At 43.6% G+C, this 108,021-nt stretch overlaps 13 protein-coding genes, 1 non-coding gene and 1 pseudogene across 23 annotated transcripts; 9 read left to right on the forward strand and 6 right to left on the reverse strand.

Moving 5' to 3' along the window:
* Window positions 1-10,634: 10,634 nt before the first annotated feature.
* Window positions 10,635-11,474, forward strand: LOC4331352 (uncharacterized). Its single transcript, XM_015772627.3, has one exon. It carries the CDS (start codon window positions 10,698-10,700, stop codon window positions 11,214-11,216), a length of 519 nt encoding a protein of 172 aa, XP_015628113.1. The 5' UTR covers window positions 10,635-10,697; the 3' UTR covers window positions 11,217-11,474.
* Window positions 11,475-14,182: 2,708 nt separating this feature from the next.
* Window positions 14,183-21,071, forward strand: LOC4331353 (THO complex subunit 1). The gene is made up of 20 exons (XM_015772350.3): window positions 14,183-14,504; window positions 14,646-14,729; window positions 14,869-14,943; window positions 15,262-15,343; window positions 15,448-15,593; window positions 15,707-15,778; window positions 16,135-16,207; window positions 16,303-16,368; window positions 16,515-16,561; window positions 16,686-16,757; window positions 16,864-16,992; window positions 17,076-17,183; window positions 17,693-17,809; window positions 17,900-17,982; window positions 18,715-18,781; window positions 19,075-19,146; window positions 19,244-19,294; window positions 20,074-20,133; window positions 20,237-20,386; window positions 20,477-21,071. Exons 1-20 carry the CDS (start codon window positions 14,358-14,360, stop codon window positions 20,690-20,692), a joined length of 1,917 nt encoding a protein of 638 aa, XP_015627836.1. The 5' UTR covers window positions 14,183-14,357; the 3' UTR covers window positions 20,693-21,071.
* Window positions 21,072-21,596: 525 nt separating this feature from the next.
* Window positions 21,597-26,172, forward strand: LOC4331354 (kinase-interacting family protein). The gene is made up of 3 exons (XM_015773568.3): window positions 21,597-21,768; window positions 23,291-23,447; window positions 24,891-26,172. The coding sequence occupies exons 2-3, from the start codon at window positions 23,378-23,380 to the stop codon at window positions 25,874-25,876; spliced, it is 1,056 nt and encodes a 351-aa protein (XP_015629054.1). The 5' UTR covers window positions 21,597-21,768; window positions 23,291-23,377; the 3' UTR covers window positions 25,877-26,172.
* Window positions 26,173-32,826: 6,654 nt separating this feature from the next.
* LOC9267060 (uncharacterized) lies at window positions 32,827-35,786 on the forward strand. The gene is made up of 4 exons (XM_015772779.3): window positions 32,827-33,226; window positions 33,330-33,499; window positions 34,609-34,781; window positions 34,868-35,786. Exons 1-4 carry the CDS (start codon window positions 32,996-32,998, stop codon window positions 35,332-35,334), a joined length of 1,041 nt encoding a protein of 346 aa, XP_015628265.1. The 5' UTR covers window positions 32,827-32,995; the 3' UTR covers window positions 35,335-35,786.
* A 573-nt stretch (window positions 35,787-36,359) lies between these two features.
* On the reverse strand, window positions 36,360-36,431 carry TRNAT-UGU (transfer RNA threonine (anticodon UGU)). The gene has a single exon. It is a non-coding gene; the product is annotated as a tRNA-Thr (tRNA).
* Window positions 36,432-44,348: 7,917 nt separating this feature from the next.
* LOC4331357 (DNA (cytosine-5)-methyltransferase DRM2-like) lies at window positions 44,349-48,089 on the forward strand. Its single transcript, NM_001423911.1, has 8 exons — window positions 44,349-44,554; window positions 45,115-45,237; window positions 45,353-45,452; window positions 45,537-45,583; window positions 45,662-45,820; window positions 46,403-46,499; window positions 46,579-46,670; window positions 46,760-48,089. The coding sequence occupies exons 1-8, from the start codon at window positions 44,549-44,551 to the stop codon at window positions 47,927-47,929; spliced, it is 1,794 nt and encodes a 597-aa protein (NP_001410840.1). The 5' UTR covers window positions 44,349-44,548; the 3' UTR covers window positions 47,930-48,089.
* Window positions 48,090-48,439: 350 nt separating this feature from the next.
* LOC9267111 (uncharacterized) lies at window positions 48,440-51,138 on the forward strand. Of its 4 annotated transcripts, none has more exons than NR_187124.1 (9): window positions 48,440-48,672; window positions 48,764-48,892; window positions 49,116-49,243; window positions 49,335-49,488; window positions 49,588-49,640; window positions 49,750-49,888; window positions 49,994-50,056; window positions 50,257-50,300; window positions 50,709-51,138. NR_187124.1 is itself a non-coding variant. In NM_001423914.1 (9 exons), exons 1-9 carry the CDS (start codon window positions 48,573-48,575, stop codon window positions 50,793-50,795), a joined length of 870 nt encoding a protein of 289 aa, NP_001410843.1. In that variant the 5' UTR covers window positions 48,440-48,572; the 3' UTR covers window positions 50,796-51,138. The 4 variants fall into 4 exon arrangements, 2 of the variants coding, with proteins under 2 accessions (NP_001410843.1, XP_015630997.1); NR_187123.1 differs by having other exon boundaries at window positions 48,764-48,863; NM_001423914.1 differs by having other exon boundaries at window positions 48,764-48,863; window positions 49,335-49,474; window positions 49,572-49,640.
* A 1,173-nt stretch (window positions 51,139-52,311) lies between these two features.
* LOC4331360 (folylpolyglutamate synthase) lies at window positions 52,312-57,346 on the reverse strand. Of its 2 annotated transcripts, none has more exons than NM_001423915.1 (16): window positions 57,066-57,346; window positions 56,838-56,965; window positions 56,662-56,727; window positions 56,285-56,394; window positions 55,938-55,998; window positions 55,673-55,756; window positions 55,234-55,290; window positions 54,803-54,863; window positions 54,674-54,720; window positions 54,440-54,517; window positions 54,167-54,331; window positions 53,802-54,053; window positions 53,607-53,685; window positions 53,244-53,399; window positions 53,012-53,121; window positions 52,312-52,709 (listed from the first exon to the last, which is right to left on the reverse strand). In NM_001423915.1, exons 1-16 carry the CDS (start codon window positions 57,214-57,216, stop codon window positions 52,650-52,652), a joined length of 1,665 nt encoding a protein of 554 aa, NP_001410844.1. In that variant the 5' UTR covers window positions 57,217-57,346; the 3' UTR covers window positions 52,312-52,649. The 2 variants fall into 2 exon arrangements, with proteins under 2 accessions (NP_001410844.1, XP_015630996.1); XM_015775510.3 differs by having other exon boundaries at window positions 52,336-52,709; window positions 53,253-53,399; window positions 57,066-57,343.
* Window positions 57,347-58,676: 1,330 nt separating this feature from the next.
* Window positions 58,677-61,068, reverse strand: LOC4331361 (remorin). The gene is made up of 5 exons (XM_015773444.3): window positions 60,816-61,068; window positions 59,866-59,898; window positions 59,673-59,760; window positions 59,289-59,370; window positions 58,677-59,179 (listed from the first exon to the last, which is right to left on the reverse strand). Exons 1-5 carry the CDS (start codon window positions 60,937-60,939, stop codon window positions 58,979-58,981), a joined length of 528 nt encoding a protein of 175 aa, XP_015628930.1. The 5' UTR covers window positions 60,940-61,068; the 3' UTR covers window positions 58,677-58,978.
* Window positions 61,069-63,706: 2,638 nt separating this feature from the next.
* On the reverse strand, window positions 63,707-64,514 carry LOC4331362 (non-specific lipid-transfer protein 2-like). Its single transcript, NM_001417159.1, has one exon. The coding sequence runs from the start codon at window positions 64,465-64,467 to the stop codon at window positions 64,177-64,179; it is 291 nt and encodes a 96-aa protein (NP_001404088.1). The 5' UTR covers window positions 64,468-64,514; the 3' UTR covers window positions 63,707-64,176.
* A 3,623-nt stretch (window positions 64,515-68,137) lies between these two features.
* LOC4331363 (heavy metal-associated isoprenylated plant protein 39) lies at window positions 68,138-69,549 on the reverse strand. 2 transcript variants are annotated; one of them, XM_015775168.3, is made up of 3 exons: window positions 69,451-69,549; window positions 69,223-69,301; window positions 68,138-68,622 (listed from the first exon to the last, which is right to left on the reverse strand). In XM_015775168.3, the coding sequence occupies exons 1-3, from the start codon at window positions 69,457-69,459 to the stop codon at window positions 68,396-68,398; spliced, it is 315 nt and encodes a 104-aa protein (XP_015630654.1). In that variant the 5' UTR covers window positions 69,460-69,549; the 3' UTR covers window positions 68,138-68,395. The 2 variants fall into 2 exon arrangements, with proteins under 2 accessions (XP_015630654.1, XP_015630653.1); XM_015775167.3 differs by having other exon boundaries at window positions 69,223-69,304.
* An 813-nt stretch (window positions 69,550-70,362) lies between these two features.
* LOC4331364 (uncharacterized) lies at window positions 70,363-73,096 on the forward strand. The gene is made up of 4 exons (XM_015775166.3): window positions 70,363-70,594; window positions 71,596-71,761; window positions 71,868-72,084; window positions 72,792-73,096. The coding sequence occupies exons 1-4, from the start codon at window positions 70,380-70,382 to the stop codon at window positions 72,950-72,952; spliced, it is 759 nt and encodes a 252-aa protein (XP_015630652.1). The 5' UTR covers window positions 70,363-70,379; the 3' UTR covers window positions 72,953-73,096.
* A 917-nt stretch (window positions 73,097-74,013) lies between these two features.
* Window positions 74,014-78,468, reverse strand: LOC4331365 (uncharacterized). 2 transcript variants are annotated; one of them, XM_015775165.3, is made up of 4 exons: window positions 77,427-78,468; window positions 76,165-76,322; window positions 75,854-76,070; window positions 74,014-74,516 (listed from the first exon to the last, which is right to left on the reverse strand). In XM_015775165.3, exons 1-4 carry the CDS (start codon window positions 78,430-78,432, stop codon window positions 74,176-74,178), a joined length of 1,722 nt encoding a protein of 573 aa, XP_015630651.1. In that variant the 5' UTR covers window positions 78,433-78,468; the 3' UTR covers window positions 74,014-74,175. The 2 variants fall into 2 exon arrangements, with proteins under 2 accessions (XP_015630651.1, XP_015630650.1); XM_015775164.3 differs by having other exon boundaries at window positions 76,165-76,328.
* Window positions 78,469-78,869: 401 nt separating this feature from the next.
* LOC9271386 (valine--tRNA ligase, mitochondrial 1-like) lies at window positions 78,870-85,774 on the forward strand (annotated as a pseudogene). Its single transcript, XR_003241308.2, has 19 exons — window positions 78,870-79,226; window positions 79,343-79,512; window positions 79,609-79,693; window positions 79,804-79,869; window positions 79,974-80,057; window positions 80,461-80,538; window positions 80,795-80,878; window positions 80,978-81,057; window positions 81,223-81,280; window positions 81,370-81,672; window positions 81,772-81,942; window positions 82,468-82,658; window positions 82,776-83,178; window positions 83,738-83,989; window positions 84,066-84,566; window positions 84,676-84,773; window positions 84,906-85,005; window positions 85,137-85,281; window positions 85,386-85,774. The product of XR_003241308.2 is annotated as a valine--tRNA ligase, mitochondrial 1-like (transcript).
* Window positions 85,775-86,310: 536 nt separating this feature from the next.
* On the forward strand, window positions 86,311-93,327 carry LOC4331367 (uncharacterized). 3 transcript variants are annotated; one of them, XM_015777107.3, is made up of 20 exons: window positions 86,311-86,507; window positions 86,589-86,866; window positions 86,966-87,059; window positions 87,174-87,256; window positions 87,397-87,617; window positions 87,765-87,903; window positions 87,998-88,080; window positions 88,194-88,406; window positions 88,508-88,864; window positions 88,957-89,128; window positions 89,455-89,646; window positions 89,733-89,939; window positions 90,031-90,123; window positions 90,327-90,526; window positions 90,699-91,208; window positions 91,321-91,401; window positions 91,484-91,569; window positions 91,692-92,333; window positions 92,427-92,577; window positions 92,654-93,327. In XM_015777107.3, the coding sequence occupies exons 1-20, from the start codon at window positions 86,411-86,413 to the stop codon at window positions 92,748-92,750; spliced, it is 3,996 nt and encodes a 1,331-aa protein (XP_015632593.1). In that variant the 5' UTR covers window positions 86,311-86,410; the 3' UTR covers window positions 92,751-93,327. The 3 variants fall into 3 exon arrangements, with proteins under 3 accessions (XP_015632593.1, XP_015632595.1, XP_015632594.1); XM_015777109.3 differs by having other exon boundaries at window positions 92,659-93,327; XM_015777108.3 differs by having other exon boundaries at window positions 91,701-92,333.
* Window positions 93,328-108,021: the final 14,694 nt, after the last annotated feature.

Here is a 108,021-nt window from a genome sequence, read left to right on the forward strand (position 1 = left end):
CACCTAACTAAATGGAGAGGTAACCAAACTCAAAATCATACAACTAACCAAACAACATCTCTCTCAAACCGTATCTCTCATGCAAGCAACCAAACACAATCTCATACCAGCCCGGCTAGATCAATACAAACAACCAAACAACTGTATGTGGATCCCCTTAGCCAGGATAAACTCAGCCTGTATGGGAGAGATGAGCCAGGATAGAAGGATACGACCAACCAAACACACCCTATACCGTCTTCAAAACGAGGCTTCGCTATAATACCATCTTACAATTGGGAAAATGCTTGTAATCGGCCGTCCGACCGAGACAAAAAAATCGGACACAACATCGACGTCTCCCACGCTGTCTACATGCTAACTCTAGAAATATTTGAATCCGTCAATTGATACGGCAAGTTTCTCAGGTGCTTCTATCTGCAATCAATTAACTGCTAACTCAATTGTCTTAGCTATTCATTCCAACCATGCATATGTATGTGTCAATCTTCAAAATATTTTTTCTCCTAAACTACTTATTCGATCTAAAATTTGATTACACCATTGTATTTGTTGGAATTAAATCGTTATAACAAGATATCACATGATTATATTCTGATTAAAGAAAAATATAAGTTTCAAACTACTAATACTTCATGTTTCGTACATTATATCGATATGTTTCAGCGTCTGTTTTTACTGTGTTTCATAAAATTCTCGAAAATAATTGCCACTACCCTCCATCAATGCTTGCATGCATGCATTTTAGCAGTCCTAAATGATTTTTCTTCTAAACTACTTATCCAATCTATGATTTGATCACACCGTTGTATTCGTTGTAATTAAATATTTACAACAAGATATCATATGATTATATTTTGATGAAAGAAAAATATATGTTTCAATCTAATAACTCACGTTGTTTCATAAGTGATAAAAACATGTTTCAACGTGTATCTTCACTATGTTTCATAAGATTTTTAAATGTTTCTATTGCTGTTTTTTTTATTTCACCGTATATAAATTAATGTTTCACTTGTTAGTCAGCTGCAACATTTTGACCGTCCAATGTTTTTCGAGATATCAGACATCCGATTGGTAGTATTCTCCCTACAATCAGGATTCGTCCAAATACCACTTTCAACTAGGACCAACCCTCTCAAATACCATCCCAAATCATTTTCATCAAAATTAAAAGATTTTAGTCTTTTTTTTTACATGAGTTCACGGAATTACCCCTGAATCATTTACATAGTAAAAAATCAGCTGGAGATAGGGTTCCTGTTCCCGTTCTCGATCTGGATCGAGCTATCCTCGCCGCGCGCCGATCTGGGCGCCGCCGCCGCTCTCCCCTCGGGCCGCCGTGCCGTCTTGGCTTCCCCTTGCGCCGACACGTCCTGCCCTCCCCTCGCGCCACCGCGCCGTCCGACCCTCTCCTCTCGTCAGCGCGCCGCGATCGCCGCCCAAACAGCAGCGCCGCGGCCCTCCCCTGGCGCCGACGAGGTCCCCCCCTCCTCTCGCGCCGCGGCCGACCCAGCCGCCGCCCTCCCCTCACGCCACCCCGCCTCGGCTTGTAGAGGACGAGGAGATCGGCCGCACTGCCGCCCCTCTCCACGCGCCGGTCCGTCGCCGCCCTGGATCTGTGGGTTCGCCACCGTCAACCACACAATGCTGCAGGAGTGATGCAGCAGAGATGTGAACTCAATTATGGCTGTGTTTGTATTCCCATGTTCCAACACATCTCTCTCGTTTTTCGCGTGCACGTTTTTCAAATTACTAAATGATGTGTTTTTTTAAAAAGTTTCTATACGAAAGTTGCTTTAAAAAATCAAATTAATCCATTTTTGAAAAAAAACTAGCTAATACTAAATTAATCATGTGCTAATAGACCACTCCGTTTTCCGTGCGGGAGGGATTAGTTACCATCACTGGGATCCGAACATAGTCTATGTATGTCTCATGCACCTACATTGTTATGTATGTCAGAATGTTTATGATATATAAACTTAGTTTGAGTGCTTATGCATTTTGTGGTTGGGAGTGGTAACTGATTATGCATTTTGTGGTTGGGAATGATGTTTACAGATAGATCTGTTAATGGAGTGATGCTTAAGTGCTGTTGAAAGTCCTTTCTTTATATGTTCATCACATCTGTTTAAATTGAATCAACCAGGCGTAGTTTAGTCATCAAAGTCGTGAGAAAAAGGGACAAAATGATTTTGATTTACTACAAACAAATAAAATGGCATTTCAGCAAACTACATCCAGTTGAAAGTGGTATTTGGACGAATCACAATTGTAGGATGGCATTATAGCGAAGCCTCGGTTTTGAAGATGGTATAATATCATGCTAGTGGATGTTTTTTTGCGAAAAAGCCCCTCACCTTCCACATATGAAACCCCTATCCGCAATATCTCTACCGCAACCGCAAGTACTGTTTGTGAGGGGCCTATATATCATTAAAAAAAATCTGAGGTTTTTTCGCAAAAATCCAACCCCGCGTACTTTAGCTGCTATAGCGAAATCCGACGTGGACACGCCTAGCGGCCGCCCCTTCCGCCAGCCTTAATATTCTCCGATACCGTCTCATCCTACACAACAAGTCAACAATGATAGGTAATTTTTATGATGTGTTGACTCGTATTCAGCGTCACCACCAAAGTGGAGTATTTTCATACGTGGAACACAATAAATTTTCAGTTGAAACATTTTGCTCTCGAATATGAAACATCGAATTTAAATTGTGATATTTCGTGATATATCAATGGTACAAAAGGTATAATATCTTTTTTTTACATGTACAAAAGGTATAATATCAATTGCGTATAACGAATTTGCATGATTTATTTGTTTTTATTGATGTAAAAAAATTGCTTTGGGCCTGTTTAGATCCCCTGGCAAAATTGTACACTATGTCACATCGAATGTTTGGACATATGCATAGAGTATTAAATATGAACAAAAAAATAATTAATTACACAGATTGCGTGTAAATTGCGAGACGAATCTTTTAAATCTAATTGCGCCATGATTTGACAATGTGGTGCTATAGTAAACATTGCTAATGACGGATTAATTAGGCTTAATAAATTCGTCTCGCGGGTTTACAAGCGAATTCTGTAATTTATTTTGTTATTAGACTATGTTTAATACTTCAAATGTGTGTCCGTATAACTGATGTGACGCGTCAAAACTTTCTACCCTTGGATCTACATAAACACGGGGACATATCCGGTGAAAATGAGCTAAGTGTTGAAAACTCGTGAAAATCATACCTAAAAGTTTCGTAAATTCATGAAAAAAATACTAGAGATAGGTGTAGATATGAAATACATTCTCACCAAATCTCAAGTTCAAACTCAACTTCGTTTAGGAGTAACAAAAAAGACAAATTTCAGGTGAATAGTAACAGGACACTATTCACCTGAAATTTGTCTTTTTTGTTTCTCATAAACGAACTTGAGTTTGGAGTTAAGATTTGGTGAGAATGTATTTTATATCTACACCTATCTCTAGTATTTTTTTCATAAATTTATGAAACTTTTAGGTATGATTTTCACGAGTTTTCAACACTTAGCTCATTTTCACCGGATATGTCCTCCATAAACACAGCCTTTGCCTATTTGAGCCCAAATCATAAGATTGTGTCGCTCAACAGGCCTAGTGGCCCAAAGGCTGCAATTGTTGGAGTTTTTTTTGTTTTTAGATTTTTTTTTTAATATTTACAGAAATATTATAGCGCCGAAAAAATTTGCAAAACTAGACCCTGCCGCCCTTCGCAAGGGCGGCAAGCCGACGTGGCACACGGCGCCGTGTGCGTCTTGACGGCGCGCACGGGCCGCGGGGAGCCGAGGGCTTGCCGCCCTCTGCAAGGGCGGCAGCTTCCTCTCTGCACAACGGCTGGAAAGGACTCCTGTTTTTGGAAAACGTAACAGCGAAGTGTAGGAATGCGAGTCCCGAATATAAACAACAACATATTCAGTTTACAACCATATAGTACAAGAATGTAAAGAAAAATAAAGAGATGTCTGCTCTACTGGCCGTGACTCGCGCCGCGACCCCGCTTGGTCCTCCGGGCCTGTGCTCGCACGTGGTCCTGGGAGTACGTGAAGCGATCCGGTGGGACAGCACGGGTAGCGCGAGGGTCTGGGAGTGGGGTGGAGGGCGACTGCTCCTGCGTGTGCACCGGCGGTGCGCCTCCAAGCTGTGAGGGACCGATAATGTCCGGGAAGTCGAAGTCACTAATGTCGAAGTGCGTGGCGGAAGCCCACCCGTGCTCGGACGAAGTCCCGGTAGGACCCTGCCAAGACGTGCCGGGCGGCTGTGACGAAGTCCCGGCGTCCTGCCAGAACTGCGCAGACAGCGAGGCCGACACACCTGCCTGTGACGATGACCCCGCAGCCTGCCAGGAGTGGGCGCCCGGCGTCGTCCCAGGCTGAGCGAAGCCTACACATCGACGACGCGACACTTGTAAGCTTACACATAAATTGAGTATCAATTGATTGATGATGTACAAATAGACCTTGAATATACGTACCTCCGAAGGGAGGGGGTGTCGGCGTAGGAACGTGCGCAGCTGGACGAGGAGCAGTCGGTCGGGGACGCACCTGTGGTGCTGCGTCTGCCTGAGCAACGTCGGCAGCACGACAGGTCAGCGCACGGAGAACCGAGCGCATCGAGTCCCGTATCCGCGTGTACGTCGACAGGTGCTCGTCTGCCCCCACCTCAATCCCCGCGCCTAACCGTTGGATCGCCGTTGTAGCATCAACGACGACCCTGTTGCACTCAACGGCCTGCACGGTTAATTACAACGTAAATATTCGTAGCCTTTGTCCAACAGAAAGGATGATGAGACGATGGTGCGATGCAAGGTACTCACCGCACGAGCGAAGTCCTGGTCGCGGTGCCTGGCGTAGAGGTCTCTGGCGCTCGCGGCGTGGGCCTGTTGCTCCGTCGGAGCGTAGGTGACTCTAGTACGGGTGCGTGGCTGATACCAACGTAGGTACGCCTCATACCCCTCCTCCGTGTGTGGCTCTCCCGCGTGGTCCACGACCTCCTCGGTAGCAAGCAACCAGTCGTCGAGAAAAGGCCCCAACTTGGCAGGCCAGTGACCAGCTGAGTGCTGACCCTTGCGCGAGTACCTGCAAATTAATGTATTGTATTAGGGCAAACGACAAACAAAGCAAATTATTATGGACAGCCCGATGTTAATGCAACATATTAAATCGTAGTAAAACGGCTTACCGGTGAACGGCAGCCGTGACGCCCGCCGGAAACGGGACTGGAAAGGACTGACGGAAGCCGAACTGCCGCATCACGCGGTAAGGTGCGTGCGGCTCGACACAGATGTCGAACACCATCGGAACCGTAGTCATCCAGTACGCCTGGTCCCTCGTGCAGAGTGTGGACAGGCCTAGCGGCGCCCGACTGTGGGTAAGCAAGGCACTGTAGGGCTCCCACACTACGTCCGTCGGCAGAAGGCGGTCGAACTCCATCACAAACTCCGCGTACGACCGCCTAACCTGCACGTGAGCCCATCGGCGCTGCAATACAATAAGGTCAGTGTGACGTAGGATGAAGTTAACAATAGTAGGACAACATTACCAAATACTAGCGACGTACCTGACGCCGGCACCACAGAGTACCCATCGTTGGGTAGTCGACCGCCGGTCTGTTCTCGTACAGCGACGCGTCGTAAGGGTGGTGCTCCACAAGGGGGCGGCCGATCGCAATCCTCTCAGCCGCCCAAAGAGAAATGAAGAGAGGGCACCCACCGAAGATCGCGCCAGGGTCCGTCCTGGTACAAGCCTCGCAGAGGCCACGGTACTGAGCCGCCAGCAACGCGGAGCCCCAACTCCACTGAGGCACCTCACCGACCGCGGCGTCGGCGATGCTCCTGGCGTAGTGCACGAGACCCCGGTCGACCGAGTGTCCGTGACTACCACAGAACATCACCCACCCAAAAAGCCACAACAAGTACGCCTCCAAACAACGGCTGAAGGAGTACTCGTCGGCCTCCTCCGGTAGCTGGTCAACCTGCAAGCGTTGGATGAAATGTTAGGCACTTTACAAGTTACGTACATAATACACGTCAGTTTAGGTAGAAAGAACTTACAGTGAACTGAAGCAGCCACCTCTTCGTAGGCCCGGTGTTGCGGTGCTGCTGCAACGGCTCGAGCGGTAGACCTGGTAGGCGCTGCACGGGTGCGAAACGTGCCGTCAGCTCGTCCTTCCAGTCGACACCCATGTCAACTGGCCCGACAGCGTCTCCCGCGAGCGGTAGCCCCAACAAGTAAGAGACATCCTGCAGGGTAGGGGCTACCTCACCGCACGGCAGGTGAAAAGTGTGCGTCTCCGGCCTCCACCGGTCGACCAACGCTGCTAGGAGGGACCTGTCCGGGTCCCAACGTCTCGTCACGTCGTCGTCGCCGGTCGCGGCCTCAACTAGCCGAGCCAACGGTAAGAGACCGGCCTCACGCAACCTGCGAAAGCGAAATAATACCAGACGTTAAAATGAACACATTGCTAAGCCCCCTCCACCGTAGTAAGGTAAGCCCGGTGTCGTGAACACAGTACAACCATACCTCTCGACGAAGGAGTCGTGAACCAAAAGTCGCTCACGTGACGACCGTGGACGGAACGTCCCAAGCTGAGCCCCCTCCACCGCAGTAAGGTACGACCGGTGGCGCTGATCTATCGCCGGATCCAACAACTCAGGATGTGCCATCTCTGCAAGTAACGTGTTACATGTTAGGGTAAATAAGAAGGTAATAATATAATTGTAAAAACAAGTTATCTGAAACGGAAGAATACTTATAGAGACATGCAAGAGTGCAGATTATTGAGAACATAACTTTCGTTACACAAAGGCACGTAACGAGAATGAAATAACATAAAACAAAATTACAAGCCGTAAAACATAAAGACATTACATGCGGAAGTCTAACAAGTGGTTCGCAACACAACACAATGCGAACATATCGATAAGTTCGAACGAAATTACAAGCAAAGCCTTTTGCCAACATACAACACACGAACTACACCACGTAACCGGTCGTTCCACGAGAACGTCTAGGACGGGGTCGCCTTGAAGTAGTGCCTTCACCCGTAGGGCGAGCTCCATCTGCTGCTGATCCTGATAGACCTGCCTCCGCCGCACTTGGTTTTTCCTTGTCTTTAGGACAATACTTGTAGGTGTGGCCACGTTCATCGCATTTGCTGCACCGCTTCACCCTGCCTGCCTCCGACTCATCCATATCGTTGCGGATGCGCCGAGTCTTCCTCCGTCCCGCCTTGTCTCGGAGTTTCGTTGGGTCAGGAATATAGATTATCAGATCGTTAATCTTTGTGAACTCCCCAGCTACACCGAAGCCAAAAATCTCGCCACTCCATGTGTGATATATTGCTTGCTTGGAGAAGTATTGTGACACATATACTGCATCTTGGATGCCACACTCAGATGCCGCGGAAATGACATGGGTGCATGGCCTGTGGAGCAGCGTCGGCTTTCTACAGGAGCAGTGACATGTGCCGTCGTCTTTGAGAACGCACTCCTGCTTTACTCTCTTGCGGTAGATACCCCTGCCTGCCTTGTCTTGGCAGAGGACCTCAAACCTGTGTTGTTGGGTACCTTGCACTAGAGCTCGATGTTTCATGGCCTTTGCACGCCACTCCGCTAGTTTTTTCTCCATGAAAGTTCCAAATAAAATGTTGTTGTTCGGCATAGAGGGAAAAACTGCTTGGAACCGCTCCCTGAAATACTTGCATGTCCCATGTAAAATGAACTCCACTATACCAACTAGTGGGAGTCCACGGACACCGCGCATCACCCAGTTGTAAACTTCCGCCAAATTTGTTGTCATTATACCATATCTAGCACCACCTGTGTCATAAGTCTTAGCCCATTTCTCTTTTGGCTCATTCTCAATCCACTGAGAAAATTTTCGAATTTGCTCCCCAGTTCTTCTAACCAATGTTACACTGTCTGTTGGGAGAGCTCCGAGTGCTTGAGGAGGGTCAGGTACAGCGGCCGCTGGTCTTGTTGCACGCTGGTCACTACATTTGCCTGTCAACTCATCTAATCTCTTCCAAAGCTCATTGAATTTTTTCTCCTGGTTCTGATTGCATAGCCTCTTGAACATGTTCATCAACTCCTTGTTCTTAAATTGCTTGAAGAAATTAGCTCCCATATGACGCATGCACCACCTGCTTTGTACATCTTCCCACTGGCCAGGGTATCCTCTTTCCATAGTCCCAAACTTTAACTCTTCTATCGCTCGAAGCATACCGGCGTGCCTGTCATGTATTAGACACACATTGGGCCTCATACCAACAACTTCTGTCTTAACCAGATGGAGGAACCAGTACCAGCTGTCGGTGTTCTCGCTCTCGACAAAAGCAAATGCCAACGGCAATACCTGATTGTTCCCATCTACCCCAATTGCCGTTAGTATCTGGCCCCGATACTTCCCGGTCAAAAATGTGCCATCAATACAAAGAACTGGACGACAGTGCACGAATGCCATCTTGCATGCATGTAGAGCTAAGAACGCTCTTTGCAGCACAGTCTTGCCAGGATGTTCAATTGAGGGGAATGTCTTGAGTGCACAAGAGGTCCCAGGGTTTCTTTGTTGGATAACAGATAGCAGACGTGGCAAATTGTCATATGAGGCTTCATAAGTTCCAAATCTCATCTCTATTATTTTCTGTTTGGCCCTCCACGCCTTGGCATAGCTAATTGTATACTTGAAAGTCTGTTCGATATGTCGGATTATTGACTTCGGTTCATATGCCAGATTGTCCACGACATGCGCATACATCTCAGATGCAACAAATGCACATGTAATGTTCCTGTGGTATTTTTGAACACCAGGTAGATAACAAGTATGTTTCGTAACGACCGACACTGTCCAGTAGTCCTTCCATTTCCCCTTATAGGCGTGCACTCTCCACGGACACCCATCTTTTTCATTAACACACCTAACTTCATATTGTGTCCGGTTAGACTTGGCAACCCAAAACTCCCTATGAAGTGACACTGCATAATGCTTCACCGCCTCCTTCATGTCTTCTCCATTACCATACCTCGCTCCCTCGATAATCTCGTTTTCCTTGTACTCCCATCTCACATTTTCCCCTTCAGAGATGACCAAACCAGAAAAATCATCACTAGCCCATTCAGCTGGATTAATATTGTTCTCGTCATCATCTGACGAATCATCTTCCTCGACACGCTCGTTGTCACTATCCTCTTTTTCCATTTCGTCCACAATGGCACCCACAGTCTCCCCCTCGTCAGCCACTCCACCAGGTTGCATGCCTACTGGAGCTACTACTGGAGCTACTCCATCTTCCTCTGGTGCGTTGACCTGATCCACTTCAATCTCATTCACTTCTGCACTTGGCCCCTCGCCATCATCCATGTTCATCTGTACACTTGGATCCTTCGGATGAACATACGGAACCATAGCTAGAGGCCACCCACGTTGCAATGCATTCTCCACATACCATCTCCACATCCCAGAGTTTTGAACCGGCATTAGTTCCCAATAAAAACCCTCTGTTGCCCGACTTACTACAACATAGATTGTAATGTCACTAGTCTGTGGATCAACTCTCAAGCCCCGCATCAACCATTTTTTTATAGAAGGTACACTCCTCTCGGCTGGCCTATCAATTCCCCTTGCTGTTACAATAAATTCTGACAGATCTACCCCAGTTGGCCCATAACGGACGTTTCCTTGACCATGGTATAGTTGAAATATAAGTTTACTGGACATATCTGCAAAGTTAATTACTAGGCCGTTATTTTACATAATAAACGACTACAGTGTAATATCTTCTTTGCAACGTACCTAAATTTTTATATATTCTATTGCAATGTTACTCAACAACATTTAAAACTACAAACCTAATAACTACAAATACTACAGATCTACTAAGTTACCTACATGGCTACATCTAACAATATATATTTATATAGTACCACAGGTAAAACTCTATTTCATACAATGCATTTATCATATATTTAGTCACGTATATAATCTACGAATATTACCTGAAATCGAAGTTTGAAACTGGCAGGGCTTCGCCTCTTCTTTTCTTCTCCTCCCCTTCTCCTTTTTTTTTTTTTTTTGATGTGGAGAGGTTAGGAGGGAATGGGCTCCTCAAAGGAGCCGGCTGGGCTTTATAGGCGGCCAGGCCTGCCGCCTTCTGTAAGGGCGGCAAGGGGGTCCTGCCGCCCTTTGCCAGGGCGGCAAGAGGGCAGGAGGGGGCAGGAGGACGGCCGTCCCGCGCCGTCCAGCGCGCCGTGTGCCACGTCGGCTTGCCGCCCTTGCGAAGGGCGGCAGGGTCTAGTTTTGCAAATTTTTTCGGCGCTATAATATTTCTGTAAATATTAAAAAAAAAAATCTAAAAATACAAAAAATTCGCAATTGTTGATGCAAAAGCCCATAGTACTACGCACGGCGGACAGGACACGGTCTCATTTCCACTTTACACCCCGAAACAGTTTTGACCAACCGATTTGCTTCCCTGGCGTTGCCGTATTATACACGTTTGCACGAAACGTACAGAGTCCAGGGACCAAACCGTAAAATGACCCCTTCCAAAGACTCCGGCCATAAATAACAAGTCATTTTTTCCCAACCAAGTCAAACCTTCTATTCCTCCTCCTCGCCAAGCCAGCGGAATTTTCCCCCAAATCCACCGCGTCGCCATGGCCGCCGCCGCCGCCCGCCTCCTCCTCCTCGCCGTCGTCGCCGCGGTGTTCCTCCTCTCCCCCGCGGCAGCCGGGCGCCCCTGCGGCCACGCCCAGACGCTCCTCATCTCCTTCTCCTCCGTCTCCAGGCCCAACCCCGACCCCAACAACCCCACTCCCCTCACCACCACCGTCGTCACCGTCCTCCGCGTCCGCCGCCTCGGCCCCCACCACCCCCTCCAGATCCCCCGCCCCGATCCCCTCCCCGCCGCCTCCGACGCCGCCTCGTCCGTCCAGGAGCGCGCCAAGGACATCCTCGTCGTCGTCTCCGGCCTCCTCTTCGGCTTCGGCTGCGGCGCCCTCACCGCCGCGACCATGTACCTCGTCTGGTCCCTCCTCGCCTCCACCTGCGCTCCTTCCTACGACGAGGTCTACGGCGAAGACGACGACGACGAGCTGTCCGACTCCGAGAGCCCCAAGAAGGCCGGATACGTCATCATCCACGACGCCGAACAGTACGTCGGCGGTAAGAACTAGGGGTGGGGAATTGGGCTATCTCGCCGATGGCCAATTTAAGAATTTGTGATAAATGATCGCGTGGATTTGCGGGGTATATATACTACTATTAGCACCTATATATGTGTTGCGTCTGTCTGACTCAGTATGTGTGTGTGATTTCGAAAAGAAACAAATTATGAATACGGTCTTGATGTTTTCTTACATAATTTAAAGTGAAACTGAAGTGTCCTTATTTATTGATCATGAAACATGGAACATATTTGGTTCTTCTGCTCAGCAAAATTGCAATATGTTGTGTACAACTTCTGGTAAATTATGGAGTACTAGCTAGTTTTTCTACTCATGTTTTGTGCAGTTGTGGTCAGTGAATGTGCAGAATTTTCTACCATGAAAGGGCTAATATATTTTGGTAGGCCATCCATTTTGGATGGAGGATCACGATATAGGCCATTCTGGAGCAAACTGATTATTATTTTCCATATATTGTATGGTGACAGCTGATGTTTGTTCCATTTCTTCTTAGAACTTGTTCATCCGGCCATACCCTTGACTGTGACTGTCCAACATATTTTACAATAGACTTGTCTTGATGTCTTTATCTAAAGGATGCTAGGCGCAGTTTCTTTGGGTTCAGAGATTCGATATGGCACTAAATTGAGTTGTTTTCTTCATTCATTTGGTTACCATTTGTGTAGAGTTTAACGTACCAGTAGTATTTTTGGTAGGAAGTTACTGGAATGATGTTTGCTGGCCAGTAGTTTCATGGCTTAAAATAAACCTTATGACAGCATATGCGGCACCTAAATGCTTGTTATCTTAAGATAAATTTGAAGCTAACATGGTGTAGGATACTTCTGAACTATTTATCCTTCAGTGGCCATTCAGATACTAGCATATCATGGCGGATGTATTTTTGGGAATACGCAAGGAGTGCATTTTTGTATTAAGAGAAATAAAGAGTTATTTACAAAACCCAAACGCAGCAGGGGACCGAGACAGGAATCAAAACAACCAAAAAGCTACTTAATCCAGAATGCCATCGGCCTTTTCTCCTATGATGAAGGCTTTAAATCTCTACACTTCTCCATGGCTTTGTACATGTGTAACCAACAGCCAATGTGCCAAACACTAGTTTGGAAACTGACTTCTGTCACTTGTTCTTGGTTTTGTTTTTTCCCCTTACACCTCTACCTATCATGGATGCTTTTGCTCAGAATGTTGGAGATTGTAGTGTGTGTACTCTTGAACTGCTCTAATAATTTTGGTTTACTCCTAATAACTCAATTCCAGTTCATTGGCTTTACTGCATTGCATCAGTATGCCATGTGGTTGATGGTTTGGTTTTCATACTGTCAAACCTCCCTCAGAGATCTAAATTAATTGCATGTCCTGCATTTACCCTACTTTATGTTTGTTCCAATGATTTAGGAGCTTTAGCGCAGTGTACCTTGCATTTTGTAAACACTTTAGGTAAACCTTTTGTGGTTTGGTTGTATAATGATCAGATGGTTTCCCAGTTGTTGTAGTATTTGTTGGCTTATGCTGTTCCCAATTCTCTCTGTCGGCATATGAAGTCGCTGGTTTGAGTATGAACGGAGCATAAGTTTAATCAATCCATGTTATTGATACATGCCCTTTGGTTGTACACTTGTACTATGATGTTTAGCGCACAAACCAGATTGTGCCGCTGTTGCAAAAAATTGTATCTGCAGATTTTGTGACGAAATACGTAGTAGTTTGAAACAATGTTAGTATTGCACATCTTTGGTCTTCTGTGAGACTGACCTGACCATTTTGTCTGCACTGCTAGTTCTTGAATCCATAATCACGACACATGAACTAGCTACTCGAGGCTTCAGACTTGGACATTATTGGATGAGAGTATGAATAATAATGTCATGGCGAAAAAAGAAAATTGTTGATCTCGTCGTCGCTTGCATTAGTATACTGATTGCAAAGAAACTTCCACGGGAGAAGTCCGGTCAAGACGTAGATTTCTCCGCGAATCTCTCCTCCATCATCAAGTTCTTTATCCCCTCTTCTAGAGGAGGAGGATGTGGCCGCGGTGACAGCAAGAACACGCATGGTGTGGATGTGCTGGGCTACATCGTTGACGTCTGATAGAAATAAGTTCATTTAAGGTCCTTAATTTGTCGTCGAGTTTAAGGGCTCGTTCAGATTGATGTCTTTTCAAACTATACTTTTTTTTTTGGTAGAGTTGTTAAATATGTGCATCCATTTAGATTCTTGCCAAACTTTAGTAAATGCATAAGAAATCCTGCCAAAATTTTGACAATATTACCAAATTGCCAAAAATTAGTAAGGTTTATTTCGGCTACAATCTGAATAGCCCCTAAAAGGCTAAAACTCGTCGCTGTCCGGGATGGCCGGGGAGCTTCTTGGGCGGGAGGAGGCGCTCAAGCATTCTGCGAGGACCGGGATGGAGACGAACAAGAGCACCGACAGCACGAGCGGTGCGGCGATGAGGATTGGATCTCGGTACTCCTGGAGAACAGGGAAGAGAGACAAAGAGTTGTCGCTATTGTGTGAGGTCCACGTGAGTCCTACTTCCCACATCAGTTAAAACTTAAAATTAGCCACCATACTATCGTGGGACCAAAGTTGATACGGTATTGTGAGTTGAAGGATGAGCTGTAGCGTTGGTATTTCGGTTCGGGACGAATTCAAGGCATGTTTGGGGAAGTTTATGGCAACTGGAGATTTTTTTAAAAGCTCTCACAAACAGTCTAAATTTTCACTCAGATTTTAAGAAGATATAGTTGTAAAATCTAAAAATGAACTAGAAGATAGAAGAAGCTTATCTAGATTATCACCGGCTAGCTTCTCCAACCCCAACCAAAGTGTTATCCTCGTGGCAAATTACGGGATCTAATGCGAACTTATTCCCGTCTGATATAGATCGGCCCAATAACAACCCAAAATCCCAGTAATTCCTAAACGCGGCCCACAAGACAGCATCCCCTACCCCACCTTCTTCCCCGATCCCCTAGGAGGCTTCAACCCCGCATCCGCCGTCGCCTGCGCGCCGCCGGAGGCCGGAGCCCGCCGCCGTGGGATACTAGTCCAGCTTGGAAGCGGGGAGGGAGAGGCTCCAGCCAGTGTGCCGAAACCTACCCTTCCATTCTGACCCACCACGCCATGGCGGAGCCCACGCCGCCGCTGCCGTCGAACGCCGGGCTCCGCATCCTCCTCAGCAAGGACCGGCCACCGGCCTCCTCTTCCTCCGCGCTCGCCGCCGCCACCTCCGCCGCCGTCTCCAGCCACACCGACCGCGACCGCATCATCGTGAGTTGTCCACTCTCCTATCTAGTATGCCCCCGGGGGTGCCAGTGTGGGAGGATGTCATGAACCGAGGGTTTTCTGTCAATTTGCGCGGAATTATTTCTGTGTTGTGCAGTAGATTTGAGAAATCTCGTTTGTTCACAGGGAGTGTTCCGGGATGCGCTGTCTAGGACTGAATCCCCTGAAGCTTTTGCCCTTCAGGCCGTTCAGGATGCGATTAAACCTCAGGTACACAATGCACCACAGTCAGCCATGCTTGTAGGCTTGTAGCTTTCTCATAGATGATGGATTACTGTACTTGATGTTCCTTGCGTTGTCTTGTGCATACACACGTTTTTAAGTTAGTTGCTCATCTGATTTTTTGCAGAAGCAAACAGTGTTGGTTCTGGAGGAGAACCAATCCTTAGAAAATGCTCTACGCAAATTGCTGCAGGAACTTGCAGTAAGCTTCCTTACCACGCATGTGCCTGCACTAGTCTTTGTTCTCTGTAACAACACTATTACAAAGTAATGTGGTAGTAGATGATTTTTTTTTTGGGGTCACTGTCTCACATTTACAAGTTAGCGTAATGCAACTTCTCCTTTCTCCATACATTTCATTAAGTTTCTATCTTCTGTTTAATAACCGTCTGCAAGTATTTACCATGTACCTGAACGATAGGTAGTTCTATTGTTCAAATTGTGCAATCCTTACTTGCCTGTCATGCAGCCCTATAGATTAATGCTTGTTGCTGATTTCGTTTCATATCTATATTTGTAGTCATCTGCAGTTCAATCTGGTAAAAGAATAATGCAATATGGGGATAATGAAGAAAATAATTGCCCGATAACACGTCTTCTTGGTTAGTTGGAACCTTTTTACTGCTCCTTTCTCACATTGGTTCCTGAGCACTATTTAGAGATTTATCTGTTTTCTCTTGAGAGATCTTCTTTTTTTTCATGTTAGATATCGTGCTTTACCTTTGTGAAAGAGGGCATGTTGAGGGAGGTATGGTATTCCAGCTGTTAGAAGATCTGACAGAAATGTCAACTATCAAAGACTGCAAAGATGTATTTGGATATATTGAGAGCAAACAAGATGTCTTGGGGAAGGTAATTGAGAATTTGTCTTTTGTACTACATTTTGTTAAATTGGTGCTTGTAAGGCACATATGATGTATGCAGTTGCTTTGCTAATGGGGATTACCTCATTGAGTTGTTTGTAGCAAGAGCTTTTCGGGCGTGGCAAGCTTGTTATGCTAAGGACTTGCAACCAACTACTTCGAAGATTATCAAAGGTTAGATTCATCTGTTTTCTTATGCATACTCTGCTATCTACTTTGTCGTAGTCCGAATGTCTGTAGATTGAAATCATTCTGTGCTTTCCTTATTTTCTGTGCTGAGCAGTTTTATCAAGTACTAAGCTGACTGCTGTGCTCACTGTTCAGTAAGATCTTTGGTAATGACAAATTTACTGTAAAAATACCAAGCTATTGGACATATCATAAAAATCGTATTGTACATTGCGATGTTGTGGTCCTTTTGCTTTAGTGAGTATTGAACAAATATATTCTTTACATTTCTCGGAGTTTTGACAGCCTATAAGGTTGTGTTCTGTACTAGCATTGATACCCTTTGTTCTGAAATACCACAGGCAAATGATGTGGTATTCTGCGGACGTATTATCATGTTTCTAGCACATTTCTTCCCATTATCGGAACGTTCAGGTTTGCATATTTTGCATCTCTCTGTCCCCTCCTAGACAGCCCCTTATTGGCAAGGAGTGCATAACTACATTTTCCTTGTTTTTCTATTTTATCAGCTCTCAATATCAAGGGGGTTTTTAACACATCAAATGAAACAAAGTACGAGAAAGACGCTACAGATGGTGAGTATGACTATCCTGATAAAAAAAATATTTATTATTTTTTTGTTGTGTGTTTTTCGTGTGACTTTATTCAATTTTTTATTTCTTCAGTCAACTGTTCTCGTAAAAGGATAGAACTCCCTAATGTAAGCCTTTTTTTTTCTCAGGAATTTCTGTTGATTTCAACTTCTACAATACCCTATGGAGTCTGCAGGTGGCTGCTTTGTACCCTGTCATTCTGTGGGATTCAAAAATCATAATTGATTCCTGACACGCTTCTTAACTTTTAAACATTATATTGTTTCTCATGCTCATTTGTCTTTTTATTTATGTTCCAGGAGCATTTTAGTAACCCTGCTTTAACTGCTGCAAATCTGACAAGATGGCAAAAGTTTGTGTCCAATTTAACGGTACATCCTTTTGCGCATTTTTACAATTACATGAACCTTTTTCTTTCCCAATGCAAAATGTTAATTCTGAACTTCTCGTTGATGTTTACTGTTAATGAAAGTGCAGGTTGTGCTAAGCACATTTGAAGCTCAGCCTCTCAGTGACGATGATGGAAAACTTAACAATCTTGACCAAGAGGAAGATGCTGCTTTCAATATTAAGTACCTGACAAGTAGTAAATTGATGGGTTTGGAGGTAAGAACTTTTTGATCAGCTGATACTAACTTTTTATTATTGTTCACTGTTCATAGACTCATATGGCAATTGCTTCTTTGCAGTTGAAGGACCCAAGTTTTCGACGCCACATCCTTGTCCAGTGCCTCATATTCTTCGACTTTCTCAAGGCACCTGGAAAGACTGACAAAGAAGGTCCAACTGGGAGCATGGTTAGTCCACTAAATGACTTCTCTGATTGTTTTCCATGGACAGTTGAACTTAGACTTGAGCATCTGAAATTGTGCTGTTACCAAATTTTTAGTATTCACCTATTACTACATGATTGCTCTTGAGTTTGTGATAGTCACAACAGCAAATGTGGCAAAGCTAGCATTAGTTCTCATGAAACCATCAGCTCCTTTTTCTGTGCATGCTATGTGAGATCGTAAGTAGTCTGTGATAGCTATTCCCATTTTAGTTGAACCGATTATTATCACTTATTAGCATACTTCTCACAGCGTGTGCTACTGGGCATGTAAGTATTAACAAACACTGATTGCACAAATTGTCCAAACCGTATGAAGTTGCTTGGCAGTGCTAGTTTTTAGTATAACAGTGCCAACTAATACCAACTGCCTGCCTGATACAACTGGGTTATAGTGGCTAGTACAGACAATGAATCAGGATTAAGGAAATGCCACTCTGTACTCTGTATTAACTTTATGCTCTCTACAATCAGAAAGAGGAAATCGATTCTTGTGAAGAGCGTGTTAAGAAACTTCTGGAGATAATTCCACCAAAAGGGAAGGACTTCCTACAAAGCATCGAGCATATTCTTGAGCGGGAGAAAAATTGGGTATCCTCTTAGCTGCATGTAAGCAATATTTTATCTTAACATAGTAATTCTCACAACCAATGATTCTGTTCCTGCTGGCTCAACTTGAAGGTATGGTGGAAACGAGATGGGTGTCTAGCGTTTGAAAAACAACCTTTTGAAAAGAAACCAGGCCAAGCTGGAGTCAGAAAACGGTATGCTACTTCCTTTCTTCTGGCACTGAATTTGCCATTAGTCTATTATTGGTTCTGCTGTTGATGTGCTAGCCTATCATAATGTGTAACAGTTACAATAGATTTGAAATGATTTTAGTGCTAACTAAAAGAACAGCAGCTATCAACTGTGATATTGTCTTATTAAATACATCCCGCAAAGCATACTGTTTATAATTTTGATGGTACTGGGAGCACCATATCCTAAACATTGTGTCACTGGGAGCATTAACTTCAAATACACTTTATCTGAATTACCATGGAGCAGACAAATTAGTTATTTTATAATTTTGTGCTGCCAGTTTTTTTAATGTTCGCCAGAAGCAAGAATCATGAATTTCACCTGTTTCACATCAACATTCTTATATAGTGTCAACTTACAATGTTATGGATTTAGATGTGTTGTTATATGTATGAAGTTCACAATTTGTATTCATTTGTGCTAATGCAACTAGTTTCATATTTTTCATGAGTGAAGAGTGTAAGAATGGTCTTTGATATCGATTGCCTCGTTGAGTAGTTGTTTGTGGCATAGGTTTATTTAGAGAAAAGGTAAAAAAACAAATTAGTAGGAAATATAGCATAGATTCTTGGAGTTAACAAGCCAGTATTCTACTTCACATCCTCATGTCGATTTGTAATATGAATTCACACAAGAAAGTCCATGTCCAAATGCAATCTAATTCTTTGATATTTTGCTTTCCTTCCTTGTAGTAAGCCAAGGTGGAGATTGGGAAACAAAGAACTTGCCCAACTGTGGAAATGGGCTGAACAAAACCCTGTATGTTCTACCAAGCATCCCATTACTATTATGTTTGACTTGTTACTAATAGATTTGCATAATCCAGTTTAAAAGGGTTCCATCCGTTGAGTTCCCTATCTGTGCCTTTCTGAGTCATTTTCTATCCTTTTGTCATGCAACACTCTACTATTTGAAGGCATACATCTTCCATTAATCGGCCTTTCTCATCACTTTTTATCATTTTGTGATGCAACTTGTCCAACATTTAAATTCATCATTTTTTTAGCATTTATTTTTTTGCATCTGACTTCTAATTTCTCCGTGAGCTGCAGAATGCTCTGACTGATTCTGAACGTATTTGCATGCCATCAGTAACAGAATATTGGAAACCACTTGCAGAAGATGTAAGTGTTTCAATTTATATAGTCATTTTTATCCGTCCTTTTTGCTTTGAGCAAACCAATTTATTAGTGCAATCCTCTAATTATGTGTAACTTACAGATGGATCCATCTGCTGGTATTGAGGATGAATATCACCACAAGAATAATCGTGTGAGTATAGATCTCAGCAACACTATTTCCTGTTGAGATGATTATACTAAAATTTGGTTCTGTGATGACTGTACCAGAACCCAATTAATAAACAGGGTATAGCATAGGCTATTTACATTTAGGATCTGGTTTAAATAGGAAGATATATCACCTCTCGGGGAGCTAAAATACAATTATTCTTCTAAGCGGGTACTGCTAAGACTAATGCTAAAAAGACTGGGTCTATTACCATGTTACAAATGTCATCCAACCTCCCAATTTTTCAGTAGGAGTGGTATTTGTTAGCCTTTATTTGTTTGCTCGTATTGGGTGAATATGTTGATCCATGTGGGAATTAAATCAAGCATAAGTGCACTTCTGTGCTTACATTATTCAAATAAAATGTTGAAGTAAGCACATCCACCTTCTTCAATAGAACTTAGGTACTTCATAGTTTATTAAAATCAAGTGCATGATCTACTAGAGCAAATGATACCGTACATTGTTATCATGTGTAGCAAAAGAGAATCTGATATAGTTCTGGTCTACTGATGGATCATAGCGTGACATGTCCCACTCCCACACAGTGATAGAGATGGGTTGAATCACATTAGGAAGAAACAAAATATCCTGGGCATTTGTCAGAGTCTCGGTCATGATGAAAACGAGGACTTTGTTTCATAGTACTTCCATGGACACTGAGATCAAGAATTTTGTTTCCATATGACCTGATAATGAAAACAGATGGTATTTTTATCTCTCCAATATGATTGTCTCACGACCAGCATTTTATTTGACAGGTGTATTGCTGGAAAGGGTTACGATTTTCAGCCAGGCAGGATTTGGAAGGTTTTTCTCGGGTATGCGTTATGCTATGAAGCCTCACAGCATTCTTTTTCTCATTCATATATGCTGGATGGAAATAATTGTGCATCCCATGACCTCTACTCAATCCCATTCCAGTTTTGTGATTACGGTATTGAAGGAGTTGTACCTCAAGAACTGTTGCCACCTGAAGTCCGTTCCAAGTTTTATTCGAAGCCTGGTGACAAGGCTAAACGACCTAAGAGGGAAGACCCAAAAGGCACTTCAGCCCAACCCAAGGAACAACAGGTACTTGGCTCACCGTCTTGATCAAACTTGGACGAGCAATAACTTCAGAATTGCGCTGCTGATATATTTCCGGTGCATTCCTGTGTGAAGGTTGTTTCAGCCACACCGGAGACCGACGGTGGCGGTAGCGGGGCTGAACCAGAAGAAGGTGCTGTGCCAATGGATTCTGATAATGCCGCGATCGATGAAGGCCGGAAGCAGAGCCCAGAGGAGGTGTCTGGACCTGAAAGCGGGCAGTGCGAGGCTGAAGCCGATGGCGAAGATAACATGAAAAATGAGGCTAGTAAAGACGGTCCATCCGCATAGAACCTCTGCCGGAAGATTTTGTAGTATCCTGTTGCCGACGTTTCTACTGAGATCGCCCATCTTTAGAGTTACTGTGACCCCCCAGATTGAGACATCCAGGCTCCAGATTGTTTTAAAGAAGATAGAGAGACATGTATCTAGTCCACTGAACACAGAATTTTAATGAATCATCAGTAGCTGACGCCATGCCTTAGCCTGACATGTGTATATAGACAGCTTGTTCGTTGAAGTGTTATCTTGCATCCTGGGTCCCCTCCTGTGTGTGTTTACTGTTCGGTGTAGCATACTGCTTGGAGTACACTATAGGAGTACTAGTATGTATCAAGCTCAATTTACCGTACCAGTTTATGGTGACATTAAACTCCTTTATCTCCCTCCAGCCCTCCTTGTGACCGTACCAGTTTTCATATATCAAGAGCGCTGGGCCGATGGCCGCCCATCATCGTATGGTAAATTCAAAAAAACCCCGTTTTGAAATTTAAATTGCCAACTGATACCAGTTTCACACCAAAAATGTTTTAGATCCCGGCGATCGACTTCAAATACCCCATACAAACAACCTGTTTGAATTTCTTTCTCTTAGCCGCAATAAATAATTACATCAATTTCAGAGTAAGTATGGTTGGTTGGTTGGTTTGTTGGGTTTCTCCCCGGCCTCCGGTCAACCACTCAGCAAGCACGAGGCACATCCACACCGTCCGTCCCATCCGTACGTAGCATCTGGACGGCCGAGATGAAGGATGAGACCCCCCAGGCTTGGACGACACAGGTCACGGCTGCTCACGAGCGCACCAGTTCACTCACTCACTTCGCTTGCTTTGCTTGGCCCGATCCTTACCTTTGCTGGCTTGTACTGTACTGAGCCGAGCTGCAATATATATGTCCAGTTCTAGTACAAAGCGAGGAGGAAGAAGACGACTTGGCCACATCGTTCACACACTTCACTCACACGAGAGAGAGAGAGAGAGAGACAAAGCTCAGAGCTGCTTCCTCCCAAAAGCTTCTTCCAACAACAATGGCGTCGTTCTCTCCTCCTCCCCGCTAAACCGCCGCCGGCGTCCCGACCCGACGTGCTTGTAAGTTCATCTCTATCTCTCTTTCTCGTCCTCTCTTCTTAGTGTGATCTCTCTCTCTCTCTCTCTCTCTCTAGAACCCTAAACCCTCTAGAATCGAATCGAATCCGTTTTTAAGTGGCTCGTTGGGTTCTTCTACAGTACGAGAATCGTATTGCTTACCAAGTGGAGTGGTTACTAGTCGCAACTCTCAATTAAGAGCAGCAACATTTGGTCTCTTTGGATTTCTCTCCTCGCTTCGCATAACCCTCCATTATCATGTTGAAAACCATCCAATCTATACCTCTGAATAACTGATTCACACCACTGATTTCTTTGAGATTTTCGTCGGTGTTTTTTTACCCCATCCATCCATTTATCTTAGATTGATACAGCAGTTCTACCCATGACGTGATAGTAGTAGTAGTTTTCCGTCATCAGAAAAAAAAGGGTGACGATTTGAAACCACTCCAGGTCTCTCCTGATGATAAAAAAGTAGAGAGGAGATGCACTAGAAGACAGTGAGTAATTCCATTGCTGGGCACACTAGTACTGCACCCATGTTGTCCTCTCATGTGCAATGAAAATGACACTTGCTATCCCTTGTCCAACCGTGTCACTGTAGCACTAAAACCCTTTTCCTTTCCTGGCGCAAAAATCATCAAAAAATTTTTTGTCCAACTGCAAAAGGCAAAACTAATTGAATGAACCACTAGTACTAATTGACAGTAGGTTTAGTTTTGACAGTGTGGCACCCGGGTTAACCATTCGAAATGCTAGGGCATCCACAATGTGCTCAAAAACTTAGTAGTAAGCAATAAATACAGCCTTAATACCAGGTATTGTGGAGGTAGTAAGCAACAAATAGCACTATGACCTGCTAGTAAGGAATAAAAAATCATTGATTCTCTCAGCTATGTATTGAATCTTTCTTCTCTATCCATACTACCGTATACTTTTAGATTTTTATATACATGTGGGACCCATCTTATTACCTCCAATACATTGTGAGATCTTGAATAACAATTACCTACTTTTGGTTGGTCCCACCTTATTTACTACTTGGGAAGGATACATTGCTGATGCCTTACAAAAAAAAAACTTTTTTTTTGCACACTGACTCCAACATGCCTCGGTCACTGTAAAATCGATGAACCCTACAGTAGGGAGGAGTAGCACTGCACACACAGTACGGTCGGCACGGGCTAATGGCCTATCCCGTGCGTTGAGATTCGGGACGGGGGTTAGCGCAACAAGTCAAATTCTCCTGTCCTGTCATGTCCCGCCTCCAACAGCGACAACACCTCTCCTCGCCGCGCCTTTCCTCACGTCTGCTCCTGCACAGATACTGTTCATCAGTATTGGATTCTACAGCCTTCACCACCACGCCACGCGATGTGCCTGCACACACGCACACAGTATTCTTCACAATTTTTTACAGTACTGTATAGGATTAGAGTAGTATCATGTCACAGTGAAGAGACGAGGCTGTGCAGTGTAACGTTGTCTGTTAAGTACTACTGCTAACCCTTGGGCCTTGTGTCAGGTTGACTGCATCTGCGACAAGGCGAGAAGAGAACGGGGGCCCAAGCCCACGCCTCGCCGAATCGCGTCGGTGCTTTGGATCGTGGCCATGGACATGGAGACGGAGAAGCAGCAGCAGCAGACGAGGTGCCCGCCTTGGCTCCAGGCGGCCATTGCAGGTTCGCCCGTTACTCCCTCCCTCCATTCTCATCCCTGTTTCTTTAATTGCTCATTCTCACGTGCTTAATTTACTCATCTCTGTGCACTGTATCTTCGGTGCTCGTATGAATGCAAGTAGTTGTTGCTAGTAGTACTAGTACTAGCAGAGTAATTAAATTAAAACATGGGGAATTAAATCCTCTGCTGCAGTATGTGTACTCACTAGGCAGGCAGGCAGTGGATATGAGCACTGACACAGTAAGTATAGAGATCTTGTGGTTAAACAGTCAAATTCTCTCCTCCTCACTCATCCATCCTGTGATGAAATCTCTGAGCTGATACAGCGCACATTGATATGTCACGGGTGTCCTGTGATACGCATTCATGGCCCCCCATGATTCTCCGTTTTTTACCCCCATCCATCACTGCACATTGCAGTACTACTCCTACTTGATCTGCTGCATGTCATGTGTCTGGTCCGCGTGCTATCAGTCATCTTCCTCTAGCTTACACACAGGCTTTGCATCCTTCATGCTCCAGCCGTGTCACTGGCTCACTGCTCTGCCATGGATCATCCAGGACATGAGCATCTCGTAAGCTACAGTTATTCTCCATAGCCACTACTGTACTCACTCTCCTCCCGTGGGAGTACCTGCTTCTATCACAGATTCACAGTACTGTGTTGACAGGCAATGTGGGTGATTGCTGACGTGTGTTTGTTGCTTCTCGTTTGTTTCTTCACTCGCCTTGGCGAATCTCTTCTGGATGATGATGACAAGCCGGTGGTTTGACACTGGCCTCTCGTCTCTTCCTGTGTGCTTCGAAATTTGAAATTTGAACCCGATTCTCTATGCGTGACAAACTGTTTGGCACCAATCATTCCAAAGTCAGCCCCATTCACCACCGGAGTACACCAAAAGACAAGAACAGACACAGCTCGTAGCTAGGCTTGGCATCTCCATGACAACATCATCATTCAGCTCACCTTCCCTTTTACCCGCCACTTCCTTTTTACTCCACCACACTACAGTACATGCTAGTACTACATGTCTTGTTCTTTTCTAGTGTAGCGCTAATTTTATCTGAAATTTTGTTAGGATTTGAATTTGAACAAATTTGATTAGGAGTAGTAACAAAGAAGATTAACTAGTTATAAAGAACAAAGCAAAGGTCCCCATCGTTTGGCTTATTTCCTAATAAGCCAAAACGGTTTGTTAGGAAATAAAAATGGATTCCCCGCAAAAAAAAAGAAATAAAAATAGATTTGTAGGTAAAACTTTTTCAAATGTGTTCTTGGTGATTTAAAAGCCAATATTGAAAAAGAAATTACGTTAAAAATATCTCAAAATTAAGCTTGAAATTTTAAAATTTGGCTTTTTCTTTGGCTGATTAGGCCATCGGAACCAAAATTTGTTTGAGCTGATGATGATCTGACGTGTGCAAAATGGTGATGGGTTTTGTAGACATCGAGCAGCGGGTGCGGGCGCTGGCGGTGAGCGTGCCGGAGGACGCGGCGGCGACGGCGACGGACCACTCCTTCGCCGAGCGCGCTGAGAACTACTACCACAAGCGGCCGCAGCTGCTGGCGCTGCTCACCGACCTCCACCACCGCTACCTCTACCTCGCCGACCGCTACTCCCAGTCTCTCCTCGCCGCCAACAAGCCCTTCCACGCTGCCGCCGCCTCCTCCGACTGCGGCTCCTCCGACGTCGACGACCGCTCCTCCGACGCCGGTAGCTCCCTCTCCTTCCAGCCTCCACCCACCACCAGCAGCAGTGTTCGTGATGCCGTTGACGCTGAGCTGGTGGTGGCGGAGCTGGTGGCCGCTTGGATTGATCGGGAGATTCTCGCCGACGAGGCGGAGCGGCGGAAGGCGGAGTCGGCGAGGAAGATCGAGCTGCAGGGGAGCCTCGTGGAGGTGCTGGAGTCGGAGAGGCTGGTGCTGCTCGGCGAGAACGCGCGGGTCGGGTTCCGCGCGTCGGCGGCCGAGGAGGAGGCGGCGGCCGCGGCGGCCGAGCTGGGTTACATGCGGCGGCGCGCGGCGGAGATGGCGCGGCTGGTGGTGAAGCTCCGGGAGGACCACCGGGTGTGCATGCTGGGTCGCAAGATCGAGGCGCTGCAGTCGCAGGTGTACGGGCTGGAGCTGCGGAACCGGGAGTGCTACGAGGCCATGGCGGCGTGGGAGGCGGAGAGGAAGGTGGGCCTCGCCGAGATCGAGCGGCTGCGCGCGGACAACAAGCGGCTGGCCGCGGAGGCCGCCATGGCCGCCGCGGCGAGGCGGAAGCGGAAGGGCGGGAACGGAAGCGGGTGGCTGTGGTGGGCGCGGGTGCGGATGGCGGCGGAGTGGACGCCGTGCGCGCCGGCGGTGAGGAAGGTCGGTGAGCAGATCAAGCACGGCGGCGGCCGGAAGGACGTCAAGTACAACGCCGGCGGCTGCTTCTGCCTCTAGTTTGGATTTTGGCGGGATGGTTTCTTTTTGGGTGGGTCAATGTTCATTTTACCCCTTGGATTGTGATGATATTGCGTGCAAGTATCAAGGAGGGGAGTAGTAATAGTAATCAGGTTATGGGATTATGCAGAGTGAGAGAGAGAGAGAGAGAGAGAGAGAAATTAATTAGCGAGAGGTTAATTAGCTTGTAAAATGGATCAGTTGCATGTTGGTGGTAAAACTAGTGTACTGAGACTCAAGTATATAATATTATGACATGTTCTAAGAATCTATAAAGATGGATGTATTGAGACTCTTATGATACTGATCTCGACCGGCCCAATTGCACGTGATGGGCCAACCAAATGAATCATATCACAGAGACGGCCCGGCCCAGTATGAAGGAAGGAGACGGGATGGGCCGTGCTTTTCCGTTGCGGAAACAAACAGATTTCTTCGACGAAGAAAGGAGTCGTGGCGTGGTTTAGGGTTTCGGAGGCAAAGCGACGATGTTGAGATAGAGGCTGCTGTTTTAAAACTATGGAATTTCACAGAAGAAGAATCCCTTCCATACTTTAACTGGTGGAACAAGATGAGAAATTTTTTTTTTGAAAATATACTATTTATTATTTTTCTATTAGAAATATCCCGGATGCAATTTTATTCGCAGAAATATACCATTGATAGCTCGGTGTCGCGTGGCGAGACTACGAGACCGAGCGGTCTTTGCATCCTCAACCAGCGATACCGGTGGTATATTTGTGCTAAAAAATTGCATCAAGAATATGCAAGGCAGGAAACTGTGTGCTTCAATAAGATAATTTAGTATCGGCTTCAGGTGAGCAAAGGCAACAAAATATGAGCTACAAAAGGTCGGAGAATGTTTTATAGTACAACATATGTGATTTGTATGGTCTTCAGCTATATTTCGTCCAACAATATGCATTACTACACACTCTCAATTCTCATCAAATATGTAGCTATTGGAATCACGTGCTTCTCTTTTTCCAAATATTCACATATGGATCATATGGTTACCTTTAAATCTGCAAAAAAGAACCATATCCTTCTCATGGTGCTATCTGCAAGGGAGTAACTTTAGTAGCTAGTAGTTTTCTTTTAATGTGGAATTCATGCTGTAAGTTGTGAATAATAGTGGGAAGATAAAATTACCATGCTAAACCTAACACTTAAATCTGAACTGTTGTTGAAAATAGATGCTCTAAGATGAATATATTGTTCATGCCTGTGAGCTACCTCACCCATTCGATATATGTTAAAAAATGTTCTAAAAAATAATTGTGCTGAAGCTAAACCACACAACCTATGCATCATCGTAATGGCTTTTGTGTGTGATAGATATATATACGCAATGCAAATTACAAAACTACAGTTTATACGACTATAGGAGGATACCCCATTGATCAAAGAAGAAACCCTAAGTCCTTCACTACTTCCTCCGTCCCAAAATAAGTGCAGTTTTGCACTATTCACATTCAACGTTTAATCATTCGTCTTAATTGAAATTTTTTTATGATCAGTATTTTTATTGCTATTAGATGATAAAATATGAATAGTATTTTATGTGTGATTAAATATTTTCAATTTTTTCACAAATTTTTCAAATAAGACGGACGGTCAAACGTTGGGCACGGATATCCACGACTGCACTTATTTTGGGACGGAGGTAGTATTAAATTGGGCCAAGATCAAAATAGATGGGCCCCATGTGGTGGCTACTACGTTTGGAATAAGTTCACTTGGTGACCCTCAAAAGTGATTGAAATCTAATCCGTAACCCTAAACCACAAAACCGGATATCTTGACCCCCAAACTATGAAAACCGGTGCAATTTGACTCCCTCGGCGGTTTTGGAGGGTGGTTTCGCTGACGTGGCGGTTTTGGAGGGTGGTTTCGCTGACGTGGCGGTATTGACCTAGTCTGTGTGCTGACGTGGCGCTTAGGTGGCATTTCAATTAAAAAGTTATACGTGGGACCCGTTTGTCATTCACACACACAATTGTGGGGCCCACTGACATGTGGGCCCCACACAGCATCTTCTCCCTTTCTTCTTCCTCCCCTCCCTTCTCTCTTTCTTTCTCCGTCTCCCGGGGAGCAAGCGAGCGGGGAGCGAGCGGCGGCGAGAGCTAGCTAGAACGGCGGCGGCCCGCGGGCGGCGAAGGTGGGCGGCAGCGGGAGGGCGGCGAAGGTGGGCGGGAAGGAGAAGCAGGTCGCCGCGGCGACTTCGAAACCGCGAGGCGGAACCACTCGAGGAGAGGGATGAGGGCGAGCGCGTCGCCGAGGAGGTCGCCTCACGCCGTCATTCCCCTACTCGGCCGTCCACCGAGAGGAGAAGTGCCATGATCCGGCCGCCGCCGCCGCTTCCCCTCGTCCTCCCTCTGCCACGAGCCGTCGCCGCCCTCGTCCGCCCGCCCTCTCACCGCCACCGGCTCCCCACGTCCTCCCACTGCCACAAGCCGCCGCCGCCCTCCCGCCCGCCGGCCCCTATCCCTCATCCGCCTCTCGCACCGCCGCCGGCTCCCCTCGTCCTCCCACTGCCACAAGCCGTCGCCGCCTTCCCGCCCGCCGGCCCCCATCCCTCATCCGCCGCTCGCACCGCCGCTGGCTCCCCTCGTCCTCCCACTGCCACGAGGCGCCGCCCTCACCCGCCCGCCAGTTGCGGCGTCGAAGACCTGGTCGGCGGCGGCCGAGCTCGCCGTACCCCGCCGCGTGTGCCTCCCGCCGCCGTCACTGTGGTCTCCTCCGTCTTCGCCGCGGTGGAGCTCAGCCCGGGCGCCGCCGCCACGCCTCCGCCGCTCGCCGCCGTCTCCACCGCTCGCCGCCGTCGCCGCCCGCCGCGGGAAAGAGAGAGAGGGAGTGGTGGGGAGAGATAATGAACTGAGGGAGGGGAGAGAGAAAGGACACGTGGGTCCCACAATATGTGTCAATGACAAATGGATCCCACACATATTTTTAATTCTAAATGCCACCTAAACGCCACGTCAACGCCACGTGTAAAGGAGATCCGGTCAATACCGCCACGTCAGCGAAACCACCCTCCAAAACCGCCGAGGGAGTCAAATTGCACCAGTTTTCATAGTTTGGGGGTCAAGATATCCGGTTTTGTGGTTTAGGGTTACGGATTAGATTTCAATCGCTTTTAAGGGTCACCAAGTGAACTTATTCCACTACGTTTTGTTCATCCAACGCCTGATAAGCAATCTAATATAGTGATCCAACGGATTAGAATTGATGATGATGTGGAATATTGAGATTTGAGCTTTATTATTAGGGTCTTAATTATAGTTCATGGGTCATGATTTTATAGTAAGAAGGGATTACAACAAGCTGATCGAGCAGCTGAGCCACTCCAGCTTTTGATTCGGTATTCTTGCATTTTCTCGCAGTTGCTATTGTTTCACGCTTAAACTTTCACCGAAATAAGAATTCAGAACAGGTGGGAATTGATCTGAAAGACAGAGGAACGGCTAAATTGCCACTACTTCAGCAGGAGTAGTATTTGATTTAACTTCCAACAGGAGAGCAGATAAGCACATTCTCAAAGCTCCAGTTTCAGACTTGTGCCCTTCTCTGAAGCTCAACAATCTAGCAACAAAGTCATCTCGATGCCCATTTCGTTAATGAAATGGGAGAGACTCCCCTCTCTTTCGTTAATAAATCGCGGGGCAGCGTGGTCGCTTTCGATGCACACATTTCGCGTCCACATGGCGCACATAACGAATTCGCCCTTCATCTTCTCGCTCATGTCGCACGAAACCCCACATATCGCCATCTCTCTGCTACTCAACGATGTATGGCCATGGACACGCCGACGATGCAATGCATATGCATATGCATATGGTCATGGCCTTCCATTCCATTCACTCTGGTCTGTCTCTGAACGCTCTTGATCAATTCATTACTGCTAGTACTAGCTTGTTTAATCCACGACAACCCCAAGTGACATCCGGGATCAACGGCCAAATGACTCCCACGCATCCATAAATGTTTCAGCACAAAAAGGTAAAAAGCAATGAAGGAGCCTGCCCAGGATATATTGCAGGGAACCGCCGGAGCAAAACCTGCTCTCCTTTTTAAACCAAAACTCTTCCGTAATCTCAACGGCGTCGCTCTCGCTGCTTCTGTAATAATCAGGCTACTCTTAATAAGTCCACCAAATCGAGAAATCACAGCACTGAACAAGTGCTCTAATAATTGTGTTGTCTGCGTGTCACTATGCTGATAGCTTCAGTGACTGAGAGCATGATATAGCATCACTGCACGGAGCAGTGTGATCACTGAGCTATCATGCCACCGACACAAGGCCAACTCAATGCAGTAGCAACAGCTGCCCTTCTTTTCTGGACAGAGGCGTTTCTGTCCCAATTCGATGGCTGACCATGACACTCATACTACTGCTACACGTTGATTTTTGTATTCTATTCCCAGCCCTGCAATCCAGGACAGGAGGTGAATGAAAGAAGATATTTGGACCATTTCGTGACAGAATGTAGTTTGCTTTGATGAGTGATATATATTAGCACAATGATAATAATGCTCTACTGCTACTTGAAAGCTGCTTTTTTGTCCAAGAATTCCATTCAAACACCTACCTAACCAAAAGCCACTGGATCAGGAAAGAGACCGGTTGTTAAGGTCGTTATTAGTGTATGAACTAAATTAAAACGCTTTCATCAGTTAGAGAGAGTCCTTCGTTTGTTTGTCCTGACCATGCATGCCAAACCTTATTTGACCTATTCGGTGCTTGTCATGTGTTCAGTTGCTGACTTTTGGTGATGTCTAATTTCAAAAGGTCTATACTTAAGTTGCTTTCAAGTACATATATTCTACTACCATTTTTCTTTTCTTTTCCTTACCATAGGCCGGCTGCAATGCACTAGATTGTTGCTTTGTTAAACAGGTTATGATGATCCTAACTGCTTGTACAGCCATACTGAACTCTGAAAGTAAAAAGGAAACGGAGCGCTTATTTGCACTGAGGACATTCAGAGAACATGAGCCGTGCTATTAAAGAAAAAAAAATCGAAGATCGACAACACGAATCCATCCTAAACTTGGGATCTGCATTTGCATACATAGTTTTTTCTGTTCTTCAGCAACAACGAGGGAGCTGCAAAATTCAGTGAGCGTCAGAACCGCCCAATGTTCTTCCATGCTCTAATCAGCATTTTTTAAAAAAGAAAAAAAAAGAGTCAGACTTGCCAAAGAGTTGACATAGATCGTTTCGAAGAATCGAAGGTACTTCGATTGTGATTAATCAATCTGCTCAACACGCAAGATCGGTCCGAGACGTGGCGTCATTTTGCTTCAAGTCAGGAAATCTCTACGTACCGAAATACCAATAGAAGAACACTGTAACTGTACGTCAGTATACGTGTAAGGCCTTGTAAAGAAATACTGCTCGTGTTTGACACTATCTTTCTACGTTTTCATTGGCCATATTCGGTATTCCCAAGTATCCACATGCTCCATGCACTAACTATATAATGGTCAACAACACGAAACTCTGAGTTTTGGTGAAAAGGAAGTTAGTTGATACTAGTACGAAAGCAAGGTTGGGTGAAAAGCACAATTAGCCGTGGAAGGAGAACTGGTATATGCAAAAATAAGTAGTTAGTTCCTAAACGCAGGTACTACCAGTAAGTAGGTGATCGAATTTTTATTATTAGTTGATCAAGTCCCTGAACGAATGGTATGCAAACAGCATTTGCGTTTGCTGCCATATGCCCATATATAGATAAGATGATGAATAGCGTTGTGTGGATGTTATTTGGTACCGTGGTACATAATGAACATGTGTTAATCTGTTATTCATTTTTATATGCGGAGGGAAAGAGTTTTCAACCCATTCAAAAAGAACACAGTCTAAAACGACAGCAATTTTTAACTACATTAGTAACTGAAGAAACAAGAAACGCTTGTTATCGTGACTTTTCTTGTTTGATGATTCAGCGAAATTATTATAACGGATTACCTACATAATTACAGAGATAAATTAAATATTTAATAATAAATAAATCTAACAAAAAGCACTAAATATGATTTTTAAAAGCATATACTCCTTCCGTTTCAGGTTATAATAAATTAAGTTTGGCTAAATTTATAGACAAATATAGTAATATTTATATTAAAATATTTTTTTAATTTATTAATTAGATATATTTTTATAATAAATTTATCTTGGTTTGAAAATATTATTATTATTTTCTATAAACTTGATCAAACTTGAAATAATTTAACTTTAACCAAAATCAAAACATCTTGTAACCTGAAACAGCGGAGTAATAATTAAATTATTTAAATAATCCGCTTAATATATATTATATGCTTTAAAATATGTATATGCTAAACAAACATACAGCCCGTTTGGTTGGAGAGAGTTTTTAGGAGGGATTGGGAGTTTAGAGGGATGAGGCTATTAAGTGTTTTGTTTGGTTGAGAGACATGAGAATTTTGTTAGGATGGGGATAAGGAATTGAGGAAGGAACTCCCTCCTTTTCAATACCTGAATAGGGGCAGGTAATTTGGAGGGAATTCCTCCTTTACTTTGTCTAATCAAATCTTAGCCATCCATTTTTATTAATGATCTAATCTCCAACTAAACTCCCTATCAATTTCCATCACCTCTACTAAACAAGATATTGGGATTAAAAATTAAATCTCCATCTTAATCTCATCATCATTTCTCTCGTGTAAACTTCCAAACCACTTACCTCGACTTACCAGAGAAGCCGATAGCGTTACGTTGGCAGTGATGGTGCGAGCGGCGGATTCAGAGGAACCGCGTCAAACAGCACAAGACGGTCAACACGAGACGAGAGAGCAGCTAGCCAAGAGGCAGTGTCGCGTGTGCGGGTGTGAGTGCGAACCAGCCCAACCAAACCAAACACACACGAGTCGAGGAGACCGAGCCCTTTTATTTTGCAGCGCCAGCGACCCGTTCCACTCTCGACTCTCTCCGCCTCTCGCGCTTCCTCCCACCGACGCCACGAGCCGAGACGAGACGAGGCGACGCCCCGCTCCTCCATCCGCCTCGCCACGCCACGCCACGAGGAGGAGGAGAGGCGAGGAGACGAGAGGCAGCTCGTCCGCCCGCCAAAAATAGGGCGGATCGGGCACATGGGCGTCCCCTCCGCGCCCGCGCCCGACGCCCACCGCCGCGGCGTCTTCCTCCTCTCCGTCGGTGCTGGTGGCGGCGGCGCCGGGACTGCGGTGGTGGAGGTCGAGGTGGAGCACCCGCACTCGCTCTCCCTCTCGCCGCCGCCCATGTCGTCCTGCGGCCGCTACATCCTCCACCGCGTCTGCAGGTTCGACACCCTCGCCGGCGTCGCCATCAAGTACGGCGTCGAGGTACAACACACCACACCTCCATTCCATCCCATCCCCTTACAGTTTCTTCTTCAAGCTGTGTAAGAGTCTGCGATTTCATGGCGCCTCCCCTCCCCTCGTGCAGGTGGCGGATGTGAAGCGGGTGAACGGCCTCACCACCGACCTCCAGATGTTCGCCCACAAGACGCTGCGGATTCCGCTCCCCGGTAGGCACCCACCCGCCGCCACCGCCACCGCCACCGCGCCATCCCATCCTCCTCCCTCCTCTTCCCCTGCCGCCACCCATCGTCCCAGGTACGCACGCCCTTGCATCTCTTCCCCTTCTTTTTTTTTTGTTTCAAGGGATTCGCATTATTATTACGTAATAACTGAGCGATGAATTACACGCCTTAATCTTCGCTTCCACATTTTCAATCTCCCGAGATTATTGCAAACCAAACTGTCTCCACCGGGAAGGCGTGGAAGCGTGTCGGTGAAGGAAAAAACCTTCGCTTCTTCTTGTTTGTCCACGCTGTGTAGTTCGTTACATGCCATTTTTCTTTTCCCACGGTTACCAAGTCAATTTTATTAGGCACAAATTCTTAAGAAATTCTAGCTGACTTTGCACCCGCTTTCTTTGCACTACCAGTACGCAATTTTGTACTACTAGTGCATCATTTGAAAATACGAGCCAGTAGCCCAAGAACTAGTTCGGTCAGGAGGTAGGCAGGTTTGGCTGAAATCCACGCGAAATCGCCTTCCTGCTGGTCCGTATAACACTCGCTATCACTATTTTTTTCTTTAGATAATGGAAATGGAATCACTATTCAGTATTGAACACTGACTTAACGCCTAGTGTGCATAGTGTCAAACTGGTAACTAGGTGCTCTTCCTTTCTGAACCTCCCAAAAGAGGGGGCTGCCACTGGGTTAGTTGCAAGTGATGGGAACATCCACAGGAAAGCAACGAGGAATTGAGGCTGAGGAAAGGGAATGCGATCCTTCCTGTGAACAGATGTGCCGCACTCCACATGCTTGCACTCACTGCTCAGTGCCCACACATTTTTTAGTTCCTTTTATATTCTTCACAGACACGTATCTAGAACATGGGAATAGTTTAAGGTCCCAAAAGAACAATTCATAGCACCGACTACTCATTCACACTTAGTACAAAGTTTTCTTTCCTTCTCAAAGAGTTCTAGTGTAAAAGGACGCATACTTGATTGTTGTAGATTCTCACTAGTACTTCCCTCTAGTTGGCATTTCATATGCTTAGCTGCTGCTCTTTTCTAGTTTAATGATTGTGCCATGTGAAGCTTTTCCACAGTGCTGACTACAGTCTCTTAATACCTGTGGACATTTTCGATGGGTATACTACTATACTTGGTGCTTTGCCTGCAATAACAACAATATAAATTATTTCAGAGAATGGGCTACGCGGCGCCCTCCGAAAAATTCTGCCTTGGATCCACTCCTGAAACCACCGCAGAGCACAGTTGCACCATCCATGGACCTCTTGCAGAACTACTATGGCCTTGCTCGACCTCCAAAGGGGGACCCAGAAAATGAAGGCACTGAAATGGCGACATACAGTATAGGTAAAGCCATCACTGTTTGCTTGGATGATGAACTACGAATTGGAGATCAACTAATAAACTAATTTATGAATCTGATCCTCATCCAGGTCAGCATACGAAAGCTAGAAGCTTATCAACGGGCTTTTCTCTTGTAAATGGTGAGGTTGACGATGCTGAAAAGCCAATAAGACGCCGCCAGAAATCTGATGCTGAGTTCTCAACAAGGGAGGGCAACAGTGGTGGTGTACTGATGAAGGCCGGCCCGGGCTTGGCGCTGAGGCCAAAATCTGGCAGTCGACCGGAAATAAACAACAGCCAGCAAGATCTTGTAGCAACCGCAGTGCCTTCATATGGTGATGGATTGCAAGCTGTGAGGAAGTCATCAAGCACCCCAGAATTCCAAGATTCAGACAACAGCATTGCATCTGTGTGGCTTAAGAGCAAGTGGAACTTAAAACCAGATGCATTCACCCTCCCTCTCCCAATCCTGCTTCTCGACAGCATTCCAAAGCCTATTTTCGACACCTTTCCGAAGCAAATTGCTGCTTGGAGAAACAAGGCTGCCAGGGATTAGTAAGGTTTGCATCTTGGTTATGTGCTTTGCATGTAAGGGTTGTTCTTGGTTCAGAATAGGCCTGGAGGAGTTCGGGGTTGGTTTATTTCTCCCCAGCCAAACAGAAGAACTGGTTCAGGCAGTGGATATTATAAAGACAGAAACACTTCTAGATCTATAACTTACAGGGATGGTGCAAAATGATGTGTTGGATATATTAAACACTAGAGTTCAAAATACATATTACAGTGTACTAAATCTGTTGCAGCAAAGCAGCAGCAGTTGTTTTCCTGTCATAAATTTATACTAGTTGGGACCTGAATGCCCCTTTGGGGCTTATTGGAGCTTATTCTTTTGTACACAATGCAGAACTGCACATAGGAAATATATAGATCAGAGGGAAAGAATCAGAATGTGTGTTCTTCACTTGTTCTCGTTACTAATAAAGAGAAAAGAGGTGGCTTTATCCGTTCCTTATTACTGTCCCCTGGGATTTCAGTTTGTTTTTCTTACAGTGGTAGCCATAAGTCATGCATTATTTTGTACAAATTGATCCCATTGTGATGTCCATCCTTTGGAATGGACTGTTTTTAGACGAATTTCACAGGTCATAATCAAATATTCAGGAAACTGTTGAAAAGCATGTTACAGGTAAATGAGTGGCAGCGATTTGCCATACATGTTGCTCAGCACAGCAGTTCTTTTTTTTTTCTATAAAAAAAATAGAACAAGTAAAACAAAAAAAAGGCATGTTGCTTGAATTTTTGTCAGCACAAAAAAAATCTAAAAAAAAATGAGGACATGTAAAACAAAAATTACATGTGTTCTTGAATTTTGCTCAGCAGTCAGCACAGCATATATTTTATGAAAAAATAAGAACAAGTAAAACAAAAATACATGTTGCTTGAATTAAATAAATGAAAACAAGTAAAACAAATGGTTGCAAAAAAAAAAAAGAACGAGTAAAACAAAAAATACATGCTGCTTGACTTTTGCTCAGCACAGCATTTTCTTTAAAAAAAATGAGAACACGTAAATCAAAAGGTTGCCCCCACGCAGGATCGAACTACGGACCTTCAGTTTACAAGACTGACGCTCTACCACTGAGCTATAGGGGCATTTCTACTTGTTTTTTGGCTAAAGTTTGGAATACTCTAACCTCAGTTTGAAGTGATTACCCGCACATGAAGTAAACTGCAGACTGCACAAGTCTGCAGATGTCACAATAATTATTTTATTTTGAGTCGAACAAACCAAAAGATGCAGCAAATGGGTGCAAGAGTCGTTAACAGATTATTTAGATCAAAATGGCACACTCTAAAAGTATATATTAAACGGCATCTCCTGAAAGTGCCCGAATTTGGCATCCTTTCAAATTTCGATGCCCACGCTGGAAGTTTAGGATGTATAACATGAGAATGAAGGTATCACATTCTGCAATGAGCCTTCACCCCCTTGATGCCCGTATTCAAATGTTGTTGTTGCGAAAGGATATAGAAGAGCAAGACGATAGCCACAAGTCTCACAAAATCCCAGGAGACTAACTTCCTCAAATGGCTCATCTTCTGAAACAGCAAAAATACGAATTAGGTTCATCGACAACATAATGTAATATAATAATGTCAGGAAATCAAGTTTTTTTTCTGACAAAAGAACATATAGCACAAAGAGTTAACTGGTTCAAGTAAGGACGGTGGCAATGCAAGTTGGTGCAACCAGCTGGAGAACAATCCATTATGTAGGTGACGAGTGACAACAGATAAGAACTAAGGATCATCAATTCATTCAATTGCATCCATAACCCTTTCCTTTCTTTCTGTTAGAATAATTGGGCTAGGCCCAGCTTATCCTATTAAATCTCAAAGGCCCATAATAAGTGTTAAGGATAATAATACCACCTCAGGATTTAAGCGAGGAATACCTCAACCTAAATAGGGAGTTATTGGAGGCCCCCTGTTGACTGGTTGAGGTGGGGGTCGGAAGGCCACACGCGCGCGCGCCGGGCCGGGCGTGGCCGAGGCGTGGCGGCGGCGTGCGTCGCGTCGCTATTCTTTTACAGCCACTAACCACGTTCCCACGACTCTCTCCGCACCACGTTCCAACGGCCGCGTCTCTCTCCTGATAGATAAGGAGGCCGCGAGTCCGATCTGTAACGTACGCTTGCTTATTTCCCGGTGTTAGTTCCTCCTCCTCCGCGCCAGTGCTGTTCTCGCTTCCTCGCTTCTGATCTCTTGCGCGCAAGAGAGATTGGAAGGAGCAGTGCCTCCGAAACCACATCTTCGCCTAAGATCTGCACCGGGTAGCTTCCTCGCTTCTGATCTCTTGCGCGCACGAGAGATTGGAAGGAGCAGTGCCTCCGAAACCACATCTTCGCCTAAGATCTGCACCGGGTAGGCGGGTGATCAAGTTTTTGGAGAGTGCTTCCCGCACGACTGCTCGCAATGTCTGGAGTTTCCGCCGCTACTGGAGGTGGTGCGCCGCCAGGAGCTGGAGCCAGTGCCGCGAACGACAACATCAACGGAGGCAATTCTGCCTCACAATCCAGCGGAGGGCCATTCTCGGGGTATATCCTTCTCCTGTTCCTGTTCCCTTTGCTAGCGCTATCGCTTTACTGTTAGGTTAGGTTAAGATCACCCTACACTGCTTATGCCATGATTATTGCTTTAATATTTTGGATTAAAATGTGCTGATTCATGACTATATTTCCAACACTTTCTATATCCACGTATCGAGGTGACCATTTTATTTAAAAGTGATCTTTGAAAAAACAAAGCTCACATTTGAAAACATGGTGCATCAACAAGAGAATTAAAGAAAGCATAGTAGGAGCATAAGCACATACATACCTAGGAGATGTTCATAAAATAAGAGAGACCGTGGAGCAGGTAAGAATGAGCAGAGCCTTTGCGCTTCTGATAAGCCAGAAAATTGCCAATGTATCCAGATTGTGGCATTACTTTTTCGCCAGGCAGATTCTGGCATTACCGACGACGGATTATCTTTAAAGGAGCCCTGATTTGTCACAGAAGCAGGTGAAGAAACAAGGCATGAACAGAGATAGTCAGGACAGTAGATTACAACAATACAGAAAGGAAAACAAAAGAGAAGTTATCGTTTTTTTTCTTTTGACGATTGAACCCATTTTAAATTTCAGAACTAATGCAAATTCTAGCCGAGAATGACTGAATGAGAGAAAGGATATATGTCAGGATAGGATACATCACTGGATGCATAGAATTGTAGTATTCCAGACATTCTCTTACAATCTGTTTGTCCACCTTATCTCTGTTAATGTACAGTCTGGCATGCATTGGATGAGACATTAACCTTACCGGCGATGTGGGCCCCACCCCTCCGAGAGGCCGCCCAAGCCGACGCTGACCCGACGCGTGCGCATGTGGATCCGCTCCGTCCATGATCGCCGGGAGAGGTAAGGTGGTGCTTGATGCTTCACCGATCCACACACTCGCTCAGTTTGATCGCAATTTCTTCTTTCCGATTTGCATCTGCTCCCCCTTGTGTGCAAGTGCAACTGATCACCACCCTACTAGTACCAATTATCTGTCAGAGCAAGCGTCAATCGATTTCCTAGTTCATTTTCTTCAATCCAACACCTAGACTGATTGCGGTTTCCTCCTCATGCTAGAAAAACAAGGAGAAGAGGCTCTTGAGGGAGTGCCTGGAACACTACAACGCTTTGCATCCGGTGATTATCCTCCTATATATGATATATGATCGATCTGGCATATTCTCTGAATACGATCGATAATGTCACAAACATCAGAGAACAGTGGTACTGATGTTTTGCTTTTCTGTTGTTGTGCTTATATATTCATGTACTCTTGTGATTGATCAGGGCTCTGAATTCCAACTTGCTGCTGGAAAGGTGATCAGACATGAGGGTTGTGCAGAGCACGATCATATTAGCATCGGGGATCATGGCAATTTTCTGGCTCGTCGGAAGCGCACAGGCTGCTTCTCGTTCCTACCTGGTGGTCCAAGGACCCTCTTCTTTTATGAACTCGATCATTTTGATGGTGTTGTGACATGCATCCCCTTAGGTACGTATTTATGTTTTTGTTTCTTTATTTGAATGGTAAACTTGATGCATTGATGTATTTATATTGTGTGATAGGTCGTTTGGTCGTTCCATTGTAATCGCGAGAATAGGCTTAAGTCCTTGTTTTCCTCTTTTTCCTCCTTTTTTTCCCAAACCCCCCTTCTTCTCTTTGTTTTGCCTTTTGTGTAAATTTTATTTCTCTTGATACAAAAGTGTGCAATCCTTTTGCGTATTCCCGAAAAAAATTTGAATGGTAAACTTGATGCATTGATGTATTTTATATTGTGTGATACAATTGTTAAAATGTTTGCCACTCCTGTGTGATCCTGTGATGGGTAGGAGATTTCAAATTATCATTGCTATGTTGTGATTGGAAAATAGCCTTCCTGTTTACAGTGTCATGAATCAGCTTACTACATTTGCTCTTTAAGGCCTTATTTCATAGTTAGTAAATAGCGAGGTAGTGATCTGTTGCACTTATGTGCAAGTTAAGTTATTTTGGCGAGTGGTCCACTTGTTGCCTTCTTGTTTATGTTAAGAGGGAATTAATTTATTTTGGTCAAATTATCTTGTGTATTAATGTAGTTCTGTTTTCTTTTCAATTGAACACTTTGGTTTTTAAGTCATTCTAAATAAAATGGTCATCGCCATTTGCTCCCTATGCCAACGCGAGAACGAAGACTGCCATCATTTGCTTGTGTCCTGTGATTATACGGCGGCGGTTTGGCGCAAGCTGAGACGTTGGTGCAACATTAACATTGCAATCCCTGCAGAAGATGGCATGCTGCTTGCAGATTGGTGGATCGCGACAAGACGGCGTTTTCAGAACACGTATAGGACGGATTTCGATAGTCTGTTCATGCTAATTTGTTGGCTTATCTGGAAAGAGCGAAATACAAGGATCTTTCAACACATCACCAAGTCGGTTGACCGGCTAGCGGATGACATCAACGAGGAAATCGCAATTTGGAGGGCAGCAGGGATTTTCTCCCAGGCTAGCGAGTAATCCCGACTAGAGGCGGGACCTGCCCCATTTTTTCCTTTTCTTTCCAGGCTTGAGTTTGCTTGAGACCGGCGCGACATCCTTCATGTCGTTGTAATTAAAACTTTATTTCCCTTAATCTTAATGAAATTGGCCGGCCTTTGGCCGTCCCGGCAAAAAATAAAATGGTCATCTGTAACTAGGACTGTAGAATAGGATCGAGTTGCAGATATTATTGATTCTTAGTTCTCAATCACGTCATTATGGACTAATGACTGCATTCACTGACTTGCATTGTCTGTACCACCCTTGCTGACTCATGAGATATAGTGTTTTTTTGTCGGATAACTCCTTGAGGGGATCCATAACCTTTAAGATCAATACAATTAAAAGCATTGTTGTTGCTTACGTTCAGAGTGAACTTGATGTGTGTATTTGTTGTTTCAGACGATGAACCAGTTGATGAAGGTTACAGTTTCCTATGTTTTTGTCTTGGGTGGGACAAAAGACGCAGCGGCATATGTATGTATAATCTATTACTTCTACTACTTTATTTATTAAACCTGTGTTTTGTTTTCATGTAAAAAACCTCTTCACTGTCAATAATCTCTCTTACAGTCTTACTGTACCAATAAATCTCGTGTACATATGTGTGTTTTCAGTTGATTGCGTTTGCAAGACTTGCGGCCACCATGTGCCCGTTCCATATCCTTTCCCAAAGAAAAAGACATATGCGTGTGGCCATGGAATCGGAGAGGTGAGGCCCCTGTGCAGGATTTGCTACTCTCTTTCTCCCTTTGTTCATCCCAGTCCAGGAAAATTCAAGGTCTGGCATCAGAGGGACTGTAAGATCCAGCGCTTTGGTCCATCTATGTCATATGGTGATCCGTATCTCTATGGGCCTTGGGAGCGAGTGACGGCGTGGCGATGAGCCCGGCCACCGCTCGTCGGCTAACCGACTGCACTGGGCCGTCATCCCTCATGCTGTGTGATACATGAAGCCAATGCGCTGCGCTTGTTACAATCTGATGAAGTGTCTTGTAAGGCAAACAGATTCAAACTATTTTCTTCAAACTTCCAACTTTTCCGTCACATCGAACTTTTCTACACACACAAACTTTTAACTTTTTCGTCACATCGTTTCAATTTCTTCAAACTTTCAATTTTGGCATGAAACTAAACACAGCCTAAGTGAGAAAATATGCTGTGCAAACCGTTGGATTCATACCTAAGATTTGACCACGTCACCAATAGTAAAATTACTCACGGTTAAACCCGAAAGTAAAACTTCTATTGTAAGTGATGTGGTTAGATCTTGGGCTTCATTTTTATCCAACGGTAGTTTTTAGGTTTCTACTACATATATTATTTGCACTATATATTTTTCTAATATTGTATCTTGACATAGTAATATGCAAATCCTATATGTTGTGTCGTGTAAACCTAAAAAACTACCATTGAATGAAAAATAGACGAATGAAATCTATTCAATTCATCCTAAGTAAAGCTTTTACTCTTAAACGAGAACTAGTAATATTGTTCTGTAAGATTTAAGATCCTGTGCGAGTGCCATATAAGATTTGACATATGGATATGAGGGTTTGTGGTGCTCCCACGTCAGTCAATAAATCAAATGTATAATAAAAGGTTGATTTGGTTTGTGGCCTAAATAAACCTTACCAAATTTTGTCAGTGCTAAATTTTGGTAAGTTTTGGCATGACTAATTTTAGTAAGGCAAAATTATATTTGGATTGAAGCCATAATAGTCTAAGTTCACTATTGAAATGACCTATTTTCTTAGGCATGACAAAATTTGGCTTCAAACCAAATAGACACTAAACACTATTGAAATTGCCAAATATTGGTAAGCCTAATTTAGGCCTCAAACCAAACCAGCCCTAACTGACAATTTTATATCATTATAGACAAAAGTACCATAAAAAAGACACTATAAACTTAATACTATCCCCAGGGGCGGAGCTAGAGCGAAATGAAGGGTGGTGCCACTTACTTAATTTACTCTACTTTAGATCGAGTTTAAGCTGATACGGGTGCCTAAGTTTGTATTGAGGGGGTGTATACATAGTGAAAATAGATGACGTATAGCTAAAAAAAAAAATTTGACCGGTGGGCACCCCCTAATATATACTAGCTCTGCCCCTAACTGTCCCGTGTTTGTGCATACTTGCTATATGTCAAATCCGAAACCTTTTACCAATAATATAGTCAAGGGATAGCTCTTGTAAAATTTGAATGATTTAGGTTTTCAAAGTTTCCACCTCTGGTTCGAAGCGAGCGGTTTAGATCCCTCTAAAAACCCCTCCATACATTCTACATTCATGCTTCCTCCTAAGTCTTAACTCGTCACATGATCATCGTTGGCTCTTACATCTCTATCGGTCTTGACGCCTGTTGCATCCGGCCAGCACCCCATGTACAATCGTCTCATTGGCATATCATTTGGTCCCGTTCTATCGTACCCCTTTCACTCATCACTATGAATTCTCCAATATCCACTTCTCCATCTTTCTCCTCTCCGATGCCTTGTGTTGATCTCTTATCGTCTCTAGCGTCTTCTCGACCTCGGCTAAGAGCACCGCCACAAAAACATTCTATTTGGACGCTCACAATACTATCTTTATCACCTACCATTATAATGTCTGGTATGTGAGAATCCTCTATTATAATGTCACTACCATTATAATCGCTGGTATGTGGGTCGCATCCTCTTATTGCTCCACATATTAGTGTCTGTAATGGTAGAACATAATGGCACTACCATCAGTATATGTAATGGTAGTGCTATTATGGTAGAACACAATGACACTTTTATTACAGATACTAATGTGTAAAGCAATAAGAGGATGTGACCATCGCCAATAACTACTGTCGATATTTTCTTGTTGCGTTCGGTAGAGTGAGATTGCGAGTTTGTTTGTTTCGTTTTCCGCGCGCACACTTCCCGAACTACTAAACAATATGTTTTTTTGCAAAATTTTTCTATAGGAAAGTTGTTTTAAAAAATCATATTGACCCATTTTTGAAATTAAAAATAGTTAGTATTCATTTAATCATGCGTTAATGGCTCACCTTGTTTTGTGTATCTTCTCGATACTCTTCTCCTCGAACTCAGTCTCCTCTAAATTTAAATTGGAGAACACTCGCCCCTCCTCTTTCTATATCATGACTCGATCAATCCATCTTGTTTAACCACTAGTGGGACGCTACTATATCTAAGTTTTACGTTACCGTTGGTAACCGCGCCGTTACCGGCCTTACCGCGGGGGTACGGTAATAGAAATACCGCGGTAACCTCCTTAAATTCAAATAAAATTAAAAAATAATTTGAATTTTTGATAAATTTTATACGGGTTTGTACGGTTTTTCACGGTTACCACGCGGTAACCCCGGCCCCGGCGGTTTTGGAAACCCTGACTATATCTCATAGAGCTTATCGGAGGTCGCCAATGCGCAAAATCTATTTAAAAAACATCTAATAGTGTATCGGAAACATATACAAGTGAATGGACAAAAATTAATCACATATAATAAAAACCAACAATTATTCATATATAAGAAGATTTCAACGTGTACTTAAAAAGTTAGGTGAGAATTTATCTGGTTGAAACAACAAAGTGCTTGACAACTAAGAGTTGAAGCCTCAATTATTGCACCAACGATAAGTTCACCTACTTTTTTTTCTCTCTCCTCCCACCTTCCATGGAAAAATGTGCTGCGCACAAAAGGAATCTATGGCCACTTTGGTGTGCAGCCAAAAACATCCAGAAAAACCTCTTGTAGGAGGGCGGAAATGCGTTCCCACAGCTCACCTCTCCGCAGAAGATCCTTGTGTCTGTATCGTCCACAGAGCCAAGCCCTTACACCGCCCTGTGAACAGTCACTGACAATCCTGGCCCACGCACGGGTGGGTCCCACCCGTCAGTGAAGTGGCTCAGGCGACATGGTCGCAGGCGCGCCTGTGGGTTTCGTCTACACTAGTCGTCGTCGAGAGGCGCGGAGGCAACGCCGTGTGGTCGCCATCGCCATCGCCTTCCTCCTCCTCCTCCTCCGCCGCCGCGCGCTTCCTCGCCACCGCGCGCCCAGGGCCATCGGCGGCGGACGCCCTCGCCCACGCGCGCGAGAGAGGGGGGCGAGAGATTATCGGACGAGTCGCTTTGCGGAGCTTTCTAGAATGGTGGTAAGGGCTCCCGCTCCCCCCCTCCGAAGCCTCCTCTTCCTCTCTCCTCCAATCTCCATCCTGCTGCTGCTGCATGATGTTAGTTTGGCCGTGCCGCGGCGGACGACCCTCCTCGTCGTTGTTCGTGGATTGCTCCGTGCACGATTAGGTTGTGGGTTTCCGTTTGGGATTGGGATGGAGGGGCTCCTCTGGTCTGTTTAGTCGCGAAAGAATGATACTTTCTTGTATGTTTTGCTGCATTTTGGATCCTAAAATTATCTGATACTGTATTGATGTCGCGCTTGAGAATTCGATTTTGCGATGTCGCGTGAACAGTTCGGGCTTGCGGAGCGTGGAGGAGCAGAATATTTCCCCCCTTTTGATTTGGATTTAGGGTTTAACTGTTTGGCTATCCCCTTGAAATTTGATGAGGGCTACGTGATATAGGGGTGGCAGTATGCCTCATACAAGATGCTACATTCAACCCGATTCAGTACTTGCGTTAATTTTTCTCCTCTGAATCGCCTTGTTTTCACTGTTAGTCGGGATATTTCAGACGTGTTGCTTAATTTATGTCACAGGACTGGGCTTCAGATAGCGACAATGATAAGTTCGAGTGGGACACAGACGGTGAGGCTGAGACCTCATCTGCCCCGGCCCTAAGGAACATAGATGCTCCTGGTCCGTCCACGAGGCTGCCGCAGGTAGGAGATAGAGGTCTATCTTTGAACACACGTGCTAGTCATTTGTTCAAACCATGTTGTTACTTTACTGTAATTATAATCAAAATGTGGTGTTTGTTTGTGGAACTGTCTGAAGGATGCAAATGGGAAGGCCAACGGGTCAGGTGCTTTGGTTGCTGAATTTATGGGAATGGGATTCCCAAAAGAAATGATCTTGAAAGCGATTAAGGAGATTGGTAACGATAACAATAATCTAGTTCTCTTATTTGCTTCTGGTTGCATTTTGAATCTTCTGTTTCAACTGCTGTCTTTTCTTTCAGGGGATACAGATACAGAGCAATTGCTTGAGTTACTTCTGACTTATCAGGTATTTGCCCACATGGTTGCATCACTCTGTTTATTATTATCTAATGCTCTACTGTACAAGTGATGCCGTGTAATGCAGGCAATAGGCGGTGACGCTTCAGTGGGTAACTGCTCTGCTTCGGCCTGTGCCCCCCAGACTCTTGAAGTCGACGAGGAGGAGGATGATACTAATTGGGATGAATATGATACTGCTGGCAATTGTGACAGGACTCCTCACTCTGATGGTTCTGGTGACGAGGTATTTACATGACCCCCTCCTTGGTCATTATATATTTATATGCACTTGCTGTGTCTATTTCTTGACCAGTTTCCCTGATCATGGCTGCACCATTTTTTGCACTTGCTTCATGCTAAGAACACATTCCCTTATTAATACCTATGTAAGTGAACTACTGGTCGTATAATAAATTAGAAAATTTCATACCTGTGTTCTATTTCACTCTTAGTAAACAAGTATAGATATGGTTAGCTATACTGCAGTGCTGTAGTCTTTTGTATCTATAAAACCATACATGTCCCTGTAGGGTTGTTAAAGGAGCTTTGTTGATCCAGCCCTTCCTTCCATCATTCTATGCATCTCCAGTTAGCATTTTCTTTATGGTGCCTTTGTAGTGAGAGTTAGCAGAACTACTGTAGAACCATCAGAGAGAGGATCATATATTTGGTAGCAGTAAATTGTAGGCTTTGCAAATGGTATATGTGTATAACTGTATATGTGATGCCTGCATTAGTTGCTTTATTAATAGGTTATTCTGGACTGCAAGTCATTAGAGAGATGTAACAAGTGTTTTCAATTTGCCTTTAATGTGCTTTTATGCAGGATTTCTTTCAAGAAATGTCAGAGAAGGATGAAAAAATGAAGTCCTTAGTCAACATGGGTTTTCCTGAAGATGAAGCAAAGATGGCTATCGATAGATGTGGTATGCCTCTATTGAATTTGATGCTTTGACAGGAAGGAACCTTATTCTGCTGCCTTTGTTGGCTTAAATTTCCCAGGTCTCGATGCGCCTGTAGCAGTGTTGGTTGATTCAATCTATGCATCACAGGAAGCAGGAAATGGTTACTCTGCAAACTTATCTGACTATGAGGTACCTTGTGATTATAATGCATCTGAATCAATAGGTTGTTTCATTTCATTAAATATAACGGCATTGGCATCATCTTTATAATTGTGCAGGATACAGAGTTCAGTTCCTTTGGAGGAAGAAAGAAAACAAGATTTGTGGATGGAAGCAAGAAGAGAAAGCGGTATGGAAGTGGGCCATCTGGGAATCAAGTGCCGTTTGATGGCAGCCACGAAGAGCCCATGCCTCTTCCAAATCCAATGGTGGGATTCAGCTTGCCCAATGAGAGGTTAAGGTCAGTCCACAGAAATCTTCCTGACCAAGCTCTTGGGCCACCATTCTTTTACTATGAAAACGTGGCCCTAGCTCCAAAAGGTGTATGGACAACCATCTCAAGGTTTTTATATGACATTCAGCCTGAGTTTGTGGACTCCAAGTACTTTTGTGCTGCTGCCAGGAAGAGGGGTTATATTCATAACCTGCCGATTGAGAACAGGTCACCTGTTCTCCCAATGCCTCCCAAAACAATATCTGAAGCCTTTCCTAATACCAAGAGGTGGTGGCCTTCCTGGGATCCAAGGAGGCAGTTCAACTGCTTGCAAACTTGTATGGCAAGCGCAAAGCTTACAGAGCGAATTCGTTGTGCTTTGGGTAGATTCAGTGATGTACCAACTCCACAAGTTCAGAAGTATGTCTTGGACGAATGTAGGAAATGGAACCTAGTTTGGGTCGGAAAGAATAAGGTCGCTCCTCTAGAGCCTGATGAGATGGAGTTCCTGTTAGGGTACCCTAGAAACCACACTAGGGGAGTTAGCAGGACGGAGAGGTACAGGGCTCTCGGGAATTCATTCCAAGTTGATACAGTAGCATACCATCTCTCTGTGCTGAGGGACCTGTTTCCCAATGGAATGAATGTCTTATCCCTGTTTTCTGGTATTGGAGGAGCAGAGGTAGCTCTCCACAGACTGGGGATACATATGAAAACAGTGATCTCTGTTGAGAAATCAGAAGTGAACAGAACGATTCTGAAGAGCTGGTGGGATCAGACACAAACTGGAACGCTGATTGAAATCGCCGACGTGCGGCATCTTACTACTGAAAGAATTGAAACATTCATCAGAAGGTTTGGCGGTTTTGACCTGGTGATTGGTGGCAGCCCGTGCAACAACCTTGCTGGCAGCAACCGCCATCACCGAGATGGTCTGGAGGGCGAGCACTCCGCGCTCTTCTACGATTACATTAGAATATTAGAACATGTAAAGGCTACCATGTCAGCAGTCTAGTTTAAGCTATCACATTAACTAACTCTGTGATTTATTGTTGTTAACGAAGTTAGAACCTGTTGATTGATATTGCTGAACCTGATGTGATGTTATTGCACTCAAACAGGAGTGTTTTTTCCCCTTCATGTCATGATTATATGTTTCGGTTTTTGCGGCGGTACGTGATGCTTTGCAATGTTCCCCCAATTTTAGTAGTACTTGCAGTTCTGGTGCTAAAGATATGAAGATTGTTGATTGCTGAAGTTTATGAAAGTATTTATGATTCGATGGTGCAATCTGCCGTGATATTATTGCCCTCAAATAAGGGTATTTCTTTCTTCATTTCATGATTGTATATTCTGGTGTTTTTGTGGCAACCCTGTTGTAAATTGGTTTGTGCACAAAAACAGAGTTCAAAAACAACTGTTGGCCCCAACAAATATCAGAATCTGGGAAGCAGAACAGAAAAGGACAGTGCTGTACGCTTCAGCCACTCCCTTCCGGTGAAGAGTTGCTCACCACATTATGTTCACCTAACAAAAATATCCCACTTCAACTGGCAGATATCCCACCACAGCTCTTCCAAGGCTCCAACCCCAAATCCAAGCCATAAAACCTTTGCAACAACCATGAGAGCTAAGCTTCCAAGCTCTGAATTTTCAGGATGTTGATGCCAGCTTCTGCTCAGATCCCTCATCACACAATACGTCCTGTTGCAAGTTACTTAGTTCTGCATCGACGGCGCCGGCACAAGTCTGACCGGCGTGAGTTCTTGATCTCATCTTGGGGTTCAATCCTAATGCATTTTCAGTTTAGCATATGGCCAAAGTTGAGTTAACCATATTCCTCATGCAGGTTTTAGATTGCAGGGTCCTACGAGGAGGGTGGTCTTTTGCACTCGCAGTGTGCTAGGTTCCAGCAATGGCGCGCCATCTGGTGGCCTTGTCAAGAAAAGGTGTGCGACTCCGTATTTTGCACTGCTAGGTCAGCATGAGATCATGAAAAGAGAAATGTCCATCCTTAAATTTACATTGTGAAAGAACAATACTTTCATCCAATTAACCTCTAAAGTTCTGCATACTATCATTTTACTTTTCCTGATTCCTGAATATATATATATAGCACCTACTTCAGAAGACCTTAGTATAATAGTACATGATAGTCTGGAGTATATAGATGGACAGTCTGACTTGGTGAACTATGGCAGAAAGATTGTGGAGCACATCATTCTGCTTAGAGCCAAGCCAAATATCTCGGACGCTGAAGAAAAGGACATGCTAGATTACTTGTATACTTCTCAGTATCAGATGAGAGGGATTCTAGCTGTGTCATTAGGTGAGAAGTTTTTATATATATGTATTTATTGATGAAGAATTCTCCAAAGTAATGTGTTGTGTTTTGATATCCGTCTATCTCTTGGATGCAGGGCGCATAGAGGATCCCAACACAGAGAACTTTACGCATGCTGTTTTGATGCGTTTTCAGCAGAAAGACGACATTGCAAAGTTCCACAGTAGTCCCTACTACTACAAAATTCTCGATGAGCACGTAAAACCCGTTTCATATGTACGCCTCAGCATGTAATCTTCTTTCTGGTTCTTACAAAATTCTGACTATTTGTTGTCCATTGCATTGTGAGAGTCACTGGTTGGATAACTTACAGGGCTCGGTTTCTGTAGATTTTGAATCTGAAGTTGAAGATGACATTATCCCTCTCTTCCGTCGGGGAGAGGTAATTCAAGATGGCATCAAGCTGGAGCTCAAATTGTTATTCTTTGGTTTGGTCTTGTAAGATATTCCACAAACTTTGTTTGTGAGCCTAAGTTTGCTTCTTCCAACAGGATTTTAACTATGGAGTGGAGTTCATGCTACTGATATCTTTCTTGGAAAGTGCATCTGGAGATTCAGTGGAGGATGCATTAGCTTCTCTTCAGAGGTTCATCAGTCAATGCAGTTCTTTCATTGTTCAGGCAACCTTAGGTATGACAAAATGGTATCTGTGTCATTTCTTCCGACACATTTTCACAAAACTTTCCATTTTTCCTCAATCTCAGATAATAAAGTGTGATGTTTTACATGTACCAGGCTGCTGTCTGAATCATATGGACAGTGGTTACAGTCATGCTGCAGTTATCCGTTTTCCGTCATGTAAGTGATCAATAATTCTAATTTGTCCTTGAAATTAAAAATCCATATAAATGCAGAACAAAGCTGGATAATTTTCTTTTTTAGAAAATGGGATAAACCTGGCCTCTACATCCAATTGGATGTACGCAGCCAACAAAGCTGGATTATGGACAGATTGTGTATCAAAAAGGCTCCTTAGTGAATTTATTTGTTTCCTGCAGTTGATGACTTCAAGATATTCAGGGAGGGGATGGAATACAAGGATGTAAGGCTTCTCTACTTGCATGAATTCACATTTGATATCTGGACAAAAAAAATGATAGAAGCAAATAACTGTGAAAATTGGTCTTGCTTCCTGTTCAATTCCTTTCTGGCAAATTTCAGAACCTGCTGTTGTATACAGAAACAATGGGCTGGTTGACAGTTTTGTGGGAGGGGGTCTCTTACCCTAACCTATTGCATTGGAAATAATAAACATGAATCGAACTAGATTTACATAATTATGATACACTTGTAACTAGTAGAGGAATGCTTGAACACTGAATTATTGCACCAAAATATAGCCCTTAGTTGAGTTGTTTACAGGGAGCAAGTATGTACATGCACGCACTCACTCTGTTAACAGCTGCATGATGTGAAGTACTGAAAATTGACAATGCCTTGTGAAATACAGATGTGGGCATCAACATTTCAACCGATTGTGGAGAAATCTCTTGAGCTACACTTCACAGTTGATCCCGTGGGTAACCAGCTGATGTAGATTCTGAGCACCTGACAAAATATTCAGTCCTGGATTGGACGTATATATTGTTGGTAAACTCCTGAGTTGCTGATGAGGGAAAAGTATTGAAATGAAATCTTGAGGTTTTACATAGGCGATTGTGTTCATCACATAAACGCCTTCCTTTTCCTTGCCCGGAATGCAAGAACGAGAGATACCTTGAAAATGTTTTATCCTGTCATGAATGTACCTCAATCGCAAGATGTACAGTGTGGTTGGACCGGCTGGTTGGTTAATTATATTGGTCCTGACATGTTCCTATCCTAATTAATCTCCTGTTTGTGGGGAAAACGAAGAATAAGTATGTCATTTTCATCTAGCTGGGTTGCCTGCATCTGCATGCTAGCTAGCTACTGTAAATGATGCGTACGTATGCTCATGAATGAATTCGCAAGCGATCGCCGCACCATACATCCTTTGTTCTTGCCATTAATCAAGCAAGATAAGCTACCTAGTAGTGCTATAACTTGCGTTGATTAATTGCATCGGTCGATTACAATACAAGCTCGCTATACATACTCGTCCGCTGATTGATCAGTTTCTGCACTTCTGCAGTGATAAACACAAACACTACCTCGATCGATCGATCAGTTGTGCAGTGGGTTTGGGCCCTCCGGCACCACCCGCTTGGACGCAGACACACCATGATCCTCCTCCTCCTCCTGCATCATGCGCCTGCTGCTGTAGTAATGGCCGGGCGGCGCCGCCATCTCCTCCGTCAAAAGGCCGCAGCCCTTACTCGCCGGCGACGGCGACGGCGAGTCCCCTTCTAAGCTCGGGATTATTCGGCGGCCATGGCGGATGCCTGCCAGCTCTGCTCCCAGGAGAGTGAGAGTGAGAACCATAAGTCTCACGCTCCATGACCATGAGCTCATAATGGAGGAGGCTTGCTAACTTGCTACTTCTACAAGAAGAGCCAAGATGAAGGGAAGAGCTAAGAGCTAAGCTAGCTGCTGGAAGCTACAAGAAAACCTTTACTAGAAAATTGTCTTTGGTTGTTCACTTTATAGCCTGCAGGCTAAACAACTAAATCCTTTAAGAACAAGTAAAGGAGGAAAAAAAAAACTAAATCCTTTGAGATAGCCGGCTAAAACTTTATTGTGACCCAGACAAGAAGAGCGGCAGAGGGCCATCTGTATCGACAAGGAGCTTTCCTCTCTTGATAAGACAAACCCAGCCAACTTTGTGACATGGAGGGGTTGGATTGTGCTTTCCTCACCATTTGGCTTCATGTGGACAACATGCCAAATGGGATTAAGAACCTTAACAGTAGAGCTAATGGCATCTTCATTCAGGACAAGAGCAGTCTTAATCTTTTTTTAAGAGTTAGTAGGAAACAGCAGTCTTGGCCTCTCAGATATGTCACACGGGTGCAACGAAGAAAAACGCAGTTGTGTCCTATCATTGTGATATCAATGGAAATCATCAATCATGTGTATCAGTATTTGGTTAGGCATTCATCAGAGTTGACTAAATGCACGTGAACCTCAGGGATGAATCGAACATCTTCACCAGAAGCTTAGAAAAGTGTATCCTATTCATGATTGCCACCATCTTATTCATGTATTCAATTTATTACTTGTTGTAATGGGCATTGAAGTTTTCTGGGTAAAGAATACGGATTAGTGGCAAAAAGGAGCCATGAAACACATAACAAGAAGAGTATACGCGATATGCTCGCTGCCTGGTCAGCATAGAATCCAAAACACCTGAAATTGAAATTGTTGTATCCTGTAACCGCCCGGTTGCCGTCAGGGGATCTCAAACGTAAACCGCGAAATTGGCTCAGCGTCAATTTGAACTTCTAAGTGTATATCGTTCCAAGAAGAAGTATCATTTCTTGACCAATCTCAACACATCACCAACGAGATGCAGGGAGCCAGTAACCAGGACCTAATTCAGTGTATCAGACACAAATGGATCAGCGCCAAGTGCGGAAGTAGCTTGCGCACACACATGTTACGATGTTTCCAAAAAATCGAATTTATGCAAAATAGGAAATTCAATAAACATGATCACATGCCAAAACTAAAAATATCACAGATTACAGGACAGTGATGGTGAACATAAAGTAGCCATCTATAGCACAGCACTCTAGTTATAAATGCAGGAATACATATTAGGATGAAACACTAGCATTTAAAAAAGGAAAACATTTCTGAAGTTATAGGTTATAGTTTGATGGAAGCACCTACCTGAAAAGAAGTTGATCGGTTTTGTCGGGCATTTGTCCTCAGCCACTCCATTGCCAGTGGAAGTGATTCAAAAACCAGACTGTTCTCACTGGAATTTGTGTTGTTCATACCTGCACCGTTTGCTTCTAAATTCAGATATCATCTTCAAGCTAAAAGTAACTTGTTTCAACAAGAAAACTGCATATGACCAATAGAAACATGAATGTCTATTGGTAATCAAGTTAAGAAGAACCTTTATCACCATGAAGTAATTTCTGCCACACTCTTTGAAGCGACAATTGCCATGACAAATCAATTTGCTCAGGCTCTGCAGGAGCTGATGAATTGGTACCAAGCTTGTTGTATTGTGATTGGTTTGGCACAAAAAGAGCCATCTCAAAGTGGACCCCTGGGAAAAATGAAACAACAATAAATGCAAACATTCAACCAAGAACAGGAACAAATTAAACTTGAAAGTGAAATCAACAGTGAACAAATAAGTTTGTGCAGAACTCTAGTTGTTAGTGGAAACAACCAGTACACATTATAAAGTGGGAGTATTAGATAGATGAGTGAATATGGACTTCATTTTTCCATTCAAGCAATTTTTACCTACCATTTTGAGTTGATGTATCCAGAAGATGCGGAAGCAACCTCATAGGATCCCTCACGGACATGCAATTGAATAGAAGAATCTGTGATTGGTCCAAAGGTAAATTTTCATATAAGGGGAAAGGAGATTCAATGATATGATGCATGCAAAATCAAGTCCATTCAAGTAAGATGAAACTAGAGAAACTGTGAGGCATGCCTTTTGAGAGTTGCCACAAGACTGAGACTGCACCATGGAAGATGGTACTGTCCTATCCTCTTTAGTGACATGGCTAAACCATCTAGCACAAATTTCCATACTTTCAGGACTGTGAGCCCCATCCAAATAGAAAACCAAAGAACAGTCTTTATCTTCCTCTCCTGAGTTTACTTGTGAATCTGTAATGATCTGCGCTCGGCCTTGCAAAGAGGCATTTGACAGCCCACTAATAAACTGATCTGGTAACGGGTCCTAAATTCCATAAAAGCAGAAAGAAATTATCATAACGGGTCCTAAATTCCATAAGAGCAGAAAGAAATTATCATACCAACTTTTGTAAGCAACAATTATTGATTGAGACTTACAGTTCGGTTCAGTGGTATTCTTTCCACATGTCCTTGCTTCTCAAGCCATGTACTAGCCAATGCAACTGCAAGGCCAGCATTTACATATTGGTGTTCACCACGCAGTCCAAGATGTTGATCCTTTAATTGATGGGGTTCCAAAGGATGTGCAACTTGGAGTGAAACCTTCAGAAGGCACAGACTAGCTTATTTTAGAAGATGCTTTCAGCTGTATTAACTATCAAGTTTACAAATATTACAAAACATAAGGGACAAGTTTAAAATAAAACATACACCCAATTCTGAAGCCCTTTGTTTCAGAGCAATCATTGCCTCTTCTGGCTGTGGAGCAGTGTAGGCCGGAACTCCCTTCTGTTGATATCAGACGCCACAAGCAAATCAACAAAATCAAGAAATGTTGGCTACGTATTCTCTTTTAATCGGCAACAGTCCAAGTGAAAAAAGTGATAATATAACAGTTCATCCTAATTTGTAGCATGACTTTGTTAGGGTAGTAGTTAAAATGACCTTGAAAATCCCTGCCTTCTCACCAGCAATTTCTCCAAGTGTGTTTCCTGCTCACAGGGCACATGGCAAAAGCATGAAACTACTTTTCCTAGTAATAGAGGGGCATCAACTGTCAGTTTCATGACTAACCAAGAATTTCCATATGGTCGTATCCAAGGGAAGCTATTCCACAAACCACAGGTGCTTCAACCTGCATATGTGCAAAGTTATACACCTGTTACGCATTTATTATTTTGAATTATTTATGCCTTGAGTCGTCAGGATGCAGTACTTGATCTGAATGAATTCATTAATGTTCAGAAGAAACAAAAGCTAAACTGTAACTCTGATTAAAATAGAAGACATCAGCATATGGTTAGACCCGAATGACTATATCTAGTACACTACTAGTACAGTTTGCTTTGTGATCACACCTTTTGTATGGGATGAAAGGACGGCCGCAAAGAAAAGAAAGAAGAAGCAAACAGCCTAGGGCAAACAAGATTTTCATATAGTTCAAGTTTGTCTTGGATTTCGATTACAAAGAAACTAACACTTGCACCCAACAGAACAGAACATACCACATTAGTTGCATCAAACTTCCCTCCAAGGCCAACCTCGAGAACAGCAACATCAACCTGTTTGACCCACGAAAAGAGGGAGTAAAACATCAAATAATGTTTACCCAGAAAATCATAAATGGTTCCACTACATTCCAAGTCTCAAAAAAGGAAATATGTGATATAAGTCTTTGGTGCGACTACCTTAGTACATTAAAGCCCTATAAAGTTACAATGTCATTCAAGTAAAATGGAGGAACAAGTTATGTGTACAAACAGATGCAAGCAGTAAAACAAAAATTTAAAAAGCAGGAAGTGTCTGCTGTTATATCTTTTTTGCCAGGCAGGAAGCGAAGAAGTGACCCGGCCGAATTTTATTAAGATTGGGAGAAGATGTTACATTTTACAACAAGCATGGTTGTTGCGAGGCATCCTAGCAGCCAACCCAGAAACATCTCACCTGTTCAGCTGAGAATATCTTGAATGCTAACAATGCAAGGAATCTGAAGTAGGTTGGCATGGGAATATCATCATCAGTCTTCTCCTGAAAGTACACCCATGTACATCATCATCTAGAAGTTTTGATAACGAAAGCAGCAGAAAAACACAAAGAGGAAATGCACAGGTTCCTGGTATCATTTATTTTGTCGTTGTTTTTCATCAGTGCTAGCGCCCAGCACAGAGTGCCATCATATGAAACAACAGAGATAGAGATAGACATATACCTTGAGCTTATTCCAGCACCACCAGAAGTATTTCAAAAACTTTTCTTCGGAAATATCCACCCTGATGCTCTCACAATTAGGAGCTAGATCAGAACAAGTAAAATACATAGTTATCCAAATAACATAAAAGACATGGTGGATATGATGCACGCAAAATCAAGTCCATTCAATTATTTGCCGGAATTTTAAGTACAATGCAGAATATATAGTTATCCAAATAACATAAAAGATATGGTATAGAACATGTGTGTCCAGAAGCTTATTCTAAAGTATCGAAATGAGAAGCATTAGCAATTCAACATTAGAGTCAACGATAAGTAAAGGAGAAAAATGAAAAGTAATTTTACCCATTTAGCCGGAATCGCTCCCTGACATCCATCAAATGTGGTGAGGTGAACAGCCCTGTGCTGAAACCACATGATCGCAGGATTGCCTCTGTGAATGTGCATGTTGAACCCTGTAGATAAAGCCCATGTGTTGTTCAAACTCCACGTCATAAGGAAGATAAGTTATTATACATTAATTGGTTTCATTACCAAACAGAAGTAAACTATTGCATAGGTAAACATTAATGTGCAGATTGGTTGCATTAAGATTCTGCGTAGACATGTTCCATTAGTGATTTATGCACCTTGCATCGCTACTCTCTAAACACTCTTCACCCAAACGGAAACCACACAACATCCAGCTTTCTAGCTAGAGCTGATCATCAGTGAGTTAGTACCTTTCCTTTGGTCCCGGCAACGTGAATCACCTTCATCCGCGCGATCGGCTCCTCCAGCTCCAGAATCTGCGCGAACCGCGGCAAGCAACAAAATCCACCCGATCAAATCAAACAACCAGCCATGAGCCATCCTAATATACTATTTTGACAAGTGGGGAGTGGAGGAGGAAATGGACCTGGAGGTAATGCGCCATGAGGTCCCACTGGTTTCCCCGGTTGCCGCTGTGCGCCCGCACCTTCTGCGTGATGAGCGAGGAGAGCCGCCCCATCACGTCCTCGTACTCCGCTGCCGCCACAGCACCACCTACGCCCCACGAATCAACTCAATCCAGTATCCACCACCAGCCAACCCCATCAATCGAAGCAGCAGCAGCAGCACAAAATCAGGGCGTGGCGTTGCTTACCTGCCTGCGCGGCGGCGGCGGCGGCGGAGACGGAGGAGGAGGCCATGGCGCGAGGGGAGGAGAGGCGGCGGGCGGGGACGGGGACGGGGACGGAGGAGCAAGGCAGGAGGAGGAGGCGGCGGAGCTGAGCCAGGTGAGGGCGGTGAGGCATATGCCGCGTGCAGGTGCAGCGCAAGCTCAGGCGAGCGCCGCCGCGGATTCGACGACCACTACTTGTGTCGTCGTAGTAGTAGGTGTGGGTGTGGGTTGGTGATGGCGCCGCCGCCGCCGTGGTGGCTGGTGGGCCCTCCTCCTCCTCCTCGGTTTGTCTGTCTCTGTACCCTTCCTCTGACAAGTGGGTCCCCCCGGATTCTTTATCGCGGATTCGCGGTCGCCCTCGCACTTTTGCAAAGTGTTACCGAATATACGCTTTCTCCTCTAGGAGGCGGGTTCTCAGGTTTCTGTCATGCCTCTGCTTATAACGGGAAATTGGAGGGTCGCGGCTTGGAGCAGCGGCACCACCACCACCACCGGTTCCGGCGGATGGCGACACGGCGGCGGCGGCCATGTCAACCGGAGCGAGCACCGTGTTGTGGTGGCGTTGATGCCTTGACAAAACTAGATTTTGGGCAAGACGGTGAAACCACGTCTTAGAATGCTCAAGTTCAGATTAGAGTTTTTCTTTTTGCGGGGAAGTTCAGATTAGAGTTGGAATGTTATGTGTGCTGTTTTGTTTCAGGTATACTGGTATAGTACGATCGGTTAAAGGATATGTGACATGTCATGCCCTGATTTATTATCAATTATATGGCAAATGTGATTGTGGAATCGTTGAGGAAAAAGGTATAAGTTTCTATCACTAACAGATGTTCAGATAACTGAAAAAACTTCAGATGGGGAAACACCATTGATGCTTGAGAGAAAAAAAAAATCGAGGTCAAAGAGTGTCGGAGTTTTATTCTCTGAACCCCTTGCGTAGTTGCAAAGTTCACATTACAGTTGCAGGCATCGATTTATCACTTCGCTACCAAATGGGAATGTGAAATCGCGAGTCGATCATGGAATGAGTCAATTTATCACATCACCTTTCACTCGTTTCGGGAGATATACATTTGTTACCGACGATATTCAGATAACTCGAAAAAAAATGATCAGATGGGGAAGCAGCATTGATAAATGAGAGAGAAAAATCTTGGTCAATAGGGGTCGGAGATTAAAACCCCGACCCTTGCGTTCGTTTTCTTTTTTAATTTATGTGCTGACAGGCCTGAAAAAAACAATGATGATGAATTGGGGGGTTCGGAGTTTTACTCCCCAACTCCCTTGGATCGTTGTTTTTGCAGTACAAGATGGACCAAAGCGTTATACATCAAAAGTTTCATTTGCTGTTTCAACAAAGAAAGGAGCAACATAAAACTCCTCTTTTGAAAAATACGCGGCAATTAACGAATGTTTAATTAGTAACATATCTTCATGAACGAATAAACTTATTCATTATCCATCAGACTACAAGAATATACGTGTCTCTAGTAGTTGGTCCGTTCATGAGCGATGGCCGAAGGGTTAGGCATAAGAAAGTGCTATATTTCAACAGAGAAAAAGGAGCAACCTAAGCAGTTATTTTGAAAAAAATACAACAATTAACGAATGTTTAATTACTAACAAATCTTCATGAAAGAATAAGCGTATTCATAATCCATCATCCCCTGCCTGCACTCCCCTATGCATATACACAATTCCTTTACAAAACGCACCAGAAATCAAACCACCCAACTGACAAAATACAAACCAAATGGCCCTTCAATTAGACGACATACACACGACGCAAACACGGATGCCATGCATTGCACATATACAAATTTCTGTAAGTTCACAGACTAATCAACAACACCAAATCCCAGCATATATGTATGATGAACTCCTCATGATTTCTCTCAGGCTTTCAAGAGCCCGAACAGCTTCGTCGGAGCCTCGCCCTTTGCACGGTACTTGGCGGCCATCTCCTCCGCCATGATCAGCTCCTCGCCACGCTTCGCCGTGGTGAGCGCCCTCTTCTCCTCCGCCGTCTTGTGCAGCAATGCCAGCTTGTTCTTCAGCTTCTCTTCGTACGCCGCCTTCTTCTTCTCCAGTTCTTGCTGCAGCCACGGAGTAACCCAAATTGTTATTGTTACTGAACAGCTAGTTATTAATAACTGTTAAAAACTCACACCAAATATAATTAGGAGTGGTGATCGATCTGTCTACCTCGATCCTTTTCAGCTCAGCCTCCATCTCTGCTTTCTTTGCATTCTCCCATGAAGTGATGTATGACAGCTTCTTGGCCGCCCTGTAATTGTTTCAGAAAAAGGGAAAATGACAGAGACAGAAAGAAGTTTCATCAGCATTTCAGGTTGGTTCTTGGTTGGTTGTTGTGAATGCAACGTTAGATATGAAAGGTAGTACTTTGAGTGCACCGTAAGAATAGATCTCCATCGAATTTGGCTAACCAGTGAAAGAGGTGATGTGCCATGTCAGTAATAACGTACTACAGTACCCTGATTAATTCTTTTTTTGCTTTTAAGCAACCACCAATTAAATGCTAGCATTTTGATATGGTACCTTTTTTAAGATAATGTTTTGATATACTACCTGTTCTCTGCTCTAGCTTTCTCGCTTTCCTCCCAGGCATTGATCAGTACCAATCTCTTCTCCGACACAATTTTTGCGAGATAAGCATCTGAAGAATGGGCAAATTAAATGATGAGCACATAAGTAAGCATGAGCCTGAAGTGTTTTTTGCTGGCTAAAATGAGAGTTCAGATGATCAATTCTTTGTTAGTACCTCTTTCAGCTGAACCTCCTGTAGCCTCAGCTTCTGGTGGGACAGAAGAAAGGACATGTCAGCATTCAGAATGAATTCATTCAGGTTTACTCAGTACTAGTATAAGCAAGTAAAATGATAGTTTGGAAAAAAAAAACGCAAATATTAGGGAATGACCTAATATCTAATAATTAAAAATTAAAGGGTTAGGCTTCGAACCCAGGTCGTCTAGCCAACCACCTTTTTTTTTAAGAGGGAACACCGGGGGTATAGTAGCCGACCATCTTATGTAGCTAGCCAGAAAACCCTTGGTGTTTCTCGGAATGATAGTTTGGTACTTGATCGTTGATTTGCCATTTATATTTGAATTGTGCAGTAGCAGTTTGTTTTAACTTGTGAAGCCTAAGTGTTACTAGTTCAATGTTTGAACTCGTTTTTTTCTTCTTCTGAAATCAGGTTTAAATCAGTACCGGATAAAGGAGAACTCTTGAAAATCCCATCTAGATAAAAACATGAGCACGATCAAATCAAACGATATCCAAACTCAAGTATAAGCAATTTCTACTGTATGAAAGACCAAATCAAGTCACATATAATCGAACGAGCGAAATTAACTGAAACCATATGAACAATAATCAGTGTGTCCTGCTGGTATATATGGAGCAGGAAACACCCATGATGTTTCGGCTAGCTCCACAAGTTAGTGGGTTAGACGATCTGAGTTCGAAGTCTCACCTCTTCTAATTATTTGATAATAGATCATTCTCTAATATTCGTGTCTTTTTTTTAGCAGAACACGCGCATCATATCATACACATTTCACCACGGATAATATTTGGCAAGTACTAGAACTTAAAAATTCATTTTAAAAGAAAATCACTAGAACTTAAACTAGCTGAGATGAAAGCAGCTGAAACTGCGAGTGGCCATGCACGGAGATGATCACTAGATCTAGAGGTTGGTCTACGTACCCTTGACGAGGACGATGGCCTTGGAGTCGTCGTGCTCGGTGGCCGGCGGCGTCGGCAGCGGCACCACTGCCTTCTCTTCGGCGATGTCCTTGGTCACCTCCACCTTCTTCGCCTCCTCCGCCATCTAGCTTCAAATCAATCAAGATCGATGGTCTCTCCTCCTCCTTGCTCCCGACGACGACGACGACGATGCTGGGCAAGCAATGCAAATGGTATCGCCAAAACAAACAGCTAGCTAAGCATATAAACCGTTAGCTGGACAGAAGGAGGATATATGTATATGTATATAGAGGAAAGTGCGTCGTGCTAGTGTCACAATCAAGGAAGGGTGTCTTAGTTAATTAGCAATTGTGATGGACAACGTACTGTTCCAGGCAGGCGGTGAGCTGGTACGTAATATAAAGGCCGCATCGCTATTCAACACACCAGGATTAGAGATACATTCGTTCATTCGATCGAGCCAGGGGTTGTACGTTTATACGTTAATTTAATTGTGTGATTGATTAATTAGTAGCTAAAGAAGAAGAACATATATTATTATTAAATATTAATTAATCATGGTATTAATAATTTGGTGCTGGGTGCGCGTCATGTCGTCTTGGCATGCATCTCTAGAGGGCAGAGGCTAGAGCCAACCAATTAAGCCGCTTTACGAGCCTGGGTCCAATGACAGCCGCCATCTTTGATGTTCCAGGTTGTTAGTCGTTGCCATGGCCCGGCGATCATCGATCCATGCATAGCTAGCACACAGCTCTCTCGCATATTTGCCGCTTGATTTAGGTCGTCTAATACAACCTTCACATCCTCATACTCCTGGAATAGTAATTAAAGTGAGGTAGCCCCATGGAGACTGCAACTGTGCAACATGCATGGGATTGACTGAGCTTAGTTCAGTTCAGTAGTACTATAGAGTAACCATGCATGGTCCATTCATGGCTGGCAAGCACCTGATTAATTAACTGTATCAGTATAGAGTACTCTAATTTGCCAGGTTGCCTTTAATCTTCTGAGACCTTTAGTTTAATCTTGTGAGAATCATCAATTAATCATTTGTACTCCAAGAAGATACTGAAGTTAGGTACTCTAGTACTTAGTATGGTGGAACGATAATTACCTACTTTTGTTTGACAATCTGTCCCCTTTATATATTCAATCTACTTCGCATACAACTACAATATTACGAACCTGTAGCTAGCTAGTAGTGCCTTGTTAGCTGTTCTTACCTTTTATTTTCAGAAGAAAAGAATGTAACAAATCATTTTGTTTTCCGTACGTTGATGCTCCTCCAGGACGACAACAGCTCAACTCAACACAATAGTACGTGCAACTAAACTTAAAATAAGATCAGCAAACCGGTATCATCGATCAGTACGATCAACTTTCTGAAGAAACTGCTGCAATATCTAATAAGCTAATTAACCTGCAGTTCGATCGCTGATTCTGTACGTTAATAATATTAATGTTGGTGCATGATTAAGATACTCAAACTGCAAAGAATATCACTAAATGTGGATGCATTTGTTGATCTAACCTTAGAAACGAAGCAATATATATATGAAGCAGAGGTAGCAATAGGCTTTGTGCATGGCCAACGACAGGGACGATGGACAGCGAATTGGGGCTGTGTGTGTGATGGATGACGAATTGACGATCGATGTGTATATATGGCTTTTTTGTGATATCATATCATAGTGTTGGTGTTGGTTGCCAGCTCTGATCCTATATCGATCACCACCACCTAACAGTTAGGATGTCTCCTCAATCGAGCCCACCTGATGTAGGATTAGCACATAATTACGATTTAATCTGTCGCCAACACAGTACTTATTTGATTAGCATGATGCGGTTGGTACCGCAGCTTGATCCCTAGCTAGCAGTACTTGAGTAGTATATATGCTGACCCATCAGATACCTCGTCATACACAGGTATAGAATCTCTCTCTCTCTCTCTCTCTAAAAAAGGACGCAGGGTGTTGAAAGTAATGTGAACTGTGAAGTACTTTGTTTACTTGCTGCACTTTGTCACGCTATTTGGGGCCAGCTGGTACGGTAAGAGAGAAGTTTTTTTTGTAAGCATACTTTTGCCTCATCACATATAAAGGTACCAAGCCCAAATTAACTCACATTCTTCACAGTACACCTACTCGATTGAACACACATACTCAAACTATATTACAAAAATACAAGACCTTTGTATTTTTTTTGTAACAAACCAAACTTTGGTCAAATATGGTCAAGTTGCTAAAGTAGTAAATTTGATAAGCCATTTCTACTTTTGCCTACAAAAAGAAGCAGTCAAGTGGTAGCCCAACCAGCCCACTGACAGGCGGGCCACAACCTGTACGCGGCCTTCCCCAATGGCCCACACAGATATCAGTATCTCGTTCCGGCCCATCCGCACGTTCCTTCCTGGAAGTACGGTTCCGGCCCAACTATTATGGGCTCGACATCCGTGATTCCGGCCTAGTTTGGTATGGGCCGCAAGTAACTGGAAGTACAGTTCCAGCCCAAATGGTATAGGCCACACGTGGCTGGCAGTACCGTTCTCCGGCCCAATTAGTATGTGGCGTTGCGTTGCGCCGCGCCTGTGCCGCTGTGCGCGACAGCGAGCTCTTGTGCTCGGTGGCGTTGGCGTACGTACGCCTACAAGTCTGCACATGTCTGGGAGATTGGGACGCTCGGCGGTGGCCTGGAAGTAAAGGCTTTGCTTGGTTTGATGTTTTTTTTTTTTGCTAATTCAAAATTTTGGTAACTTCGATAGGATAGAATAAATTTTTAAAATTTGTTTTTAATAACAGGTGATTAATTGAGTTTTAATTATTATAAACTTAAAAAATAAATTAATATAATATTTTATTTCAACTTTCATATATAGAGTAGTTTGAAAAACGTAACATGAATATCCAAAACTTTATCCAATCCTTCTGGAAACGTACAGGGCCTAAACCAAACCAGCACTAAGAGTGCAAGCAAATAGATCCGTGACCGGCACTGCTTACATCCTTACGAATAAGAGAAGGACAGGGCGCACATATGTACCCATGAGCAGATGAGCTAGCCGATCGAGCAACATGCATGTTGACAGTGACACGCAGATCTTGAGAATATCGATCGGAATCGGATCGATCGATCGAGTTTATATCTGTATAACACGACGACATGTATACATAGGCAAGTCAGCTGCAGGCTGCAGCCAACCGCGAACTGACCACCCAAGCACATAACATCGGTCGATCCCCTTTTATTCAAAAGCCGCACTGCGCATGCATATACGCGTCGTGACGAGATGACGCCAAGACAATACTACGAACACGTACACCACATCACAAAATAAAAGAGTAGGAGACGATGGATGGATGGATCAGTGGCAGGTGGGGAGGGCGATGCCGCAGGAGGAGACGGCCTTGCGGGCGTTGGGGCTGTTGACGTAGCGCCCGTAGCGCGGGTCCTTGGCGAACTGGCAGAAGCAGCCCTGCTGCGCCCGCAGGCTGGAGCAGCACGCCGCCGTCGGCCGCGCCCCGCCCGCGATCGCCCCCGTGCACACCGTCAGCTGCCCAGCGTTGCAACCGGCCCCCGCTACACCCACGACGCCGCCGCCGCACGCCGCCACCATCGCCACCGCCAACACCAACACCGCCAACTTCCTCATCATCCTCCAGCTACTGATCGAAGCTAGCTAGCTTGGTGCTGCGAGGTACAGAAGCTATCTGCTTGTTCGCCGCGTATTTATAGGCGCTCCCGCTGCACACGTGGCCCGGCTGTTTCCGACACGTACGACGCCACGCGTCAGAACGAGTTACTCCACTGGCAACCGTGTACGAGGTCGACTCACTCGCCTGATCTGTACTCCGATTAAATGGCAGTAATGTACGTACGTGCGATGAATTCTCAGCTGTTTCGCGTTAATTTCTCGTCGAGCTTGAGCTAAGAGTGCGAAACGTCACCGTTACTACTGGATCGATCGATCTTTGTACCGTAGCAGGCCTGTCCGGAAGTTAAAGAATATAAACACTTGACACTGAGGATTGACCGATTGACAATTATACCGAGATACCCATAATCGGTCGAGATGGTCATCAGTTTATCCGGCCGGCGGCGATGGGCATGTATATGGGCTGCATTCGATCGTTCAGGTGGTTAATTGAGATTGTTGGTCCGATGGTAGGTGCTCGTTAGGCCATCGCTCGCTGAAGACAAATGGAATCATTAATTGATGCAGAGCCCGGCCGATGTAAGTGGTCTTGCAGTGGAGTATGTTTCAGACCCATTCGAACCCGTTTCAGATTAGGTGCATGCATGTAAGAGAACATACCGCATGATTGTTTTTTCTTAAAAAAAAAAAGAAAACATACCGCGTGATTTAGTTGATATTAGATTATTCCCTAATATTTATGATTTTTTATTATGATTATTTTAAACTTAAAAATAGATATATATATATATATGATCTTTGAAAGCAAGTTATATATTTTACCAAGAAAGAAAGCAATTTCTATATATAGAGAGAGAAATATACCGTATAGCAATTCGAAATGAAAATTGAGGTATAATTTATATATTACTCAGAAAATCTTCGGGGTTCGTTGGAAGCTGCTATGGAGTCACTAGTCACTACACCATGATACAAAATCTCCAATAGAGGAATTACTGACCCATGGTTCATCAGAAAATCTTTACATAACTACCGACCGATAGTGTGTCCCTGAAATAGGAATTGTTGACCGATAGTTTGTTGGAAAGTTATACCGATTATAAAGATCTTTCACGACCGACATCGGATAGTAATTTTTGGCCATGCTGTAGTACAGTGTAGAGCTCGTTGGCCTGGATCAGCCAAGGACCAAAATGGGTGATTAATTACAGAAATCCCTGTAAGTGTATGTTCATACTCATAGCTAATCAACCCAAACAGACTTGGGTGGTACATAGCGATATTTAAAATCCTACTCTCTCTATTCCATAAAAAACAACATAGAACCGGATACGATACATCTTAGTCCTATGAATATGAACAGAAGTATGAATAGAAGTATGTTCAGATTCGTATTATTACCATGTGTCACATCTGATTCTAGTTTGGTTTTAGGGGACAAATACAGTATTGAAGAACATCACCATTCCACTCACCGATATTGGGAACAAATCAAATAACAGTCTATGCGCTGTATATGCAGTTGAGTCGAGTTATTCACTATGTCAGGTGGCACAGCTGAATAATTTCAACAAGCAAACGGTTTCTGCATTCAACATGGTTAGCGCTACTGCACTACAAACCTAAAGGTGAGCAGAAAAAGACTGAACTGAAAAAAAAAACTTGACTAAGATTGAGAAATTCGGTCACTAGTTCGATCTCAGGTGTTAAATGACCAAATTTTATTCGGTCAATTCAGTTAGTACATTTGATTAACCAAATAAATAGAACAAACTGAATTTTGGCACAATATACCTATTAAGGTTCAGCAACCCAATTAAACTGAATTTTAACCTCCTATGCTTCGATCTATGATCCATGGCAGTGAAAAGAGTCAATCTGATATTTTTTGTGTGTTTTTTATGCGTATGATTTTTTCTATAAATTATTAGGGATTTTGCCTTATTATTTAGGATATTCTGAAATTTTGGTCATGACCGAGATTTTCTTATTCTTCATTATTTTTCAAAACCGTTCCATCTTATGTCTTAGATGATAAAAAATTATAAAAGGCTGAAAGCCGAGATCAAATTTTTATGTCTGACCGAACGCGCACCCCTAACCAACGAGGAGGCTTCAACCGTCCTTGTTTGTCACCATCCTTGTGGTCGACGCTGCCGCTAACAAGTGCAGACTGCAGAGTAGAGGTTGGTGTGCCGTCCTCCAACCGCGCTGCACCAACCGCGGTGTTTGTCACCCTCTCCTCTTCAACACCGTTCTGAAGTCCGAACACCAGAAGCTCCGCGAGGGCAGGGACCCTCTTCCCCCATGTCTATGCGCGATTCATGGCCACGCATTGGAGAACGCCCGGGCCTTCCCTCCCTCGTGGCTTGGTTCGATGGAGTTCGCTGCCAGCAGGGTGGGTGAAAGATTAATATGAAGGATAATTTTATCATTCTTAAATTTTGGTACCTACAAGTATTAAGTATCTTGAGGTATTAAAAAAAGTTTAGGATAAGATTTATGTGCCTTGAGGTATTTTCTTAGGGACCATAAAATTTCTCTAATATAAAACACGATAATGTGAGGGCTTCTACGATGTGTCTCCTATCCAACGGCTACTTCAAACTGTTTTCGTGAACGCACAAAATGATTGCATGTGAATGTATTAGAAGGTAGAAGAGTTTTTTTTTACACAACGCAATTAGATAGATAGGCCTATACCAAGGGAGGGAGAAAAGGAAAAAAAACTGTGGGAATGAAAAAAAAGAGAAAAACTAATGCGGCGGCCAAACGCAACTAGAGAGCTACTTCAGACGGTTTACTGCTGTTTTACGAAAAATCTCTTCACTCGGGTAGCGATCCGAAAATTTTCAAATAGCACCCCCTCTTGTTTTGGACCGCCGGAATCGCCATGGCTCCTGCCGATGGGCGACGGCGACGACTGCGTTGTATCCGCTCCGCGGGTAGACTCTGCCCCGTCATCTCTCGATTCCCCGGTCGCCGCCGCCCCTCGTCGCCTTGCTTTCTCCGATAAAAAAGCACGATATGTGCTTTTCCTTTTCCAGAATGTTCTGCAATTTCTGAAGAGAAAACTCCATCTGAATTTGTTCTCATCTGATACATGTTGCTCTCACCTGAAATTCTGAATTTCTTCTGATCGTCAATGCCATTTTTCATTCTTGTTCACACTTCAATGCACACCACCAGTCCACCACGCTGTGCAGAATACATCAGAAGCAATTTTCTCCGCATGTGTTTGGCTCAATTGATCCTGACAGTGATGTTGCTCTCACGTTGTTTCTTTCCATAAATCCTAATCGATGGTCATGTTCAATTGCCACTGTCAAGAAAGGTAAGCTTTATGCATTTTTAGTGAAATACTGACATCCATTCGTAGCCGGGATTGGTTTTGTTGTCAAGGTTCATGCATTGCTAGTTCACACTTAACTCTCTTCACAGGAAGGAAGGAAAAAAAACAGAGATCATACTTCTGTGTGCCAAATGTCCTGTGTTTGTTACATGGCGACATAGGTTACCCATCTCCTTATCGCCATAATCAGAGAACGGTGCAGGGTCTTTGTCAGTTTTCCATTGCTCAAATTATCATTCCATCAGTCAGCTAGCTGTGATGGTGATTCTCTTAAGTAAATTATCTGCAGCTAATCATGGATCTGAATATCTGATGAGATGACTTGCAAGTTGCCCACCACATTCTCCGTATTTTCTCTTTCTTGTAAATTGTGGTAAATTGTGCATGGCAGCTAGCTATAGCTAACACGATGAGAAAACAACGTTCGACGTGATGTGCAAAAAGGTTTGATTTCTGTAGCTGTGGTGTATACAGTGTACAAAATGATCATTTCGAAACAGGGACAGCACTCAGGAGGGGAATCAAGCTTTTTCTTTTGCCGTTCGCGTGATGATATTGGCTTCGAGATGAGTTGCTTCATTTCTTGCCTTTCTTCTCTTCCTTCTTCTCCTCTTTCTTCTCCTCTTTCTTCTCTTCTTTCTTCTCTTCCTTCTTCTCTGGCTTCTTCTCTTCCTTGGCAGGTCCAACAGAAACGATGTCGATCTTGCCGATCTTCCTCAGCTTCTTCGCTATCTCGACGGTGTCCATGTCGCCTATGATGGTCATCTTGTTGTCCTTGAGGTCTGCAGCTATCGAATCAATACCTGCAACCCAGAAGAAATGATGGATGATGCTCCATTCTATCTGATCAGAGCTGATTCATTTTTAAAAATAAGTTTCAGTCACTTCAGTGGTTCGATTTGGACTACTTTTTCCAATTAATCATGCTATTCATGTCAGCATAAGTCATAACCAATCCACTTATTCAGAGGTGCCGATCTGCACCAACTCTCTGCATGAAACACAAGGACGAACCATTTGGATTTTGATTCTCTTCACCTATAAATCTATAATAATATTCCATGTGGACGACCTACTGCTTGACTCATGTCACCGAGTCTGATCAGGTATCACAATCGAACTCCACCTAACGATGTTTCTTTCTCACAAGAATCCAGTTATTGATTGGTTGTAAAGCTATCTTACTGAATAATTATATGAGATGTTGAACGATGAATGGCGATTGAAACTAAAATGGAATCAAACAAGATGGTCGCAGTCTCTGAAATAAACCATTTCAGTCTCTCTTAGATTAATTGTTTTTCATAGATTCGGGACAGAAGCATACTTATTTCAGTCTCAGTACTCGCATGTGTAATCCAAACTGCAAAGAACAATCAAGAAAGGTTGCGCTAATCGTTTACCGTAGATATCTGCGACGGCTTCGATCGCTTTCTGCTTCGTCTTTTCGTCAGTCATGGTTGGAACCTTGAGCACCACCTTCTGCTACAAATGATGAACACATCCATAAGTTCTTTCAGCTTGAAGATCTTGAATTTCAGTAGCAGAAAAAACCACCAAAAGCAACATGGTGCAAGGTTCAGAAATCAAGGAGGAGGAGGAGGAGGAAGAAGCCATCGATTGCAGCATACCTGAGCCATCTGAAGAAGTGTTGAAACTGTGGATATATCAGCAGAGGGAAGGTTGGATCAGGGAGACAGATAGAAATGTGAGCAATGGGAACTAAGAGTGTTGGATGCTTGCCCTGGGGGTCTCTTATAAAGGCTTTCCGGGTGAAATGTCATATTCACATGAATGATCATTAGCATGTCATTATCATGATTATGTGTAGTTGTCAACAAAACTTCCTAGGCGTTTCCACGCATAGCGGCTTCGGTTCAGGAATCCTCCTTGACTAATGTTGCGTTCTCTAATCTCCCTCTGACTCTCTTTGGCAAGCTAAAGCTTGCATGCTTTTTGTCGTGAACGATAAGGATTGGTGAGCTGCACGATGTGCTTATGGGTTAACATCCACATGTGCGGTGGCTAATCCTCTTTAGCCTCATCACAGAACACGCTGGTTTCAAAGAATTTCAGCTTGTCAGGTTTTCGGCGAGTCAACATCTGTGACTCACGAATCGGACTTTCGGTGGCAAAAATGACTAGAGCTTACGTTATAGGTATTTTTCCACGGTATGAGACTAAAAATCGATGATATCTAGGCCCGTTCTAAACATGACCACCGAATTATGGTAAACATGCATGCTTTCCAAACTTCTAAATGATACTTCATTAGTATATTTTATTTTTTATTTTTTTTAAAAAAATCAATATATCAAATTTATAATATTTAATATATTTATTTGTACCCTCAAATTATTTCCATAAACTCAGTTCTATCCATCACGCACTTTGGAGTTTGTTCTTTGACATATCATCATTTGCTAATGCAATTTGGTTTTGAAGTTTGGTTTGGCCCGTGGAGGCCCATTAGCCCACTAGATTTTTTGCCACCCACGGCCCAGCCCAAGGTCCATTAACTTCCTCGTTCCCCATCTCTGGGTGGCGGTGCTCCCACGCCATGGTGAAGGTGAAGCCGACGCCGACGCCGACGCCGACGTCGGCCGCCGCGAAATCTGCCGTTGCGGGAGGAGGAGAGGTGTCCACGGAGACTCCGCGCAGGAGCGCGCGACTGCAGCAAGCAGCCAAGAAGAAGCGGTCCCGCGATGCTTCGCTCCCTCCCGCTCCCGCTCCCGCTCGACATCGGCAGGCCGGGAAGGTTCTCTGCGCGCCGGAGTAAGCTTCTTGTTGCCTCGTTTCCCTCCTCCTCTGCCCCCCTACAATTTTCCGCCTCTGCTCTTGCTCTTGCAAGATCGATTCAATTTTCATCTTATGCCGAGCGGCTAGGCTAGGGTTTACTTTCCCCGCCCCCACTACTTCCAAATTTATTTCATGAGTAAATTTTACAAAATTACATCTACTTTGACTAAATTATCACAAAACTACAGATTTATTAAGACCAAGTATCACAAAACTACAGTTTTAGTACTAGAGTTATCACAAAACTACAAATTTTACAGTGCCTGCCACTACTATTATTTTAAGAGTTATAAATGTTGTTAAATATGTAGTTTGGTGATCTTCTATCTTAAATCCGTAGTTCTTTGATAAATTTGGTTCTAAATATGTAGTGTTATGATACACCGCCTTAAATTTGTAGTTTTGTGATAGTTTGGTGAAAGTAATTGTAGTTTTCTGAATTTACTCTTATTTCATTATCCACCCCACAAAACGAGGTCGGAAATTTTACGCCATTACTCCACTAGATAGAATAGGCCTCACAACCTCCACTGCCCTTCAAAAAACGTTGTGAGTTTTATATGGGTAAACAGGAAATTTAAAACATACGGCCTGTCTGCATCTTCATGTACAATTTTTTGTTATTCTCTTTGGGTTTTGAACCAAACCAGCTTGTACAAAAACTTGGGGTGTTTCATCAATGGCAAAAGGGAACATGTAAACGTTATAGAGAATTTCTCATCACTGTATCACTCATACCACAGTATGTTCTACCTGACTCCCACTAGGGGTATATAATGGTGATAATGCCTTCCGGTTGCTACCTTCATTCTTCCTACTAAGATAGGGTTTACTACTTTCTAAGAAAAAGAACGATCTTCATAGGCTGAGTTTGCAAATAATGCACACCCAACTAGGATGTTGCCTATATTTCTAGCATTAGCTGCCTTCCGTTGAAATAAGATGGGCGTAGCTCAGAAATGAATGCTATTGTGCAGGATATCTGTTAAAAAAACAGTGGAAGGTACTATAAACGATGCTGAAATAGAGTCCATTGTTTTAAAACTATGGAATTTCACAGAAGAAGAGAGGGTTCCATACTATAACCGGTTGAACAAGAAAAGAGCTAACATGGCCTTGGCTTGGTACAATGAAAACAACCCGGTAAGCTTTTCTACTACTGTAAATGCCCTCCTCCTGCCCAAAACACAAACACTCTTTATGCATTCTCCACTCTTGATCCAAGTTTTTTTATCCTCTGCATCCACAGGAAGATTGCTATGAATTTACGAGTGTGCTCTTGCATGATGTATGCAATTTTTGTGATGGAGGTGTTTGCCATGTGCACATTAATTTTAAGGCAAGGAATGTGACAACAAATTCAGAGGAGCTCTTCTTCGCTGAATTGGCTTTAATCAACAATGTTTTCGATCAATATAGTGGATATACGACCACTGCCTGCTGTATTATTGATGGCAACTGTCTTGGTATGCTCCTCTCTTATATATATTTATACACACAAACACATGTGTTTCTCTTCTTTCATGATTGGTTGAGCAGAAATCATAAAAGGCGCATTGTTTCTTTTACTAGTTTCCCTTGTGCGTGTATATGTGAAAAAGTAAACCTGTGTTTGCACATCTTTTATTGTTGATTTAGGCAAATTATGATGGTTCCATATTCACTCAGCACATGGTGAAGTTACACTCTTCAATGAAATGTATAATCCCATAAATGTGTTTGGAATTTTTAAGGAAACTCTTCAAATGTTATGTGCAAAGTGTTTTCCTCTGTCACATGAAAATGTTACTAGTTGATTCACTATGTTCTAGAAAATTATTTATACTTAATGTTCAAATGTGTGTTTTGGAGGCTATGTCAATGTTCTGACAATAAGTAGAAGAGATTGGTGGGGTAGTTAGGTTAACATGAAACAATGGACAAAAGCAGGAGTAGAATAGCAGATTGGGTCCCAACATTCATGCACATAGGTGGTGTCACCGATGTACCAGTAAAGGTAGCATATGTACTTTACTGTTTTCTCTCTCAGGATGGCAATATCACTGGTAACAAGTTTTTGTGGAGTGCTCAATATGAATGGTTGTGCTTGCTTTCTATTAGTTGTCTTGTTGAATACTGGTGTATAAACATTTTGTAGTTTACCTTTGAGATGCTTATAAAGTTTGTATCGTAGGTGGTTTGAGGAATGTGCTGCTCAATGGATGTTTTTTGCGAGAGGAGCGTTATGATGAAAAAAATTGCTACGCATGTGATGAAAAGATTAAGCACCCCACAGGAAGTACCTACAAAGGAGGTCATTATGCCGAAGACTATTTAGTACAGGGAATCTTATGAATCACAGATATTTATGTTTTCATGTAATCTATTAGTACATCATTTTGATGGTTTGGGAGCTGTATGAACTAGTAAAGCATCCTACCACTATACATGCTCTGAAAATTATGCAAGGCCCCTCGTATATGCTACTTGTGGACCCAATATTGTCTTTGGCGTGATGTTGATGCCATTTTGTTGTTTTATTGTTATTTATTAAATATAAATGGATTTTTTTTTACAAATTATACACTTGACAGCCAGATCTAGAGACTAGAGCGGATAGTTGGCATGAGCCCACGAGCTATATTGATGTAGTGTTTCATTTGCTGTTTTGCTTGAAGTAAATCTAAAATCCTTTTTCTTCCATGCTCGCGGAAAAGTGGAGGTTCAGATGAATTTATGTTAGAGCTCAGTTGCTATATGCTAGCTCCGTCCCAAAATATCAAATTTGACAATACCGTCCCTCTAAATTTGTAATGCTAGATGGTCCTCACCTAAAATACGAGCAACAGTGATCTGCCAAGTGTGTTTAGGTGCTGTAAAATATACTCAGTTTGAAACTTTGAAAAGCCAAAAGAAATAATAATAGCTAGGACGGTAATTTTGTTACAATACGTCATGTTCCATCTAATCATGCGGTGAATCACATATGAATAAGAAGTTACCCACGGTGAAAAAATTAAAAAAAAAAGAAAAAAATTGAGCATGGGCGGCTCTCACATGCGATCGGAGGTTAGGGCAGAATGTACTAATGAAAACTAACCTTAAGTAATAAAGCACTAATTTTTGTTATACCTTTATACACTGAGAGATAAGTTATGTAGAAAATAGTGCTATGGGCAACCTTAAGTTTTAGTCTAGATCATAAGAATAAAAAAAATCATGGTTTTACAACATGCATGCACACTTTCAATCTTGAGTAAATATGTGTTTGTTCAGTGGATCCCACCTTTAAGGTTAAGAAGAGATTATACATTGTACTCCCCTCCGTTCATATTATAAATTTCTTAGTCATGGTTGTTAAAGTTTGACTAAATTTATAGAAAAAATATAGTAATACTTTCAATGCAAAACAAACATTGTATCAAAATATATTCAATCTCAAATTTAATGAAACTTTCAATCTCAAAAATTCAAACGATTAATAATATGAAACAGAGAAGTAATTGTCGAACAGATATAGTATCACGGGGTTTTTAACCTCCCTCGCCATACAGCTGGCCTCTAGCCCCACAAGTCATTCATCTAAACATATTATGTTTTCTAAAGCTGAAAGCGTATTTCTTCTTGCCGCCTTGCTCTGTTTTACTCTGCTTCAACTCCTCTGGTTCAGTCAGTGGGTGCGCAGGTGTTACACTCTTCCCCCTCACTTCTCTCCTCTCACTTCTCCTCCTCTCTCCTCCTCCTGCTTGAGAGTCCCCAGCACCCACGCCCCTGGTTACGCTCATACCAGCATAACCACCATCAAAGCCATTGATGGGATGCAACATTTCAGCAGCACATGCAAAACAATAAATAGATTTCTTCCTCTTATTTGCCCTCATGCTTAGTCGCCGATCAGCATCTTCACCATATAGGCCACCTACAAAAATATAAAAGATGAATCCACTACTAACCCCCCAAAAATATACATCCAGAAATTAAACCTATGCAATGCTCCAAGCCTACCAGCATGCCCAACTTTAAATAAAAAAGTCATTCGTTAGCTCTTTGTGTAACATCAGAATTCACTGAAAAAGAAACAAAACATGCCTTTTTAATAATAACCTCCCACAAAATGAGATCTCAAACAAGAGCAAAAGTTGAATCAGGGCAGAAACCCATCAGCTGGGGCATCTAATCTCAAAATCTCAAATAAAAAAAAAATCCTTTGAAGGAAATGATGTGAAAAAATAGAAGCAAACTCAGGTCTGTCATGAGTAATGACAAAAGTCAGACCAGAACAGTAAGCTAACCCTTAACAATTGAATTTGGCAATGCTTGATTCAGTTCTAGCCACAGCATGTGGACAGATACCAACATGTGAAAGAAACATAACCAAAGTATAAATGACAAGTTTTATCACAAAATATTTTCCATGCGCCTAACAATTTCAGCAGGTCATGTCAATATACTCTAGCCCAGATTCAAGGCAACTGAAGGTTGTTTGGGTTGTGGCGAAGGGTTTCTTACCGATATGTGAAAGAAACATAACCAAATTGAATGATAACTTATCACCGACCTACACTTAACAATTTCAGCACATCATGTTGAACATGATGGCTACCATTCAAAGCAATTGAAGGTGTTTGGTTGGCAGCAAAAGGGCAAAAAAGGTGCAGCATGAAACAATAGGTAACATTATTGCACTCATTCAAACAATGTCTTCAGCGTGATCCATAATTTGGACAGTTCTCTGATAATTAAAGTGCAAACTATCTTCCAAATTGTGGCTAAAATATTGGATGAAACATAGAATGTTATTCAGTAATTAGAACACGATTTTGCAGCTATCAGTACCTAATACAGTATATACATAATTACTTTGTCATTTACTTCTCATATCTTAACATTGACCAATGTCCAATGGAAGTCAGACCCAGCACAAATCTGATAGCCAAACTAAACATTTGAGGCCCAGGGTACAATCCAAAGAGTAATTCCATGAGCTTAGGCAATGCTGAGTTCTAATATTGTCCAGAGTTTCTTTATGAAACAGGGACTAAGTAACGGTGGACAAAAAAACACATGCAATCAAATAGTCTCTGATTCTTCTACGGCCATACCAAGTTACCAACACAGGATGTATAACCGCCTCACATTTCCCCAATATCTCCCCCTAGTCATGGCACAACCCACCATTAATGGAAAATAAGGTTTTCTCTTTTATGGAAGAAACGCTCAGACCTGTAAAACAATTTTTGAAGATAAAAGTATTACCTTGATAATTCTTTCTTAACAGTTTGCATGAAGATAAGCCCCACTCATCGGGCTCATTGTCACCCACGGCGTCTGTGTGAAACTCAGCAAATACTAGAACTTTTTCAGAGCCAGTGCCAGCATAGAAGTTCAGATGGGCATATTTCTTCAAGCTTGTTTCAGTTTGGTCCAGAAAGGTTTGCAGAAGAAGGCGTTCAGATAGCTTGAACTTGTTTTCCTGCCAAAATGTTTGGTATTAACAAAAACTATAGAATCACGTTGCAGGTTCAACATATCAACTTTCAAATAATATATAGATAGGGTGCAATTACCTCCGTTCTCTTCTTTTCTTTGTTAAGCGATGCAAGTGCAGTTGTTGCTAACTGGTGAAACTCCATGTCAACTAGTGCAGAGCTGTATGCCTCAAGGAAAGAATTGGCAACACTATCAAAATGGGAGGTGGAATTTGTATCTTGTGCTGGCGATGGACCTGCCACTTAAAACAAACATAAAGATGTCAATGGGAAAGTCATTCCTAATGTCTCACGCATCTTGTTGCAGCATATGAACAACATCAATTGTAAAACAATTAGCCAAAGGAAATTTAAAATTAAGTTTCTCACTCACATGGATCGGTTTCCCAGTAAAACTGTAACATATAATCTCTCAATAAGTACTGTAAAGTAGTAGTAGGGCTGTGTTTAGTTCCCTTCAAACTTCCAAAAATTCCATCACATCAAATGTTTGGACACATGCATGTAGCATTAAATGTGGACGAAAAAAAAACCAATTGCACAGTTTGCATATAAATTGCGAGACGAATCTTTTGAGCCTAATTACGCCATGATTTGACAATGTGGTGCTACAGTAAACATTTGCTAATGACGAATTAATTAGGCTTAATAAATTTGTCAGGCGGATTATGTAATTTGTTTTGTTATTAGACTACGTTTAATACTTCAAATGTATGTCCGTATACGTCAAAAAAAAATTTGGCATGGAACTAAACACGGTCTAGTTCTTCTTTAGCTAGTAAGCATAGTAAGCATAGTATAGGTCAGTACAACTTTCCCTTCTTCAATAAGGGTGATGCTAGTAAGTCAAGTCCTTTTTTCCCTTACTCAGTAAGCTATAGACCTGCTAGAAGTAGTAATCAGTTCTTTTCTTTATCAGTAAGGTCTAGACAACAGCAGCAGCAAGGTTAGTTTAGAAACCAACTGAACTTGTACTATAAATATATCTAAAGGCAAACAAAGAAAAACAGCTTGCACTGCAACTTAGTACAATATCTAGAGCTGCCCTGTTCTGTCCAAGACTAACAAAATCCAATCGAGATTTCATTCATTCCACACAAGTCTTTTATCGTTGGAGTTTCGGGAATTTTGATTGAAAAATTGATTAAACCGCTCGGTTTGTAGTACTCAAACCGAGCATTTGAATTCAAAACTTGGTTTTCCAGATTCATCTGGTATTTATCGAATTTTGTCAGATTTCACGAAACCCAGTGATCCTGTCAGGTATCCTATGTACTTAATTAGAATTAAACCTCGGTACATACAATATGTACTTAATTAGAATTAAACGAAATGCAAACCTAACAAAGTGGTTCTTAGGGACGGTGAGAGCTCCCAAGCAAGAACATGGCTGCTGCTGCAAGGCTCAACACCATCTTCCTCTGAAACCTTAACCATCTGCAGGTCCACGGCAACTAGATGCTGCTTCTGGGAGAAGTAGACCACGTGTGGTTTGCTGGGGTGGAAGAAGGCAATCTTCCAATCACACAAGTCAGTCCAGATGTCATCAAATACAGGACTGGACAAATCGAAGTCCAAAGTCCAATGGCCAGCCTCAGAATCAGCCAATGTCCATAATCTGATCCTGGACTTAGAGTTAGAGGCGTGGCTTAGCACCACCAACCGCAGCTTCCCACGGCTGAGACCCACACGGCGATTGTCACTCAGACCCATGCGACAGCTCTGCTGCACATTGGGGTTGCGGCAACAGCTTGGGAGCGGCACGAAGTGAAGCTCTGGATTGTCAGAGAAGGGATCGCAAGCAACGAGGCCCTGCAGGAGATCTACCCACCAGAGCCTCCCCTGGTGAGAGAGAGCATAGTCACTACACCAACACCACAGGAGCTTATACTGAGGGGGTTGTTGTAGAATCTTGTGGATCCACTTGGCAGGGTCTGTGGAGAAGCAGCGCAGGATGACGTCGCTGCCACGGATCGAGAGCTCCGCGACCATGATGTAGATGTGGTCGGATCCTCCGGGAACCACGACGAGGCCAGTGGCGGCGCCTGTCTCGGTGGGGGTGGCGGGGACGGGAAAGGAAATCTTGTAGACTGCGTCCCAGAGAACGTAGGACTTGCTGTCGGCAAGAAACGGATCGGAGCTGGAAAGGAGAAGGATGCCGGAGGGGTCAGCGGCGAGGACGCTGCCTGAGGCGAGGCCGAGCGAAGGGGACACGAGGAGCTGCGAGATGCGCGGGGTTGCGACGAGCGAGAGGGAGATGCCGTCCTTAGGGAGGTCGATGGAGGTGAGCGGTAAGCGGTCCAATACAACCCACTCAGGCGGCGCGGCCGCCGGCGGCGACGCCATCGGGTTTCTTTCTGGGAAGAAAATTTGGGGGTTTTCGTACACGCAAGCGGCCTGGGAAGGGAAAAAAATTTGTTGCATACCGGCTACTCCTGTGCAGACCCGCTCCAGATGGACGACGTGGGGATCGGACGGCTATCTCCGCTCGGCTCCAATGCAGCGCGATATGGTGAGGATGGAGGAGTCTCGCTCATAGGTATCGACTCATTCGGCTCAGATCCTCTTCTCTCATCTTACCGGCGGCCGGCGCCACCTCCGCCGCAAACCCAAAGGCGTCGCCTCCCGACGTGTTCCCCTCCGCGGTCCCATCCACCTCCTGCCTGATCCCGCGCCGCCGTCTCGCTCGTTCGCCGCTGGGACGCGTTTATGCGCGCATCGGGGACGGGGAGGACTGCCATGGTCTGGGACCTCGGCCTCGCGTGTAACACAGCACCTCGACCGACGACCATCGATCAAATGGTGCCCGGCCTTGTCCTTCTTGTCGACCTGTATCTGTATCTGACCAACGGTGAATTGGCAGAATTGCTCATAACATTATTCAGAGTTTGTTCATAATGCTTTATTCAGAGTTGAGAGCTAGATGATTGTTCTGCATGTTGCCTAGATTACTACTCTACCACCAGCTGGCTTCAGATGGTCAAAATGTCATTGATTTTCACAATGACAAAACACAAAATGTTTACTATTGCACATGTCGAAAGTCACTGATCTGTGAACTGTTCTTCACACAGGCAAAAGAGAAAGAGGAAAAAAAGCTCAAGGCAAAGGCAAAGGCAAAGGAGGCAGCTAGGCTCCAGGTTGAAACATAATTATTGATTTTCTATGTTACTGAATGTAAACCAGATAGGTACTTAGTGAGATGCTCGGTGGACATGGATTTTTTCTATTTTCATTCTGATTGGCTTTTCTGTAGGCACAAGCAGCTTCAGATGGTCCTAAAAAAAGTGAGAAGAAGCAAAGGAAGAAAGCTGTTGAGGATGAGAATCCTGAGGATTTCATTGATCCAGACACTCCTCATGGGCAGAAGAAATTTCTTGCATCTCAAATGGCCAAGCAGTATAGCCCAGCTGCTGTTGAGAAATCGTGAGATGCTACATTGTCTTTCTCTATCTTATAACTCAAAGAGTAAGAAAGGCCTAATTGAATTGCAAGCGTTTGTATTTCCCCATTTTAATGCAGATGGTATGCCTGGTGGGAATCGTCAGGATATTTTGGGGCAGATCCTGTGGCTCATACTTTGAAGTTTGCACTAGATATTACGTGAGTTGATTTAGTGAGCTGCTTTTCATGGAATCAATATAGTCTTTTCTACATACAACAGATTATTCCAGATGCGTTGATGTGCTGCCAAGCGGCTAAATTATTTCCTTTCAGGTTTTGCCACCTCCAAATGTCACCGGAGCACTTCATATAGGCCATGCACTTACAGTGGCTATAGAGGTAGTCATCATTATTCTTGCGGAAGCATATATCCATTGTAACGTTGTAGATGTTGGCTAGACATAAGATAATGATTATAACTGCCATGCATTTAATCAATGCAGGATGCCATTATACGCTGGCGAAGGATGTCAGGTTATAATGCTCTGTGGGTTCCAGGAGTCGACCATGCCGGCATTGCTACACAGGTCTGCATCTTGGATTTGGTTCAATGGTTCACCATCATCTGAATTTATCTTATGAAACACTCATCTGCAGATAATATAGTTTAGTTGATATATCTTCGTTGGTATTATTCTGTCATGCTTACTACCCAATCGTTCAGTCACCAATGGGCAAATGCTTCAAAAGATCCATAGGAAATGCTGACCTTTTTGTAAGATTTTTTTTTTGTTTTTCAAAATAAATTGTCAACATATGTTGCTCAATTTTATTCACCCTGTCTTTTTTTTTGCCTCTAAACCAATAATCTTTTTTACCTATTAAATTTATTCTATTTAATCTCACGTTGCTGGATTGCTTAACTCCATTTTTTTTCCTTTCCTTTGTTTTGAAACAGTAAATGCCAATTAATAATCTGTCCTGTATCAGGTTGTAGTGGAGAAGAAGCTTATGCGTGAAAAGAAATTGACGAGGCATGACATAGGGCGTGAAGAATTGGTATCTGAAGTAAGCACTATTTTTTCCTGAACAAAAGTTTATGCCTGTTAACTCCCTATATTCTTTTTATTATAAACGAACAATTTATCACCATTAGCATATGAATATACAAATGGATATAATGTTCTATGTTGTTATGAAAATTTTGGCGAGCACATTGTCATATATGATGCATTGAAAGTCTTGTGTGTTTTATTTGATTAGCTTCATTCCCCATTTATCCTTTCTCTTGTTTATTCTGTTTTATCTATCATCTTCTGGACAGGTTCTCAAATGGAAAGATGAATATGGGGGTACCATATTGAATCAACTACGTAGGCTTGGGGCCTCACTTGATTGGTCCCGCGAGGTACATATCTTATTTTCTGTCGTTAGGAGATAGTATGAGCAATGTATTATTTGTATAGTTTAGTTCTGAATAGCAACTTCCTCTCTACCTTCGCAACAGTGTTTTACAATGGATAAACCAAGATCGAAAGCTGTAACTGAAGCTTTTGTGAGGTTGTACAAACAAGGCCTGATATATAGGTCAGTTTCATCGCCTTATTTTGTTTTTAGAGTTGAACATTTGTTCCTTTTATTGATTGTACAGTTATGTTTTACCTGTTTGCTTCTGTACAGTTGATTTTGGTTTTTGATTGCCATCTTAGTTTTTTTCCCCTGTTATGGATGATATGCTTCTATACACTAGAGGGATTATCGCCTCGTGAATTGGGACTGCACTCTTCGAACAGCAATTTCTGACGTAGAGGTTATTGAGACTTTTAATTGTCTGTTATGCGGATTTGGTTGCACATATAACTAAAATCGATGTCTGTTTGAAATTTCTATTTTTTTCAGGTTGATTATCTAGATATTAAAGAAGAAACCATGTTAAAGGTTCCTGGTTATAATACAACTGTACAATTCGGCGTGTTGATCTCTTTTGCATATCCACTTGAGGAAGGATTGGGTGAGATCATTGTCGCAACAACAAGAATCGAAACAATGCTTGGTGATACAACAATTTCTGTTCACCCTGAGGATAATAGATACAAGCATCTGCATGGTAGGTATGCAATTCATCCCTTCAATGGCCGAAAGCTCAAAATAATCTGCGATGCTGAGTTAGTGGATCCCACTTTCGGTACTGGGGCTGTCAAGGTAGGAGCTGATTCTGAGTACTTGACTATCTCTATTTGATTTCATCTACTTGGATCTTCTGCATAGACTTCAATTATCGTTTGCTGGTCTTTTATGCAGATTACACCTGCCCATGATCCAAATGATTTTGAGGTTGGAAAGCGACGCAGCCTTGAGTTCATCAATATCTTCACAGATGATGGAAAAATAAACAACTATGGAGGTGCACAATTTGAAGGAATGCCAAGATTCACTGCTCGAGTTGCTGTTATTGAGGCACTGAAGGCAAAGGTACTTCTAGATTTGCTTAATCATCCTATCACACCGTCTTGTGATCCATAGTCTCTAAACGTTGTTTCTGGATTACTGCTGGTTTGTTATGGATTTATGCATCATTGCAAAATTGTATCAGAGTGAAAAATACAAAATTGTGAACATACCATGAAGGTTAGTGTAGGCGATAAGGAGGTAGTGCAATATAGCATGAAGGATTCCTACCCTCGACATTCTTCTATCCCTCCTCTCTCATTTTCTATTAATGAGCTTCTTAGCATAGCATTACTTTTCTGAGAAATATGATGTATTGGCTTCTGTCGACATCACTGGTTCTATTAAATCTCGGAGCCCGCATTTGGTTAATGCATTTATGGTTGGGTAATAATGACGTGGAAAGTAGCATTCAATTATTGATGTAATCTGGTACTTTCACCAATTTATTTTCTGTTTGTGCCTTCTTTTTTTCATTTGGTTTGATATGGATTTTGTTCAAGTACTGTTGGAGCTTTATACTTACCCCCTTTTTGTCTGTAATATAAGGGCTTGTACAAGGAGACAAAAAAGAACGAAATGTGTTTGGGTGTTTGTTCAAGAACTAACGACGTGGTGGAGCCTATGATAAAACCCCAATGGTTTGTTAATTGCAATACCATGGCAAAAGCAGGTATTGATGCTGTAAGGTCCAAAAGAATTGAAATTATTCCACAACAGTATGAGCAGGACTGGTATAGGTATGTCTATCACCTTCTCGTTTGTCTCTTGAGAATTATGCCATCTATTGCAAATGACATCATGTCAAAGTAATGAAATCAGAAGAAAATGATCCATTCATTGTTATGTCCTTACAGATGGCTTGCAAATATACGTGATTGGTGTGTTTCAAGGCAGCTTTGGTGGGGACATCGTGTGCCTGCTTGGTATGTTGTACTAGAAGATGATCAAGAGAACATTCTGGGTTCTGATAATGACCGTTGGGTTGTTGCTAGAAACGAAAGCGAAGCAAACCTGGAGGCACATCAAAAGTATCCTGGGAAGAAATTCGAGTTACATCAAGATCCTGATGTGTTGGACACATGGTTTTCATCTGGTCTTTTCCCATTAACCGTACTTGGTTGGCCAGATGATACAGCTGATGTTAAAGCTTTCTACCCTGGTTCAGTGCTGGAAACTGGACATGATATTCTCTTCTTTTGGGTAGCGCGGATGGTGATGATGGGGATGCAACTTGGTGGTGATGTGCCATTTCAGAAGGTAATGACGATTAGCACAACTGTGCTTTCTATGCCATTAAAACTGTATTATACCATTTTAGTAGTGCAACCTATACATTTCATCCATTTTTTGCACACATTAACCAATTGATATCATTATCTTTTATAGCCGTTTGAAACTATGCTTTAATACTACAGTGTAACTCTGATCAAAATTCAGACATGAAGAAATCTATCTTCAATTTTGCTAGCTGTGGATGTTAAAATGGAGTAGTAGTAAACGTCATTATTTTCTGTTCTACCATTTGTTTCAATAGGTCACACTAATTTCATCTGAATGGACTCTAGCTTGTTAATTTTGAACATTTTTTACACTTTTGTCTGCATCCTACTTCGACTGGGCATGATACATTGTTGACTGGGAACTATCCTAATAGATGAACACATTACCTTTTGTCCCCGTCTTTAACATTTATATTTTGAATTATTTAGTAACCTAAGACATGTTTAGCTGCAATTAGAAGTATAACTTACATTGGTAAGTCATGGATTCTTGTTGAACACATATGCTTAAACTGTGGCTCTGCTCTGTTGCTCAGGTTTATTTGCACCCTATGATCCGGGATGCTCATGGATGCAAAATGTCTAAGTCGCTTGGTAATGTCATTGATCCCGTTGATGTGATAAATGGTATTCCACTGGAAGGTCTCCTCAAACGTTTGGAAGAAGGCAATCTGGATCCAAATGAATTGAACATTGCAAGCGATGGGAAGAAGAAAGATTTTCCTGATGGCATTGCTGAATGTGGTACTGATGCCCTCCGTTTTGCACTGGTTTCTTACACTTCTCAGGTTGTAGTCACATCCATTTGTGTTTCTGTCATGTTATGCTTGCAATTCATCTTCTAATGATATCTCTTGTCCACAGTCTGACAAGATAAACCTGGATATCAAACGAGTTGTTGGATATCGGCAATGGTGCAACAAATTATGGAACGCCATTCGTTTTGCAATGGGCAAGCTTGGCGATCATTACACTCCCCCTGCAACTATTTCTGTAACTATAATGCCACCAATATGCAAATGGATATTGTCAGTGCTTAACAAGGCTATTGGCAAATCTGTCACCTCGTTAGAAGCATATAAATTTTCTGATGCTACTTCTGCTATATATTCATGGTGGCAGTACCAACTGTGTGATGTATTTATAGAAGCTATAAAGCCTTACTTCTTCAATGACTCTCAAGAGCTCGAATCAGCAAGAGCTGCCTCTAGAGATGCCTTATGGGTTTGCTTAGATACCGGCTTGCGCTTGCTCCACCCATTCATGCCTTGTGTAACTGAAGAGCTCTGGCAGCGTCTTCCTCAGCCTAAAGATTCTTGTCAGAAAGATTCCATTATGGTATCAGAGTACCCATCCCTTGTTAAGGTAGTAAATTTATCTTAAAAAGAAGACATAATTTGTATTTAGAAATATAATTGAGCCAATATATAATAGCACACTTTTACCAATGAAACATAATCTTCCGTTATGACAGGAATGGGCAGATGATAAACTTGAAAATCAAATAGATATTGCCTTGGATACTGTCAACAAACTAAGATCTCTGAAGCCACCAACTGATACAAACGAGAGGTGCGTGTATAATCATCTATCTTAACTTATGTTATTCCTGTAATGTCCATGATGTCTGGTTACTTGATTGATTGATTGATTCATTTTGTTTGATAGTTAACTTTTTTCTTTTGCTGATTTTTCCATGACCAGACGGCCTGCTTTTGCGCTTTGCCGAGGCCAAGAGATTGCTGCCATTGTTCAATGTTATCAGTCTCTAGTTGTGACTCTTTCTTCTATATCATCTCTAAAGGTGCTGCCTTAAATTTCTGTACAATTATGTGTGCATTCCTTTTTTTCTTTGTATTAGCAAAATTATCTGGATCAAAATTCATACTGAAACCTGGAATGGAGTGTTGACCTGATATTTCAAATTTTATTCAGATCCTGATAGAGAGTGATGAAACACCACCTGACTGTGCAACAGCTGTTGTGAACAAAGTTTATCTGTATACCTCCAACTCCAAGGAGCTCTCAATGCAGAAGTTGAGCTTGAAAAGCTAAGGAAAAAGAGAGAAGAAATTCAAAAGTAAGCGTGCTTATGTTAGCTCAAAATATCTTTAAGGACGTTTTGCCTATGTTTCACTGGTACCCTGCGCTAGCAGTAACACTTTCAATTACTCATGCACGCAGGCTGCAACATGCCCTATCACAGAAAATGGAAGCTTCCGGTTATAAAGAGAAGGCTCCACATAATGTCCAGGAGGACATGAGAAAACTGACCAGTTTTTTGGAACAACTAGAGATTATCAGTGAAGCTGAAAAGAAGCTAGATGCAAAAACTGGCAAAAACTGAGTCAGAAATCCCTGTTGTGATTTTGAAGATACCTTCTCTTTGTGGAAGTTTCATCTAAAATTTTGTACTGTTGCCTTAGTCATATACTAGAATGATCAGATAGCCAGATTTGTGATTTTGCAGCTTGAAGATATATCCACAGCATTATAGTTTTGGTTGTACGACATTGCATTTGAAAATATTCTTACCTACACAGCATTATAGTGATATTGATTTTTCTTACCTACACTGCACGGCTGCACCGCTTGCTTTCACAATCTCAAGGCTCGAGTACAACATCAAAGGGTGCGTTTTTCGGTGGCATTTTTGAACCGGCTTTGAAGTTTGATGAAGATTTCTGGAACCCCACCAGTTTAGATTCAATCTCGCCTCTGGAAAAATTGTAAATTCCTTGGGATTTTCAGGAAGAAATCTGGCAAGAGCAAAATAACTTGCAAGCAACGAAGCATACTACCCGCTTTGATTTTTTAAAAATCAAACTTGAAAGTTTGACCAAGTTTATAAAATAAAATAGCAACAATTATAGTACCAAATTAGTTTTATTAAATCTAATATCGAATATATTTTAATAGTTTCTTTGTTTTATGTTTAAAATATTGTTATATTGTTATATAAACTTGATCAAAAACTATAGAAGTTTGATTTAAAGAAAAATAAAAAAACGATTTAAACAGATATAGTAGTATAGATAAGAGAGAATGAAGAGAAACATCTGCTATGCAAATGCAACTGTAGAAGCTCACCGTTTCACAGAACCCAACCGGAATCTCTTCTCTCGATCAAAGCCCAAAGCCCAAGCGGGCCATGGCCTAAACCCCCAAAAAAAACCCTACTCCAAGCTCGGCTCCTCCTCCTCCTCCCCATGGCCGCCGGCGACCACCTGCGGCCGGGCTCCTACCTCGGCGACGTCTCCGCGCTCTCCTTCCTCCCCTCCTCCCCCCGCCCTCTTCTCCTCGCCGGTATCACCTCCACCTCCTTTCTCCGTGCGTGTTTCCATCACTGAATGGGTGGGTGATGTGCTGCTCGCGTTGCTGCTGCAGGCACCGGATCGGAGCTGCTCGTCTACGACGTCGACGCCGCCAGGCTTGTCGCCTCCTTCCAAGTGTTCGACGGCGTCCGCGTCCACGGCATCCAGCCCCGCTGCCCGGACGGCCCGTCTCCTGGCGATGTCACCGTGTTGGTGTTCGGTGAGAGGAGGGTGAAGATTTTCAGGATTCGCGCCGACTTCGAGGATGGCGAAGCGTGCGGCGTGCGGTTGGAGTTGGAGCAGAGGCTCCCCGGATTTGATCACTGGGTGCTGGACGCCTGCTTCCTGGAGGTATCAAGCTTAGCTCTCTCTCTCCAAGGCTCTTAGCTACTTGCCTCTGTGATGAAAACCACTATTTACTTAATGGTGGTTAATTTGATCTGGGAGCAGGCTGATGGGCTGCTCGCGATCGGTTTGAGTGACAATTCAGTGGCATTATGGGATTTGAGCCAGCGTGTGTTGCATGCCCGAGTGAAATCGCCAGGTTAGATGAGCAATTGAGCATCTCGGTGTTCCGTTTGTCCTTACTAGATATGGTATCTTCTGTGTGCTCAAAGCTCGGTTGACATTTGATTCTGGTATTGTTTTCCGGATGCAGAGAAGTGCCTACTGTATTCGATGAGAATGTGGGGAAACTCTCTTGAATCTCTTCTCGTGGCTTCTGGAACAATTTTAAATGAGGTATGTTTTTGCAGGCTCTGAGCTGTTTCTCTTTCAGCTCCACTCTACGCCAAGTAAAGCTTGAGATAAAAAGAACTCTTTGGTTTAGGGAGAGTTTTATTATATAGAAATTCGCTCTGAGTAGTAACTTTATTTCGCAGATTCTTATTTGGAAAATTGTACCCCGAGCTCTGGAAAAATCCTTGTTATGCTCATATAAGAGCAACACTCTCGGTGTAGAGGACTATGAGAATATGCATATTAGTGATAAGCAATATATAACAATTCATCTTGGAAGGTTAAAGGAACATGAAGGTTCAATATTTAGAATAGCTTGGTCCTCTGATGGATCAAAGTTCATGTCTGTTTCCGATGACCGTAGGTTGGTTCATTTTCCCTCACTTCCCTCTGCATTCTTTACACTGGATTTTCTTTGCTTACTTATCGGGCTTCTGGAACATTTTTTTGTTTCGACGCTTCTGTCTTCCGTATTACTTGTATCATCTACCTAGCTTCGTTGTTATGGCAGTGCTCGCATCTGGATGTTGAGTTCTCAGTCACAGAACTTTGTCAATAAGGCAGATGGACAAAATGATGTTCAGATTATACCGAAACTCACACTTTTTGGGCATAGTGCTAGAATATGGGATTGCTATGTATCTAATTCTGTAAGTTGACCAAACTTTTTTTTTTGTAACTTGAATATAGTTTAAGTTTCTAGCTGAGCTTATCTTGATGTTTCCAACTGAACCGGCCTTTTAGTTAGTTATTACAGTCGGCGAGGATTGTTCTTGTTGCATCTGGGCTATGGACGGAAAGCTAATCAAGAAGTTCAGGGAACACATGTAAGTTGGGTAGAGCACTTAGTTAGATTGTTAGCTGGAGTTTAACAATTTGGACGGGAAGAAATGTCTCCGTTAGGATGACTTAAATTTGCGGTGCTGCTTCCATGTTACAGCGGCCGAGGAATATGGCGGTGTTTATATGATCCAAGCACACTACTGCTTGCCACTGCTGGGTTTGATTCAGCCATCAAAGTGCACCATCTTTATAACTCATCTTGTCATGACAAAATGGAAGACAAGGTGGTCTCAGACGATGTCAATTATGATTCTGAGGTCTTTTCAATATCATCCCCTACAGTGTCAGGACAGTATGGGCCCATGGACAGGTATGGTGTTTCTGTGATTTGTCATAATCTACATGTTATCTCTATTTTCTGTAGTTTTGTAGCGTGCCAGTGAAAGTAATTATTTGTTTGGTTCATCACAGCAAAAGTGAGTATGTACGATACCTACACTTTGTAAAAGAAAATGATCTCTATGTTGCCACAAACAATGGATATCTGCATCATGCTGAGCTCTCTAATTCCAACAATGTAAGATGGACCAAGGTTACTCAAGTTGCTGAGGTGGCACCGATTATTTGCATGGATGTTATGGTAATGCACTCAGATATTTCACTGAATAGGGATGATATCATTGCCCTTGGAGATGGACGTGGAAATGTTACTGTTGTCCATTTAACTGCCTGTGATCTTGGACCTAAAGTGAATTCATCTTTTACCTGGCCAGCAGAAAAAGATAGGCAGCTACTAGGAGTATACTGGTGCAAATCTCTTGAATGTAGGTCTGTGGAATGGCTGATCTTTTTTTTTTTAACTTAAACACTTCAGTCGGCAGGCATTCATTGTTCTCGCCAATTTCCCTTCTCCTTTGCAGACACATTTTCACAGCTGATCCTAGAGGTGTGCTTAAGTTATGGGACATAAGGAATGCCCTTTTTTCAAATACCCTTGATATCACTACATCTCAGAAGGTTCCTCTTATTGCTGTGTTTGAATCTTCCTTTGGGGCAAGAATCATGTGCTTAGATGCGTTTCCTCAGGACGAGGTAACTATTTTAGAACTTTCCACCTTCTCTTTGAAGGAAAAGTCAAACATGCTGAATTGCTGACTGATGTAATATTGTGTGAGCAGCAGATGGTAATGTTATGGTTGTAGGAATGTTGATTGTATAGTGTTATGTAGCTAGAATGCTAGTGCCTGATTCATACCAAGCAGAAAGAAGAGCCAAATAAGGAAAAAAATTATTTGGTAGCCTGTTTGGTAGAAGAGAATGCTATGACCCTGCCAGAAAGAATGAAATAACTTGAACATAGTTTTCATGGACAAAACATATGCAACTGTGACATGTGACGTTTCTCTTATTCCATGCAGGTCCTTGTAGCTGGTGATAAGAAGGGTAACATAACTGCCTTTCATTTCCCTAAAGTACTGGTAGAACATGAGAGCTGTGGGACGCAACAGAATATGCCTTCATGTGATCGTTTTAAAGGAGCTCATGGAATTTCTAGTGTCACAAGTGTTCGTATAATTACCTCAACTTCTGATCATCTTCAAATTCACACCGTACGTTTAGAGTGCTTTTGTTATTCCTTTGATTGAGTTCATGAACTTAGCTTGGCATTCACTACTGATCCTTGAACATTTTATAGACAGGGGGAGACGGTTGCATTTGCTTTTTCAAGTATGACAGAAATGTGCAAAAGATTGAATTTTTTGGAATGAGACAAGTAAAAGAGTTGGGCACCGTTCAATCCATCTTTCCTCCTCATGCCTCAGAAAAGCAATTGCTTAGCACCTATGCAATAGGTTTCACTTCTGCCGATTTTATCATTTGGGACCTTGAAAATGAAACAAAGGTAAGTAGGTACATGCTGTATGAATTGGGACATTAGAACATAGAACCAATAGTTCACTTAATCTGTTATTCTGAATTTTCGTCTTCTGTAGCTGCTTCAAATATCCTGTGGAGGGTGGCGCCGTCCTTATTCATATTATCTTGGCATGGTCCCTGAGTATCAGAATTGTTTTGCCTTTGTTAAGGTTTGTGTTTCCCCTGCTTGTGGTTCGTTCTCTCTTTGTCGTGCTGTATTTGCAAGTTTAGATTGCATTTATATGGCTCTTAGTGTGCTGACCACTCTATACTCCTTACTGTGTGTGGATTATTAAATTATAAAAGTGAGTCACCTGAGGTGCTATATATTTTTGCTCACATAGTTAAATTGATCCTGTTGGTTTTCAAGCAGGATCATAACATTCACATTCATAGGCACTGGGCACCATGTCAAGACAAGAAATTGCTTCCTCAAGTTTTCCATATGCAGTTCCATGGAAGAGAAGTGCACTCTTTGTGCTTCATAGATCCAGCAGGCTATTCAAATCCTGAGAAGAGCTCAAATCTGTATATTGCAACAGGATGTGAAGATGGAACCATGCGACTTACAGGGTAATGATTTGTCTTTGATACACAAGCATCTAGCACGGCTCGATGTAACTTTCTGGTTCTCTATTCTATGCAGTGTTGAAAAAGCATAGCTGTTCATTTCAGGTGTTCTGTAAACGGTATAATTTTTTGAAAGGATTTAAATGATACCTTTTGGTCTCGATGTTTGTTACAGGAACTCAATTAATAGTGCTGGAAAATGGTGTTCCTCCAAGCTGCTGGGGGAGCATGTTGGTGGATCAGCTGTGAGAGCGACATGCTTCGTGCAGAAGGGCTACACATCGTTAGATAAATCATGTAACATCATCCCCAATGGCAACTCTGATGACACTTTAGTCAAAAACAAGGATAACATTTCCTTATTAATATCCGTTGGATCAAAGCAAGTCCTGACTACTTGGGTTTTACAGCCTAAGGTTGCAGAAAATAGACATATCTGTTCTAGTGGCTTAGATGTAGACTCCAAGCAAAGCTTGAAAGGTGATTCAGCCATGACATTTCAATGGCTTTCTACCCACATGCCTCCAAAGCTTACCAATAGGTTGAAAACTGGCAATGTAAAAAATAATAATGAGGAAGGGGATTCCTCTATGATGCAACCCAACCAGTTTATTGTGGATCAGCTGGAAAATGACTGGCGTTATCTTTCGGTTACAGCATTTCTTTTGGAACATCCTTCCACCAAGTAAGACTTGATAATCTACACTAGTGCACTGCTGACAACATAGGGTCTAGCGTATCCTTTTGTATCCTCTTGAAATAACAAGGATAATCTTAACCGCTTCCTTTTTTGTCAGTTCGACAGTGTGTTTTGTTGTTGCTGCTTGCTCTGACGCTACAGTCGTGCTCCGTGCTCTTCTTTTGCCTTCTAGGCTATGGTATGCACTATAAATTTGTAAACTGAAGTTTCTATTTTGTAGTATTATTGGCTGTATAACCAGCTGTTCCTTTTGTGTACAGGTTTGATGTTGCCTTGTTGGCTCCACAGGGATCACCAGTTCTGGTGCTCAAGCATATTATTGCTGCAGCTAGTGTCAACTGCAAAGGCCAGTTCTGTTTTTGTTTTGCTTTTACTTTTTCTTTGTGTGGGTGTGTGGGGTGGAGGTTTTGAGGGAAAGGTGTCTGATAATGATTTTCAGTATAATGAAGTTCTAACTCTGGTTTTCAGACACCGCAGACCATGGAGATACATACATTGTTGTGAGTGGATCTACAGATGGTAGCATTACTTTCTGGGACCTTACAGATACTATTCATGGATTTATGCAACTAGTATCAGAGACTCAACCACACATGGTTATTGATTGCCAAAAGCGGCCCAGAACAGGAAGAGGAAGTCAAGGCGGTCGGCGCAGGTGGAGAACACTGCCGGGCCGTTCTTTGAAAAAGATAAATAAAGAGACATCGATCCCTGATGGGAGCATCCCGAATACTCCAAATGCCACTGAAAATACATCTGAAACTTCTAATGTGGAAGAAACTGATGCCACAAACCAGAACTATGCATTCTCAAATTTGCAATCGTGTAATATACCTGAAGTGACACCAATGCACAGATTCTCCGGTGTTCACCAGTCAGGCGTCAACTGCCTCCATGTCTCAGAGATGAGGGCTTGCTCGTACTCGACACCTGGCATGTCTTACTGTGTCATAAGCGGTGGGGATGATCAAGCTGTTCACTGTTTCAGTTTTACATTAGGATCTCTTCAGGATTGCGCAATAAATACAAGCCTAGACTCACCTGACAATGGTGCAGTTAAAATTATTTGTCAACATAGGGTTCCTTCTGCCCACAGTTCAGCAGTTAAAGGTCTGTCACTGTTAGTTCCAATTTAGTAACTTATCCCTTTCACTTTAATCCTGCTTTGATGAAGTAACTTATGCATTTGCATGCTTGTCGTAGGCATCTGGACGGATGGCATATGGGCTTTCTCTACTGGCCTTGATCAAAGAGTAAGATGTTGGAAGATGGAGTCATCTGGCAAATTCACTGAGTATTCCCATGCTATCATCAGCGTACCTGAGCCAGAAACTTTGGATGTTGTACATGACCGGTGAGGCTTTTCTGTGTGCATATGATTTCCTTATGATCAATTGTCTTCTGAACTCTCACGATTGTTGTATTTTCAGTGCAGAGAGGAAATACTGGGTTGCTGTTGCTGGAAGGGGAATGCAAATGGTTGAGTTCTTGTCAGCAGAAAATGACGAGGAAGAAATATCAAAATGACTCTTTTTTTTAGATGAGATGTTAGTTCATTTGGTGTGAAACAGGATGCCCACCAGAGAACTGGAATTTTATGTGGACTTCTGCAACTTGATCAAAACTTTGAAATATGTCAGGCAGAACGTACACAGCATGCCGACCAGGTTGGTGCGGGTCTGCTTGAACAACCTCATCGCGCTGATCGAGCAGTGGATTGTGCGAAGTTTAAGCTGTAGTGCTGTACTGATTTCACTCATGGTGGACGGTGACAATGGCAAGTGGAACTGTCCGTCTGTCCGTCCAAGTTGATGAGAGCTTGTCACCTAGTGGATTTTCCTGGCTGGACGAGCAGTGGCGGCGTGTCATGACAACTAGGAAGTATGCAACTAATGACTAACGTGACATGTTTGTTGGTAGGAGTGATTCTGCAATCTCTAACCGACCATGAACCCATGATGTTAACTGGTGAAAGATGACCAGATTCAAGAGTGATTCTGTAGATTCTTGAACCAGCCATGAGGCCGTGATGTTAACTGGTGATAAGTGATCAGATTCAAAAACATTATTTTTAGTATTGTAAAGGGCTTTGAGCTTCATCTAAGGTCCCTTTCTTTCTTTTTGCTGATGCTGTGGCAAACGTTTCTCAATTGTGGTGGCAGATGCTGCACAAGATGGTGTGCTTTGCTTTGGTCCTTCCTGGTCCATTTATTCCGTCAGTCAGGCTTTCAGACTTCAGAAGTTCAGAGACTTCATTTAAACTGGTGTGCCTCTGTCTAGAATCCTATGTTGACTGGAGTTATATATCTGTCTTGACCGGTCAATGCCCAAATTTTGATTGGTGATGATAAAACTTAAAACAACCCCTTTTTCATGGACTTTGTTGGGTCAAATCTATGGTTTTTCAATTGTAAATTTCCGAAGAATGGTGCTATGTTGTCGCCTTTTTTTGACATTTTACGTTTAGTCGATAGCTAATTTTGTTTATTTGAGACCAGCGTCGTCATTAGCATTATTTAAGCAGGATACCCGTGCACCTACAATGGATGGAGCCCATGTCTGATTAGCCCCATGTTAGGTGAAACCTATTATTACAAAATCTTGTCGCATGGTGTCTGTCTGTCTGACTTTCTGGAAAAAAAAAAAGAGGCTACTGAAATTAAGTCCAGCTTAAAATGCAGCATCTCATTGTTAAAATCACCTACATATAAACTCGTTCACACGTGTCAAGTCCCAAAAAAGTTAATTACTTTGCATGAATTAAACCATGTGCTCCACCACTTGTATGTCTCCTCATCAATTCCTTGAGCCTCATTATTGTGGAAACCGCTTCAAATGTTAGCCATAACAATACGAGTCGTTATAACTCAATCTCTAATCTCACTTGGGCTGTGTTTAGTTCTTGAAATCGGAGAGAAGTTTAGAGAAAGTTGGTAGTTTGAAAAAAAAGTTAGGAGTTTATTTAAGTAAGAAAGTTTTGGATGTGATATGATGTGATGGAAAGTTGGGAGTTTGGAGGAAGTTTAGTGGACCTTGTTTCTCCTAGCTTTCATCTCTCATCGTTAGGCCGTTAGATGACAGAATGCCTTTCCTATTGAGGTGCATTTTACCAACCCCACAAAAATTCCCTACTACACTGTACTCCAGCTTGCAAGTGAGCGTTTTCTTACGTACTACTCCCTCCGTTTCGTTTTGTTTGTCGCTGTAGCTCATTTCAAAAAGAGTCAAAATGTTTGACGTCGTAGTACACCGGCCGATACCGTTTCCATCTTTACCCCTCAGTCGGCGGCGCGGAGAAGCAGGAGGAGCTCCTCCGCCGGCGGTCCTCCTGCCCCTGCCACGGCGAGGCCCTCCACGCATGGCGCTCAAGTCCGGCGCCGCCTCCCACGCGCATAGTCCCCTTCCGCCGACGAAGCGCCGCCGCGGCACCATGGCCGGAGGAGGAGCCACGCTGGCGGCGGCAGCGTGGGAGATCGCCGTCGTCTTCCGTCCTCCGGCCGCTCCTCGCCTTTGCCTTCGTCCTCTCCATCATCGCCCTCAGTACGGCTGCCCTCTCCTCCTCTCGATTCGGCTTTGGCTCGAGGGCTTTTCCCTGATTCTTTCGTTCGCTGCTCGCGGCGGCGGCGGGTTCGCAGGCTGATACATGGCGTGGAGGACGGTGCTGGTGCACGTCTCGTTGGTGCAGGAGATCGCCGGGCTTCGAAAAGCTCCATTGCCACAAGTCTCCTCCTTTCTTTTTTCTTTCTTCAGCTGGATGTCCAGAATTTACCTGATTATTTCATCCGGTTAAGATAGCTGTGCACTTGATTGCAAATTAAGCTACTGAACGGCCTGCAGATTGTCTGATTTGGTTAGCCGTATGTTGATTGTTGATGTTCGTTTTTTAGAGAATGCACATTGCATTTGCTTGGCTATTTGATGTTCATCGAAGGGGAAATTTTTCTGTTTCTGGGAAATTCTGGTCGTGTTCATTGGGGACTGATTGTTGTGTATTTGATCAGATGATTAGTGCTTAGTACTGTCAGTGATGTAATATGCGTGGGAATTTTGGATGTTATAATGAGAAATTGGAAACAAAAATTGGAACTTGAGATACAGATTCAGAGATGCACACCAAGCTTGTAAAGTGGCTGCTGCCATCCCAGCTGATGTTTCTTGTAAATTGAGATAGCTAGTCTGTAAACAGAGTATTCAGACACAGAGCTTGTAAAGTGGCTGCTGCCATCCCAGTTGCTGTTTCTTGTAAATTGAGATAGCTAGTCTGTAATTATATCAAAGGACCATTGACAGTTCACACCATTGATCTTAGATAAGCTTAGCTAATGTGTTCATGTGAAATAAAAATACTAATAAAAAAAATCAAAGGACATATTCAGGTCCATATATCCTCCTGCTTTCTCAAAAATCAAAGGACATGTTCTGCACAGAATGACTGCACACATGGGCTACTTTCTAGAAAAAGAGAGAAAAAAAAGAAAGCCTCCAATTCATTCTGTTCAGATCAACAACAGCACCAACAATTTCAGATATCAGCAACAGCAGTAACACCAACAATTTCAGATATCAACAACAGCAGCAACAGCAACAGCAGCAACACCAAAAATTTCAGATTAGCTTAGCAGCAATTTCATATCCGCACCCTGCTGCAGCAACAAACAAATTCATATCAGGTATCTGCCATGGTCCTGAAAAGGAGTAAAAAGAATCCCACTAATTAGCACACATCAAACTAGTTAGGCACATGAAGCGATTTTCATGAAAATAAAATATAACCAAAGTAGTTTACCTGAGATAATTGTTAGCATTATTTACTGACTTAGCATCACACCTTAGTTGCAAAGGAAGGCGACCTTGCCTTTCAAGCACTCCTTTTTTTATGTGTGGAAGATCATAGGAGTTGTCACCGAGTACTTCTATGACTTCCCTCATGCATGCGTGAAGAGACAAGAAAATCCTGTTTGATAGCCTCACTGGATAATCTTCAAATGCTCGATCGATGGCGGCTACAAGTTCTTCTGTTGTTGTTGAGACTGATTTGTACTGGATGGACTGAATGGAGTTGAAGAAACCCAGATCCAAGACATTCAAATCTGGGGAATTTGTCGGCTGGCAAACAAGTTTGATGTTAAAGCCGTCTTGCTTCGCGGCCTCACAAAACATTCTGTCGTCCGGTGCAATATGAGGCCGAGCATTATCCTGCTGGATGTATATAGGTTTGCCAGCGTCTTCACGAGGCCACTTAGCCCGAACAGCTGGCAATACCTTTTCTATCATGAAGCTTCGGATTACCTCCTTTGTGATTGACTCAATGGGCTTCATCTCGATTGTCCCTGCAGGACGGTTCACACTTGACCTCTTTGCAGCTGTGTATGTCACAAAAGGAAAACATCCAATTTTTCCATCAAAGATGCATTTTCCATTTGAGTCAAACCTTGGTCTGGCGAGAGCTGTTAAGATCATTATTTTTGGGATGAAGTTTTTGTTTTGAATTGTCCTGATGCGACGCGAGGCAGTTGGAGCTACGTAATATCGCACAGTCTTCCTCGTAATGTTGAACCACTTCTCATCTATGAAAATGAAATCAAACAGTGGTTTGAAGACAAGATTGTGAGGCACACTCCTTGGGTCAAGCATTTCAATACACCACTTCAGCCGATCAATTTTGTGTTGGTCTGTCAAGTGGGGATCCAATGAGCTAGATACACGCTTTATAGCACCCTCTTTTTTCATTCTGTAGACCTTACTCGTGCTAACACCAAGTTGAGTAGCTACATCCTGTATTGTGGTGCGGCTCAATATTGAAATATCTTCGAGACAGGACACATCCACCACCTTCTTCTTTCTGCCACACCTAGATCTTCCACTCGCAACATCAACTGAAATACCTTGATCCAAACAGCTTTTGCCTTTTTTCCATATCCGCTGTACTGTCCTGATAGGCACCGAGAATTTAGCTGAAACCTCCTTGCTCTCATGGCCCTTCAAATATCCTTTTCTTGCCTTTACAAGCATGGCGTCAAAGATTGCTCTCTGTTTGTCATTATCAAGCACGACATTCTTGTGTGTATTCTCCTGAGGAACTAGGATAGCATCATCAACATCAGAATCGAAGAAAGGATCAAACTGAGGCTGTACATTCTCCTGGCCAGGGTCAACACCTATCTCCTCTAGAGTGACTAGGACATCATCATCAGCATTTGAATCGAAGGGATCAAATCCAGCCTCTCCATTGCCTTGAGCATCTGTGGCAGCACTGTGATCGAATCCAGCCTCTCCATTGCCTTGAGCATCTGTGGCAGCACTGTGATCAAATCCAGCCTCTCCGGGATCTATGGCAGCATATGTATCTCCCGGTTCCAAATTTAAATCAATATCCATTGTTCTTTGCTCTCGACCTTGACAAATTCCATGGGTTGTAGCAGAAGGTGATGTTCGTTGTTGTATAGAAGGAGACCTTATCCGTATGCTAGGGGACAGTAACATTCTGCTCAACGGGGTTCTAAAGAATGGCATTGCCACGCAGGGAGACTTCCTTTTTTTGCCTCTTTTCCCTCCAACATTGGACCCATCTAGTGTAACCCTGCAAAAGGTGTTGCAACGAAGTTGTCATGAATGCACATTTTGGATTATAAGTTGCATCAAATGTTAAGAGTGAAAAGCATAGTAAGGTTCTGAGAAAAGGTAAAAGCATCCATTTTGTAAGACATCTAGTACTGGTTGTATAGCATAACTGGACAGACAACCATGTGATCTAACAAGAAATTATACAATAACAAGAACTCCAATTTATGAAGCAATAAGATAAGGAAAAGACTTATGCTAAATGTTTGCATAAACTAGAACAACCAGCAACAGCTCCCTGTAAATAGAAATACAGTGCTATTTCCTTGCTCTAATTAATCGAATTTTGCACAAGCAGTAGCCATGAACTGAACTATGTGAGGTTAGATGTGAAAATTCATTTAACCTCGCAATAGTGAGCATCTATAGAGTTTTCCTGAAAATAACACATTTTAGGAACACAAAATACATCATCGAAAAAAAATCGAATACGAACCTTGGAGAGAGAGCAGTTGAGGACGAAGCCGCGGCGGCGAGGCGCTCGACACGATCCTCTGCACCGCCGTCGCCGACCTCCTGAGCCGCTTTCTTCCATGGTGTGACAAATTTGCGACGTCTACCTACCCTGCCCTCCTCCTTCGTCATGACCAACGGCGTCCAGGAAGAACACCCAGTATCTTCCATACAAAATCAAGAACGGACAAGAAATGAACAACCAAATAAACATGGTAAAAAATACCAGAAGACAAGAAACACATGGTAAACAACAACCGATCAATTCAAAGAAACTACTCCGTAAACCATACACTGTTGTCCAGGAATCAGATAGAATTTATCATTTTAATTTAGTTCTGCTGGTGTAGCTCAACTATAGTGTCAGCATTACATTAGGCACAAATAATGTTCAGATAATATCTACTTTATCCACTGATCTAGCTCAACTGTAGTGTCAGCATTGCATTAGTCACAGATTACCTAGGTAAAACTGCTAATTACAAGTGAAATATTGGTGCCATGATGGTCATTGTCACACTAAGCATTTTATTAGAAGCAAATCGTTCCTGCAAAATGAAGAATTATCTGCAACACACCTTGCAAAAATTCAGAGCAAATCTACAAGTAATATTGCGAATAATCAAAAGATCAAAAGCTAATGCCACATGAACAATTCAAGATCAAACCTTAATCACCACCCACTAAAACCTTATTAAACCAACATCAATTCATTATCATCATCATCATCATCATCATCATCATCATCATCATCATCTTGAACGTGATCAGCATCATCTAAACCCAATATGCTAAACCTCCAACGAGCCGCCGGACTTGGCAGTGCCGCAGTGTGAGTACTACCCTGACCAAAATCTCAGTACGCCAGCTTCTTGCTGGGCTCCGGCGATGGCGAGCCAGCGGCGCTGCCCGGTGGTGGCAAATCGCAAAGAACGCCACCCGCCACTACACTACTCTACAGCTTCGGAGGAGAGGATGCGTCGGCCAGATACCCCTAGTAGCCGGAGAGCGGCGGCGGGATGCGGTGGCCGGCGACTTCGCCGGCGGCGGTGGGCGCAGGCTCGCGAAGAGACGGGAGGGAGGTGAGAGAAGGTGTGGGAAGAGGGGAAAGAGAAGGGTGTGCTCACCGGCGGGGGGAAGCAGGATGCCGGCGCCGCTGCCCGTGGGAAGGGGAAGCCGCGACAGGGGTGGTGGGGAAGAGCACCGCCGTCCCCGCCGTCGGCCCTGCCACGACGCTCGGGATCGGGATGGGGCACCGCCGCCGTCACGCGTAGAAGGGAAGGGGAATGAATCAGTGAAGAGGAAGGGCAAAAGGGTAAATTCACGTCAACCTTAATCTCGCCGAAGCTGTCGGAAACGACAAACAAAACGAAACGGAGAGGATGGATGCTTATGCTTGTGGATGTATGCGAACGAAAAGCATTCTCTCTATGTAACCCGCTGAAATTCTTTAGTGAACATCCCCGTTTATTTAAGTGCGTGTTAAAAGCTCGTACTTATGTTTATAAAATGGAGAGGATGGTGAAGGAGTTTTTTTATACCAATAATATGAGTGTCTGTCTAGTGTGCATGTGAGTTGCCTGTGTGTATCTATGGTTGTGAGTATTCTTAGGCTGTATTCAGCAGGGTTCAAGATTCCCGAACGAAATTCCCAAAATTTTGGAAAATTCGGTTCTATTGGACTTACTCGATATGATATTATTTCGGCCGAAATTTTTAATTTTTTTCTTTTTTTTTGTGAATTTAGTAATATTTTTTTTTAATTTGACCAAAATTTGTTAAAAAAAATTCAAAAATATGATCAAAATTTTGGTATATCGTCACTCCCGATACAATTGCCAAAAAGAAAGATAGAACCGTATTACTTTGATGTAAAGCTTTTATTATCTTCGAAAGAAAAAAAATGTAACAAAGGAAAACCCTTCGGTGAACCTCCACAAATCTGTTTGGAGAAAGGCCCCCATTTTTTTGAGAATTAATATTATTTTTATGGAAAATCGCAAAAGTAGTGGTCAACCGGGGAAAATCGCGAAAATAGGTCCCTGTCGAACGGGTGCAGTTCGATAGGGCGCCTATCGAACGGCCAGAGCGCGACTGGCGAGGAGATCGGAAGGCTGCCGTTCAACAGGACCTGTCGAACATCCCCCGTTCGACAGGCAGGGCTGTTGAACTGCCCCTGTTCGACAGGGGGCTGTCGAACTGCCCCTGTTCGACAGGATATCCGTCGAACTGGCGCAGTTCGACAGGGTCGCGTTCTCCATTTATTTGTAATAAGTTATTTTTTTAATAATATGTAATTTATTTTAGTGTGTAAGAAAGGAAAATATTTTTGTAATGTTATATGTATATGATTTAGGGTTTTGATAATGTTTGGTCAGAAATTGTAGTATTTATTTGTTGGTTAAAATATTTGAATTATTTAGTTTCATTATTTGTATATTTGAATGATAATTTGTCATGATTCATTCGAAGGGTATGCTACTGAGTAATTATCCGAAGAAGTTTATGAAATAGTACTGATAGTACTAAGTTAATCGTAAAGTGTTTCTCAAATAGTACGGACAGAACAGAAATGACTAAAAGTTTAATACAAATAGATAAGTCAAGGACGATTAGTGCCCTTCGCACGCTTGCTAGGTCCTCCCTTCTTCCTACGCCTAATCTGCTCAGTGAGATATGTCAAATTATCAGGGGGGTGCCTATCTCTAGCTGCCTGCTGTGGTGTCACGTCTGGCCCCTGACCGGCCTCCGTCTCCTGCGTCGGCTGTGTGACCTGAGGTGCTGCGTGCCAGTAATCCATCCCTACTTCCCCCTGGGGAGGATCAGTGGAAAAGAAGTCCTCAATGAATGCTGTGCGAGGGGAGTAAGCAGGCATTCCGTGATGCGTCGACGCCGAACCGTACTCATCGTCTGTTTGCACAAGAGGGAGGAACCAAAAAATATGGCGTAGTTAGTAACGATACATATAATTAGAAACTAAAGCGTGTTATTGTTTAAAATGACTTACATGTGTGCTGTGTGTGGCCCTGCTCTGGCGCACGCGGAGTGATATGAAGTCCCCATGCTGGTGTGTTCAACACGTTGTCCCCCGTTGGCATGTAAGGGAAGTGTGCCGACCCAGATGCTCCCTGCGAGGGGTAAACATAAGGCGGAGTTTGGAATACCTGCGGACGTGGTGGTGCCGTGCTCGACGTGGGTACCCCTGATCCGGCTGACCCCCTGGTGTACTCCGGTGCTGGGGTGTGCTGAAAGGAAGGACGACCGTGAGATGTGTGGGCCGCTTCGTACCCGCGACATGAAGAGGATGGACCACTCCGATCCACGCTGGATTGTCGGGGTAGTGGTGGTGATGGCCGTCGGCCTGACGTCTGCACCACATCTGCCGCGCTGTCACGCCCTGAAGTTTTCCCCCTTTTGCTTGCTTTAAAAAAATTGGCTAAATAAATCGTCCGAAGAAATTATCTTAATTAACCTAGAGCTAATTCCCTAATTAATAAATGCAAATAATAATCGGAATCGGCATGTGGAATTTTTCTTGGATTCTACATGTCACAATATATTAACAGGATTTTTAGTGGAATTTTCAGAGCCTTGGAAATAATTTTAACCAATTAAAAATCACCAAAGTGCAATTTTTAATCCCAGGAAAAATCCTTTCTTCTTTTTCCTTTTCTTTTCCTTCCTTTTTCTCTATTGGGCCGTCGGCCCAGTCCACTCCACCCGTCGCCCGCGCTCGGCCTCCCCTTGTGGGCCGGCCCGTTCTCCTTCCTCCTCTCTCCGGGACGCTGACAGGTGGGGCCCACCTGTCAGGTCGTCCCCTTCCTCCAGCCACCCGCCTCCGACGGCAACCGCCGCCGAATCCGCCACGACGCCGCCTCCTCCGCTCTTCCCGCGCCCACGCCGCGCCGCTCCCGCACCTCGCGCCCACGTCGCCGCCCCTTCCCCCACATCTCCCGCGCGCGCGCGCGCCCGCAAGTGGTGGGGGATTTGAATCCCCCTCTCTCTCTCTCTCTTCCTCCCCACTCCCCCACATCGCCGGCCAAATCGGCCACCTCCCCGGCCACGTCCGCCTCCCCCTCCGCCTATAAATCGTTCCCCGCGTCTTCCTCTCTCGTTTTTCGCACTCGCCGCGCTCTCCCGTGCCGTCTACCGCCCTCGCGCCGCGCACCCGAGCTCCGCCGCTTGCCGCCGCCTTCGGCCGCGAGCCGCCGCCGCTAGAGTCGCCGCCGCGCCAAACCGCCGCCGCCGTTAGCTTCGCCGCTGCAAGAGTTTTCCCGGCCGCCGCCTCGCGTCGCCGGAATCCCACCGGAGCACCTCTCCCCTCGCGAGCCGGTGAGTTTTTCCCTCCCCTCCATCTCCGGCCGGCAATTCAAGCCGCCGTGGTCGTCGTCTCCTCTCCTAACGCCTCTCCATCTTCTCCTAGGGTGTCGCCGCCGCCCGTTCGCGCCTCGGCATCACCGGTCGTCGCCGCCGTTTTCTTCCTTCGCGCCGGCCGCCGTGTTCGCCGGTGAGGAATCCCCTCTCCTCCTTCCTTCCCTCTCTCCCATGAGCGTCGCCGCCCTCCGCGCGTGTGCCGTCATCTTCGGCCGCCGCCGCCGCCTTCGCACTGGCCGCCGCCGTCTCCCGCGCCGCCGGTCACCGCCGGTGACCGCGCGTGTCGCCGTCGGTCGCCATGGCCGCCGGTCGGCTTTGAGGCCGAGCCGAGCCCGGCCGGCGCCTCCCTCGCCTCCCCTTTGAGCCACCGCCTGGTGGGGCCCACATGCCGGCGCCTCCCTCTCCTTTCCCCCTTGAGCCACTGCCAGTGGGGCCCGCTTGCCAGCCGCCCCCTCTCCCTCTCTTAGTGCCGCTGACCAGTGGGGCCCGCCTGTCGGCGCCACCCCCTCCCCTTCGCTGACGTCAGCCCTGGGGCAATATTGCGCAATAATTAATTAAGGACTTTTCTTTATTAGTAAAAACACAGTTTATCTTCTAAAATTCATAAGTAATTCATCCGAGCTTCGTTTAAGTCCATTCAAGTCTCAGTAAATCAAGAAAAATGCAAAGAATCCATTAAAAATGGTTTTGTTTCCTGTTTCTGTAGTCTTATAGCATGTTTTGCTTGTGTGCTTTGTTTGTCGCGTAGATTTCGGCCGTTTCGTCGATCCGCGGTTTCTCGAAGACGTTGCTGAGGTCCCATCAGTGCGAGAGCAAGGCAAGTCATGCAATACGTTTGATCATATTGTGCCCAATTTACAAATATCCCGCATTTCTATTAAATGTTGCATTCTTTTACAATATCATGTGGGATGGGTCCTTTTACTCAGCCATTTATTGTTTACCATATGCCATTGATAACCTGGGTATCAAAATGATTAGATGTTGGTTTAGGAAATGCTTAGCCATGCTTAGTTCAACTAGTACACAAAAAGGGATCACATTATTACTTAGACTTTGTCTATTGGCATAGCTTTAGGTTGGTGCCACCGCAGTGGTGTGAGTTAATTAAAATACACTGAATGGTGGGCTGTGGGTGCATGGTTTTGCTGGTCGCACCCATGGCAATTAAGGACCGGTTCACGGGAAACCCTGGGAGACTTACCGTGCTTACCACAAGCGGGAGTGGGTAACTGCTTGATCTGAAGTATAGCTCGACCCTTTCCTAGGCACCGGTGGCGAGGGTGGGCGTGATGGAGTTGGGTCGGCCGGGGTGTCCGGTTGTCCAGCTGCCGGATTCACCGCGGCGCAAGAGGGGACCGCCCACTGCCTTTTGAGGGGTGGGGGTGAAACCTTAGCGTGGTGTGGATGGTTAGGGGAGGGTTATGTGGAGGGTCTTGTCACGATTTCCCCCTTTGCAGTATCATGGTGATACTTCGGGGCATGGCGACATGTGTGGAATCGTGTCTTGTGGGTACAGTTGTACACCTCTGGCCAGAGTAAAACTATTCGAATAGCCGTGCCCGCGGTTATGGGCGATCAACCAGATTCACCGTGATTAGTCTCATCCCTAGTTTAGCTTAATGAACTGGTGTAGTTCAGGTGGTTGGTTGGGCTTGTTGCAACGTGGTGTAGCGTTGGACAGTGTTTGGTTAATATTGATTAATTACTACAACTGCTTTACTGCCTTCAACTACTGTTTTTAAATGCTAGCTTTATGCAAAAGAACCTCTAGCCTCCTTTGGTTATATCCTGCATCATACCTCCTCTTCCGGTATGACTTGCTGAGTACAGTGGGTAGTACTCAGTCTTGCTCTCTTTTCCCCCACACCAGAGCTGAAGATCTTCCTAGTTGGAGCTGTTTTGTCAAAGTTGGTTTCGTCGCTGCCGTCAAGGATTGCCTGTGGAGTGGAGCCGCTCGCTGCTGAAGTCAAGCTTCCCGGTTTAGCTCGCTTTTATCTTTTCCGCTGCATTTATAATCTTTTCTATTTTTGTAAGACGTGGATCTGTATGTCAACAATTGTCGTTTGTGTACCCTGGCTGGTCCTGGACAGGGATTTAATGCACATTCAGCTTAGAAATTCTGGTTTGAGAATTTCTGGGCGTGACACGCGCTCCGACAGGAGACACGACGTAGTAGTGCGGCAGCACGTGCACGGAAGTTGCGAAGGATGCTCGCCACGTCGTCAGGCCTGACGACTGGAGGTCTCGCCTCTAGTCTTTGCAGCATGGTGTCGGACTCCACGTGAACGTGCTCAACAAATTCCGCCTGTTCCACAAATAATCAAGGCAATTAAAATTATTTAACCAGTTGCACATTTATTAAGAGTATTTAACAAGATGCACATTTGTTAGAAATAATGAACTAGTTGCACATCATTTATAAATACTGAACTAGTTCCACATTTATGTAAGAAAAGGAACTAGTTGAACCAATTGCACATTTATTAGACATACTGAACTACTTGCTAACTTTTTAAAAATATTGAACTAGTTGCTCAAATTCCACAAATAAACACGTACCATTGAGTTGTAAGCTGATCTAGGCTGAGGGGCAAACGTGTCAGTAATCGCTGCCTGGTGGGGGACGGTGCTATCTCCTTGTGGAGGAAAACACCTCCATCGTGTAACACTGCGGTACCAACGAAGGTAAGCTCCATAATAACTCCCATCGTCTGGAGGTGTCTGAAGTGCCAAGTTATCAGCTGCGTGCTCCCACTCTTGTACCGTCGGCTGAACCGTGGTCACAATAACTAGCTCGTAGGAAAGCCCGAGCCCCTTTCTGGAGTACCTGCACAACAACAAATTCACACATCAGAAAAAATGTTGTGCAGTGATTTATTTTTAAAAATGTAGGATTAGACAACTGTGATGTGAACTAACCTATGAAGACTATCAGCCAAAGGACGACCATCTCTCGGAGGGAAATCCTGATACATGCCCAACTGTTTGAGAACCCTGTGGACATTGTGTGGCTCGACGTGCACGTCCACCACGAGGTGACAAGTCGTCATCCAGAGTTGCATATCTCGCGTGCAAAGATCCGCGAGACCGTGCGGTGCACGATCATTGACATCGTGCTGAGTGTAGGGAGTCCACCGAACACGGTCAGGCGTAAGCTGATCAAAGTCAGCTACAAACTGAGTGTAGACACGACGTGTTGTCCCGCTAACCCACTGCGGCTGTAACAAGTAGTAGTTTTCATTAGTCATATAAGGAAAGTTTGTGAACTAGTATTCATAATGATAACATAAACGAATTTAACAAAAAATACCTCACGGTGTGTCCACAAGGATCCCATAGTGGGACGATCGTCGATGTCATCAACACCAGACCTGTACATCTCTCGCAAACCGTAGTTTGCGTACGAGTCAAGCTGAGGCCTCCCAATGTCGAAGCGCTCGTGCGCCCACAACATAAGTAGCAACGGGCATCCAGGGAGTGAACTTTGCTTGTTGTTCCTCACGCAAGCATCACACAGTCCGGCATATGTCGCCGCAAGTACCGCCGACCCCCAACTGTACTGTGGATACTCTGGCCACAACGTGCATTCCAATGTGATGTCAGTAGTCCCAATGCCGACACCACTCTTGTCACGAAGTCGTATCTCAAATAACAACTCTCTATTCCCAGCAGGCCACACTCTGTGGATTCCTCCCTTCTTACTTTTCTCATCCATGTACTGTGTAATAGCGGGGCTATACTTAACACTGGGTTTGCTGAGGTTCAGACTAGCCATGGAATACCTTTTACAGAGATACTTCTGTGTACCCCTCGTGATGCCCTCCAGGATAGCAACAAGTGGTAGAGGTCGTGTATTCTTCATAACCCAGTTATACACTTCAGCAAGATTTGTTGTCATCACACCATACCTCGATCCGTCTGTATCGTACAACAACGACCATTTCTCCCTTGGCTCAAATTCTACCCACTCCGTGAAGCACTTCGTGGCCCTTCCACGCTTCCTGCGCCGAGTAATACTTGGTGCTTCATTAGGAATGGGTTCAAGTCCCTCCGGCTCCTCCTGTCTGGCAACTATAGGTTTTTTCCTAACCTCTTCCATGTGTGTAGTGGTCAAACGATCCAGTTGATCCCATATGGCATCAAACTTTCTTTGTTGATTCTGCTTGCATAACTTCTTGAACAGGTCCATTAATCTCTTACTCCTGAATTGTCTATAAAAATTAGCCCCAAAATGTCGCATGCACCATCTGCTATGTAAATCTTGCCATGGCACGGACTGTGTGATATCTTCTTGAAGCTTCTGTATCGCTGATAGCAAACCGGCGTGTCGGTTATGCAGAACACACACATTTGGTCTGTTTTCAACAACACACATTTTAATGTGCCGCAAAAACCATAGCCAGCTTGATGTGTTCTCGCTTTCAACAAATGCAAAAGCAACAGGAACGACATGGCTATCCGCGTCGACTCCGATCGCGGTTAGAATTGTTCCTCTGTACTTGCCTGTCATGAAAGTGCCATCAACACAGAGCAAAGGAATGCAATTTCTAAAGGCCTCTATCATGCACCCAAATGACCAGAAAGCCCGACGAAGAACATTCTCCCCATATTCATTCACCTCATCGAGAATAGCCATGTGTGTGCCCGGGTTTCTTGCCTGCATCACCTCCAATAGTGGGGGAAGATTGTGATAAGAATCCTCATAAGTTCCAAACCTCATCTCCAATGCTTTCTGTTTTGCCCTCCAAGCCTTGTCGTACGATATCTCATATCCGTACTCTTTCTCAACGTCATGCATTATGGTGAAAGGGGACAAAGATGTTTTTCTAACCACCTTTGAATATACCATTTGTGCCACAAATGCCGCTGTCAGGTTTCTGTGCACCAGACGGGTATTCTCCAACAAACACGTATGTTGCTCAACCCTCGAAGCTACCCATAAAGTGTCATGTTGTGGCTTGTAACCATGCACTCTCCAAGGACATCCACCCTGTATGCACTTCACGTCATACGTCGTACTATTTGAAACCTTCACCCTGAACTCACGCTTCTGGACAAATGCCCACCTCTTCACCGCATCTTGTAAGTGACCTTTGTCATGAAACATCTGTCCAACTTTCACCTGCTTACTATCATAACACCAGTGGGCATCTAAACCATCGTTTACCTTCATACGACTCATTGATATGGTCGTCCAATCATCGGGTATGTTAGTTTCGTTGTCCCACAGTGTTGTATCTTCTCCTTCCACTACAAGCGCAAGGTATTCCTCGTTTTCCACTTCCATCTGATCCACTACCGCCTCATTCTCCTCCGCTGCATCAACACGCATAGGCGAATCCGGTTC

Source organism: Oryza sativa, chromosome 3 (assembly GCF_034140825.1).
Source record: "Oryza sativa Japonica Group chromosome 3, ASM3414082v1".
In the NCBI taxonomy this organism is placed as follows: domain Eukaryota; kingdom Viridiplantae; phylum Streptophyta; class Magnoliopsida; order Poales; family Poaceae; genus Oryza; species Oryza sativa.

Bases quoted from the DNA above. Each gene is read 5' to 3' on its own strand.
- LOC4331354 (XM_015773568.3), top strand. From the start codon at position 23,378: ATGGACATGGAGACGGAGAAGCAGCAGCAGCAGACGAGGTGCCCGCCT. The intron at 23,448-24,890 runs GTTCGCCCGTTA...TGGGTTTTGTAG, and splicing joins GCTCCAGGCGGCCATTGCAG to ACATCGAGCAGCGGGTGCGG.
- LOC4331352 (XM_015772627.3), top strand. From the start codon at position 10,698: ATGGCCGCCGCCGCCGCCCGCCTCCTCCTCCTCGCCGTCGTCGCCGCG.
- LOC4331363 (XM_015775167.3), bottom strand. The intron at 68,623-69,222 runs GTAAACGATTAG...TCTGGGTTGCAG, and splicing joins AGCCGTCGCAGATATCTACG to GTATTGATTCGATAGCTGCA.
- LOC9267111 (XM_015775511.3), top strand. From the start codon at position 48,573: ATGTTGATGCCAGCTTCTGCTCAGATCCCTCATCACACAATACGTCCT. The intron at 48,893-49,030 runs GTCAGCATGAGA...ATATATATATAG, and splicing joins TCCGTATTTTGCACTGCTAG to CACCTACTTCAGAAGACCTT. The intron at 49,475-49,571 runs GTACGCCTCAGC...GATAACTTACAG, and splicing joins ACGTAAAACCCGTTTCATAT to GGCTCGGTTTCTGTAGATTT.
- LOC4331364 (XM_015775166.3), top strand. From the start codon at position 70,380: ATGGTGAAGGTGAAGCCGACGCCGACGCCGACGCCGACGTCGGCCGCC. The intron at 71,762-71,867 runs GTAAGCTTTTCT...CTGCATCCACAG, and splicing joins GGTACAATGAAAACAACCCG to GAAGATTGCTATGAATTTAC. The intron at 72,085-72,791 runs GTATGCTCCTCT...TTTGTATCGTAG, and splicing joins TATTGATGGCAACTGTCTTG to GTGGTTTGAGGAATGTGCTG.
- LOC4331365 (XM_015775164.3), bottom strand. From the start codon at position 78,432: ATGGCGTCGCCGCCGGCGGCCGCGCCGCCTGAGTGGGTTGTATTGGAC. The intron at 76,329-77,426 runs GTTTGCATTTCG...GTTTGTTTTAAG, and splicing joins CCTAAGAACCACTTTGTTAG to TGGCAGGTCCATCGCCAGCA. The intron at 74,517-75,853 runs GTAATACTTTTA...ATATTTTTGTAG, and splicing joins GTTAAGAAAGAATTATCAAG to GTGGCCTATATGGTGAAGAT.
- LOC4331361 (XM_015773444.3), bottom strand. From the start codon at position 60,939: ATGGCGGAGGAGGCGAAGAAGGTGGAGGTGACCAAGGACATCGCCGAA. The intron at 59,761-59,865 runs GTACTAACAAAG...CCCATTCTTCAG, and splicing joins AGGAGGTTCAGCTGAAAGAG to ATGCTTATCTCGCAAAAATT. The intron at 59,371-59,672 runs GTAGTATATCAA...AAACAATTACAG, and splicing joins AAAGCTAGAGCAGAGAACAG to GGCGGCCAAGAAGCTGTCAT.
- LOC4331353 (XM_015772350.3), top strand. From the start codon at position 14,358: ATGGCGGAGCCCACGCCGCCGCTGCCGTCGAACGCCGGGCTCCGCATC. The intron at 17,983-18,714 runs GTATGCTACTTC...CCTTCCTTGTAG, and splicing joins CAAGCTGGAGTCAGAAAACG to TAAGCCAAGGTGGAGATTGG. The intron at 20,134-20,236 runs GTATGCGTTATG...ATCCCATTCCAG, and splicing joins ATTTGGAAGGTTTTTCTCGG to TTTTGTGATTACGGTATTGA.
- LOC4331360 (NM_001423915.1), bottom strand. From the start codon at position 57,216: ATGCCTCACCGCCCTCACCTGGCTCAGCTCCGCCGCCTCCTCCTCCTG. The intron at 53,686-53,801 runs GCATGCCTCACA...GACCAATCACAG, and splicing joins CTTGTGGCAACTCTCAAAAG to ATTCTTCTATTCAATTGCAT. The intron at 52,710-53,011 runs GTAGGTGCTTCC...ACACTGAATTAG, and splicing joins ACCGATCAACTTCTTTTCAG to GTCCTGGTTACTGGCTCCCT.
- LOC9267060 (XM_015772779.3), top strand. From the start codon at position 32,996: ATGGGCGTCCCCTCCGCGCCCGCGCCCGACGCCCACCGCCGCGGCGTC. The intron at 33,227-33,329 runs GTACAACACACC...CCCCTCGTGCAG, and splicing joins CCATCAAGTACGGCGTCGAG to GTGGCGGATGTGAAGCGGGT. The intron at 34,782-34,867 runs GTAAAGCCATCA...ATCCTCATCCAG, and splicing joins AATGGCGACATACAGTATAG to GTCAGCATACGAAAGCTAGA.
- LOC4331362 (NM_001417159.1), bottom strand. From the start codon at position 64,467: ATGATGAGGAAGTTGGCGGTGTTGGTGTTGGCGGTGGCGATGGTGGCG.
- LOC4331367 (XM_015777107.3), top strand. From the start codon at position 86,411: ATGGCCGCCGGCGACCACCTGCGGCCGGGCTCCTACCTCGGCGACGTC. The intron at 88,081-88,193 runs GTAAGTTGGGTA...TCCATGTTACAG, and splicing joins AAGAAGTTCAGGGAACACAT to CGGCCGAGGAATATGGCGGT. The intron at 90,124-90,326 runs GTTTGTGTTTCC...GTTTTCAAGCAG, and splicing joins ATTGTTTTGCCTTTGTTAAG to GATCATAACATTCACATTCA.
- LOC4331357 (NM_001423911.1), top strand. The intron at 45,453-45,536 runs GTAACGATAACA...CTTTTCTTTCAG, and splicing joins GAAAGCGATTAAGGAGATTG to GGGATACAGATACAGAGCAA. The intron at 45,584-45,661 runs GTATTTGCCCAC...CGTGTAATGCAG, and splicing joins AGTTACTTCTGACTTATCAG to GCAATAGGCGGTGACGCTTC.